Source organism: Schistocerca nitens, chromosome 8, assembly GCF_023898315.1.
Source record: "Schistocerca nitens isolate TAMUIC-IGC-003100 chromosome 8, iqSchNite1.1, whole genome shotgun sequence".
In the NCBI taxonomy this organism is placed as follows: domain Eukaryota; kingdom Metazoa; phylum Arthropoda; class Insecta; order Orthoptera; family Acrididae; genus Schistocerca; species Schistocerca nitens.
This window is the reverse complement of record NC_064621.1, coordinates 405,306,357-405,450,535: the sequence shown is the minus strand read 5'-3', so window position 1 is coordinate 405,450,535 and position 144,179 is coordinate 405,306,357. Positions and strand designations below refer to the sequence as shown.

General features: G+C 43.6%; 1 protein-coding gene across 1 annotated transcript; it reads left to right on the top strand.

Moving 5' to 3' along the window:
• Positions 1–37,330: 37,330 nt before the first annotated feature.
• Positions 37,331–106,679, top strand: LOC126199587 (uncharacterized). Its single transcript, XM_049936512.1, has 2 exons — positions 37,331–37,460; positions 104,125–106,679. Exons 1-2 carry the CDS (start codon positions 37,430–37,432, stop codon positions 106,677–106,679), a joined length of 2,586 nt encoding a protein of 861 aa, XP_049792469.1. The 5' UTR covers positions 37,331–37,429.
• The last annotated feature ends 37,500 nt before the right edge of the window (positions 106,680–144,179 follow it).

Here is a 144,179-nt window from a genome sequence, read left to right as displayed (position 1 = left end):
ACACTACGAATGTAGTGCTCCTTTCACATTATCCTCATTACTCGCCGCATTTCGCCGATTCGCGTAAGAGTTCGAGCGTGGTGTTCATCCGCACTGAAGACATCACTGATTTACATCAGCGCTCATTCCCAGCCTGTGGGGTCCTGCCTATTCGTTGCTTGTAGGGTGCCTATAGGATGCTGCGTTCTCGGAATGTTATACAACAATTCAAGCAAATAACATTAATAGTTTTATTTCAATAAAGCAGATTTGACAATACTGAACTTAAATGTACTACATGTTGTCGCAAACGATGGGCGACAGGCAATATAATTCGTCCTTCGCTATATGCAATTTTCCTGCAAGTTTGAAACACAGTCTGTGCATCACTAACAACTGCTTCCGTAGCACTCTCTCCTAGGCCCTGCTAATACTCTGCGAATACCGTCCACTGATGTCCGGCCGAGGCTGGAAGGAGCGGCGCTTATATTCACTTCGTCTACAGTAGTGGCTGCTCCTATCGTGGTGACGGCCTAGTCAGCGTGCTGTTCGCTGACGTCTCACCGCCTTCTCTGGTCTTGCGTATTTCTTCCTCGTTCCTGCGCTTGTGGTTACGTCAGAACGCAGACCATGTCTGTAATTCGTATGTGTCTGAATTCATAATGGCTGCTGGATCAAAAATGATGTCTGCTCTCTCGGATAAGCCCGAAAAAGCAGACATCACATATATTTTCTGCAACACTACATTTCGAAAGCTTCTATTCTCTTTTTGTATGAAGTATTCATCGTCAACGTTTCAATATCGTACAGAGATATACTTCGTACATGTACTTTCAGAATATATCTTCTGACACTTAAATTTATGTTCGATGTTAATAAATTTCTGTTTATTAGAAACGCTGTTCTTACTATTGCCAGTCTGTATTTTATGGCCTCTGCATTTGTGTCATCATCTTTTTGCTGTCCAAATAGCAGAACTCATCTACTGCTTTTAGCGTCTGATGTCCTTATAAAATTCCCTTTGTGTCATCTGTTTTATTATGACCCCATTCCATCACCCTTGTATTATTTTTGTTCATGTTCATCTCATAAACTCTCTTCGAAATTCTGTCCATTCCATGGAGCTGATCTTCCAAGTATTTTGCCGTCTATGTCAGAATTACTGTGTTATCGGCAGACCTCATAGTTTTTTTCCGTTATCTTAACTTTAATTCTTTGACTAAACTTCTCTTTGGTTTCATCTACTGTAAGTGGATAGTGTTCAGTTACTGGGGTTACAAACGAATCATAGCCTTAATTGGAAAACTGACACTCGTCAACTAATGAATTGATTTAGTTCAGATGCAACATGCATGCAGTGATTAAAACGGATGTAATTAACTTAGTCCGCATATTTACAGTCTTTAACAATATACAGAACAACGTTTTAGAAGAGCATGAACTTATTGTGACAATATTTTAGGAATATAAAATTGTGTCGTATGACTGATAAATGATAACAAAAACAATCCATTTTGAAAAAAAAGAAAATAATACAATTTGACGGATAAGAATCTATTCATCAAGCAGTGACAGGAGAAAGTATTGAAATTTCAGGCATTCGGAGCCAATGTCTCCTTCTTGTGGCAGAAGAGTTGAAGAGCAAGGAAGGAGGGGGGGGGGGGGAGGTGAGGTGAAGGTAAAGGACTGCTGAGACTCAGGATAAGGCGTGAGGCCTGAAAAGTCGCCCAGATCCCCGGGTCAGGGCAGACTTACCAGACGGGATAAGAAGGAGAACTGATTTTTGGAGAGTGAAAAAATTTAAAAGGACCGAATGTAATATTTCATGGGATTCATCATGGCAAAAGAGGAGGGTCTGAAATGCTAGAGATTGTGGGGTTGGGAAAAATGAAGCAGATTTGGAAAAAGAAAGAAAAAATGAACAAATGCAAGCAAGAAGATCGGAAAAATTCAGACGAATATCGTGAGAACAAGTGTTAACAAGAGGTCCCCAACAATCAGTCATTCCTTCTTATCCCGTCCGGTAAGAGACCCCCTACACGAGGTTCTGGGTGACATTTCCAAACTCTCCCCGTGTCCTAAACCTTAAAAATCCTTCTCCTTCATTCTTCCCTTTCAAACCTTCAGCCAGAAGGAGAAGCCACCGGCTCCGATAGATTGCAAATTTCAATATCTTTTTTATGTGTGTGTTCTCTTTCCGCAGCTTGGTGAGCAGATTTCTTATCTATTCAGTCACATTTTTCACCTGCTTATGACGTTAGTTGTGGACAATCCCACAGACATCTCTTCGAAACATCAGCATAAACAATTACACTCCGTAAATTACTTTAAAGACCATGACGGAGTGTAATTTTTATTGTAGAATGAATTAAGGTTTCTTCTAGTTCCATTCAAGGATGTGGCGTGGTACACCGTTGCCGGAGTTGTCATTAGCCTCGCACGATCGCTGTAGGACAGAAGAATAAGGTTCCCAAAAATATAACGAGCTCCTTTTTTGACCGTTGTCTGTTCATTAACATCCATTGCACCTCCAATAACTTCATTTTTGCAAAAGTAAAGTGGAAAGCATGTCTAATATTGGAACGAGAATCCACATTAATACTTCATGGAATTAACATCAATGTGAAAAACAATCAAGTACATGACTGCACTTGTGTTCAATAACGTGTCGGAGATTGTTAATTGTGAGTAGCGTAGAGGAGTTTCAGACAGCTTTTCATTTGGCAATCCCTCCTACTCCACTAAAGCGTAAGTTCCCAGAAAGTGTTAAAATTAATGTATATTCTAAAATGCTGCTATTAGGACTGTATGAACGTAAACCTTTACACTATCAAGTCATTAGGTGGTGTTCCACTTAAATAAAACGTACAGGCTTGACTTCAATCCACATGACGGAGACACGTAATGGATACATATAAGGTAAAAGATATAAACAGGGTATTAAAACAAAATGTGGGCAGTCTTTTACTTTCTTTTACCCTATCCTACGTAATTTGGAAGAGGAGAATTGTGGCGTAAAAGGCTTGAATAATATTGTTCCACTGCGTGTACATACGAAAGCGGCTAGTAAAAAAAAATTGTCGTAGAAAGAAATGTTAACAATAACAACAGTGCTAAGTATCAATTCGTATGTACCACTCGTATAAAAAATTCCTGTACCTGCTGTTGTTACTGATAAAGCCACGCTCAGTTGTCATTTCGGTGGCCATCGCCATCAGTGAATAGAATAGCTGACCATTATTAATACGGCTAGGCACGACCGACGATGTAAATAGCGCGCTTTAACCAGCAGCGAGCGCTTTATAAAAGGAAACATTGACTCTGGGAAATTGGATTTTGACTCTCCCATAACGCCATTTACAGTCCGCGACGAGGTCACTATGGCACGAGAGCTAATGTCAGAGGTTACGACTGCGAGAGATGAGGCGCTGAATGCCACTCAGTGTCATTTGACGCTGGTGAACATTGCTATCCACAACTTCACTACCTACCTAGTCTTTCGCTGTCACAGATGAGGCAAAGAGCCCGCATCTCGTGGTCGTGCGGTAGCGTTCTCGCTTCCCACGCCCGGGTTCCCGGGTTCGATTCCCGGCGGGGTCAGGGATTTTCTCTGCCTCGTGATGGCTGGGTGTTGTGTGCTGTCCTTAGGTTAGTTAGGTTTAAGTAGTTCTAAGTTCTAGGGGACTGATGACCATAGATGTTAAGTCCCATAGTGCTCAGAGCCATTTGAACCATTTGAGGCAAAGAACTGAGCGACGTGTTACGATGGAAATCATAAAATTTTCGGTCTCCCAGTATAAAGTTTTTTTAAAGTGCGAACTGAACTAATTTTTTCACGTAGTTCGTCGTTAGATGATTATTCAACGTTCATATGAGGAGTGCAGTCCATCCTCGAACAGCGATCCTTGAAGATCTGAAAAATATGATTCCACTGATAGTACAACCCCACTTCTTTGCGCTCAATTCTTTTATGGCCACAAGGCCCTTCATAAAATATTTTTGGAAGCTGGTGTTGCATAACTATAATATTAATGAAAGATGTTTGTATACACCACCAACTATTGTATAAAATTTATTGAATTCTGCTTCTACTTTCGGTCTATGTCGATCATGTTTTGGCAGTGCACAATGGATCGTTTTAGCATATTATTTATTAAACATAGTTTCAATAATATTGACTTAAATGGTTGAAACATTGGGTGCCGGCCGGTGTGGCCGAGCGGTTCTAGGCACTTCAGTCTGGAACCGCGCTACCGCTGGTTCGAATCCTGCCTCGAGCATGGATGTGTGTGATATCCTTAGGTTAGTTAGGTTTAAGTAGTTCTAAGTTCTAGGAGACTGATGACCTCAGATGTTAAGTCCCAAAGTGCTCAGAGCCAGAAATATTGGTATTTACATAGTATGCCCACATCAAATATCAGAAAACAAGATGTTAGAAAGAACATTTTATTACGTCGTCAGTAGATGGTCCACAGAGGGTGAAACTAGAAAAACAATTGGGTAAAGTTTATACAGTAGTTGATGGTGTATACAGACATGTATTTTATTATATAAAATTTCCTTAGATGAGTCATAAGGTGACAAATCTAGTGATTAAGGAGAAAATACTATCAACTTGTATTTCATATAACTAAATATATGCATTACAAAAGCAACTTTTGCTCAGGCAGAATAATCGCTATATTGAGGGCCTAGTTACTGCTTTTGCACTGCATTCTTTTTACTCAGTCGATTTAGAAGACTTGCCCACTATTCCTCGGCTGTTTTCCACTTTTCAAGGTATCACAGACCGCTCCTCTATTACAGAAAACAGCTTTGCTAAAGCTGAAACAGATATCGCCATTTACCTTCCACACACTAACCATGCGTCGCCAAGGCAACACATAGGAACACAAGATAGTTTGGAAATCAAAGGAAACGCTGCAGTTCTGAAAAATTGAATCTAGTTAGTACAAAAGAAAAATATAGCAATACACAGTCTAATGACGGTTTACTCTTTTAAACAGCACTGCATAACTATGGCTCTGCATCATCGAAAACCACTGATGATGGCTGCCACGGCTGTCCAGTTTTGTTAATGTATGACGTGCCACAGTTGTCAGTTTTGTTAACATGTTAGATGTCATGTCGCTAAAATTTTCTAAAGGTAAGCATCACTCGCGACAATGCGTGTTATTCAGGATTGGCAGAAAGCGAGCGAGCCAAAACAGCGGCGTCAGCACGCAAAGAGAAATGTGTTTCAGTCGCAGTCATCGTCCCCGCAGTGCGGTAATACGTTTGTGATGCCAGCGGGATAGTCAAAGAAACACAAAAGTGTTTACGAGGCCACCTGTGTTTGAGTATCACTCCAACCGAGGTTAGACGTTTCCAGAAATTAGCAAAGCACTAAGGGAAAGTAGAAACTAAGTGATGAGACACACAGCGAGCCTGTCATCAAAGTTTTAAAAAGGTGTCTTAGAGAAATATCAGCAATTAGCGGTTAGTAGCCATCGCAGTACAGTCGCAGACGGAAGGTGCACTAAGATATATGAGGAGCACCATCGCAATCTCGGCATCACAGACTGAGTACCGTGCAGCAGTAAGCACTCAGCAAATAAGTCTGTGTTGCATTTCACAGAGCAACTAAGACTAGTACAAAACAACAGCAGTTTTTGGTGTCTTTGTGTGTGTCAGGCAACAGAAGAAGAAGAACAGTCTGCATTTGTCTCTATTAGGGAGATAACGCACGTGGTTCTGTAAAGTGTCAGAACGAGTCGTTGCAGCTGCGTTTCGTGTCTGGCAGCTAGGAATCAATATTCTTAAAGTAATAAGGAGACATGCCAGATAGGCTAAAAGATAAAGCCACTGTAGGACACCTCTCCGAATAAAGTAATTACAGAGTTTGTGTTTTAACTCGACACAACTAAATATCTCGATAACGAAGCCCCGCACGAAAAAAAAAAGAGATTCTAGTTAGGCAAGGGGACTTCTGTCTGTGTTACAACTGACCACATCCTAAACATCGCTCCTGCGTGGTCGGCGTCAACTTCGTATTTTCAAATGTGAACACCCATCCCCATTTTTAGTGCAATTCATCTCCGAAGCATTTGATACGACATTTCTTTTGAGATGTAAATATAAACCTTTCTGTTCTAACAATTGATATTTACGTTCGAAATTTACTTTTGTGTTGTACATTGTACATTTGGTTGTACAATACAATATGGATAACCGTGTCAGTGTCAACTTAGAAAATAGGTTTAATTGATCCAGGTATTACAACGTGGACGTAATGATTTTTCTGTTCCCGTCGTGATGCTTGATTTTGGTGAGTACCTTTGTCTCCCACTACTGGAGAGCTTGATTTCGGTGAGACCCTTTACCTCTCACCACGGCGGTGCTTGATTTCGGTGGGTATCCATGGCAGCTGCGTCCATCACTATCACTTAATGGGCACATTGCTTTATTAAAATGGTTGTGTTCTGTATTCCGGTGGTTGTCGCATAGTAACCAGTAACACAGCAGCAGCAGTAATAACCGCGAGAGTTACGGTGGCTGGATGAAAACAAACAACTAAGTCACCCTGATGGCGTGTTTCGAGAGCGCCCACCGAAATCAAGCATTCCGATGGGTTTGGGACTTACCACAAGCAACCTCGTACGCAACAGAGAACTACGTTACCATACAAGTATCTTATTTGCCAAAAATGTCGTTGTCTAGCCATATTAGTTGTACCGCACAATCAAACTTGTAACACTAAATTTGGGTTATAAATATCAACTGTTAGAACAGAAATATTTGCATTCATGTTGTAAATGAAATGTAGAATCAAATACGTCGATTCTTAATTGCGAAAATAGTCGCACTTGGTATTTTTCGATTACAAAGCCATCTACCACGAACGGCAGACTATGATTTTAGTAAATAGTACGTAGTTTTTGTCGTAGAATCCGTATATGCAGTAAATATGGGGGGGGTTACCATTTGAAAAAACGAAGTTGACCAAATCCACCCAGGAGGCGCGGTTAGGAGGTGACAGTTGTAGCAAAGTAGACGTCGCCTTCACTAATATTAACTTATCATTTTTTTCGTACGAAGCATCATTATCGCGATACTTAATTGTCTCAAACTAAAACGCACACCCTATACGGGAGCCGGCCGGAGTGGCCGAGCGGTTAAAGGCGCTACAGTCTGGAACCGCACGACCGCTGCGGTCGCAGGTTCGAATCCTGCCTCGGGCATGGATGTGTGTGATGTCCTTAGGTTAGTTAGGTTTAAGTAGTTCTAAGTTCTAGGGGACTTATGACCACAGCAGTTGAGTCCCATAGTGCTCAGAGCCATTTGAACCATTTTGGAACCCTATACGGGAAAAACATTTTTGAACCATTCAATCATTACCTGTTTGTAACCAAGAGCATTTCTTAGTCTGGCAACAACCTTCTCCCTTCCCCTCACCTTTCCTCTCGTAATTCCTACGAGCAGAACCTGCAGCAATTAATGGGGACGCGACATAGTGAAACTTGACACCAACATGTATGGCTGGAATCAAAACGTCAATTCGTGACCAGTTTCGACGGTAAATAGCTGTCATCTTCAAAAATGGCACACACATGAAAAAAAGTTTTGCGTCACCTCGGTTTCGAGAGTTCCGAAACCTGTACCGAAAATTGGAATAGAGATCAACATAAACATCGTTTCCGCCCTTTTTATTCTCATGAAAACCACATATTTCATCTTGTACTACCATACAGCGAGACCTTCAGAGATGGTAGTCCAGATTGCTGTACACATCGATGCCTCTAATAACCATCAGTAAGGCCTAATGCATTGTTCCGTCATGGCATACTATCCACAAGTTCATCAAGGCACTGTTGATCCAGATTGTCCCACTCCTCAACGGCGATTCGGCATTGAACCCTTAGAGTGGTTGGTGGGTCACTTTGACCATAAACAGCCCTTTTCAATCTATCCCAAGCATGTTCGATAGGGTTTATGTCTGGAGAACATGCTGGACACTATAGTCGAGCGATGTTGTTATTCCGAAGGAAGTCATTCACAAGATGTGCACGATGGGGGCGCAAATTATCGTCCATGAAGACCAACGCCTCGCTAATATGCTGTCGATATTGTTGCACTATCGGTCGGAGGACGGCATTCATGTATCGTACAGCTGCTACGGCGCCTTCCATGGCCACCAGCGGCGTACGTCAGCCCCACATTACACCACCGCAAAACAGCAGCTAATCTTCACCTTTCTGCACTCGCTGGACAGTGTGTCTAAGGCGTTCAGCCTGACCGGGTTGCCTCCAAACACGTCTCCGATGATTGTCTGGTTGAAGGCATATGCGGCACTCATCGGCGAAGAGCACGTGGTGACAATCCTGAGCGGTGCATTCGGCGTGTTGTTGGGCCCATCTGTACTGCGCTGCATGGTGTCGTGGTTGCAAAAATAGACCTCGCCGTAGACGTTTGGAGTGAAATTGCGCATCGTACAACCCATTACGCACAATTTGAGTCGTAACGGCCGCCCGGAGTGGCCGAGCGGTTCTAGGTGCTTCAGTCTGGAACCATGTGACTGCTACGGTCGCAGGTTCGAATCCGGCCTCGGGCGTGGATGTGTGTGATGTCCTTAGGTGAGTTAGGTTTAAGTAGTTCTAAGTTCTAGGGGACTGATGACCTCAGATGTTAAGTCCCATAGTGCTCAGAGCCATTTGAACCATTTTTCAGTCGTAACACAAGAGACCTGTGGCTGCACGAAACGCATTATTCAACATGGTGGCGTTGCTGTCAGGTTACCTCCGTGCCATAATCCGTAGGTAGTGGTCATCCACTGCAGTAGTAGCCCATGGGCGGCCTGAGCTAGGCATGTCATCGACAGTTCCTCTGTCTCTGTATCTCCTCCATGTCCTAACAACATCGCTTTGGTTCACTCCGAGACGTCTGGACACTTATCTTGTTGAGAGCCCTCCCTGGCAAAAAGTAACAATGCGGACGCGATGGAAAAGAGGTATTGGCCGTCTAGGCATGGTTGAACTACAGATAACACGAGCCGTGTACCTCCTGCGCGGTGGAATGACTGGAACCTATCGGCTGTCAGACCCCTCCGTCTAATAGGTGCTGCTCATACTTGGTTGCTTACATCTTTGGGCGTATTTAGTAACATCCCTAAACAGTAAAAGTGCCAATGTCTGTGATATAATATATACAGTCAAAGTCTGTCTTCAAAGTTCTGGGAACCAGGGTGATGCAAAACTTTTTTTGATGTGTGTTCATTTCAGATCGACATACTGAGAACACGCTCCGATTACATGAATCACATATGTGGTGCGTGTTTTGAGGATGTCGACGAGACTCGTGTGTAGTTATAATACTGGGAGATCTGAGAATCCGAAAATGACAGCTAGTTATGTCGAAACGCGTCAAGAAATAAAAATAAACTATGTCACACCAAGCGATCTTTGCTTCTAATACTATGAATTACAACGTTAGATTTCTCCAACAACTGTGTAAAACATTTTTATGTCGCAGGAATACCTATAGATCAGAGCTATACGTCCTTCGCTGGTAACTATCCATTGTGCCTTTTGACCAGTTTCCAGGAAGACTCTGTGCGTGAAATTTGTGCTTAAACAGGCGTCCGAAATGTTTTACTGTACGTTGAGAGCATGTAGAGGGAGAGAACGTGTCGGCTGCCGAGACCTGCAGGGTCGCTCGCGGTGGCGGGTCGCGGCAGAGATGGAGCGTTTGCCACTAATTTCGCTGAGAGCCCAGCGAGCGTGCCGCCTGCGGAGAACCGTGTTTACTGGCGGCCTCTTTGCAGTCCCCCACGGCGCCAGCGGAAGGAGGAACTGGCGCCGCGCCACGAGACGCTGCTGGACTCATTATCCTGCAAGGAAGGCCTGCCATTCTACATTTCACTCTCGTGGCCCTTCCATGCGACACTTCCACGTAAGCAGCACGCACCTCCTTTGCTGAAACAGCGCTTGTTTCATCGTCCTCACGGTATCGAACACCGTGTAAACTTAAGGCTAGAAATGTACCAGGGGGGCCACATGAAATTTCAGCCAGAGTATAGTCTTCCTGTTTGGCCCACGCTCGATATACTCTGAGGTAACCAAAGTCATGGGATAATGATATGCACTTATACAGAAGTCGAGAACACAAAGTATAAATGGTTGGTACATTTGCGGAGTTGTTATTTGTGATTAGGGTAATTCGTGCGAAAAGGTTCCCGACGTGATTATGGCAGCAAGATGGGAATTAACAGACTTTGTATGCGGAATTGTAATTGGAGCTAGACGCATGAGACAATGAATTTAAACTACTGGCCATTAAAATTGCTACACCACGAAGGTGACGTGCTACAGGCGTGAAATTTAACGGACAGGAAGAAGATGCTGTGATATGCAAATGATTAGCTTTTCAGAGCATTCACACAAGGTTGGCGCCGGTGGCGACACCTACAACGTGCTGACATGAGGAAAGTTTCCAACCGATTTCTCATACACAAACAGCAGTTGACTGGCGTTGCCTGCTGAAATGTTGTTGTGATACCTCGTGTAGGGAGGAGAAATGCGTACCATCACGTTTCCGACTTTGATAAAGGTCGGATTATAGCCTATCGCAATTGTAATTTATCATATCGCGACAATGCTGCTCGCGTTCGTCGAGATCCAATGGCTGTTAGCAGAATATGGAATCGGTGGGTTTAGGAGGATAATACGGAACGCCGTGCTGGATCCCAACGGCCCCGTATAACTAGCAGTCGAGATGACAGGCACCTTATCCGCATTGCTGTAACGGATCGTGCAGCCACGCCTCGATCACTGAGTCAACAGATGGTGACATTTGCAAGACAACAACCATCCGCACGAACAATTCGAAGGCGTTTGCAACAGCAATGACAATCAGCTCGGAGACCATGTCTGCGGTTACCCTTGACGGTGTATCACAGACAGGAGCCCGTGCGATGGTGTACTCAACGACGAACCTGGGTGTGCGAATGGCAAAACGTCTTTTTTTCGGATGAATCCAGATTCTGTTTACAGCATCATTATGGTCGCATCCGTGTTTCGCGACATCGCGGTGAACTCACGTTGGAAACGTGTATTCGTCATCGCCGTACTGGCGTATCACCCGGCGTGATGGTATGGGGTGCCATTGGTTACACGTCTCGGTCACCTCTTGTTCGCATTGACGGCACTTTGAACAGTGGCCGTTAAATTTCAGATGTGAGAGGTGTTACGACCCGTGGCTCTACCATTCATTCGATCCCTGCGAAACCCTACAGTTCAGCAGGATAATGCACGGCCGCATGTTGCAGATCCTGTACGGGCCTTTCTGGATACAGAAAATGTTCGACTGCCGCCCCGGCCAGCACATTTTCCAGATCAGACAATATGCCAGTCACTACTCTTGATGAACTGTGGTATCGTGTTAAAGCTGCATGGGCAGCTGTACCTGTACACGCCATCTAAGCTGTGTTTGACTCAATGCCCAGGCGTATCAAGGCCGTTATTACGGCCAGATGTGGTTGTTCTGGGTACTGATTTCTCAGGAATTATGCACCCAAATTGCGTGAAACTGTTATCACATGTCAGTTCTAGTATAATATATTTGTCCAATGAATACCCGTTTATCATCTGCTTGGTGTAGCAATTTTAATGGCCAGTAGTGTAGGATTTCGCTTGGGAATTCAATAGTCCACAGTTTCAAGATTATGCCGAGAATACCAAGTTTCACCCAATACCTCTCACGAAGGATAAAGATGCGGCCGATAGCCTTCACTTAACGACCAAGAACAACGGTATTCAGTGCTAACAGACAAGAAAAACTGCGTGAAATAGCCGCAGATATCAATGTGAGACATGTGACGAACCTATCGGGTAGGAAAATGCGCCGTAATATGGAATTAATGGGCAATGGCAGCTGACTGCCCAAGCGAGTGTCTTTGCTAACAACGCGACACCGTTTACAGTGCTTTTCCTGTGCTCGTGACCATTACGGGTTTACCTTAGACGTGACCTTGCCAGATGTATCTCGATTTCTGTTGGCAAGAGCTGATGGCAGGGCTCGAGTATGGTATAGACCGCACCAAGCTTTACACACTAGCTGAGAACAAGGCACCGTGCAAACCCGCGTTTACGTGGAACTGACTGGGTCCTCTGGTCCATATGAACCGATCATTGACTGGAAATTGTTACGTTCGCTACTTGGAGAACATTTGAAACCGTTCATGGACCTCATGCTTCAAAACAACTATGAAATTTTTATGGATGACAGTTCTCCACGTCACCATGCCACAGTTGTCCGCGATTGGTTTGAAGAACATCCTGAACTGTTCGAGCGAATGATTTGGGCACCTAGTTCGCACGAAATGAATCCCTTTGGCCATTTATGTGACATAATCGACAGGTCACTTCGTGCTCAAATTCCTTCAGCGGCAACAATTTCGCTGTTACTCACGGCTATAGAGGCAGCATGGCTTAGTATTTCTGCGGGGACTTCCAACGACTTGTTGAGTCCATGCCAAGTCAAGTTGCTACCCTACGCCGGACAAAATGGGGTCCGACACGATAATAGGTGGTATTCGATGACTTTTCTCACCTCAGCGTGGGGACGATTCGAGATCGTTAGGGGCATTGATTTCACAATGACTTCCAGCAAAACTAAACTTTGCTAAATATCAGCATTTATTCACAGCACTCCAGTGAATATAAATGCACGTTCCATCTAATTAAGCCACCCATCTTCATCATAAATATTATTTCCCAATTCTAGGGACGTGGTTCGTCTGTGGCAACTAAATGAAAGGCTGCTTTCATTGCGACATACGCGTTACGCATCTTTTTATTTGTGAAGCATCTTAAATTGCCTGTAATAGAGCATACCTGGCAATAGCAAGCAAAAATTTCAAAACGAGATCTAAAGAACACATAAGAAGATGGAACTGTCAAGACAGCCATTCTATCTTTGCTGAACAGCTAATGAAACATGGACATGATCCATCTCACAACATGAAATGGAAGTTGTTAGGATGATATAACACAACAGAAAGCTTTTACCATTACAGGAAAGCGTTCACATGCAAAGAGCCCTTGTAATGAACAATAAGATAATGAACGACCAAATCGATAAAGTAGCAACGTATTCTTCATGTTAGTCACTAAAACAATCAAAAAGAGCGGTGCAGAAAATATCTAGCCTAAATATCAGAAAAAAGTCACACACACACACACACACACACACACACACACACACACACACACACAAAACACACACAACACATACACACACAACAAAAGGCTGTTAAACTACATACAGACGTCACAACACAAACGACAGATGAACGAAAAACACGGTGTGATAGTTTGACAACTCCAGACACAATAGAGAAACCATGTTAAGTTTTTGTGTGTCCATTCTTTTGATTGGAGGTCGTGAGGACCACGGCCGTTCACTATTGTAAGAAAACGAAACGCCTACAGCCGTCCTTATGACGTTATTTACCAGTTTCGGCGCTTCAATGCGCCATCTTCAGGCCTTAGTTAATGCTGAAGGGGTTATCACGATCCATATACACACTGCGTCAGGAGGCCAACATAACTATTTTTCGCAGACTATTTGTAACACTTCAGCCATCAACTGCAAACTGTCTAGCAGTCAGTTACATTGGCCACTGATGCAGCGTGTATATGGGTCGTGATAACCCCTGCACCTGAAGATGGTGCATTAAAAGAGCGAAATTGGTAGCTACATAATAAATAAGTTCGTAAGAACAGCTGTAGGCAGGCGTTTCATCGTCTTAAAAATCAAAATACAGAGAACAATGGAAGTGACATGTTAAGTTAGAATGTGTTCGTAAAGTGTCAAAAATGGAACATTCTGGGAATGCAAAACATATAAATACAACTCCTGGCCGGTACAAGCGCAATAATAAAATCAAACGTGATAAATAGAAACAACAGTAAATTAACATTTCGAAACATGTGCCACAGAAGCTGCGCCTCACCAAACAACATAAGAATCACAATACATTGTAATTTTAGTGATAAATCTATGTTTAGTGTGTAACGCAGTTATTATGTACGCAACAAATATTTATTACAGTCCACTGACGATAATTCACAAATAAGTAAATGCGAAACGGATACGGCACAATAAAAGCAGCCTTTCATTTAGTTACATTAGGCGAACCAAATTCCAAGAATATAGAAACAAGTATGCAACGCCGCAAAACATAAAAAAATGATAATTTCAAAACTGCTGCTTCCTGGTCTAGTATCGCGATTTCTTCTTTTCGGTGTACAAGTTTTGGTCCTTGAATTCTTCCAGTAACCAGCATCTTTCTGAACCTTTTTCTGTATATCCCCAGTTTCCTTGTACTTTTCCTGGGTTCTTCTTTGCTTGTACGTCGGGGTCTTTTTTTACCTGGAAAGAAATTTCTTCTGAAGCCAAGATCGCTAAATACTATTTATTACGCGATGACCGGTTTCGTCAGAAACTTGCTGCCATCTTCTGATACTGGGAAATTTAAAATGCATACATATCTGTCGCACAGCCGGAGCACAGTCTACTCACAATACAGTGTAAGCACACTGGTTTCTTAGTAAAAAGAAGACAAATATATAAAATATACACAGCACCAACGTATTCGCTGAAGTGATATAGGTGTAAAATATCATGTCGTAAGCCGACGATATGAAGTAGTTCCCACGTAAGGTTCGTTATGGCTGTTTTCGATGCACAGAACAATATATTCTGCGAAAGATGTAATATACAGACTTATGAGATTGGTGTCTGTCATTTTACGTTTTCGTATTAGTCACGGACTCTCCACAAACTTCCATTTTACAGTGGACTTGTTTGTTTCTGCTGTTTTTCTTATCACAGTGCTATCCCAAACATTCCGTTATCAACCAGTTTATTGCAAGAAAACAAAATAACCGTATTCCTGTGATATTAGTGGGCGCAATATGGTTCACACACACACACACACACACACACACACACCTAGCGACGTTGAATTCAACGAATGAAGCAGAAACATAACTACAAAATTTGGACAAATAGTCTAACTGGTAAAATTCGGCCTATCAGATAACAACTATAATAACCACTTTCCAGAGAATTATACTTCCAGTACAGGTCTGGATTACTTTACACATCTTCTCAATTCAGTGTTAAGTGGAAATGCGAGAAAACAACGCCTTTTGTTTCTACCAACCTTCCACATAATTTTAAATTAATTTCTTAACAATTCAGTCTTAATAAATACACCTGCTATCTCAACTTTTGTTATTCGCTCGCAGCAGACGACGATTGTGGGAATTAAAAAACTCGTAGCCAGCACCACCACTTGGAAGGTCAACAACATTACAGCACGCCAAATACATATTCGGTCTAGGTAAAAATCTTCTGGGATTTATCAATAATATTGCAACGGTGGATACTGTAATTGATATAGTATATAGAAAATACTGCTCTGTGCTCTACAATCTCACATTAATGACACATTAAATGCAGACAAAGTACGTCAGCAAAAGACACTTACGGGACAGTAGAGTAACGACATACTCAGGGATGTAGCAGTTGTGTATTATTCACTTACTTGTAGTTTAGTTCGTTCATTCCATGCTTAAAAAGTTATAAAACATGTAACACAAAACATAAAACTGAAAGTTTTGTGTATTAAATTTAGTAGCGCCTGTCTCGTCTTTCTTGTTTGAATACTTTCAGTCGAGGAGTACATGGAAACAATATTTGCAGAATCATATTTCATATATTAATTTACAGCAGAGGCGCTCCACATCAGAATATCGGAACCCTTGTGGCAGTACTCAGAACTTGCATTTTATTAGTTCACTCGAACACAATCCATTGTGTTTTTTTTTTTTTACTTAAAATGACGTCACTGCTAACGTAGCAGTAGCTTTTACGTTTTGCTCGATATTACAGCCACACACATCAGCCAAAAATTTCTGCTACTCTTTTGTTGTACGGATGCATTGCACTCTTAGCAGTATAAATTTGGGCAAGGAGGTCACACATTGAATATTGTTTAACATTACATTTAAAATTACGAATCGAAGATTTGTTGTTACAAACAGCATTCGCAGATAAATGACAGAATACTCTTTTCCATACTTTTATGTTTTCCAGCTCTGCTTTCCAAGTTTTTACATACTAATCACTGTTAATGAATCAGTGTTCGTTGCAACTAAAGCAAAAGCTTAATGACCTCGGATATTTTGGCAGAAGATGCACACAGCTAACCTACAACAATATGGGGTGACGAAATAGTTATGTGCCAGTGGATATTTGCGGCTAGTGGTTGGAACAGTGTTTACTGGTAGTGGAAGTTTTGGTTGGGAAGGAGAACCCAATGAAGCAATTTTTTGGACCCACAGAAACCGGGAAATAATTAACAGCAAAGTTGTCTATTAGCCTGGGAAAGACCAGGGTGTGTATGTGTGTTATATATACTCTGAGACGATGGAGAAATAAAAGAAGATACTCCACCAAGGAATTATCCGAAAGGGACTGAAATCAGCAATGTGATTTACATGTACAGACAAATGAATATTTTTTTTTAATTTTATCCATATCTTGCAGCTTTAAACGTGAATGTACTCAATACACTCGAGTTATGAATGAAACAACGCCTTCAGTCACAATTTTTCGTGTTTTATTCAGTACACAATGCATTTCGGACCCAGTGGGTACATCTTCAGGTGTAATTCGTCTTAATGCATGCTTTATTTGTTCTCCTGAATGAGATGAAGTGCATATTCCTGCCACGAAAAGGTTTGATGTTAGGTTACGAATTTCGTAAGTCAGACGCGGAAAATCTCCAACGTTTTCAAACATGTCACTTCATTCAAGAGGCACATTCGCACACATGTTTGTAAACACTTCACAGATGTTTTTGTACACGGTGTGGTCAAAGATGAATTTTTCATAGTGCTAAGGATGTAATTATTAAACAACTGACATATGCAGGAAACAATTCACATATGAAGGAAACAATTGACATATGCATAAAATAACTTTAGAAATGATCTTCAGAATTACTGAAATGTCTGTGGCTTTCGAAATCTGTTTGTTCATTTAACATCGATTCTGATTTATTTACAATTTCTGGAATATTTGATGATTATGATGAAGTCCCATACTCCTTTACAGAGCGTAGGGAAACGACGCGGGAGACCCGCGCCGCCGTACTAGGCAAGGTCCTCCGACCGTAATGGGGATGAATGATGATGATGAAAACGACACAACAACACCCAGTCATCTCTAGGCAAGTGAAAATCCCTGACCCCGCCGGGAATCGAATCCGGGACCCCGTGCTCGGGAAGAGAGAATGCTACCGGGAGACCACGAGCTGCGAACTCTGGAATATTTATAGTTTCATAAAAACTTGATTATTTATTCAAGAGAAAGAGATTCACAAATTGACCAAGTCGACAACGCGCTGAACCACGTCCGGCCCTTACGCAAGCAGGTATCCTCCTGAGGAATATCGTGCCCTATTCCGTCCAATTGGCGCGTTACATCCTCAAAATGCTGCCCATGTTGGAGAACTCTGCCCACAATGCTCCAAACGTTGTCAACTGGGGAGAGTTCTGGCGACCTTGATGGCCAAGACAGGGTTTGACAAGCACAAGGTCAAGTAGTAGATACTCTCGTCGCTCATGGGCAGGCATGATCTTGCTGAAACGTAAGCCCAGGATGGCTTGCCATGAAGGGCAACAGTACGAGAGGTACCTCTCTGCTACAAGGATGTCGTTGATGACTGCCAAAGAGGTCTAGCTATGATTAATAAAATGATACCCCATTCTATCACACCTGGCTGTCTGGCCATATGGTGGGCGACAGTCAGAACAGTATCCCACAATTCCATCGCTGTCCGAGACGCCGCCACACAGGTCTGAGACCTCGGACCTTTTTGGCAGACTATTGTCCTTCATGCCAAACCGTCCTGAGCTTACATTGTTGCAAAATGATGCCCCTTCCGCACACGGATATTCTCTACTGTCTTGTCTTAGTGCTTGCCAAACCCTACCCAGGTCAGCTAGGTAGGCGGATCTCTCCCCTGTTGTTAACGTTTGGAGCATCGTAGGCTGGCTCCTCCTAGCAGCTCGAGATTTTGAAGATCTAACGCGCCAACTGGACAGACGTTGGCACGATATCCCTCAAGAGGACACCCAACAACTCCATCAAACATTGTGAAGCCGAAAACTTGCTTGCATAACGGCCAGAGATGGTCCAACGCATTATTGACTTTCTCAATTTCTCTTGAGTAGGTGATCCATTTGTTCTGAAATTGTAATTATTTGTTTGTCTGTACATGTAGATCACATCTATCTATTTCCGTCCCATTCGAATAATCCCTTCGTGTTGTATCATATGCTTTGTCTCAGAGTGTACTACGAGTGGACGAACTTTTCAGCAATGGATTGATTTTTCGGGAAGGACATGTTTCAGTTTATTCTTTTGTGTGAAGTATTTGTAATCTCCCTATCGTGTATTAATCAGGAAAGGAGAATGCGAACTATAACGAAGAAATGCACTCAACTCAGTTAAAGATATTGTGCCACATACTGTACATGAAATCGGGTACAAAGTTAATAAATTTTCTTAACATATTGAAATTCAAGTCAGAATGGTCTCTAACATTCAAGGTTGACGAACTTTAGATCCTAACTTTTGCTAACGGGCGTGGTGACAGAGCTGGTGGATGCCTAGCACGTCGTTGTCACTCACTATTTTAGACTGCAAAGCTATTGCTGATTCTATTTGTGTACAATCAGAGTGTGAATTTAGAAGTGGGTAAAGGAAAACAGTTAATGAAATCTGGATTTTGTTCAAAAATTAAGGATGAACTCTTTCACTAATTACTCAAGTTGCTACGCTTTCTCACTATAATGTTATTTGGCTGTGATGTCAAAGAGGCTATAAACGAGATAGGCCAAAGCTAGCTATCGTAAATATTGCAGACAACCAATTGTTTTATCAACAAAAGTAGATAACTAGATTTTTAATTTGGACACTGACTTGTAAAAGGGACATTTTAGGACCACACATTACAGTTGAATGGATACGCTGAGTTTTTTTTTTTTAATGCTCATATCTAGTCATAATACTGATGTCTTATTCGGCAAGGTGTATGCGCATCACGATCATTTGTAATCTACATATAATTTCTACTCTGTAAATACCTGCACACATTTTGTTTTGAGTAACCTAGAAATAAGACCAAATAACTATTCGGTATAAAAATATGGACGATTTGAGATTGCGTTGTACTGGTGAGACTACCTGAGGCATTACAATGTCTGGTATGCTGGCCATTTGTGTAGCATGAACAATAAACGTGAAAATACATTAATAATTAAAAGGCATATTTCGTAGGACTGTAGTGGCTCAGAAGTGCCCTCTCGATAAACCGCAGAACTGACAAATGTTTCACAACAATGAAAGCTGAAAACTATCATTATTAATCATACGAACTGACATAACTGAGTGACACGTGCTCTTTCAGAAAGAATTAATTTAAAAACTGATTCTCGCAGTTCCCTCTGTTACAATATGGAAAATATTGATTTTCACTATTAGAACTGCCTTGTGTTACACAATACTGTACACGGAGATGGAAGTCGGAGAAGCTGTAGGTGCTCTCTGATGAAAATAAGACTACAAAAATTAATCTTCACTCCAATATCCGGAATTGTGTATAATTATGCGATTTTCATAGTAATATAGACGTTTTTTGAAGCCATCGGGGATATAAGATAAAATCGAGCTTCCTCACAGTTATGTTCAGTTTCTATAATTAAGTTACAAAATTTGCGAAATGCAGCATTTGATGCACTTGTGCAATGATATCTCGAGAATGCTAGTTATCATACTGTGCAGGGAAAAACTTGGAAGCAAGGGTAAAAATGCGTAGTGCGAATAAAAGTTGAGGGGGTATTTTCGTGCTGAAGCAACAGAGTCTGTGCAACTCAGAAGAGCAGTAGGTGGAAGTAGTCGATGGCAGCTACGTCCAAAGCTGGCGTTAAAGCGCCAAGATCGCTTTATATTTCTTTTACAGCGGTTGTGCGAGATATTCCCGTCTGCTTCTGCGAACACAGCGCAGTTCTTCCTCAAACTGGAGCCGTTTTCAGTCTTTTGTACGCGAATCTGGCGACTTACTGAGAGCGCTTCTAGACTTGAGTCTGGGATATCCGCATTTTGACTCTTGGAGTGTACCGGCGTATTTGCACAGTTCTTTGACGGAAACTCCGCCTGGATTGCCGCAGCTCCTGTTTCGCCTGTCGGCATAACGGTGTCTCTTCTAAATACAGAGGACTCAACCGTGGTTTCTCCGCTCGCTAGAATGGCTTCTCGGCTACCGCTACCTAAACCCGTCATTCATTTCTTCTAGTGCACTCCCGCCTTAGCGTGTTACATAGTCTTTGTTCTCGTTCTACTCTGTTTGTTCCTCCTTCTCTTGATAATTTTCATTCCAGACGTTTAATAATCGTCCTGCCGTTTTACGTCTTTATCGTCCAAACAACGCCGCCACAATTATGTACTTCATCCTCGTGACATTTCCGAAATGATTCATCCTTACTAGTTTCCAATTAAACCAACATCAAACTATTGCTAACTAGAAACGTTATCAAAATCCCAACTCTTTCCAAAGAAGATATCATGCCCCATAAAAAAGCGCTACTGTTATTAATTCAAAATATCTGCTGTTCCAAATATCTTAATGTACCTACGATCGAATGGAGTGGAAAACATGATTGCAAATTGTCAAATTCTAAAAGCGATGACACACTTCATTTGTCATATTTTAGACACATTTCAGATTCGAATTTTTCAAATCATACAGTCATATCACTAAACAAAATTTTTGTACCATATAAATATATATAGTCAATGTACAGTAAAAATAGACCACACACACACACATTTTGGCCCGCTAGATGGCGGTGCCATAGGTCAAACGGATATCAACTGCGTTTTTTTTAAATAGGAACACCCATTTTTTAATAAATAATCTTGTAGTACGTAAAGAAATATGAATGTTTTAGTTGGACCACTTTTTTCGCTTTGTGATAGATGGCGCTGTAATAGTCACAAACGTATAAGTACGTGGCATCACGTAACATTCCGCCAGTGCGGACGGTATTTACTTCATGATACATTACCCTTGTTAAAATGGACGGTTTACCAATTGCGGAAAAAGTCGATATCGTGTTGATGTATGGCTAATGTGATCAAAATGCCCAACGGCCGTGTGCTATGTATGCTGCTCGATATCCTGGACGACACCATCCATGTGTCCGGATCGTTCGCCGGATAGTTACGGTATTTAAGGAAACAGAAAATGTTCAGCCACATGAGAAACGTCAACCACGTCCTGCAACAAATGATGATGCCGAAGTAGGTGTTTTAGCTGCTGTCGCGGCTAATCCGCCCCTCACTAGCAGACAAATGCGCGTGAATCGGGAATCTCAAAAACCTCGGGGTTGAGAATGCTACATCAACATCGATTGCACCCGTACCATATTTTTATGCACCAGGAATTGCATGGCGACGACTTTGAACGTCGTGTACAGTTTTGCCACTGGGCACAAGAGAAATTACGCGACGATGACAGATTTTTTGCGCGCTTTCTAAACGAAGCGTCATTCACCAACAGCGGTAACGCAAACCGGCATAATATGCACTATTGGGCAACGGAAAATCCACGATGGCTGCGACAAGTGGAACATCAGCGACCTTGGCGGGTTAATGTATGGTGTGGTATTATGGGAGGAAGGTTAATTGACCCCCATTTTATCGATGGCAATCTAAATGGTGCAATGTATGCAGATTTCCTACGTAATGTTCCACCGATGTTACTACAAGATTTTTCACTGCATGACAGAATGGCGATGTACTTCCAACATGAATTATGTCCGGTACATAGCTCGCGTGCGGTTGAAGCGGTATTGAATAGCATATTTCATGAGAGGTGGATTGGTCGCCGGAGCACAATACCATGTACCGCACGTTCACCGGATCTGACGTCCCCGGACTTCTTTCCGTGGGGGAAGTTGGAGGATATTTGCTATCGTGATCCACCGACAACGCCTGACAACATGCGTCAGCACATTGTCAATGTATGTGCGAACATTACGGAAGGCGAACTACTCGCTGTTGAGAGGAATGTCGTTACACGTATTGCCAAATGCACTGGGGTTGACGAACATCATTTTGGGCATTTATTGCATTAATGTGGTATTTATAGGTAATCACGCTGTAACGGCATGCGTTCTCAGAAATGATAAATTCACAAAGGTACATGTATCATATTGGAACAACCGAAATAAAATGTTCAAACGTACCTACGTTCTGTATTTCAGTTTAAAAAACCTACCTTCTACCAACTGTTCGTCTAAAATTGTGAACTATATGTTTGTGACTATTACAGCGCCATATGTCACAAAGCGAAGAAAGTGGTCCAACTAAAACATTCACATTTCTTTACGTACTACACGAATATGTAATACAATGGGGGTTCCTATTTAAAAAAAACAAACAAAAAAAAACGCAGTTGATATCCGTTTGACGTATGGTAGAGGGCCAACCATAGCGCCATCTGGTTTCCCCCTTCAAGCTAGACAAATTTCGTTTTTTCGTTTGACGTTTATTTCGTGAGATATTTGGCCCGGTCACGATCAATGGACCACCCTGTATATATACAGAGTGATAAATTACGAAATGTGTAACAGGTAACAGTATCCATTCCATTTGAAATTCAGGGCCTAAGGCGAGGTTATTATACTTCTTACTTCTTCATTAATGAGAACCTACTAATGTTACAAAACGACTAGGACAAAAATGCAGTGTGTTACACATCTTGTGCAGTTTGCATGTAGAAACGGCTCTCCGAAAATAGAGGAGCAACACTAAATCATTGAAACCTCCTGGCAGAGTAAAACTGAGTGCCGGACCGAGACTCGAACTCGGGACCTCTGCCTTTCGCGGCAAGTGCTCTAAAATCTGAGCTACCCAAGCACGACTCACGCCCCGTCCTCACAGCTGTACTTCTGCCAGTCCTCGTCTCCTACATTCAAACTGCCAGGAGGTTTCATATCAGCGCACTCCGCTGCAGAGTGAAAATCTCATTCTCGCAACACTAAATCATTGTTAATGATGTGCAGATGTTTACATCGAGTTTTGCTGATGATCAAGCTTTTCTAGCACAAGATCAATACGATCACTATTACATGGTATGACTTTTATATCAGGCATACAAAGAACTGAGACTAAGAAGACTCTTACAAAAGCTAAGTATCTGGTAATGAATAGCAGCACTAGATGTGGAAGATTTAAAGTACACTTCAACAATGGAAGAGTTATGAGACACGCAGAAAACATTTGTATATCTGGAGGGCATGAATCGGCGAAAGTGGATTGTGGAATACAGAAGTAAAATACAGAATATAGCAACGCAGAATAGCCATAGGGTGTATGAAATCTTTTCGGAGGGACAAGAATATTTATAACAAGAATAAGATATGGTTGTGTCGACTAATGGTAGAATCCGTTCCATGCTATGGATCAGTACTATGCATTTTAAACGCTGATCCCAGTAGGTGCTGGAATGAATTATTTATGAAGGAGCGCCAGAGTATGAAAGAAAAACGAGAAAAAAACTAACGATGAAGTAAGGACTACAATGAAGGCAAATGAAACATCGATAGTACTGAAAAAAATCATTAAAGTGTCATGGGCATTTGCTGACAATAACCGATCATCGATGGCCAAAGGAACTTTCGGAATGGAAACCATCTCGCAGACGTACACGCGATAGGCATTCTTGGAAAGACCACATCAACAAAATACCGCAGTGTACACAACGAGGATGCCCTGAACGGAAAGGCTCGACAGAAGGTAATAGGAATACAATAACATGTTGGTATTAACTGGCCTTTGTATTAATTAAACTTGTCATAATAATAACAACAGTAATAATAATAATGACAATATTTTCTGCCATTGATACGCTAATCATATACCGTCATCTTCAAATTCAGAACATCTGTAGAATACAACTGTTATCATTGCACTAGATACTCTACACATAAACAAGAATGAGCATTACCAAGATCGGACGAATAATGGTTGTACGTCAAAGAATTCTTTTAATTTTGCCAATTGTGCGACCTCTTCATTGATAGCTACTCCGTGGTGTGCTGGAGTGCAGAAAAAGTTATCGCTGTAAAATTATTTTCGAGTAACTCATGTACTGTGTCAAATTCGGTCTCCGAATCAATCACGATTACCAGATTCAGATTACATCCATATCTCCCCCGAATCGGTACTTCTGATGTGAATGAGGAAGTTTTATTGGGAAGTTGAACATTCTTTAGAAATGCAGTATACGTATAAATTTTAACCTCAACCTTTACCTTTTTTTTCTTTAAACTACGGTTATCTCAAACTGCCTTTGATTTCTAACGTAATTAAATAATGATGGAGTCTACTCGGGCTATGAGCCAAGTAAATGATTCTCGCATGATAACCCGAGAAGAAATTATTATCGAGGTCCGCCGAGAAAGTCTAACTTCGCGCATGGTTAAATAATGTCTCTGCGCAGTATGATCCAGAGTCTGCTCTCCTTTGTAGAACTACAGCCATAAAACGAAAGCCAGTCAGCGACGGGTAAGATCTGCTGCACTGCTGAGCGCAGTTACTAAGAAATTAGCTGAAGATAGCGACTTCAGCTGAACAATGAAAGCTAGGCAAACCTTAAATTCTTCTCCATCGTCAGACGACAATTTCCTGATGTTTTTTGGGTAAAGCTTGACTATTAAATCAGCTACGTTTGAACTACAGTAACTGCAATAATTTCTACTGCAGAAACAGCACTGTAATTAGTCCATTTTCGATACTGTAAGGTGCAATGTTATGAACTCTTTGACTACCACTTTTGTGAGTGAAGGACACTAATGTATAGTTAGTTTTTATTTACGGCATAGTCAGCGGTAATAAAATGAAAAAGAGAAGATAACTGCTGGTTAATGACCCCGGGTCGTTGATTTGGCAACCCTGTCAGCAATACCCAGCGGAGGAGTCCAGTGCAGCTGTGGAAGAAAGGTTAGAAATGGAAAATTGTCATGCACCATAGCCATACAACGCGGTTGTGATGTTTAAAGCGTTCCCTGTCCGCAGCTCGTGGTCGTGTGGTAGCGTTCTCGCTTCCCGCGCCCGGGTTCCCGGGTTCGCTTCCCGGAGGGGTCAGGGATTTTCCCTGTCTCGTGATGACTGGGTGTAGTGTGATGTCCTTAGGTTAGTTAGGTTTAAGTAGTTCTAAGTTCTAGGGGACTGATGACCATGAATGTTAAGTCCCATAGTGCTCAGAGCCATTTGACCCATTTAAAGCTTTCCCGGCGTACTGATTGTTCCATAAAAACACTGGAGAACTGCCGGATATCAGTAACGTCCTGCCACGATATTTCGGCGCAGAGTCTTCTGGCCATCTTCAGTTGAGTGCCACTGTAGTAGTACTACAGTAGTAGTACTACAGCACTGTAGTAGTACACTCAACTGAAGATGGCCAGAGGACTCTGCGCCGAAATATCGTGGCAGGACGTTACTGATATCCGGCAGTTCTCTCGTGTTTTTATGATACAACCCGGTTGTTTCCCCACTGTCCAAGACTTAAGGTCATGAAAGCTTTCATTGTATAGTGAAAATATACGCCCCGCCATTTCGTCTTCCAACGCCGGAAATTGTGGGAGTGAAGAGTTATTCTTAGGTACTTCCAGAGCTTCAGAAGACGACTGCGCAAAAACAAGAAGACATAAAGAAAACGGACACACAGCAGTGGATAGAGCGTCTCTCCAGATGGGTCACTATGTTAAGGGTACTCAATAAGGGCTCTGTCTGTGATGCGGCAACGTCGACAAGCGCTTGCAATTCGTTGATTTGAGTTGTCCGGGAATGTGGGGATGGCAATCCGCTTTGTTTTTCTGTTCGTATGACTGAGTACCCGCACATGCAAAATAAAACGATGCGACAATAATGATTACAGGATTAACAACGAAACCTGAAGACACCATAACCTAAGGTTGCAATCTGTAATTATTAGAAATTTGCAGCATTAGCAGCCTTTCTTTTTCCAGTAAGACGTAGATGTATAGCAATAATATGCAGGAAATTTCCACTTGTTTTCTGATAACCGATAGTGGACACACATCCGTTCCAATGACAGTTCAAAATGGTTCAAATGGATCTGAGGACTATGCGACTTAACTTCTGAGGAAACCAGTCGCCTAGAACTTAGAACTACTTAAACCTAACTAACCTAAGGACATCACACACATCCATGCTCGAGGCAGGATTCGAACCTGCGACCGTAGTGGTGGTGCGGTTCCAGACTGTAGCGCCTAGAACCGCACGGCCACTCAGGCCGGCTCCAGTGACAGTCAAAGAATTAATAACGAAATCTAAATACTACATGTTTCACTTCTGTACCGAGAGCACAGTTCAACACATCAGCCGCTTAGTCGGATTGTGCGTACTGCTAAACACACCCAAACAAGTCCGCTTACCCGATAACTTCCAAACGCTCGTCTCTGATTGTGTATGGCTTCCTGGCCATAGGTCCACAACGATGCATTTCCGACATATGGTTATCTGGAAAAATCTTCTCGATTCGACATCTCGCAATCTGCGGGCTTTTATTATCCAGCTAGCCTACTCCGGCTTTCTAGAGCTGTCACCGTCATCATTACTAGGTACTGACTGCTTGAACCTGTACAACGTCGCAGCGCTGGCGAGGTCCACTTGTGAGAGAAGAGGAAGACGAGCCCAGCAGCCGATCTGAGTACCGGGGGTTTGTTCTGGCCCGGCCTGGGGCCCGTGACGTCAGTAGCGCGGTGGACCGCAGCGCCCCCGGCGGCACTCTCGCCGCATCCCTTGAAGTGGCGAGCCGCCTCTTTTTCTTTCTCACAGTGTCCACTGCCCGCCCTCATTTTCTGCTGAGTAGTTATCTGCGATTTCTTCTGTTACCTTTTTCACGTTGACTTGCGAACTGTATCTCTGCAAACGAGCAAAGTATCAGGTACGATCACTACAGATCTACAAGGGGCACTCGAAAATGATATCTACAGTGTTTTACGAATACCGCTCGTACTACGGATAGGATGAACTGATTCTCGTTCACCAGGAAGCTACCAGATGGCAGTTGTGAACAGTGTGTACAGAGAAAGGATAGCGCTTGTTTGTTGTTAGGTTGTGAAAGCTGTGGACATGATGGAAAGCGATGATCATAGACAAAAGAGGGCCACACGGTTTTGGTGGAAGGGAAGAGTCAAAACAACAGATTTCATAAACATTTAACTGCAGTGTGTGGTCAAGGAACTGCTGTTTACGTGGCGGATCATTGCCTCAGCAGTAGTATGACGAGCAAAGTTGGCATCACTAAGGTTCATTGTTGTGGCGCACCCACCACATACGACAGATCTCCCTCCATGTGATTACGCCTTATTCAACAAAATCAACTAAGTGCAGTGGTGTGAAAGGTTCGGCAGCAACGAAGAATTGCATGGAGCTAGCTGTCCACGAGTGGGCTGTGATGACGTTGGCAGTAATGTGGCAGCAGTCTGTTGACGTCGGTGGGAAGTATACTAAAGGATGAAACTTCCTGGCAGATTAAAACTGTGTACCAGACTGAGACTCGAACTCGGGACCTTTGCCATTCGCGAGCAAGTGCTTTACCAACTGAGCTACCCAAGTATGACTCACGACCCGTTTTCACAGCTTTCTTCCGCCAGTACATCGTCTCCTACCTTCCAAACTTCACAGAAGCTCCGTTCTTCCAGGAGTGCTACTTCTGTAAGGTATGCAGGAGAGCTGCAGGAGCTGCAGGAGGCTGTCAATTCAACTAAGTACCTGGGTGTTAAAATTACGAACAACGTCAGTTGGAAAGACCACACAGATAATATTGTGGGGAAGGCGAGCCAAAGGTTGCGTTTCATTGGCAGGACACTTAGAAGATGCAACAAGTCCACTAAAGAGACAGCTTACACTACACTCGTTCGTCCTCTGTTAGCATATTGCTGCGCGGTGTGGGATCCTTACCAGGTGGGATTGACGGAGGACATCGAAAGGGTACAAAAAAGGGCAGCTCGTTTTGTATTATCACGTAATAGGAGAGAGAGTGTTGCAGATATGATACGCGAGTTGGGTTGGAAGTCATTAAAGCAAAGACGTTTTTCGTTGCGGCGAGATCTATTTACGAAATTTCAGTCACCAACTTTCTCTTCCGAATGCGAAAATATTTTGTTGACCCCAACCCACATAGGTAGGAATGATCATCAAAATAAAATAAGAGAAATCAGAGCTCGAACAGAAAGGTTTAGGTGTTCGTTCTTCCCGCGCGCTGTTCGGGAGTGGAATGTAGAGGGATAGTATGATTGTGGTTCGATGAACCCTCTGCCAAGCACTTAAATGTGAATTGCAGAGTAATCATGTAGATGTAGATTTAGATGTAGATGTAGAGCTTCTGTGAAATTTTGAAGGTAGGAGACGGGCCGTGAGTCGTGCTTGGGTAGCTCAGTTGGTGGAGCACTTGATCGCGAAAGGCAAAGGTACCGAGTTCGAATCTCGGTCCGGCACACAGTTTTAATCTGCCACACTCTGATGGAGAGTGAAAATTTAATTCTGGATACTAAGAGGTACCATGTTCATTAATAACTAAGGTTCAAAAAACTGGTATTGTAAATCATTTCCGAACATTCTTCAAATGTGTGCACCTCCAGTCCATAAACCAACACTGTCTTCCCAGGAGTATAACTTGCGTCTGGTACAAAGCTTTTACAGGAATATTTAAATTGTATCAGTCCCACCCTTGACGCAGCTCAACTCATTGATCGTGCTGGATTCCGCAGTAGTTCAACGCACCGAACAGGCCGGTTTGCGCAGCAGACGAAAGATTTTTGTTCTCCGGTGGCTGATAAGCAGACCAAAACGAATCCCGCATGCCTCTACATACAGATTTTGTAAATTCTAAAAAGACCTTTAATTGAGTTAGCTGTTCTGCCCTAGCACAAGCTTTGGGTGAGCATGGAATATAAATGGCCCACATTAAAATTCTGTATCATATATATGAAACTTCTGCAGCTTTTGCTAGTACCAAGGAACAAATTCAACAGTTACCAAATCACAGAGGAGTGAAACAGGGCGATTCTATGTCTCTCAAGCTGTTCTCTGCCGTCCTGGAAATGGAAATGTCAAAACTGAACTGGGAAGACGAAGAAACTAGATTCAACTGGAAGAGACTTACCAACCAGAGATTGATATTTTGCTACTGGCAAATAATTTTGAACATAAACTTTCCAAGACAAGAGTTATGTCTAATGGAGCAGGGCACGAGACGTAAAAATCAAAAATACGTTGTTGGACAATGTCAGAGATTACATTCAACTTTCACAGCTTGTAAATACGAATGGAAGCACAAGATATCCACATTGACAAACCATTTGGAAGCCATTCTTCAGGTCGAACATGGCAGATAACTGGAAATAAAAGTTTTTGATCAGTGTGTCCACCCTCTGTTGGTTTACGGCTGTGAGACCTGGGCGCTTCATGAATATAGAAGACGGAAAATTAGAGCTGAACAGCAAGGAATGAAAACATCTGTTTTGGGATTTATAAGGGTAGACAAAAAAGGTATAGAAGACATCAGATAAATTATCGACGTGAAAGACATTCTGGAAAGAACAGTTACTATGAAATGATAATGTGCCCACCATGTTATCAGTAGAAATGATGAATGATGGACAAAGGGGATGCTGGAATGGAGTCCAAGAGACTTAGATAGACCACGAGACAGACCGCCAGACCGATGGGAAGAAGACCTGTGGAATATCGCTGAAGTTGACTAGATGGATACCGTATAAGACTGTTGTTCATGAAAGAAGAAGCTGCAGATGAACCTGAACTCAGTTGTAGATGAGATCTCGTAATTTGGTGCAACAATTGTCTGTTACTGCTGCTTGTGATGGTGATGGTGATGATCATCTCTGCGATGAATTAGGCGCTTGACAGACTCCAAGCACGTTACATTCTGAAAAATGTGGAGACGTGGTTAAGCAATCGTCCTTTTATCCTAGTAGGTCTGTTATCACGTGTTTTGTGACCAGGAGGATTGGCCAACAACTAGTCGTAAATGAATGATCGATACTGGCTTTTAGCTCCCGGACGCGTGACACCTCCCGAAGTATATCTACACTTCTCAACAGTAGGATCATTCGGAAACTTAATTCGTCGCTTATTTCTTGCACCGAATATCACTAGGAGCACCGCTAGAAATGGAATTTATAAGCGAAGACATAAAAGAAACAGACGACATCAGTTGAATTACCAACGTTAAAGACATTTTGGAAGGAACAGCTACTATGAAATGACAATGTACCAATAGAAATGATGACCGATGGAAAAAAGGGGGTGCTAGAATGGAGTCCAAGAGACAGACCACGAGGAAGACTGCCAGAACGATGGGACAAAGTCCTGCAGAATATCACTAAAGTCGACTGGCTGAATATCGTCTAAGATCGCTGCTCATGGAAGAAGAGGTTGCAGACGAACCTGAACTCAGTACTAGGTGAGACCACATCATTGGTGGTACAACTGTCTGTCAACTGTAAAATAACTTCGATAGGGACACACAGCTATTCTGATGCATAACGCAAGAGGCTATTCATATAGGATAAATTGGCATGGTGGGAACCGGGAATGCCAGAAAGGTGTGCCAGAAATGCAGGATCACCTGCGGAAAGTATACACTCCTTGTAGTACTTTTGAATACATTATGGGCACAGCAGTGATCAATGTCTTATAAATAATTACTATTAAAAACAGTCTTGATCACGATTTATTTAACAAGGTGACCGGTTTCAACCACTACTGTGGTCATCTTCAGACCATTGAGTAGGAACCTCTTTCTGTTGAAGAATCACAGTAGTGTAGTAGGAACCTCTTTCTGTTGAAGAATCACTACTGTGATTCTTCAACAGAAAGAGGTTCCTACTCAATGGTCTGAAGATGACCACAGTAGTGGTTGAAACCGGTCACCTTGTTAAATAAATCGTGATCAAGACTGTTTTTAATAGTAATTACTCCTTGTAGTGACTGGCAGTTTGTTCACAGCAGAACTCATTGCAACGTTTTGCGAATAAATAGACAGAAAGACCTCCTATTAGCAATACATCAATAGAAACGTAACAACCGTAACTAAGAGCATTCTAAATTAAAATATTACATAAAAATAATTCCAGAAAAAGAAGTTCAAAGACTCAGATTCAATGAAGGAAAGGAAACGTAATTAATTCACACTTACAAAACACTCGTTTGACCGATTTTTGACTGCTGTTTCCCTGTCTACGCTACAATGATGTGCAAAGCTTAAGGACGAATGTAACTTTTGCATGATGTGTCACTGCCAAGTAAAATAGCTCGAAGAAACTTGTACTATATATACAATGAAGACCAAAGAGACAAGTACAACTGCCTAATATTATGTAGGGCCCTGCGAGCACGCAGAAGTGCCGCAACACGAGGTGGCATCCACTCGACGTCTGAAGTAGTGCTGGAGGGAACTGGCACCATGAATCCTGCAGGCCTGTCCATAAATCCGTAATAGTACGAGGGGGTGGCGATCTCTTCTGAACACAGTTATGCTCAATATTTTTCATATTTGGGGAGTTTGGTGGCCAGCGAAACTGTTTAAAATCAGAAGAGTGTTCCTGGAGCCACTCTGTAGCAATTCTGGACGTGTGGGGTATCGCATTGTCCTGATGGAATTGCACAAGTCCGGCGGAATGCACAATGGACATAAATGGATGCAGGTGATCAGAATTCTTACGTACATGTCACCTGTCAGAGTCGTGTCTAGGCGTATCAGGAGTCCCATAACACTCGAACTTCACACGCCCCACATCATTACAGAGCCTCCACCAGCTTGAACGGCTCCCTGCAGACATGATGATGATGATGATGATGTTTGGATTGTCGGGCGTTCAACTGCGCGGTTACCAGCGGCCATACAAATTCCCAACCTTTGCTCAGTCCAATCTCGCCACTTGCATGAATGATGATGAAATGATGAGGACAACACAAACACCCAGTCATCTCGAGGCAGGTGAAAATCCCTGACCCTTGCAGACATTCAGCGTCCACGGATTCATGAGGTTGTCTCCATATCCGTACACGTCCATCCACTCGATACAATTTCAAACATGTTTCCAGTCATCAACAGCCCAATGTCGGTATTGACCGTCCCAGGAAAGGCGTAAAGCTTTGTGTCGTGCGGTCGTCAAGTTTACACGACTAAGACTTCGGCTCCGAATGCCCATATCGATATTGTTTCGGTGAATGGTTCGTACGCTGACATTTGTTGATGGCCCAGAACTGAAATTTGCAGCGGAAGGGTTGCAATTATGTCAAACTGAACAATTCTCTTCAGTCGTCGTTGGTCCCGTTCTTGCAGGATCTTTTTCCGGCCGCAGCGATGTTGGAGATTTGATGTTTTACCGGATTCCATATATTCACGGTACACTGGTGAAATGGTCGTACAGGAAAATCCCCACAAATGTTGTGTCCCATTGCTCGTGCGCCGACTATAACACCACGTTAAATCTCACGTAAATCTTGATATCCTGCCGTTGTAACAGCAGTACGACGGTTCAATCCCGCGTCCGGCCATCCTGATTTAGGTTTTCCGTGATTTCCCTAAATCACTGCAGGCAAATGCCGGGATGGTTCCTCTGAAAGGGCACGGCCGACTTCCTTCCCCATCCTTCCCTAATCCGATGAGACCGATGATCACGCTGTCTGGTCTCCTTCCCCAAAACCAACCAACCCCAACCAGCAGTAACCGGTCTAACAACTGCGCCATACAGTTGTTGTCTTCTATAGGCGTTGCCGACCGCAGTGCCGTATTCCGCCTGTTTACATATCTCTGTATTGGAATACGCATGCCTATACCAGTTTGTTTGACACTTAAATGTAGAAAGAACTGCCACAGTGTATTACAAAAGGTAACAGAAAGAAATACGCAGTGCGACGAATAGTAAGGGTACTTTTATTTAGTGATAATAATTACAGTGAAGTCATCGCGATTTATGATGGTTACATGGACATGGTAGTTAATAGGACGTGTGATCACCACGGGCGGAAAAGTGCTCCCATGGTGCCCATGACGTTGGTAAGGAGTTCTTGTGGTAGCTCGTTCCGAACCTCAACCAACGTGACTGACAGCTACTGGATGGTCACTGGTGCAAGTGGACACCCTCTGATTTTCTCTTATTTTATTAAAATGATGATTTCTCCAGCTACTGCATTGGTTCCTGTATAGTACACATATACGGCTGGAATTTCTGACATTGTATGTATCGATGACTGAAGAAAACGCTACTGAGTCGTTGGTTCTCAAAAATAACAGCTGGTGGTATCTATTTCTACAGCAGTTCGACCAGACGCTGTTCCTCACTCCATATTTATAGGATCGATTTACGATTACCACTTGTTGACAGTCTTTATAGCAGATTTGTTGCAGCTTGCAAGCATTCTGCCAATTAAACGCAGTCTCTGATTCGTCTTCCCCACAACTTTGTTTATGTGATCGTTCGAGTTTAAGTTGTTTGTAACTGATCCATAGTTATTTAGTTGAACTGACAGTCTTCACATTTGTGTGATTTATCGTGTAACGGAAATTTGACGGATTCCGATTAATACAAATATTTCTTGTTATTAAAGTCAATTGCTGCTTGTAGTACCATACAGATATCTTGTCTAAATCATTTTGAACTGATTTTGATCTTCTAATGACTTTACTAGACGGCAAATGACAGAAACGTCTGCAAACAATCGAAGCGAGATTTCTCAGATTGTCTCCTAAATTGTTTATGCAGGCTGCCCCAGGAGGAATAGTCAACATTCAGCGATACGACAGGAACGATCATTCGAAGAAAAAGAGTCTAGTTCAAAATGGCTCTGAGCACTATGTAACTTAACTTCTGAGGTCATCAGTCGAAGAGTCTAGTAAATGTTGACTCTAAAATGCATAACTTAATAGCTATGAGAACTTCTTCATCTTCTTTAATTGGATACAGATTTCTTCTAATGCAAGCACACTGCTTTCCATTTCTTTTCTCTGCTCTGCCTAAATATGGAAAGGAAAGAGGTGGCGGTAGAAAATATTTGTAGTACAGTATCGAACACGTTCATAGCCCTTAAGGTATGTACTTTAGAGCCCGAGCCCATGTTTTTTAAGATTTTTACTTTGAATAATCTTTCCTGTCATATACCTAGATATTGACCGTTCCTCCTGGGACGGCCTGTATAGATTAAGAACAGCAGAGGGCCTGCACACTCCCTTGATATCACTTCTGTTTTACTTGATGATTTTTCTGTCAGTTACTACGAACTGTGACTTTTCTGACAGGAAAACACACATTCTGACACACAACTGAGACGATATTCTATAGGCTCGGAGTTTGACTGGAAGCCACTTGCGGTGTCAAAAGCCTTCTGAAAACCTAAAAATATGGACTCAGTCTGAAACTTTCTGTCGGTAGCACTTATTACTTCGTGTGAATAAAGAACTGGTTGTGTTCCACAAGAACAGTGTAATTTGAACCCGGGCTACGAGATGTGGCTATAAAATAACGGGACTGAAGCTATCGCAGTACATATACGCAAAAGACAGACCACAAACTATGAAGTGTGAAGCTTTCTCAGTCGAATGCCGCTACTCTGGTATCTATAGACAAGTCTGTGTGGTCGAAGCCTTCGTATCTGTAATAACTGTTACTATGTAATGACGTAAAAGTAATAAATGTAATAATAGAGCAACGAACTGTCGTGAAGTTTCACATATGACCTGGAAAAACTGCCACTGAAACATGTCTCTTACTAAAAGAAGTCGAAGTCGAAGTCAGTTTATCAAGTACGTGACTATTTGAGTGGTGGGTGAGGCGACGTTGAAGATGACCTTGAACATCAAACACGGATGGGAAATACTTCTGATTCGATCTGTCCGTCGGTAGAGTATGTGATCGACTGCTAAAGCTGTAGGAAATCACAAAGCACGCGTAAGCCAAATTGTACGTGAATTGTGTGCGAAACTGGTGCCGAAAAGTCTCACAATCGAACAAAAATAAGTCTGTAAAAATATTTGCAGTGACACTTTGATTACCGCTTAAAACGAGCCTAATTTCTTGGACACAGCGATAACGTATGATGAATCTTGGTTTTTCACTTACGACCCACAAACTAAGCCTTAGTTGCGGCATTGGAAGGGCCCAACTTCACCGAGAACGAACAAAACTCGAATGAGCAAATAAGGATTGAAAGCGATGTTGATTGTTTTTTCGCAATTCGTGGAACTGTGCATCTTCACTGGATTCTTGATGGTCAAACGATTGATCAGCATTACTGTCTTGAGGGTTTTCCTCAACTCCGTGAAAAAAAAAAGGAATTAATCTGAATTGTGGAAGAACAAGTCATGGGTTCTTCATAAAGACAACGCACTGGCTCATACCGTACTGTCTGTTAAGAGGTTTCTAGTGCAGTATGGAATCCCAGTGTTAGACAACACACTTTATTCGCCTGGCTTACCACCATGGGATTTTTATCTGTTCCTCAAGGTAAATATGCATTAAAAGGAACAAGATTTCAGTCCGTTGAAACAGTGAAACAAAAAACGGCATGCGTCATCAAGGAGCTCGCAAGAGGACGACTTGCAGCACTGTTTCCATCAATCGAAAGTTCGCATGGTGTGTTGTAGGGACAGAGGAGGGAATTATATTGAAGGTGACAGTAACTGGACACACATTTTTTTGAAGTAAAATGTTTTACAGCAATAATCCTGTTATTTTATAGCCATACATCATATGTGCCAATATATCGTTGTCTTCGAGGTAATTTGAATCTTCTCGTGTTGGGAAATCAGAAGAGGCGATCTGTTTCACGTGATAAAAACTTTCTATGGCCAAGATCGCATAAATATTTCTTTATTTGCAAGCAACTGGTTTCGACAACATTGCTGTCATCTGCAGGTCTTCAAAGTTTTTGCTATAAAATATTTTTATTTTAAGTTGGAGCTCACGCCAGGCTGTGATGTAGACAAAATGTAGCACATTATATAAAGGTCTGTCGTAAATAAAACGTTTAAAATCACGTCGTGCGTCCGCAGCTCGTGGCCTAGTGGCTAGCGTTGCTGCCTCTGTATCACGGGGTCCCGGGTTCGATTCCCGGCCGGGTTTGGAATTTTCTTTACCCGGGGACTGGGTGTTCGTGTTGTCCTCATCACTTCATCATCCTCATCATCATTAGTGACAGCGAGCAGATTGGACTGTAAAAAAAAAATCATCAACTCATCATCATAATCATCACCCTGTGCACATCGCCATGTCCACTTGTGTAGCGCTCGAAAGATGACTGTTTCGTCATACAAAACACAGTACAGAATTAAATTCACAGTGGCGCATCTGTTAACGTTAGTTGGTCATGTTCTTATCATTGAAGACCCACCTTATTCGGCATATAAGGGAGATCATCAGTGGTAAGAACAACACCAGCTAACGTAATCAGATGTGCTACTGTGAAATTGAGTCTGTAGTGTGTTTTGTATGGCGTAACAGTCATTTGTTGAGAGCTAAATACATGGACAAGGTCAAGTGCACAGTATGTTTTGTGATTTTAAGCGTTTTATTTATGACAAACCTTTATATAATTAAGTGCTTCATTTTCTCTATAGAGTCTGTCGAAACTGCTTGTTTGTAACTGATGGAATATTTATGAGATTTTGGCTTTAGAAAGTTTTTTTACCTTCGAGGAAATTCATAATGTCGGATAATGTTGGTACGGATAATCTCCGATGTGTAACACGCAGCTGCCTGCGCAGTAGTGGTAGCCCTGATTCTGGAAGGCGAGGCAGATTCTGTGCTTGTAGAGCGCCCACGAGACTGGGCGGTTATAATAGCGGGCGTGCAGCCAGAGGTTTTTCTCCCGAGTGGGGCACGTGTCCCCGATGACCTTCTGGCTGGATGGGCACGCCAGGTGCGCCGGCAGGTGAGGAGGACCAGCAGGCTTCCAGCAGCAGGATGCAGGCTGCGAGCCGGTTGTGGTGGGGGCAGCGGAGGGGCTTCGCAGGTACACTGAATGGTAAGAGGAAGCACCGGTGTCTGTACCGTGGAATTGTGTGTCTACGTCATATTGTGTGTGTGTGTATGTGTGTGTGGCTGGGAGGGGGGAGCGGGAGGACTCGGGGCTGGGGATCGGGCGGCGCGGCATATGGTCGCAGACACCCCGCGTGTGTGCAACCAGTCGAGACCCGACCGTCTCTCCCTCTGCTGGTCTCGTGTGGTAGTTGGTTGTGCAGTTGTGCGGGAATTGCGCTGCAGCGGTGGATGCAATATTCATGGCGCCGGAGCGAGGTCGCCGGCTAGCACGTAAGTAGCCGTCTGAGTTATGATCCGTCGCCTGCGGCACTCTGTTCGCGCCCCTCGGGCGTACAGGCAGCGGGCAGACACTTTCGCAATCTCCTTCGCGCGTTTCTGTTTCTGTTCTGCGAACTTCTGTTATTGCACTCCCACATTCTGCCGAGTGTCTTGTCGTAGTGAGCAAGCGGGCCTAGCAAACAGTTGTCACTTGACGAGCGTGCCTCTCTTTCTCCACGTACGGTAAACTGCTATCGATTAACGGGTGGAATGTAAGCTATATGCACCTTATTCGATCTGCGTGTCAGCTACACTGCTTATTGTGTCTGTGTGTGTGTGAATACTGACCGCACCAGTCGCTTCCCACGCCCGGGTTCCCGGGTTCGATTCCCGGCGGGGTCAGGGATTTTCTCTGCCTCGTGATGGCTGGGTGTTGTGTGCTGTCCTTAGGTTAGTTAGGTTTAAGTAGTTCTAAGTTCTAGGGGACTTATGACCACAGCAGTTGAGTCCCATAGTGCTCAGAGCCATTTGAACCATTTGACCGCTCGAGACAATTGTGGCGTAGTTATAGGACAATAATATTTGGAAACATATGTGGGAACTCGGCGACCTAAATCTAATTATAGTAAATAATCAGTCTTGATCGGAAAAGAAATGTGTTATGTATGGTGACTGGTTTATGACTTAAAATACCGTCTTCAGACTGTAAGGAATCAACATTAGCGAGCCGCTTCGACGCTGAGCGGCGCTGCAGTGTATGCCGATTGGCACTGTCGTCAGCTGTTGACGTCTGGCATAGATTACAGCGCCGCTCAGTGTCTACACGTGTCACCGATGGTGATTCCGTATGGTCTCAATATTGTCTCTTGAGGTTAAAAATGGTCACCACAAATAAAACATCCTTTTGAGATCAAGATTGATTATTTTATCTGATTATTTTATTTTATTTTATTTAGGAATTCGAACTCTTGACTTCAGCGTCGGCAACTAAGGAGTGGTCAACGTAGTAATTACAGCTTAATACTAGTGAGAAACTCTCGGGTTTATAGACGGGAGGCATTGTTAAAATACCGCGACGTTTAGAACAGTGTCTGGCAAAGTAAATGAGTCGATATTCCAAACGTTGCGGTATTTACAAACTGTCACCCCGATGGAAACCCGAGAGCCTTACATAAACTTAAAACACCCCGGGAGAACCTACATTCACACATCTTAAAGCTGTCAGAAAATTTTAGTTGCAAGTTGAAACTTTTTGGTAATTTCCACCTTTATTTGATGCTACACCAAACTGTTGGTAACGAGAAATACAGTAGAGCGTCGATTATCCGAAGTAATTGGGGGACATTGGTGATCGAAAAACTGGTTTGTTCGGATAATCGAACTGTACATGTTTATTTGCCAAAAAGAAGTACTGTACAGTAAATTTATTCATAAAAACAGGCATCTCTTTTAGTATTACAAAGTAACACACAAAGGCATCTTCAGTAGGAATATATAGTTTAATAATCTCGTACTTGTCCCTCATAGAAAGGACAACACGTTTACGTTTAAGCATTTTGTATCGTCAAGTTCACTTCTTCACGCAGCTGTACACAGGTGGTCGTAACAGAGAACAGAAGGTGACTGTTTGCACCGTGAGAAGCTCTTCTTGGGGGCGCGCAATCCTTCAAACTGCGAGGAGCGGCACGCCTCAACTCTAACCTGCCGCAGCTGTTGCTGTGAACAGCTTTGACATCGCCGCTACTTCTACTGCCAGTGCCAAGCAGACAAAGTGTGGTGATTGTTGAAACACAGCGACTGGCGGCTTGGCCGGTCAGCAGCGCCTTGTCAAGGCCCCATTAGAAGCAATGTTCCGCCAGCGGTGGCTCAGAGCGACGACTACTGTGGGAAACTTGGTTTGGGAGTGAGGGGGATGATGGACGGTACGGTGGGAGCGAGTACACAGTTCGGTTAAGCAGTCGTTCGGTTGACCTACGTTCGGATAATCGACGCTATACTGTATCATCCAATTCCCAACTCAAAAGCACATCTCGTGCTCCATACATGTTAATGTATTGTAGCTGTGAGCGTGTGAAGTCGTGGACTCATCAAATTCTGAAGCCGGTGATATATCTCTTTTCTCGTAGCTTAGACACATTTTTAATTTGTATTTTTACATCATACAGCCATCCTTATTGCACAAAGTATCGCAATGAAAAACTAATGCACCGTATAAACACAGTGTACACTAATGAGCGAAAACACAGTGACCGCATGCTTAATAGCTTGTTTGTCCGTCTTTAGAATGAACACATCAATGATTCTGCGCATCAGGGAACCGACAGATTGTTGGTAGGTTTTGGAGGTATGTGGGATTACATGTCCACGCACAGGTCATGTAATTCGTGTAAATAACGGGCAGCTGATATGCATGCACGGTGATGGCTCCCAATAGCGCTAATATTGAAATATACTCGTGCAGACTCAGTATCGGAAGGTTTTGGTAATATACTGAAAAAGATGGGTGTGGCAGTCTCTATAATCAGCTAACCAAATAGAAAAGAAAAGTAAACAATAATTTTTTAAGAAAGTAATGGATAGCATCTTAAAGAACAGCACGACAGTGTGTACCGTGAGACCCAAGTTTCTATTCAGTTTAAAAAGAGTCCAGCGCAGCAGCTGAAATGAATTACGTGGCAGTCCAACGGAAAGACATTACATTGCCGGAAACATTTCCGCAGCCCTCGTCTTGCGGAACCGTGCGCGAAGTTTCTTGGAACTTGGTAATATGAATACGGAGTTGCTCTCTCGTGGCCGCAGACTCTAGAATCTGCTGTTTCGATTTCTGAAACTTTCAAGACGAGACGGCCCTCGGTTGCTTTACGGGAAATGAAGCAAATGAGAGTTGTTGTTGCTAATAAACCAACGAGCTGTTTATTCTTTTGGTTTTTGATATCTTTCTGTGTTTCCGCATTGGCTGTTGTTCCTGATGACTACAGAGGAAACTGCCCGTTAAAATAGAGTTTATTCTTTTTTTTATGTAGAAATTGCAGCAGATCATTTCAGTAGTGTGAGTCCACCGTCTTTAGCTGTGAAATAAATGTATCCAGTTATTCATATCCTTCAAGTAGCATCTTCCCTATGATAAAAATGAGTACGACAGGCAAACTGCTACTTTAAGGATATGAAGAACTGGTTACACATGTATCCAGTGATAAAAGTGGTGTATGTTATACCGACGTTTGTTAAAAATATTACTTTTATTTTGTTTCACGTGAGTGAAGCCGTTTTCCTTTCCTTGATATCATTATCAGTCAAGTGATTCTCAGGCCATAAAATATCTTATAATTTACTGAGAGGTCTCTAGTGTATCTAGATTGCTACATCTCAGGATACTTAGGTTACTTACAAAGGCCTTTATGCTAAATTCTGTATACATTCTGTGTTCTCTTGTGTTATTGAAGGAAATAAATGTTGTCTAATGTTTTGGAGGATGTCAGCACCAAGAGATACGGATTTACTACAATCTAATGAGTACAAAAAATTAAAGGTTTGTTATGCCATCAGTATTGCAGTCATTTATTACCTGTTGCTGGTGTATTGCAAAGATGTTGCCGGTATTTTCCACCAAGAGTAGAGACTATTTGGTTTGTCTGAGCGGTATCTGCCTCTGTCCTTGTGTGTATGAAGGCCAAATTACACTTACCAATATTTCACGTCGAAACTTTCCACAGTGCTTCTCAAAAGGCCGTGTATTTCATTCAGGCTGTTAGTGGAGAGTGACGTACATCATGTCACCATCATGGTTTCTCCGTAGGAAAGTTTTGATGGTATCATCGTTTGCCACCGTCGGAAGTACCGGGTGATCAAAAAGTCAGTATAAATTTGAAAACTGAATAAATCACGGAATAATGTAGATACAGAGGTACAAATTGACACACGTGCTTGGAATGACATGGCGTTTTATTAGAACCAAAAAAATACAAACGTTCAAAAAATGTCCGACAGATGGCGCTTCATCTGATCAGAATAGCAATAATTAGCATAACAAAGTAAGACAAAGCAAAGATGATGTTCTTTACAGGAAATGCTCCATATGTTCACCATCATTCCTCAACAATAGCTGTAGTCGAGGAATAATGTTGTGAACAGCACTGTAAAGCATGTCCGGAGTTACGGTGAGGCATTGGCGTCGGATGTTGTCTTTCAGCATCCCTAGAGATGCCGGTCCATCACGATACACTTCCAACTTCAGGTAACCCCAAAGCCAGTAATCGCACGGACTGAGGTTTGGGGACCTGGGAGGCCAAGCATGACGGAAGTGATGGCTGAGCACACGATCATCACGAAACGACGCGCGCAAGTGATCTTTCACGCGTCTAGCAATAGTTTTTTTTTGTTCTAATAAAACCCCATGTCATTCCAAGCATGTGTGTCAATTTTTACCTCTCTATCTACATTATTCCGTGGTTTATTAAGTTTTCAAATTTATACTGAATTTTTGATCACCCGGTATTTTCGCCGCGACCACTCATGGCATAGTAGTGGGTTTCATGCTTTTGTTTCTTCTCAATCTTTATTTTGTTAGACATTTATTTTCATGGCAAATTGTTAATGCTGCAATCACTACGATTTGTCGTGCAAATGATCCATGGAATACGAAACTAACGGTTTGGCTATTTTTTCTATCGACTGTTCTTCCGTAAACGTCAGGTATCTTAAAGCGAAAATGATTTAGGCTATACATTAACAAAACAGAGCTGATGCCTACACTGTGCATAAAAATAACGTAAGTTGATGACGCATTTTTCCTTAACTGACATTTTTAACTTCAAGTTAGCTCAAATGAAAGAGAAAAATTTAGTTTTTTTTTATAACATTATTAGTAACATACCAGGAAAAAATCCTAAAGTTTTAGATAAACGGGCTCTATTTTTCCCTTTGTTTTTTGATGTGTTTGCACTTACATACTTCGACAGCAAATAAATCCAGATACTCCGAAATGTTGTTTAGCTTATCGATTTACCACACAAACTAATCAAGAACATGAAATGAGGTTGTTTTGACCATTTATAAACTTTATCATTGTTAGTTCCTCAATTCCGACATCATAGCCCGACTTCTAGGATGACGTATAGCCTCTCATAGCCTCACTTTCACCGTTGGTATGAGCTAAGCGAACTGATGTGACGTGACATGACGTCTAGTGTGAATACACGCTGACGTTATGGGGACGTGACATGACACGACGTGACGGTCCGTTGACGGCTAGTGCCTTAATGCTTCCCTCTCTTTTCTCAGCCTTGTTTCCTCTTTCTCATGCAGATGGCGCTGCAGTGACAAGTCGCGTAAAACATTATTTCGCTTCAGTTTGCAGAAAGTTGGAGTGCGTACGTTTATTGTTGCCTACAGAAATGTAGAAGTGGACAAACGAGACGTATCTATGAATGTGATACGTAAATCTACGGCCAGAGCTATGCAGCTCACGAAATGATACATTCAAAGACCGAAATTTGTAGGAGGTTCTCGCTGCCTCCATTTTAGTAGAAGATGTGCAGTTGACAGCCCTAATTTTGTTCTACATTGGTCCTTAAGAGGTCTAAAACTTTTAGTAGCTTCAGCATTTATGTTTCACAGGCAGAAATTTCGGTTATCGGTGTTTGAATACATTAATTTTCATACAAGATAACCCTGGCCGCTGATGTATCGCTTTCCTGACGTTATAAAATCTCTCTTTGTTCTGGTGTGCAAAATACTTTCATTAATTCCTTGAGCCATTCCAGCTGAGTGTTGCAATCGTCTGGCCAAGGGAATATATTTCAGCAAACATTGCCCGACAACAATGGCCGCAAATGTTGCAGTACATGCAGTATATTAGTCAGTAACTTGTTTTGCGGCTAGTGCTTGGACACATCGATTATCCTTAGGTTCGCATAAAACCATTGTGAGGCGCGGCCAGAGGAGTGTTCTACTCAGAACCTCACAGGCTTTTTGCACGACTTGTGTTGATGCTCTGTGTGTCGTACAACGAGCTATCCCTATAGTTATCACAATTCGCAACAAAGCAGCGGCCTTCTGGCTGAAGGGGGGAAGACGTGACAAAATAAGAGAAATAACTGGACAAGACATAACCGACAAATTGAAATTAAACAAGTGGAGAATTGATACAGGGCAGACAAAAAATTGACCGCAACTGATAAGGGACGGGTCCTCTCTTTCTTTCCCATTATCCGAGAGCGGATGAATTTGAGGTAAATCCACCCAACACGCGGCATGGTGCACTTTCTCGCGGGCCACGCCCGTTTCCTGTGCATCTATAGAGATGGCCTAAAACAGACTCACACTTGTGCCTACAGTGAGAATGGCACACCTGAACAACACATAGCGCTCATCTGCGATACCCTGGGACAAATAAGACCGGGTTTAAGGAATCAGGACATAGGGCAGTTAACGCGCCGACAAGACGCCTGGAACTCTATAAACAACATCGCAGACGAAGTATCGCGAGCACTACATGTGGCATACAAACAGGAGAGACCATACACTATATAGAATAAGACAGGCTCCACATCTGACAGATCAGCAGCATATAGTGAGCAACACAGATACAAACGCAGCCACTGACGTACATCGCACAGAGGAAGTGAAGAAGAGATACAAACATAGAAAATGTAAGCTAAGGTTCTCCACCATTAAATCGAATCAATCTCCCCAAGTGTAACTCTATATTAGTCGGCTGTTATAACATTTCATAGCATGTAACATCACTTCTGAAGATGTGACATTTCTTCTTCTTTCGCTGCATCAGGTGTGACTGGCTCGAAGTTATATCGAGCCCTCTAACCTGAAGTTGACTATGACATATTAAATCAATTCCCAGTCTCCATTATTACCTTAAGTACGGAAACACATTGTAACTAGTGCCTACACTATGCTTGTCCGCCCTCTTTGGGAGTACTGCTGCTGAGTCTGGGATCTTTACCAGGTACTATTAACGGAGTACATCGAGAAAGTTCAAGGAAAAGCGACACGTTTTGTATTATCTTGAAATATGGGTGAGAGTGTCACTGACATGATACAGGTTTTGGGGTGGACATCGCTAAAAGAAAGCCGTTTTTCCTTGAGGCGGAATCTTCTCAAGAAATGTAATCGACAACGTTCTCCAACGAATGCGAAAATATTTTGTTGACGACGACCTACATAGGCAGAAACGGTCATCATAATAAAATAAGTGAAATTAGAGCTCCTACGGAAAGATATAGGTGTTCGTTTCTTCCATGCGTTGTTCAAGATTGAAATAATAGAGAATTATTGTGAAGGTGGTGCGATGAACCCTTTGCCAATCACTTAAGTGTGATTTTCAGAGTATCCCTGTAGATGTAGACGTAGATGATTCAATACATTATTAATTATTACCACAGAAAAGGCAACATATATAACAGATGTAACCACACACATGAAGGTATAAAAGAAGGAACTGTCACAACGTATCTCAGTCAAATTGTCATCTCTTATTTCTTCCATTAAACACACTTTTAATTTAAATTTAAAATACATCCACATCCTATTATGTATCTTATTTATTATCAATATTGAAGTTAGCAACAAGTTTAAACAAAATTGTATATAGGCCTATATATTTATACTCTTATATGTATTTTCTTAATTTATCCTTTTGTAAAATTCTCAGGAGAAAAAATACTAGTAATGAGATTTTCATTCTGCAGCGGAGTGTGCGCTGATATGAAACTTCCTGGCAGATTAAAGCTGTGTGCTGGGCCGAGACTCGAACTCGGGACCATTGTCTTTGCGGGTAAGTGCTCTACCAACTGAGTTCGAGTCTCAGCCCGGCACACAGTTTTAATCTGCCAGGAAGTTTCACTAGTAATAAAACTGAATTTGCATGATATAACATGTAAAATCACAAAATTTACGACGTGCTATATAACAACAGGTACCATGTCCTTACCTGGGAAATAAATAAAATAAAAATTCTTGCAGCTGCAATCCGTGTAGCCACAGTGTTGCCGGACTAGAAGAATAGAATATACTACTGAATTAGGAATATCACGACCACCAATAGGAATTCAGCCCAGTACAAACTCCAATATTTAACACAGCTGTTCTTCTTGCATCAACATCGTCAGATATATTGTCGTCAATCCGCAAGTTTTATGGCCCATGTAAACACTCATACCTTTAGAGGAGAATCGGTCGTAACAATATCCGGCAGGAGCTCCAGAGTAGAATGAGTTTCCTTTTGTGGTTCAAACTTTCGGAAAAAGATAGATTGTCGCTATTTCCAAACCTGTTCTTCCTCCCTTCCTCTCATCTTCCCCTAATTCTCCTCCCCCCCCTCTCTCCCTCTCTCAGTGTGTGTGAGTGTGAGTGTGTGTGTGTGTGTGTGTGTGTGTGTGTTGCCAATGTAGGGGAGTTTCACGGGTAACCGCACGTGGATTCGACAAAAGAGAATATCCAGTTTCATCTCTGCATAAAATGTGACATTTGCCGGCAGCTCCCGTGTGAATGACGTGTGTAGCGTTCGGGGACACAGGGCGCGTTTAATTACTGGCCACTGTAAGCAAATTTCATGGCCTGCTAAACGAACCGTCACGGCAGGCTTCATTGTGCCCCAGGGCGAAAGATGACCTTCGGCGGTCACAGTGAAAAAAACATTGCCGCTCGATGTTCTGGTCCAGAAAATGACATCTGCGTACGAATGTATCACACTGAGCCATTTTCTACTAACTGCGGCGCTTTCCTTTCTTTGTTTGCTGACGTCATCCGACACTGAATTTGCCTGTTTAAGCGTTTAACGATAATGTAATTCTTCGTGTCTCAGTCTAGCTAATACAACAGAAGTGCGGGAGACTGTTGCATATATTTGAAGAGTTTACAGTGTATTAGAAATTCACATTTTTCATATAATCTCTTGGTGCAAATGAAAGGCTTTAGGAACATCAGTTACCAGTCATAAATCTGATTCAACAGCTTGATGCTTCAATGTAAATGTTCGCAAACTCGTGGACAAGCGAAGCCCACTGGTCAGATGGACTGCTACGATTACGGGTGGAATTCTAACCTCAATGCAATGTGATATTTTCAGAAATACAGAGAACAGTAAAAGAAGAAAGCTACCTTAAATACCAACGAGAGATGTTATGAGATGATCATTAAAAAGTAAAACAATGTTAATGAATCGTAGTCGAATTAATCAAGTGATTAAGAGGGAACTGAATTTAGGAAATGAGTATTAGATGAGCTCTTTTGGGGCAGAAAAATAACTGGCGTTGGCAGAGTTACAGAAGGAATACAACGGGGTCTTTGCTGATAAAAAGTAAATGGCCTAAACAGCTGAACGCCGGTTCAGTACGTGGAGTAAAGTAAATAATATTCTAGAACATTAGTAGTGTTTATTTCTGTTTTTGATTAAAGAGAAATATGTTAATGCCTTAAATGGAAGGGAAAATGGACGATAGTACAGTCATGAAGAGAACAGAAGCTATTGAAATATGGTGTTACAGAATAATGCTGAAAATTAGATGGGTGGATCGCGTAACTAATGAGGAGATACAGAATTGCATTGGGTAGGAAAGAAATGTTACCACAACTAGACTTAAAGAAGGGACTGGTTGATGGGAAACGTACTGAACCATCAACGAATAGTCATTTTGATGATGGAAGGAATTGGGGGGGGGGGGTTAAAATCTGTAGAGCAAGGACGAGTCTTCGAGGCTTGACAGCTGTAAGCAGCTTCAAGGGAATATAGTTTGTGGTTGTGCTACAGAGATGAAGAGGTTAGCCCCGGAAAGACTAGGATGGAGACCTGTCTGAAACCAAAAGACTGACACCGTCAGCAGTAAGTGAACAGTTCAAAAGGTTAATGAACTACGTGATATATAAATTCTGTTGTAAAATTTTTCTGGAATTTTACATCATAAATGCAGCACTTAAGTGGTAACCATATTGGCCTTTGTGGATCTAGAATATACCGTCATAAGTCACAGGCTATTTACGTAGGTATAATATGCAAAGAGTCGCATTTTGAGGGTGATATGATTTACTTCTCCAGCATTAAGTAATTTACGTGACATTGCAGACTCGAGTTGAGGTTTCATAGGAACAACATGTATCTTAGACCAAGTGCAAAGGTGGTGGTTTTTGGATTGCCTCGTGATGTCCATGACAGACTTATTGTGGTACAGTGCTTTTTGTCAGCTGACACACACACACACACACACACACACACACGAGGCACACACAATATTTAGACGTACTAAATATCCCCCCGTCTCTCTCTCTCTCTCTGCGTGTGTGTTTGTGTGTGTGCGAGAGAGAGAGAGAGAGAGCGCTGACAAAATGTACTGTATCGGAATAAACCTTTCGTGGACGTCACGAGGCAATCCGATCACCACCAGTCTAGCGTCTACGTGCGCTGGATCCAATTTGCAGTGTTGTTCCTGTAACAAAAAAATGGTTCAAATGGCTCTGAGCACTATGGGACTTAACATCTGAGGTCATCAGTCCCCTAGAACTGAGAACTACTGAAACCTAACTAACCTAAGGATATCACACACATCCATGCCCGAGGCAGGATTCGAACGTTCGACCCTAGCGGTCGCACGGTTCCAGACTGAAGCGCCTAGAACCGCTCGGCTACACCGGCAGGCGTTCCTGTAACACCTCCTTTCGAGTCCGAAGTAGCTCAGAAACTAGTTAATGACGCAATAAATCGAATCAAATTCAAAAGTAACTGATTGAGTATAGTACTTGCATAAACCGCCAATTTAATCCACAGTAGAAGTGCGTCGTCAATAAAGAAACAGATAGCTAGTTCACGTTGAAGGAACTGTAAATTATTTTCTTTCGAAATGGGCGTTAGGTATGAAGAACGGTACCTGAAGCTGTGAGGAAAGTGAACGGAAAACCAAGGCCAGGGAAGCGACTCAGCACTTTGACCTCGGCGCCGTCAAGCGGACAGTAGACAATCTTATCTGGCTGACCTCGGCGGCGGCCGGCGCCACAAAGAAGAGGAAATGAAAGGCCCAGCAGCTGTCGCCGACCTCCATTATCCTGCCGGCAAGAAGAGGCGTCCGGTTTTGTGGCTACCGCGCGCCTTATAAAAGCCCGTATTGTATATTTCATCCTGCAGGAGAGGGTGGTCGCGAGCCAGAGGAAAATAAAACATCTCGCGTGAAATTGGTCCCGTGAAATGTGAGGAAGCTACAGTCCTGAATGGGCAACGTGGAACGCAAAGCGGATTTAGCGTACCTACTTCCTCTCCGCTTTCTTCTTCCTCCTTTTGTATATTTCCTTGTCAAAGCGTTTCCCTGTAGTTGCTCCGCGTATTCGTCACACAAGGTCTTTTAGTCCTAAAGAATGAGGCAGAACAGAAGCAAAGAGGTGTGTTCTAATTTACGAGTGCAACCAACCTTCCAGTTTTGTGCTCCTGTGTAATGAGTTGCCATACAATGAAATTTATGTACCGACGTGTCACAACTGTCCTTTTGCTCTGTATTGCCCGACGACTATTGAGGTGGGAATACAAAACGCAGAACACTGCAGATAATAAAAGAAAAACAACTCTCCGATAGACTTCCTCGTGCAATCAGTTTTCTGATTTTCCTCGGTGAAGCATTTATCCAGTTACGACGTGTTATACAGTCGAGCCGCCAATCTGTCATACGTATTGACGGTAAGTATGAGTGAGAAGGAAGAAATATTACAATCTGGCGTATCGCTGACATTGAGTCATTGGAGGGGAAGCAGTAAACCTGCTGGGTAAAGCTATGCGAGAGAACTGACCGTGGCTATGTTGTAACAATGTTGTCTGAGAATAAGGCTCTGTGAAACATTTAAACACTCCTCGGTAGCGTTCCTTGTACAGAGTGTCTCTGCAGGAATGGTCAGGTACATGTCAAGAACGATTATTCGAACCAAAAAATCTGGTAAACAATGGCTCTAAAATACTTACCGTAAGAGCTATGAGAAGTTGTTCAGTAAAAGAGATGTGTTTCACAGTAGCAAAGATGAAAAAGTGCTCATAGCTCTTAAAGTATGGGTTTAGAGCCCAAGCTTACCAGACTTTTTGCTTAGAATGATCATTCCTGTCACATCCTGCACACTTCACCGTTTCTCTTGGGACGGCCTGTATTACTCACTAAGAATACTACGAATTCCCACAAAATGTGTCTTGCGGTACTATCGACATAACGACACCCTCTTCTGTTCCCTGTCCAAATTCACTCACCGTAGTCACCAGGGAATTAGTTCATATCGCGATTTTGTGCTGTCTTGTTCTCCAGAGATCTTGAAGTGGTGGTGGGGGTTATTTGATGAAGACACCACCGATTTCTATTCCCGTAAGTACAAGTCCTAACTGTTTAATAACTTTTTTTCAATGGGACTTTAAACTTTGATATTACTGCTGTCTACGTTTCCTTTTTTTCCTTATACCTCAGTTCCATGTTTTTCGTACATTATTTCTTTAGGATTGCATCCAATCCATACTGTACTTTCATTCAGCTTGAAGTTTCAGCGAGTAGATTCGGCAATTTCAAACAAATTTCAAACCCATCTTCATCGGTAGTTCAGTCCTGAACTATGCGCCGCACCGCCCGCTCTTTACTGTACTACTGTATAAGGTGAAATGCGTAAAAAAAAAAAAATTCTACGTGTTTCCTTTCTTTAAAGTTACACCCAACGAATGCAGTGGCGACTGGTTGAAATAGGCTACAGAAAATTTCCTGCCCTGTAGCTACTCAAGAAAGTCCGCGCATCGACTCGAACAACAATGTCGACGGTACATTAAACTCTACAAATTATTTTTCCCGTAATCAGCTTGATTTATATGTATGCCAACTCAATACACCTTCTCGCTTCCACGAAAACACATCACTTAATAACTTACCGGATAACGGTTCAAACCGAGCGACTGGTACGGTCGCAGGTACGAATCCTGCCGTGGGCATGGATGTGTGTGATGTCCTTAGGTTAGCTACGTTTAAGTAGTTATAAGTTCTAGAGGACTGATGACCTCAGATGTTAAATCCCATAGTGCTCAGAGCCATTTGAACGATTTGAACCAATGGTTAAAATGGCTCTAAGCACTATGGGACTTAACTTCTGAGGTCATCAGTCCCCTAGAACTTAGAACTACTTAAACCTAACTAACCTAAGGACATCACACACATCCATGCCCGAGGTAGGATTCGAACCTGCGACCGTACCAGTCGCTCGGTTTGAACCGTTATCCGGTAAGTTATTAAGTGATGTGTTTTCGTGGAAGCGACAAGGTGTATTGAGTTGGCATACATATAAAGACCACCGCGGCCGGCTAGACTGACAAAGCAGATGAAAATGAGCCCTCAGGGCTCGAAATGAATCGTGCATTGAAATAATATGACGATTGTAACTGAAGCCGGTTGTTATTTTACGAACTACGTCATACCTGTACGTTACACACACAAACCATAACTGCATAATTAATAGTTGTGCAACTGATGATGACAGCATATTGCCGAAACGTCCATTGCTGTTTAAAGAGACTGAAGAAGCAAATCATTTTTTTTTTTTTTACTTTTATTCAAGAATAATCATATAAACAATATTCGAGAATGAATGGCTGTAATCAGGCATATCATTACAGATAAGACGAGAACCACACGGTATGATTTGAAGACCATAGCGATAGAGATCGGCTTGTGTTACATTACTTATTTGTTGACAGAACAAGTTACAGCTACAGGCGAAAGATACGCAGGGAAATAGTTGAAAGAAAACGGTTGGCAACTAATTCAGAGTGAACAGCCATGAAAAAACATCCAGGAAACACTACATGAACTGATCTACTCCGCCTTGTGGAACGGAGGCGAGCAGATGGTGCCTGACACTGGTTTTTGTCGGGAGCGCGTTTCAGCTGCCGCCAGGGCCTCCATCTGGGTGAGGTAGGCCGGCAGGCGGGGAGGCTCTGCTTTGCAGGAAGCATCTGGCAGGCGCGGCCGCAGCCAGCGGCAGATGTTTCCTCCTCAAGAAACATCCCCTCCCCTCCCCCGCCCCACCTCCCAATCACTCCGCAGGACAGGTTTTTGTAGGGGGCCCGGTGAGCGTGTGCCACGAGATTGTGTCTGTGTGAGGCGCACGCACTCGGCGCACGCGCAGGTAGACAGGAAGTGTCGCGTGGGCGGGTTGTGGGTGGGGGGACGTGGAGAGGGAAGGAGTCCTCTCCTCTCCCTCGTGCCCCCCCCCCCCCTACCACACCGGGCGCTCATAGAGATGCGATCCGCCACCTGGCCCCACACCACGGCCCGCAGTGGTGGCCTTGGCGCCGCCTCCAGCCAGCTGTATTCCCTCGGTTGCGCGGCCGCAAGCGAGCTTCTGTGTCTACCTACCGCCGCTGCCAGCCTTCGTCCTGCCTTATCGACCCGGTCGTCGCAGCGTGCCTCTGCGCTTGTGACCCACTGCTCCACTCATATTCGCCCGCACGGCGGGTGACATTGCGCATGCACCGTTTCCAGTTGCCAGTCCACATTTACCGCATCGATCCCGGGATCGACGCTCGGCGCGGCACACGACACGGTTTCTGCCGCTGTCGGCATCGGCCTCAACGCTCGTTGGAATGCGATAGCTGCAGCTTTCGGTGCGAAGGCAAAGGAAGCGAGATTACGAGTCTGATGTCCTGCCGACAGCGCGGTCATTAGAGCGCAGCGCCTGCTCGTATTGAAAGAAATAGGCCGTGTCATTTTGAAAAGAACCATTCCGGGATCTGCCTGGAGCGATTTAGGTAAATTGCGGGAAACCTAAATCCTAATGGCCGGACGATGACGTGAACCAATGACTTCTCGAATTTCCGCTCAGTGTGCTAACAACTGCGCCACCATGCTCAGTCTTTCGGTTTGGCTCTGGCAGATATGTCAGTTAGGACAGGCATTCTCAACCCGTCGATCCCTGTTGATTGGTCTATCGCCATCGCCTTACGAATCGAACTTCAAAAATGGCTCTGAGCACTATGGGACTAAACATCTATGGTCATCAGTCCCCCAGAACTACTTAAACCTAACTAACCTAAGGACATCACACAACACCCACTCATCACGAGGCAGAGACAATCCCTGACCCCGCCTGGAATCGAACCCGGGAACCCGGGCGTGGGAAGCGAGAACGCTACCGCACGACCACGAGCTGCGGAAGAATCGAACTTCCAAAACCTTTGTGCGAGATCTGTGTACATGAGCTCTATTCAAATACCAGTTTGTTGACAACGAACCTTTCGCACTTATTTCTGGGTGTAGATCTGATACCACTGTCTCCGCCTCTTTCGTCTGCACTCCAGTGTGCATTTGACCAACTTTAACGCTCGAGCCAAGCCATAGTCCTTCCTTTACTACTCGTGAACTGTAAAATGGTTCAAATGGCTCTGAGCACTATGGGACTTAACTTCTGAGGACATCAGTCCCGTAGAACTTAGAACTACTTAAACCTAGGCAACTTCCTGGCAGATTAAAACTGTGTGCCGGACCGAGACTCGAACTCGGGACTTTGCCTTTCGCGGGAAAGTGCCTACTTTGAGGACGGGGCGTGAGTCGTGCTTGGGTAGCTCAGTTGGTAGAGCACTTGCCTGCGAAAGGCAAAGGTCCCGAGTTCGAGTCTAGGTCCGGCACATAGTTTTGATCTGCCAGAAAGTTTCATATCAGCGCACACTCCGCTGCAGAGTGAAAATCTCATTCTGGAAACATCCCCAAGGCTGTGGCTAAGCCATGTCTCCGCAATATCCTTTCTTTCAGGAGTGCTAGTTCTGCTAGGCTCGCAGGAGAGCTTCTGTTAAGTTTGGAAGGTAGGAGACGAGGTACTAGCAGAAGTAAAGCTGTGAGGACGGGGCGTGAGTCGTGCTTGGGTAGCACAGTTGGTAGAGCACCTGCCCGCGAAAGGCAAAGGTCCCGAGTTCGAGTCTCGGTCCGGCACACAGTTTTAATCTGCCAGGAAGTATCATATCAGCGCACACTCTGCGGCAGAGTGAAAATCTCATTGTACTTAAATCTACCTAACCTAAGGATATCACACAAATCCATGCCCGAGGCAGGAGTCGAACCTGCGACCGTAGCAGTCGCTCGGCCACTCCGGCCGGCCGTGAACTGTAAGTTGACGCGTTGTGAGCGAGGTTAGCGCTGAGTGGGTAGAGCGCAGAGGCTTCGCTTCTGGACTTGACCTTTGCATAGCACAGCTACAGAAATTAAAAATGGAACATTTCCCTCAAATACAGTCAGAATTGTCAGATTAACAAAAATCACTGTCTCAAGAAGCTGCAAAGAAGTATACGGCCAATCTGACAGCATTGAAAACACAGTCTGAAAATCGATTTCCTCATTTGAAGGCAATTGAGCCCCTTCTAGCTTTCATCTCAGCTTTCCCAAACAATGGTCGTTGAAGATATTCCATGTAAAATGATTACTCTTTTCCCTTGCAGTTAGATGGAACTTGAAAAGGAAGTAATTCGATATCAAAACTACGTGTCCTTAAAGTCAGAGTACACTGAAGGTATGTTTTGGAAAGTAATCAGTGCAAAATCCTACGCTAACACTGTAAAAGTAGCGTTGTACGATTTTTTTCATTTTTTTTTGTCAACTTATCTACGTGAGGCAGCGTTTTCAACGATGAACGTAGTGAAATCTAATTCTATAAATGAGGAGCGACGGAAGAAATCCCGATATATCCATTTTTGCTGTATTCGCGTGTTTGAACTGTAGGGGGCAGATACGGGAGTAATAATACATGCAGTTACAAAATAATTTTCAGCACAACGCGACATCAAGTGTTTTATGCTGTGTTTCTTCTTTTTATAGCATGTGGAGCCATTTAGAGATCTATTTGTTACTTTCTGTATTAACAGCAAATGAGGATTTATCGGTTTTTGTTCCGGCGCTCCTCAAATAAACTGACTGATCCTCACCTTTCACACGGTGGCTGTGACAAATCAAATCTCAAGCTTAAAAGGATTGAGCACCCTTGACTTAGGTCTATCAACACTATCGAGATCGCCTGTAGCAGCACGAGATGAAACTTTTATGAACGAAAGACTGAGAGATCACCACATTCCAGTGCAGTCTTAGATATGGTCCCCAATACTACAAGTAAAATTTATGTAGAATGCAAAATGGCACTTACCTTATTTGAGGTCTTCCATTACAGAGAAAGGCATAGACCTTCAAGCCAGTAACCGTATTTTTGAGGTTAAGGAAATACCAGTGTGCCGCGCGGGGTAGCTACCTGGTCTTGGGCACCTTGCCGCGGTTCGCGTGGCTCTCCCCGTCAGCGGTTCGAGTCCTCCCTCGGGCATGGGTGTGTGTATTGTCCTTAGCGTAAGTTGTTTTAAGTTAGATTCAGTAATGTGTAAGCCTAAGGACCAATGACCTCAGCAGTTTGGTCCCATAGGATCTTAGCACAGATTTCCAAATTTTCCAAAGTACTAGTTGAGGAAGTGTCTGGTATGTGTTTAAGAGAAGCCAGATTTTATCAGCAAAACTTTGCGGTTAAAACCGAAGTAATTTGAGAAAATATCATTACTGTAGTTACGTAGTACAGGAATGTTATGCAGTGCTAGGCAGTTGTTAAGGAACAACTGACACTTGCTAGGAACATCTGGAAGTTGCTACAGGGTAAACGATAATTGCTATAGGAATCCCAAACCAACGACAGCGTAAAAGGAAATGCAGAGAACCCTTTGCACGAACGCTGGGTATGCATTCGATAGTTCAGAAGGTTGTAGTGGACATGATTTGTACCACATTCCGTGTAGCACAGCATGTCTACAAGACATCAAGTGAGTGCTTAAGGCCCTGTAAGAGCTATTGGACAGACCGATGCCGGTAACCGTGTCACTACTGTGACCACTGTAGTGGGTGTGTCCAAAAATATCATCTCGCGATTAGAGAGCCGCAAACGGACCGCCACACTGCAAGACGACCGATACGTGTCCTAGTGTCGAAAAAGAACAAACATCTCATTCTGAGGCGGACTGTTGAAGATCTTGTAACCGCTACCAGTACACAAGTCGCTGCCAGAACCATTTCGCGGCGATTAAATAGGGCTGGTCTGTATTCGTGGGATCCTTAAATGCATCCCACTTCAGTCACGCTACCGTCGAGAAAGAGTTCGTTGGTGTAGGAAGCATGCTTGTTACACGTCAACAACAGTGATCCAGAGTGACGTTCTCCGACGAATCCTGCTTCACTGTGGCAAGTTGTTCTGGCCATCAGGTAGCGTGGGCAGAGAAGGGCACACGTTACACACCACAGAATGTTAGTGTACGTCATAGATGTTGCCTAGATGTCATGGCGTCGGCAGACATAAAGCACAGTGGCCGAACACCGACGCATATCTCTGCGCGAGCTGGCGTTACAGCACAGCGGTATTGCAGGAGTCTATTATAGAACATGTCCAGCTGTTTAGGCCTGCAGTAGGTCCTGACTTCCAGTTTATGGATGACAATGCCCGCCCGCGCAAGGCAGCTGAGGTGTCGGAAACACTGAAAAGTGAAGGCACTGAAGGTATGAAGTAGCTTGCGTACACCACGGATGTAAACCGTATAGAGCATGCATGGGATGCTCTTGGCAGAGGTGTCTCTCAGCGAACACCCTCTCCACGAACCATGAAAGAACCGGAAACCGCCTTGAGACAGGAGTGGAGCAATCAATATCCCTCAACCACTCCTCAAAAGTTGTGTAGCCGGCATGAATAACAGGTGCAAAATGTACATTACCTCCCGAGGAGGGCATAATCCTCACTGAGAGTCTGATATCGACCGTTATGTTGACAGTCTGACCTGTGTCACTCATGAGCGTTTTTTATATCTGACATCCTGCTTTCACGTGTGGTGAAATCTGCGGTATCGAAAGGCGTGTGGTTAAGTACCCGGTCTCCCGGCCGTCTTGCAGACTTGCCAGACCGTGCAAACCGTGCAACCGCTACTGTTTGGTCAAGTAGCTCCTAAATTGGCATCAGAAGGCTTTAGTGCGCCCTGTGACAGGTTTCCCAACAAAAAAAAAAAAAAGATTTGGGTAGTACCGGGGATCAAATCCAGGTCCTTCGCGCGGCAGCCATCTATACATACCACTCAGTTCAACACATCTACAGAGCTCGAAGGTGACAGTGTGCTTTTTTACGAGGGTGTATAATATTCTGCTCGATGAGCTTAGCATCGTCGAACAATGGTACCGAAAGAGAGAAGGAGAAAATTCCGACCTTATGTAAGGCATGGGGACTCCCTTTGAATGTGGATAAATACAGGACAAACTTATACCAAAGTAGGCGAGAGTACCTGATAACCAGATTATTCGTGAACTTTTTTAGCACGTCTCGCCGTATAAGGACAAGTCGTACATAAAGCACTTTGGTTTATTTAGAAAAATTTAGGAAAGTGTGTGGTTCAGCAGCAAAGTAAACCGCATGTAGGACACTAATACGACCCATTCTTGAGTGCTGGACAAGAGGTTGGGATTTGCACCAGGTCGCAAGTTAGGTACTTATATACAATTACTTTTCTATCGCTCTGTTTGCCACTGAACAAGAAAGGAATTCAATAATAATACAGGGTACTCTCCACCATGCACTGTACGGTAACCTGCATGTGGTTGTAGATAGATACATCGAACGATTTCAGACACGTGCTCTACGATGGTAACAGGACGGTATTACCCCTAATGATAGTCTAAGAGAAGTGGAAAACCGCTTCAGGATGAATTTAGAGAAAAAATGTTCGACAAAGTGAGTGCGAGTGATCTGTTATCACTATTGTATACCTGGCGCATATGTCGTGAGAATGAGATGTGAGAGATTAGGACACATACAAATGTTTTTTTCTCAAGCGAATGGAATACGACAGAAAAGTCGATAATATTGGCGCGAAGAACAGTCCGCCATGCGCTCTGCAGTGGCTTTCGGAGTATATACAGACGTAAATAGGAGAACTGTGTGACACAGCAGAAACCTATTGGATTCAGAATCTTAGCCGAGAAAGTCTTAAGTCAAAGAAGTGGCAGGTCATTTGTTCTTATATCTCCGCTGGTAGCTGTGATAACCGCGGCGGCTTTCGTGACGCCGCTTCAAGGATACACAATTCATCACACTGTGACTTTATCACGAACTGGACAGCAGGGAAACAACTCTCCGAGGTTACTTACCTGTACTGCATAGTTAACGCTGACACAGCAGCTATCAAGCGCAGGAAGCAGGTATTTACATGTACATTACTTAGTGTGCTTTAATGTGTCATTTCAGAGTGCTGTGCTCAAATTTTCACAGTTAAATTTTTATTGAGTTTGTAATGTTCACGACAGCCACTACAATAATTAACAACCACATAATTCAAGGGACTAGCTGCCTTTAGAAATCGGTATAACGCAGTTTACGGCAAGTGAGAGAGAGAGAGAGGGAGAGAGATTGAGTGATTGGTGGAGGGGGGAGGGGGAGGTGATGATAGCGATTTACGTTTGCATCATAAATCCCTTATCTCGAAAATTTTCTTTTCGTATATCCTCTGTGTGATGCGGTTCATACGGTGCCACTGATGTAATTTATATTAAGATTGCAGTACATTTCTTCCACTGCGGTGAGTGGAATGCGTAAGTTCTGAATAATGCCCACCAACCTTCAGGCTTTCAACCGCTCGAAGTGTACTGAAGTAGAGTGTAGAATTGTGGAACAAATAGACCAAGATCTTTTCTATCCTTTTGATAACATTTCCCGTTCTTATGTTAGTATAGATTTGCTGTGAGGGAAGACAATGTTATATGGGCCTAGCTGAGAACAAAAGATAATTTTTATTCATTACATTTCGTTAGTAAGCATTCTCCATAAACGTGCTGTTTATCGTGTTTTGATTACCGCCTGTAAGCTTGTAGACAGGTGGCGCGAGAGCTCGCGAGGTTAGAAGGTCAGCCAGCACGTGTCGTGCTGCGGGTTAGCGCAGCGGCGATGACAGGCATCCTGTACTCACCTCAGCGGACGCTGCACGCGGCGCCGGCTCTGTTTACCTGCAGCGTCGCTCCACCCTAGGGCTTACCTCTCGCCTGGCATTCACGCACCAGGGAGTCGTCACCATCGATCGTACCGCTGGCCCACTAACGTTTATGACGCCACCGGCGCCGGCAGTAACTCCCGATGTATGGACTCGTAACGTCGCCGAAAATGTGTGCCCTGCGAAAAACACAAGTGAGCATAACAAAACGAATACCTCTTCAGCACTAGCCGTCACACGCCGCCGTAACTACATTTTCAGTTACTTCTGAACTACCGCGCCACACTACACAACCAAGATATCGACGATACTACTGTCCCTGCACATTTACGACGTCATTCCTCATAGAGCGAAACTTACGTACCTCTGAATGCCATCGCAAAGGAGAAATCTTACAAAAGCTAATAGAAAAGGTATCGGCACTAACACACGCATCAGGACGATCAGAATGAAATGCATCTCCGACTGGTCACAAATGTTTCTATTATGTCCAACAGAAATTGGAAACGGAGACGGTTCACGTTTGTCTGCTCACACAGTCTGCCTTCGGCAGCAACAGCCAGGCTCTTCTATTTTGGATACGTTCATACATTGCCCGTTAACGCACCATAGTCTGTTTGCTTAGCGAAGTGTTAGTTGTCTTATAGTTTTCTGCGCACTTTCTCGTTTAGAACACACTATCTCTTCATTCAAACACGCCACACATAGAAATACTGTAAATGACGAAAATTAAACACTATTGTTACGGTATCAGCCTCAATCGTCTTATGCAACTGGCTGTGGCAATTGGCACCTGAGGTAGCATAGCAATATGAAACCGGTGAACACAAGGCGGGATCGACCTCATGTTGGAGTCATCAGACTGACCTGATATGGATCGCCAAGAATTCTGCTCCTGTGGCAGCCTCTTCATCTCAAAGTAGCAATTGCACACTACGAACTCAATTACTTGTTAATTTTATTCGAATAGTTTCTTCCCATACACTTTTACCGTCTAGAGCTCCCTCTAATACCAAGGGCCTTCCAGAATGAGATTTTCGCTGTGCAGTGGAGTGTGCGCTGATATGAAACTTCCTGGCAGATTAAAACTGTGTGCCGGACGGAGACTCGAACTCCGGACCTTTGCTTTTCGCGGGCAAGTGCTCTATTTCATATCACCGCACACTCCACTGCAGAGTGAAAATATCATTCTGGAAACATCCCCCAGGCTGTGACTAAGCCATGTCTCCGCAATATCCTTTCTTTCAGGAGTGCTAGTTCTGCAAGGTTCGCAGAAGAGCTTCTGTGAAGTCTGGATGGTAGGAGACGAGGTATTGGAAGAATTGAAGCTGTGAGGACGGGTCGGGAGTTGTGCTTGGGTAGCTCTGTGGTAGAGCACTTGGCCGCGAAAGGCATGGGTCGCGAGTTCAAGTCTCGCTCCGGCACACAGTTTTAATCTGCCAGGAAGTTACCAAGGGCCTTGTTCCCTGAAGTATTGAAACATGTCCTATCATTTTGTCCCTTCTTCTTGTCAATGTTTTCCGTACATCTCTTCCCTTGCAGATTCTGCGGAGAACCTTACCAGTCCACCCAATTTTCAACATCCTTCAATAGCACCACATTTCAAACGCTTCGGCTATTTTTTCCAGTTTTTCCATTTTGCATAACTCTGTTCAGCACGCACATTTCCAGAAATTTTCACCCTGAAATTTAGTCAATGCTTAAAACTAGTTGGCTTCTTTCAACTATGAACACCCTCTTGCCTCTGCTAGTCTGCTATTTATGTCCACCTTGCTTCGTCCGTTATGCGTTATTTTGCTTCCGAGGTAACAGAAGTCATTCACTTTGTCTGCTTCCGATTTATGTTCATTTCTGTTACATCTCGTTACTTTACCTTTTTTTGTGTTTACTCTCATGTTCTACGCTCAGTAGACCATTCCATCAAGAGGGCTTGTAATTCTTCTTCACTTCAACAGAGGACAGCAACGCCGTCAGCGCCCATTGGTCTTCTTTGAATCTGAATTTTCCTCCGACTCCTGAACCTTATTTTCATTTACACCATTAACTTCTTAGGTGCCTAATTTCATCAATATGGGGGGAATTAGCTTCCTTACCTCACACTTTCCTAACTCGAGAACTTCATCTGTGGTCATCCATTCTTATTTTAACCTCTTGGTTCTTGTACACATTGTATATTACCCGCCTTTCGCTACGCTTGCACCTACTTCCCTGAGACTATTGAGCATCTTGCAGAGTTTTACATTCTTGAACGCTTTTTCTTCGTCCACAAATCTTGTGACGGTGTATTGATTTTTATTGGTCCCATTGTCGAGCATAACGTCAGAACTACCACTCTTTTGCCATTAGCTTTCCTGATGCAAAACTGACCGTCATCTAAGATGCCCTTAATTTTCTTTTCCATTCTTCTGTACATTATTATTGTCAACTGAGTTTGACGCGTGAGCTGTTAAGCAAATTATGCGATAGTTTTCGGCATACTATCTTCGGAATTGTGTTTATGATACTTTTCTGGAATTCTGATGGTGCGAGTGGTTATAATTACAGTGGAGCTACTCACCGAGATCCAGTGTGGGCTGTAATTATCCGCCTGCTGAGCTGAATGGTAACGTGCTTGCCTCCCATGCAGTGGGCCCGGTTTCGATTCCGGGTCGGGTTGGAGATTTTCTCCGTTCCTGGACTGGGTGTTGAGTTGTCCTGATCATCACTTCATCACCGGCACACGAGTCGCCTTATGTAGCATCGACTGAAATAAGATTCGCACTCGGCAGTCGGATTTCCCCGGATGGGGCCTCCCCGTCAACACTGTCATACGGTCATTTCGTTTCATCGTATGGCGTTAATGCTGGGCCTAGTTACGCTTGAAAAAAAGCTACAGTTTAGGCCACTAGGTGCTAATTTAGCGCTGTAAACGTCTGATGGATTAGAAACGGGACGTGGTCAGAGAAGCTCAAACAAGTGGGAAAGGCATAATGACGATTTTATTAATAACCGCGGCTTAGACGATTCGTTCAAAATGAGCATCGGAGGCGTCGTTGAGATGCTTCGGTAAAACGACTTCATCAACAGTTGCTCGAAGCAGTTCCGGTGGAATCTGGTCAACGTGTTCCTGTAAACTGGCCTTCAGATCAGGTAGAGACCGAACGCGTCCCTCGTAAACTGGTTCTTTTAGACATCAAAAGAACCAAAATTGACATCGATTCAGATCAGATGATCGTGCAGGCCATCCATCGGGGAAAACTTTTGAGATAACACGTTCGTGGAAGGTTGCGTTAAACAGGTGTTTCACTGGGTGATCAACATGAAGGGTTGCCGCATCTGACATGAGTAAACAGGAATCACATGCTGTACAAGGAGGTGTCGATAATGTGCAGACGCGCCGGTGCATCTGACAGGCCCTCTGGGTGTACTCTTTTCAGAGAAGAACGGACCGAGAGTGAAGCCGTTTGTGAATCCACGCCACACATACGGCAAGGGCAATGACTCTCCGTGTTCAACACGCGGTTTAACATTACCACGAATTCGATAGTTCTGAGTCTTCGCTGCAACCTGTAGTATAAAATGTGCCTCCTCATTCCGTAGAATATTGCCCGACCACGTGGTATGAACTTCAATCCGTTTTAGAAAAGGAAGAGCAAATTCAGAACCTTTGCATCTTGTAGGGATGCCAGTGTGAAAAAGTCCGCAGATCTTCCCGAACTGTTGACCATGGGAGGGACGATTCTTGTGACACAGCAACGAGCGCTACGTAGAGGAAGCACGTGCTGCATGGTCAGTTACAGCGGCAGCAACCTCGTCAATAACTTCCACTGGGGAAGGACGCCATCCCCTTCTAGGTGCCACACCAAGCTCACCTGTGTTTTCGAATTTCATTATCATCTTCTTCAAAACATTCAATGGTATCGGGCCTCACCTGAGACCCACCAGTAGGAGATAATCCCTCAATGCAGCACTTAATTGCTGCCATTCGCATAAAACATCGCACTGTCCCTCTTCTCGATAACCATTCTGTTCATTCACTTCGTGGCTTGTCAAATGGCAGCGTAGATGTCATACCGTCGTACAAAAAATGTAGAGTGGCAGATTTGTTCTTGGTGGCCAAAACTAGAACATTTTTTCCACTGTAAATCGGTTATGGATTAACGCATTAGCATATTTGCCAAGTTTCCCTGCGTCTGATACACTACTAGCCATTAAAATCGCTACACCAAGAAGAAATGCAGATGATAAAAGGGGATTCATTGGACAAATATATTATGCTTCAACTGACATTTGATTACATTTTCACGAAATTTGGGTGCATAGATCCTGAGAAATCAGTAACCAGAACAACTACCTCTGGCCGTAATAACGACCTTGATACGCCTGGGCATTGAGTCAAACAGAGCTTGGATGGCATGTACAGGTACAGCTGCCCATGCAGCTTCGAGACGATACCACAGTTCATCAAGAGTAGTAACTGGCATATTGTGACGAGCCAGTTGCTCGGCCACCATTGACCAGACGTTTTCAATTGGTGAGAGATCTGGAGAATGTGCTGGCCAGGGCAGCAGTCGAACATTTTCTGTATCCAGAAAGGCCCTTACAGGACTTGCAACATGCGGTCGTGCATTATCCTGCTGAAATGTAGGGTTTCGCAGGGATCGAATGAAGGGTGGTATCACGGGTCGCAACACATCTGAAATGTAACGTCCACTGTTCAAAGTGTCGTCAATGCGAACAAGAGGTGAGCGAGACGTGTAACCAATGCCACCCCATACCATCAAGCCAGGTGATACGCCAGTATGGCTATGACGACTACACGCTTCCAATGTGCGTTCACCGCGATGTCGCCAAACATGCATGCAACCATCATGATGCTGTAAACAGAGCCTAGATTCATCCGAAAAGATGACGTTTTGTCATTCGTGCACCCAGTTTCGTTGTTGAGTACACCATCACAGGTGCTCCTGTCTGTGATGCAGCGTCAAGGGTAACTGCAGCTGCAAACGTCGTCGAACTGTTCATGCAGATGGTTGTTGCCTTGCAAACGTCCCATCTGTTGACTCAGGGATCGAGACGAGGCTGCACGATCTGTTACAGCCTTGTGGATAAGATCCCTGTCATCTCGACTGCTGGTGATACGAGGCCGTTGGGTTCCAGCACGGCGATCCGTATTACCCTCCTGAACCCACCGATTCCATATTCTGGTAACAGTCATCGGATCGCGACCAACGCGAGCAGCAATGTCGTGATACGATAAACCGCAATCGCGATAGGCCTCAATCCGACCTTTATCAAAGTCGGAAACGTGATAATACGCATTTCTCCTCCTTACATGAGGCATCACAATAACGTTTCACGAGGCAACGCCTGTCAACTGGTGTTTGTGTATGAGAAATCGGTTGGAAACTTTCCTCATGTGAGCACGTTGTAGGTGTCGCCACCGGCGCCAACCTCGTGTGAATGCTCTGGGTTAAATTTTGCGTCTGTAGCCCGTCATCTTCGTGGTGTAGCAATTTTAATGGCCAGTTGTGTAATTACAAACTACACTGGACGTCCGTTAGTAGCTGCATTTTAATTATAACCACCAGTATGTCTCCAGTCTCATAGATTCTACACACCAGCTAGCAGTTCCGACACGCCCCCCCCCCCCCCCCCAACCCTCTCCCTCTCCACCACCGCTTGCCTTACTCACCAAGTGATCTTAGACATCGGAAGGAATGTTTAGTGACCTTATCGACGTCATATCTTCAGGTGACCATTACGCCACGAGGAGCTTGTGTGAACGTTGACTGGATCGTGCCGCGTGAAGCTAGGTACAATATAATCCCGTTTGTACACGGCGGGCGTTAATCAAGAGCGGACGTTCGGTGCGACACAAAGGATAAGGTCCCTTTGTCCTCCTCACTGCAGACCACCTGCCGGGGCCGGTGTCCTTGTGGCGGGCGCCTGCGAATCAGTGGCGGCGATTATGTAACGCTTTCAGCGAGCTCGCTGTCTCCGGCCGGTCCCGCCAAAGTCCCGAGAGCAGTGGAGAGGGACGCCCACGTACTCGTTAAGCTCTGAGAGCCGCTCAGGGTTTGATTTCCCTGTCGCCTGCACTCCAGCCATTCCACGTGAAACGTTTCTAGACAAACAGACAACGTTGTACCTTTCGTTCGTGCAACGTTAGAAGTTCTCGGCCTACAAAGAAATTTTCGTTATCTTTTATGTCATCCGCCTTTCCTTTGTCGATTCTATATTTTTGGATGTGTGGTACCCCTATGCAACTAAACGAAAGGCTGCTTTGTTTCCGCCATACGTGCGCTCATCTGCAGGCACGTACAGACCAGGCCAACGCAAAACAGCCAACCACTTCGTTGGCCGAGTTTGTACGGGCGGGAAATCGGAACCAATGAGGTGCGTTGCGGAGACTGGTTGCGATTGGATCCGCTGGCGGTAACACCAAAGCGTTGGTGATTGGTTGGCGTTGGGAGCCCTCTCCTAGTGTGGACACCGTGTCGAATGTTCGTTGGTTCATTAGCGATTTGTTTTGTCCGTAGAAATATGTGTATTTAAGTTTTTCAGAGCAGCCACAAGTCAGACATGTGTATGTTTTATTGACTGGTTCAGCTCTTTAATTCAACAAGAGCATCATGTGAACTCTGGAATGTACGTTTTAAAGTACAGTGCTTGGCTGTTAAATAAAAAGCGAAACCAGTCAGTAAAAGATACTGAGTACGGCTTGTGGCTCTCGTCAAAAATTTAATTTACACTATCGTTGTTTCACCTGCAGGCAATGTCTGTCTCGTAAGTGTATGTATTTATTGTGTTTAAAAATATTGGGGTACGGATTGGATTACGGAGAGAGCATTATAGCTGACAGAGTTTTATCGTGAAACAGAATGATTATGGGCCCCCAAGAACTGCGATAATGAAAACAAAGTGAAAAGACTGGTGGCTTGGAGGCAAAGAACAAAACTATTAGCAAGTGATACAAACGATGTGAAGAAATGGTGTCTTTACTGACATCTTTTCGGTGTGAACGACAAAGAGAAAATAATAAAACTTGGAATGACTGTTAACTTAATGTTGCTGGTACAGCTTTCCTAAAAGAGGTGTAAAGTGTGGAGATTTTAGGCCTAAGTAATTCAATAACAATTCGAAACCTGTAGCTTCCATTGGGGAAAAATTACGAAATAGTTCGTATTTCAGTTTAGCTTCATGGTCAGTTCGAATTCTTTTTGTGATAATCGGCTTCTTGCAGTAAATTAATTGCTGCGCATGCGACGACTGCTAAATCCTCTTCTTCCCTCATAATATCGGCCAGTGAAATTGCAATTAAAAGTTACTTAATAACAATAACAAAACGATAGCAACGTTGGCAAATTACCATAGCCAACTGCTATTCCACATGGTAGAATCCCTTGGCCCCGAGCCTTTCGTTTGGTGTGGATGAGAAGCCGAACGCCAATGCAGTGGCGACCAACGTTCGGTCGAAAGCAATCTCTATTGTTCGTTGGCCTAGACTGTACGCACCTTACGAAGAGGTCCGATCGTGCAAGCTGGCTATAGCAGTGAGCAACCGGCCGGGTCACGGCGTGTAATGGAAGGGGAAGAGAAGGGGGGGAGGAGGAATCAGAACAGTGCAACTCGGCAGGAGAAACTGTTGTCAATGATGCGATGTTGCAGTGCTTATATTGTTAATAAGTACAATGCACACATCCATGTCCGATGAGGCATTGCATCGTACTTCTTAACAGAAATTGCACTTCAATATCGTATTTATCCCCCGATACCAGGCAGCGGCTTTCAATCAAAAATGACACCGGCCCCCCTCTTATGCGAATTACATTGTATGTACGAGTGCAAATTGTGGCGGATGAACGACGATGTATGGAAGATTGGCTGTGGCTGTGAGTCGTGCGCGGATAGCCAAACGGTTCGCCGGCGCGGTAGCTCAGCGTGTTCGGTCAGAGAGCTAGCTGGCCTCTGCAATAAAAAAAAAAAAAATTGAGTGAAAGGATCAACAACAAACGACAACGGATGTCATGTGATGTCCGCTACGAGCAAATACAACGAACATTGACGAATAAAAAAAAACAAGAAACAAAAAACGTGTAAGGATGCTGCTAGCGTAAAGCGGGTAATCGGGGTTAGAGTCCCTGTACGGCACTAATTTCCACTGTCGCCAGTCTCTCATACAGTTGATGGTTATTCGTATTCGCAACTGCGAATGCATTTGATGTTGCTAACGACTCTTGTATACGGCCAGTAATAGTTCTACGAAGATGTGTCGCTTCGTAGTGGCTAATTAATGCCTTTCGTAGAAAATTTATTTCCTAAAACTGTTGCATAGACGTTGAGGCAAAGAACGTGGGGCAGCTAAGTACGAAACCTGATATTTGTTACGAATGATGCAGCCTTGGATGAATGTTGTTTTGAGACGAAGTTTAAATTGACATCGATATGTATTTCCTGACTATTTTATTCACGCGCTGAACCTACAAACACTGCATGTCAATGAATACTACTTATTTTGGTTTTCACCGAAGCATCAATGTTTGCTACCATTTTCTGTGCACTATTTCGAAGATATGCCTTCAAATTGAAGTTTGGCAACGACCTTCTATGGGCGGATTTGGTTCTGTCACTTGCGGAAAGAAGCTGCTCGCACAAATGTATGGGTCCAAACAGCAACATAATCGCACCTGCGATCTTGTGACGTTGTGGAAATTTATGTTGATGACAATTAATATACGAGTTTAAAAAACTTAATTTTATTGTGAAACTTATCACTCAATTACCCGTCACACTGCGGGTCTACAAGTCCTGACTGTAGTCAGGCATCCCTCACTGACGTGTTATAAATTGGTAATGCTTGTTTGACCGTCATTTTGAAGTTCATACCGGGCCATAATTCTGCTTTTCATTGATTTTAAAAGAGCCACTCTCTGCTTTAAGCAGTGCACCATTAAGACATACGCTTCCATTTAAGACTGCGGCGGACTTAACATATTATCATTCGTCTGAAGACAGTGCATAGTTTGCACTTCCCTCGCGCTAAAGATATCCGAGAGCCTAATTTTATGGCGAGCGCTCTCTACTTAGACGATGAGTGACCGTGAGCGCTCGTGCTTGCCTAGCCGCCTGCAGAACGGGCCTACACGCTCTGACAACAACTGAACAGCCTGCTCTACGCTATGAGAACAACTGACAATACTTGTACCTGACGGGGCTCTTTAATCTGCTTGCGGAACTGCCTCATTGGCAAACTTCAATGCTAATTAACTCGGAAACGGCTCAACATTTCGAATTTTTTCCCCTTACTAGTATTTCTAAGCACAACGTACCCCCTGCAATATACTCACGAGGGTTTCAGACTGTTTCTGATCACCCTGCGCACCGTGAAACTTAAGAACGAGACGTATGAAGTAGTATAACATATTTTTATAACTCGGTGAAAATGAAACAAAATGCGGGAGCATCTTGTCAGAGGTCTCCTAGGCATTCGCTGAAAGCTGGTCGTCATACGGTTGAGATCAGCGTGGCAGCACCCTAACGCTCAATAGCAACACGAGAAAACTGAAGGACCGGAAAATGGCTGTTTGTGTCAATCAGCGAGCAGTTCTGGTGCACTGTGGTGCTGTTCCTCATTACAACGTCACCCATAGACAACATCTGGATGATTTCACACGAGAAAGAATCATTGAAAACTGGAAGAAGCGCTAAGTGGGACAAATACAGACGAGGAGTTTGGTACTGTTAACCAAGGACTCATAAAAGGGACGTTTTTAACGCTAGATCACTAAACGGAAGAAAATGGTACATTGCTACTAAACCATCTTGATGTCCACTACCCCACATTTTGTTCAAAGAGAGTCATTATTTATGGGTAATGCATTAGTTAATTACAAGTACTAGATGTTACATACCAAATCAACAATTTTAAACATGGCTGTTCCTCAGGAACGATATAAAAGTTCCAAACGTAGAAATCATACAGCCAACCGGTTGCAGATAACTGTTTGTTACATTGACCTAGGTTTCGACACCTCTAACTATGTCTTCTTCAGAATGAAATTTTGAGGAATCCTGTAAAATAGTACACAGGAAGTTAAGTATGACAAAAACACATAAACCTAAACGACAATCGTCATGAAGTACAGAGGTTACTTACGTAAACTTACTTGCGAGAAGGCAATAGTCAGAGTTACGAGCATATATGCTCAAGTCAGATATAAAATAAAACATGTTCAGCCTTTGGCACGTATTGGCTCAGTGGCTTACATTGCTGCCACGAACACAGTAGTAGTTGCACCACGTATCGGGCGCGGACAGTGACATGTGTCCATTTGAAACATTGTAGCAGAAGTAATTGAAAACAGACAGTTAATTATGAAAAATTAAAATATAAAGTAAGCGAGCTTCGTGTATTTTTGAAAGTACGCAGTAGTCAAGCAGATGAAGTATTACTAAGAGCCATCTATTAGGCTTTACAGAAATTATTATTACGTAAAAGACAGAATAATATAGAAAAGTTATATAGAGACCCGTATTATCCAAAAAAATATCTGCATAAAGGTAACTTCAGCAGTACACAGCTATGAGATTCAAAGAAAATTATGTTTCCGAACTAGAGGCAGGAAAATATAGTAAAAACTAGAGCATTCAAAATTCCGCAAGTAGTGGACTAAAATGCAAAATTTTCTGTTTTACCCTCTACTGCATTCCTGATGTAGGGTTAAATGTTACAAAAAAACTGTGTTCTCAGTCTTTTAATGTTGTCGTCATAGACCCAAATTAATTGCCTGGTGTAAAATATTGTAACGTGTAAATGGAATATAAAAACTTGTAATTGACAATGCCAGTACAAACTAAAATCTTTCGTGCATGACTGGTTTTTCTGTGCGTCTCTATCACATCTCATATTAATACATTGTTCCCTAATGAACGTTGGCTCAGTATTCAGATTTCAAATTTTCCGCCATCCTAATTGACAATGCCAGTATAAACTCTGCGCATCCCATGCCGGCAAATACGCAGCAGGTATTTATAAAGCCCTAAAATTTGACAGTCTTGAGAGGAGATTTTACAGCAGCTACGCTATTTGAAAGAAACTCACTTTCTAGTACCGGCAGACGCAGAAGTAAATCTCAGCTTCTCTCGGGCGCTAGGGGCCACTAAGACTTTTCAGCAGAAATTTCATCTGCCAGTAGTAGCAGCATTGAGATCAAAAGGGCGAGCTTTCGGAAGGGATTCGTCTGATACACTTAGCGCGGCTCTTTGCTGCAGATTGACGCCTCGACTGAAGAGGCGGAGCCGGCACTGCGCCTCCAGGGCCTGGGTAATACGTAGCTTGAGCTCGTATGTAACGAAGTAAAGCTTAGCCGTTTATTTACGCACCCGAGTAAAGCTCAAACAACGCGTTACGTCGGCGCCCCCGTCTGGCTGAAAGAAAACCTAAAAATACGGGTAGTGCCGCGCGGCGAGGCGCGGTAGCAGGTGGTGGGTGGTGGTGGTGGGGGTGGCGTGTAAATATGCCAGCCTGCCTGGCCCGGCATCGACCGACGCCGACGCTTCTGCGGTGACTTTCCGGCGTCCGCGTCGCGGCGCCGCCGCTGGCGACATAGGCGCGGCAAATAACACGAAGGCCACCTGCACGCACGTGACTCTGTATCTATTTGCCTACTGTCTGAAAATCTGCCCTCTGTCGTGGCTAATGTGTCCTCTATAAAACATACGGAATATTGAACGTACTTGATACAATATTATATTACGATTTATATTAAGTTAACTGAACAAAATACACTTTTAAGAGAAAAAAAGCCATATAACGAAGGAGTTATGCAAATTGGTCACAATATGACCCTCATACAGGTATCGACAGAAAATTCAAAATTGTAAACTTTGAATGTGAGACCTTGTAGTGCAATTTCACTGTGCGACTGGCAAGGATAGTAAACAGGGGACATATCGGAGTCTCTGTGAATTTCATTACGTGCACTCAGTTGGACAGCAACTATGCCTCGCAGACAGGAGCATGAACAGTATTCTCAGACTTCAGTTTTTAACGGAGTACGTATACGTAGTTGGGCTCAAAGAAGCAGACTGGAGTAATCGGCGAATCGCTCGACACTTGAATAGGAGCGATGCCACTTGTATGTAAAACATTCTCGGTATTCTTGCCGCGTCAGTTCTGGATAAAATCTCGAGCTTTCGACGATTACCTCCATCGTCATCGTCAGGAGCAACTGACTGTCTTCATTGCTGCTGTGGTAGCCTTTTTATAGCCCGTGGACGGCTTCTGATTGGTCGGCGATTACGCACTGCTGTCGCAGACGGTGTGACTGTCTGCGCCGGTGGCGCTACCGCTTTCGTTCGAACTTAAACCTTGGAAGGAACGTCTCTGCTGTTTCTCTGTATCAAGCGCTCGTTTCCATGCACAACTCAGATGGTATCCGCTATCACGGTTAAAGTTCTTTTGGCTCATTCTTATTTCAGCAGCCTCCTTAATAACAGAATCCCAGTACGTGGAGGCATGGAAGAGAATTTTTGTTTCATCGAACAATATTTTATGTTTGTTCGTGAGTCTGTGCTCCGCAATTGCCGATTCCTCCAGTTCTCTATTTTTAATATGGCGTTGGTGATCTGCACAGCGCCGGCCGAAGTGGCCGTGCGGTTAAAGGCGCTGCAGTCTGGAACCGCAGGACCGCTACGGTCGCAGGTTCGAATCCTGCCTCGTGCATGGATGTTTGTGATGTCCTTAGGTTTAACTAGTTCTAAGTTGTAGGGGACTAATGACCTCAGCAGTTGAGTCCCATAGTGCTCAGAGCCATTTGAACCATTTTTTTTTTTTTTTTTTTTTTTGACCTGCACAGCGGTCGGAAACGGTACGAATCGTCTGACCTATATAATTGCTTCCACACTCACAGGGGATATTAGAAACTCCAGGGACCCTAGGCCGAAATTGTCCTTAGCAGGGGCATCTTCTCCTAAATTTTCTTAGGAGGACGAAAAATCGGCCTTATACCTCGTCTACGCAGCACTCTTCCTATTTTGCTGGAAACCGATTTTTCGTCCTCCTAAGGAAAAGAGATGATGCCCCTGTTAAGCACAATCTCGGCCTCAGGGTCCCTGGAGTTTCTAATATCCTCTGTGATTGTGGAAGCAATTATATAGGTCAGACGACTCGTACCGTTTCCGACCGCTGTGCAGAACACCAACGCCATATTAAAAATAGAAAACTGGAGGAATCGGCAATTGCGGAGCACATCCTCACGAACAAACATAAAATATTGTTCGATGAAACAAAAATTCTGTCCCATGCCTCCACGTACTGGGATTTTGTTATTAAGGAGGCTGTTGAAATAAGAATGAGCCAAAAGAACTTTAACCGCGATAGCGGATACCATCTGAGCTGTGCATGGAAACGAGCGCCTGATGCAGAGAAGCAGCAGAGACGTTCCTTCCAAGGTTTACGTTCCAACGGAAGCGGTGGCGCCATCGGCGCACACAGTGACACCGTCTGCGACAGCAGTACGTAATCGCCGATCAATCATAAGCCGACCAATCAGAAGCCGTCCACGGGCTATAAAACGGCTACCACAGCAGCAGTGAAGACAGTCAGTTGCTCCTGACGATGACGATGGAGGTAATCGTCGAAAGCTCGAGATTTTATCCAGAACTGACGCGGCAAGAATACCGAGAATGTTTTACATATAAGTGTTGTCGCGAAAAAGCTTCGTTCCCACAGTGATGCCACTGTTCGACAACGTTGGCAGTAACCATGACCGAACATAGCGTCAAAAAGTAATTGGTCGACTTCGAGAGACGACACAACGAGGGATCGCCTCAGAGAGGCATTCAGAGCACCGGATTCATGATTATCTTCGATCCGACGTGCAATTCATGCTTCATTAACCAAAGGGATTATTAATAGGCGGCTTACGGAAAGGAGACTGAACACACGGTGCCACTTGCGCAGACTACCATTGACTTCTGTACAACAAAGAGACCGTTTGCAGTGTTGTGGTGCACATTCGCCCTGGAATCTCATTGACAGAGACAGAATTATCTTCAGTGATGAGCTCCGCTTCGAACTGAGCCCAGATGACCAACAAAGACGTGTCTGGAATCGCCCTGGACAGAGGTGAGATGCAAACCTTACTGCAGTCCGCTATGCGGCTGATATCTAGGTTCAAAATGGCTCTGGGCACTATGCGACTTAACTTCTGAGGTCATTAGCCGCCTAGAACTTAGAACTAATGAAACCTAACTAACCTATGGACATCACACACATCCATGCCCGAGGCAGGATGCGAACCTGCGACCGTAGCGGTCGCTCGGCTCCAGACTGTAGCGCCTAGAACCGCTCGGCCACTCCGGCCGGCTGATATGTAGGAGTGATGGTCTTGGGTACCTTTTCATTTCATAGTAGGACGTCACTGATTGTTGTCCGCGACACCCTTATAGTTCAGAGTGACGTCGACGATATTCTACGCCCCATTGTATTGCCTTTCATATCAAGCCACCTTGGGCGTACATTTCAGCAAGATATCATCCGCTCGCGTACGGCGAGGGTGTTTCTGCTACTTCTTTGGGCTTGCCGTATCCTGCCTTGGCCAGTAAGGACGCCGGATTCCCCCGCCCCCCTCCCATCCCCACCCAAGTCGATAAAATTTGGAGCATTATGGGAAAGGCCCTCCAACCAGTTCGGGTTTTTGACAATCTAACGCGTCAACTGGGACAATATACCTCAGGAGGACATTCAACAACGCTATCAATGAATGCGAAACCGAATAACTGCTTGCGTAAAGGCCAGAGTTGGACCAACGCTTTATTGACATGCTCACTTGTGAAGCTTCTCCTCTTCACTAAATCATTCAATTTTTCTGTAACTGTAATCATTTGTGTATCTGTACATGTACATTACATCTACCGCTCTCCCTCACAATCGGATAGTTCCTTCGTGGTGTGCCGTTTTTATTTTTTCTGTTAGAGCATATGGCTGCTCTGTAGCCCTGTAGATTATGTGGAAATTGATTTACGCGGTGGTGCGATCCTCCACCACTGACGTCTGACACGACAGTGGGTGGTGTGTATAAGCAGTCATATGTGAGGAGTCAGCGCGGTAAGATGAGTTAACGTGGAGACGTGACAAAAAGGTAGATACGAGATATCGTGACATGCCCGTGAAGACACTGTGAACGAAACTGATAGATTTGTTATCAACGTGGATTGGCTGAAGTACCTAGATGGAATAGTGGGCCACGTGCATTTAAAATAGAATTTTCATATTTTGTGTTTAGACAATGGTAAAAAATGAAACTAGCAGCTGACGAAGGTTGAGAGCACAAATAGCATACGAAAGGTATATGTCAATATATTTTAACGAATCTATAGCGATTTCCTGTGACACACAGAGATAGTGTAAAATATATACGGTATTTCAGAAAAGGTATTTTTCTCAGTAACTTACAAAATAATAAGTGAAACTAGTATTTATTTACGGAGGTAAATGTAAGAATCGTTATCTCTTTCTGTGGAGTTGTGAACATAGTTCATTTAGTTATTTTTCGTAACGTCACTACAACGAGTTAAATCCATGAAATTGTCACTATTGTCAAACAGTGAGTATGTATTTTTTCTGTAATAAATAAACACTGACTAGATCACAACTTTTTAATTACCTACTATAGATCTAAATCTGCACTGCAGACTATCTTCAGTCCTACGTTGGAACATAAAGACAAAATCAATAATGATTTTGCAGTAATACGGTATTACAAACAATTGTCTCACTAGAAGCAACAACAAAATATGAACTCACTGATACCTGTTGCAGCAAAGCACAGTTTGCTAACAGTTGTGTGAAACTAATGTGAAAATAAGGATGTCAAGAGGAAAAAATTCAGCGTGCTTGAAATGTGCTGTATTAGCGTATTCTTTATTTAATTATGTAAATGGAGAGGTAGCTTTACACTCTTTTAATGTACTCATTCATGACTTACAGATCTGTCGTGGGACAGTATTTTTCCCCATCGCAGCCTTGTTTTTTACGTTAGTTTCACACTAACGTTCACTAACTGCACTTCACGGGGACAGATACGTGTGAGTTCATCATATTTTGTTGTTAGTTCTGCTACGCATAACACAAGTTCTCGTAATATCGCACTTCAGGAAAATCATTATCGTATTGTGGTTATATGAAGTGATCCGTTGATGCAGGAGGCAACCTATACATTTGTACTGCAGAGTCTTCTTATGAAAACTTTTATTTACTTACCAAGATCGCTAGGTGAACAAATTAGTGGTTTACTAATTTCGGCAATATGAAGTGCTGTCTTCAGATCTATAAAAGAAAATACGTCGAGGTTACAGGCTTAAAGCTATATAATAGCGTAGCAGGGCCTACACAAAACTTAGTGATAAAAAATTACGTACCCGTAGAACTGGGCAGTGGTAATTGCATCATAGAGTGATTTAAAGCACTGTATCACAAGAAGAAATTAGACCTGAAGATAACCTGCAGCCGCAGACTGAAACCTGTCGTCGGCAAATAAAAAGCAGTGACCTACGCGGTGTTTGTTTGTACATTATAGTGAAATACAGTGACAAAATCATGGATTTTACTATTTGTCGCCATTGCTTTTATCGCCTAGCATGATGTTGTAAATGTTTGTATGAACCTGAGGATGGTCTGTGTACCTAAATTGGTTTTTGGTAGAGAAATTCTACCAACAGCTATTGGTGGTAAATCATGACATTCTTCAAATTTGTACGAGTTGCGTGGCCCCAAGTTCTTTAAAAGCATACTCTAGGTTGTTTGGCTTTCATTGCACAGCCGGCCGTTGTGGCCGAGCGGTTCTAGCCGCTTCAGTCTGGAACCGCGCGACCGCTACGGTCGCAGGTTCGAATCCTGCCTCGGGCATGGATGTGTGTGACGTCCTTAGGTTACTTAGGTTTAAGTAGTTCTACGTTCTAGGGGACTGATGACCTCAGATGTTAAGTCCCATAGTGCTCAGAGCCATTTGAACCATTTCATTGCACATTTTATCGTCAACAGTATCCTATCTTTTTTTTCCAATATATTCGCTCTTTGTTCGCTCTCTATTTAAATGTTGCTCTTGTATAACCCGTGCATTCGTTTTACATCGATTTAGTGCTAGTGGGGGTGTGAAAGTGAGTCAGGCGTTACGTGCGAACAGCTGGAGGCAGGCTCGATGCGTTGCGGAGATCAGGTCGCTGCGCTGTACTTGGCACTTCCTGTGGCTCCGTGCAGGCGTGGATCCGCCAAGTTGCGGCGGCGGGGGACCCAGTGGCAGGGGAGTCCACGGCCAGACGATCCATCTTGAGCGGCGGACCGCCCGCTGGCTCGTGCCACCCCTCCGCAGGCTGTCGCCTCAAATGAGCGGCAAAGGCTGCGAGGGACTCACGCAAGACATCAGTGCCCGTGTCAAGGTAGCAGTGGCACGTACAGACCTGGAACTGAAGCAGCTAGGAAACAGTTTTCCAGCCTCTCGTACGATTTCCCATTTTATCTACCAAGATTTCTACTATTGTGGTTATCTGACATGAACCGATGATGCAGGAGGTGAACCATACGTTTGCACTGTAGATACTTCTTAAGTAAAAATTTATTTATTTATGAAGATCGCTATGATAACACATTAATGGATTACTACACTACTGGCCATTAAAATTGCTACACCACGAAGATGGCGTGCTACAGACGCGAAATTTAACCGACAGGAAGAAGATGCTGTGATATGCAAATGAGTAGCTTTTCAGAGCATTCACGCAAGGTTGGCGCCGGGGGCGACACCTACAACGTGCTGACATGAGGAAACTTTCCAAATAGTTCAAATGGCTCTGAGCACTATGCGACTTAACTTCTGAGGTCATCAGTCGCCTAGAACTTAGAAGTAATTAAACCTAAGTAACCTAAGGACAACACAAACATCCATGCCCAAGGCAGGATTCGAACCTGCGACCGTAGCGTCGCTCGGTTCCAGACAGTAGCGCCTAGATCCGCACGGCCACTCCGGCTGGCGGAAACTTTCCAACCGATTTCTCATACACAAACAGCAGTTGATCGGCGTTGCCTGGTGAAACGTTGTTGTAATGACTCGTGTAAGGAGGAGAAATGCCTACCATCACGTGTCCGGCTATGAGAAAGGTCGTATTGTAGCCTATCGCGATTGCGGTTTATCGTATCGCGACATTGCTGCTCACGTTGGTCGAGATCCAATGACTGTTAGCAGAATTTGGAATCGGTGGGTTCAGGAGAGTAATACGGAACGCCGTGCTGGATCCCAACGGCCCCGTATAACTAGCAGTCGAGATGACAGGCACCTTATCCGCATTACTGTAACGGATCGTGCAGCCACGCCTCGATCACTGAGTCATCAGATGGTGACGTTTGCAAAACAACAACCATCCGCACGAACAATTCGACGGCGTTTGCAGCAGCAATAACTATAAGCTCGGAGACCATGGCTGCGGTTACCCTTGACGCTGCATCACAGACAGGAGCCCCTGCGATGGTGTACTCAACGACGAACTTGGGTGCACGAATGGCAAAACGTCTTTTTTTTCGGATGAATCCAGGTTCTGTTTACAGCATCATGATAGTCGCATCCGCGTTTGGCGACATCGCTTTCAACGCACATTGGAAGCGTGTATTCGTCATGGCCATACTGACGTATCACCCGGCGTGATGGTATGGGGTGCTATTGGTTACACGTCTCGGTCACCTCTTGTTCGTGTTGACGGCACGTTGAACAGTGGACGTTACATTTCAGATGTGTTACGCCCGTGGCTCTACCCTTCATTCGATCCCTGTGAAACCCTGAATTTCAGCAGGATAATGCACGACCGCATGTTGCAGGTCCTGTACGGGTCTTTCTGGATACAGAAAATATTCGACTGCTGCCCTGGCCAACACATTCTCCAGATCTCTCACCAATTGAAAACGTCTGGTCAATGGTGGCCGAGCAACTGGCTCGTCACAATATGCCAGTCACTACTCTTGATAAACTGTGGTATCGTGTTGAAGCTGCATTGACAGCTGTACCTGTAGACGGTATCTAAGCTCTGTTTGACTCAATGCCCAGGCGTATCAAGGCAGTTATTACGGCCAGAGGTGGTTGTTCTGAGTACTGATTTCTCAGGATCTATGCACCCAAATTGCGTGAAAATGTAATCACATGTCAGTTCTAGTATAATGTATTTGTCCAATGAATACCCGTTTATCATCTGCATTTCCTCTTGGTGTAGCAACTTTAATGGCCAGTAGTGTAATTTCAGCAACATAAAGTGCCGTCTTCAGATCTGTAAGGGAAAGTACGCCGAGGTTACAGGCTTAAAGCTATATAAGAACAGATTACGGCATATGCGAAAACTCAAAATTTTGCATACCTGGAAAACTCGACAGTGTTAATTACATCATAGAGCGATTTAAGCCACTCTATCACAAGAAGAACATAGACTGTGCTGTAAGATAATAAATCTCATGGAATTCTATTCACATCGACAAATTCAGTCCAAAGTCAAAATATCATAATAAATACTTCTGATAAAATAAATGTAAATGTAGGAGGACTAGGGCCTCGCGTCGGGTAGACCGTTCGCCGGGTTCCAGTCTTTCGATTTGACGCCACTTCGGCGACTTGCGCGTCGAAATACTTCTGATAAGCAAAATTAAATAAAAACATACCACAAGAAAGTCGAAGCAATACAATAACATACCAAATGTGCAACCAGCATGTTTGTACAACTTAGAATTTGAATAGCACGAACAAAACAAATACAAGCTACATAATGTCGTTTCGTGGTTTACTGCCATGGTGCCTACGATAGAATAACTGACCACTAGAGCTATAATACAGCGTAACAGCTACGTGCTGGGAGGTAACACCAGATGGCGGCAATGCATGACGTCAATTAGAAATAATATAGCAGGGCCTCATTTTTCAATTAAATAGAGTTAAAAAACGTAATTTAACATTATGTACTATGCACCAAGTAATCATAACGGCAAAACTACACAAACTGTACGTAAGGGAGAAACAGTCATAGAAATAATCACTGAAAAATTATTTTTTGCGTAATAAAAGGTGTATAATAGAAACGCCTCTAGAGGAAAACTACACAGTCAGCATTTACGGAAAAGACAAATAGGATTTGATCTTATTGGTCTGTCTCGCTGCAAGCGAAGGATGACAAAAATTGACAGTTATATAACAGGAAGCTGTAAAACAAGCCATCACCTAATGTTAGATAGCACTATTAAATTCATTTCTTGCATAAAGGTTTTTTTTAAAAAAATGTACTAGTCTCAGAATACATATAAAATATAGTTTTATTTATTAAATTCACATCTTTGCACCAACGATCTACCACTGTATAAATAAAACTGTAGTTGGTTTACACAATTTCTGTAAATATACAGTGTGGCTTGCTATATGAGGGAAGTTCCCCGAAATTACACTTACCGGCATACTATTCGATACAAATGTAGTGTTACTTTTTTTCGCATCATGAAATAATGGACATGAACAGAAAACATTATTTTTAATCAACAATCTTAACATTATCTGTTATTTACTTCTGGATTTTTAAGTTACATACATATCATTACCTACTATTAAAATTATAGTGTTACTATTATTCTTACAAGCCCTGCGACATACGATATACAAATTGGGAATATTTTATTAATACCACGATGTAACATCCAATCTTGTGGTATACTAATAATCTGCTCCGTAGCTCCGTAGCTCGAAGTGTAGGTCCTAAATCAAGTGTCAAATGAGTGCTAATAGGAAAGACGAAAATCCATGAAAAATGGAGAACGTTGATTTGATACGCGAAGAAGCAACAGTATGTCGTTAACTATACGTATAATAGTAAAGACAAAGTGAGCAATAAGAAAATAAATTCCAAAGTGTACAACATTCTGTCTGTGTAGGGTATGGTATCGTTAGCTAGGCGTATAATCTCTTGGATAAGGAAAAGCACCCGTATGTCTTGTGATAATGGTGCTAGTGTAACTACAATTACAAGAAACCTTTTTTTGTTTGCCCTACTGCATCTTTTTATTGCCTTAAGCCTGTAACCTTGACATTTTTCTTTTATACGTCTGTAGGTGGCAATTTATATCACCGAATCTAGTAACCCACTAATGTCTTAGCGAAATTGGCAAATAAATAAAAGTTTTCAGAAGATTACTAACGTACAGTATTCTGTTATGTTTCTCATACTGCAAAGTCTCTGCGGCTCGGGTAATAATAATAAGAAATTAATCGCCAGCAAGCGTAAATGTGTTGCTACCTAACCACCAGAGGGCGAGTGCACGATTAAAGGAAAACATTAAGAAAATACCGCTTAGGATAATAATGTGGACTACAATCGACAGAGTAATCTTTTTATTCAAATAACACAGAAATTTATTCCAACGGTACCTTCACATCGGTTGTTATAGTACACAACATAGATTCAAGATACTACAAACTGATTAGTTTTCCCTTTGCAATAAGAGCATTCTCACGGAATAAAGCATGTGAACTAAAGGCTTGGAGCTGAGCAACAAACTCAATGTTTCGCGAACCGCTCAATAGCGGACCCATATTTACTGAAATGTTTTAGTTTCTGTCATCGTACACTGTCACTGGTGTTAGTTTTCGGTGTGGAATATCAGAAGTCCTGCCACCAACAGACTAATTAATAAATGCCAACCAATTCAACTGCATTTTCTGTTAGCACTCTGTTATTTTCAGCTGAAATGACTTTCATAATTTTCTTTTCCACAGGGGAAAATCTGTCTCGGCGATAATATGTGTGTCGTTTAAATAGACGTTGTTAGAGAATAGTTTACTTCAGGATTTCTTGCGTAGGCACAACTAGACGACCTCTGACGCGTTTCAGCAAATGTTCATCGCCTCGTCTTGAGGTCGTTTCAGTTTTAAAATGCTGAAGCGTTTTGAATGGGTTGAAAATATTTTTCCTATATTCTGCGTTAGAGTATTTGACATTTCGGTTTTTTGTGAAGTCGATTCAGGCTACAGTAATTATTAAAACTTCTTCTTGTACCTACTTTCGTGTTATTTTGCCTTTTCAACTTTTCAAACGCTGGCGTCGACTGCCGGGAATCCAGCGAACGTTGTAATTATTGTACAGAACACAGCCCAGGAGGCATGTTATTTCATTTAATTCACTAGTTTCACTCATCTAACACGAACAAACAGGGTTCAAAGGGCTCTAAGCACTATGGAACTTAACATCTGAGGTCATCAGTCCCCTAGACTTAGAGCTACTTAAACCTAACTAACCTGACCGAGGCAGGATTCGTACCTGCGATCGCGGCAGCCTAGAACCGCTCGGCCACCGCGTTCGGCTAACACGAACATCAAAATAATTTCGTAGCACTGGTGGCAACACGTCATAGCTTGAAGACACCATCCGGCAACATCGTCAACACAGCACTTTGCTGCGATGCTATGAACCTCCACATCTCGCTCTCGCCTTAAGCGCAATGAACGTCAGATGATGCGTCTGATGAGCAAAGCTAAATAAATCACATAATAAGATATGAAAATATATAAGTACATCGTAAATAACAAGTTGCCGATTCGCTACTGAAAAGTCAGAAGTTTAAGTCTGAAAGCGTATCGACAGTTGTATATTTCAGTGCCTCAGTTACAGTCATTTTTGATGCTACACTACGTAATACGAACCACCACGAAGCATCGTACCTGTTTAAAAGAAATAAAAAGAAAAAATGAAGAAAAGCACACTAAATGAAATTACTGTCACCAAATGAGGACACAACAGGGGGAACGTAAAATTAAAGCGGTGCCCAATATGAAGACGTAATTTGTACTGTGAATAGCATTAAATTCGAAGTAGGCAGTCTATAACTGGCTCAGAATATCAAACTGATTGATGGCTGCTTGTTTACATGGCAGCTGTAGTAGCAACAACCAGTCAGGGAATGGGCTTGGCCATCCTTTCTTTTCTGTCCACCGTTCTCATGTCGCTCTGCTACCTGGAATGCCAGTTGCCACTGCCTGTTAAAGAAAAGCTTGCGGCCAGTAAAGTAAAAATCGTTTATATTGTTTGTGTGTGCGGCGTGTTAATTTTATGCGACAGTAAGTCCTAAAACAATTGAGACAGTACACAGGAAAGTAGACTGATACCAAGCAACTAAGCAAACCCAGTATTGGACGCTAACGGGCAGCATGTGACGGTATCCAGTGCGGAAAAACCAAGCTGTTTCTGCCGAAGCCATATTGCATGCGCAGACAAAAGTGCGTTATTTTTTAAAAATTAAAAAAAAATATTTATACAATTTTTTATAGTCGTCTACACTACAGATAGTATACAAGGTGTTACTAATTTCGGTTGTTCATATAACCATCTCTGCTATTTTGAGTAGCTTATTGACATCTACAAATGTTTGACGAGGTGAATCAAATTATCAGGAAATGAGAGAAGCAATATTATAAGATCTTTAGAAAATGATATATATATATATATATATATATATATATATATATATATATATATATATATATATATATATTCAAAATAATTGTCTAGACCGCAAATAATGTACAACACCTAACTAGTTTCAGTCAAATAATATACAACGTATAAGTTGTTTCGGTTGTATGAACATCCAAAACTAAATGTTGATAAATAAACAGGGATAAAAACGTATCTGGCTCACTCCGGTCTGAACTTGGATCACGTAAGAATTTAAAGATCGAGTTGTTGTATATTATTTGTGGACTCGATGATTATTAAAATATTTTAAAAAATTTAAAGGATTTATAAGGTCGCCTTTCTCATTTCCGGATAATGTCAGGTATTATTAATGCCTTATTCTGACTGTGGTGTATAGTTACTTTAAAGGATACTGGTACGAGCGGTTCAGCAAATTTGTTGTTAACGCGATCAAATTTTTTTTTTTGTTTCATTTAAGTATGGCGAAATAGAATATACGCCGAGAAAAGATAGGGTGAGATGAAGAAGGCTCGAAAATAAAATAGTACATCGCCATCCACTTGGCCTCTTTCAGGGAAGGGTATCTGATGACCCGCCGAAAATTTGTTGTTTCAGCTAAATCGCCCGAGAGACTCCCAACAGGAGAGAGCAGTGGAGTGCCGGAATGGGGCGTGCGTTACCACCCCCTCCCTCCTGAGCGGCGGTGAAAGGTGGGGGCAGGCGCTCGTGGGAAACACGATTTTACTGCGGCGATGCTCGCGTGGAGCGGCGAACGGATGAACTGGAGGCAAACACAAACATGGGGCACCTAATTTCACGCTGGGTAAACACTGCGGCCGTCGGCTGGGGGTGGCACGATACCGCCCCCGCTTCCGATCGGAAAGCGGCGGCGTGCCTTTGATACACGCTGGCGGCGGCGACACAGCGCTGACAGTGGCGGAAGGGCGGGCGCGCACAGCGGCAGCGCCTGTGACGTCACAGCGCTGGCAACCAGTCAGCCACTTGGCGGATCAAAGCTCCATCCTTCATGCCGGTATCTGTCGCTCTTTCGGCTAATAGTCACTTATAAACCACGGATTATGTTCAGAAAGCGTCTCTCAACGGGCAGCGGAATGCGCGCTGAAGTGAGGCTTTTGATGGATCAGAATTGTCTACTGGTGTGGGATTCGAACTGATATCTCTGCGCTTCGCAGCCATTGCACTCACGGTCTGTACAAAAGATACTGTCTCTTCGAGCTTACCGATGGCAGTCCCTCTTGGCCTAACAACTAAACTCTCTGAGTCCCCACGATCTATCTAGAAGTTGCTCCTCTGCCTGTGGCGCTTGCTGACGACTGTCCTATATCCAACTACTGTCTATACCCTGAGACCACAAGAGATTTAAAGTGAGAGACGTGAGTTTCGAAGTCGAAATTTTACACTTCAAGAGCAACCCTCCACATAAGTCCCGAACACATTTTAGGGTACGCTGAAAGTACGTGTCGTGCAGTATCAATATTCCACGCCGTCCAGTGGCTAATTCGACTATCACTCATGGTAGACAGGTAATTGAGAAACAGAAATAAGACCAGATATGATCATCAAGCGAACAGTTACGATAACAGAAGGTTGTGTACTAGCACTTTTACGCATAAATAAATTTTCTAACGCAGTCGCATAGCAGTTTGAGGCCAACATACATGACGACAAGTGTCAAGTAACCACTTGTAGGAAAAAGTAGCAGTAAACGAAAATTAAGTGACGGTGATCAACATTTCTCAAAACTTTGATGAACAAAGTATTCGCATGGTGCTCAACATCGCGTATTTCCTGATCACAAGGATTGTAAGGAAGAAGAACTAAGCACATTAATCATCCTGGCTTTGGAATTACGAATAGTTATCTGGATGCTTCGTTGTCACTCTTGTAAATCGAGCATGAACAGTCGATATGTATTCTAAGTACACATCCAATCATAGTGAAATGTACACATTTTACGACCGAAATTCCCTGCTCCTCTGGGCTGCGAATGGGTACATAGAGGTAGTCTTACATGTAAAATACATAACCTACCATTGCGTGTCTCTTCGAAAGCAGTTTGAACGATTGATACCGTGATTTATTGTGGAATACTATTGGTTAATCCGCGGGAAATTGCGCGTCAAGCTTTCTTCGCCAATCGCTTCGTTAAATACTTCAACTGGGTTTCAAATTTCAAAGTCTTCCGATGATAGATGAAGAACTACAGTGGATAGTTACACACCGAAATGACACAGTCGGGTAATGCATCCTCTCAGTTTCTCATCAAGATTCGAAAGAAAGGCTTCTGTCTTAGTGAAATGATGGATTATCTTCGTTTTTAGGGATAACAGTAGTCCTCTGTGTTGCACATGGTGTAGTACACGTTGCTGCTTTGTTTTGATAAACGTAAGAGCTTCCCAGTTGAAGAAATCGCGTAGAGAAGTTCTATAGTTTATTTGCAGGGACTCCAGAAATATTCAGTCGGTATTCGCATCAGTTTAAGGTACATAGTTCATCTTGTTGTTCTAAGGTCACTATAGTAAAGTAACCGTGTTGTTTTAAGTTCTTTACAGTCAAGTGATTAAGATGGTCTTGTATACGCAGTGAAGATTAATTTCATATGAGCCTAAATCTGATTGTATTTAAATGTTGTATGTTGTAGCCGTTTATGGTTACTACAGTTCTTTGTGGCTAGCAGAGTGTAACAACAACATGCGTGCTAATGATAAATATAAGATGCACGATGAAAGGCGCATTTGTCTTCGCGTTTAATTCACATGACACGTGTTCTTAACTGTAACTAATAGTTGGTAACTATGTTTCGGCGTCCTATTATATTGTAGTAGAAGCAAGTTAAATGTTCTATTGTCTGTCTCACATTTCATGAAATGATTCGTGAGACTTATTTTCTTCATTTCACCATGTTCTATTGTTCGAAAATATCTTTAACATCTCGTAGATATTGAAAATAGACCAATGCGGTTTGACGACTTTACAAATTGATTATCTTAGACAGCATATCAGTCCAAACCACAGCCCTGCTTTCACAGATATTTCGAAATTCAAGTTCTTGTGTTTCTACAACGCCCATAACATTTTTATTGACATTTTATTGCTATTGACAGAGGACTGTTCGCTCCAGGCAGTCGAACGTTCTGTTTTTTCACGTTATTGCCTGTTCCGTTTTTGTCCGAGAATACAACTTCATTTTCATCTGCTCTCACTTCACAGTTATGCTCTTAACAAGGCCTCTCAAAGTAATTGCGACAACAACCATTTCTCTTAAACTCCTACCTTGAGGTTAGCAATCTGTGGGATCACATGTCAAATCTGAATCACAAGGCTTCAAGAAGTCTGCTGACAGTTTCACTTTCTTTTACTTACACAGGTACATCAAGAGTTGTCGTATGAAGTTTAAAGAATTTTAGATATGAAAGAACGAAAGAAAACGAAGGGAGCCATAATTGTATCAATATTAACTGGAAATCAAATGACATACTGCAGTTATTCCGAAAGCTGTTAATCGATATCTTGAATTGTTTATAAAATAATAATGACGTGCACGTCACGTGAGACAGCTAGTTAATAGTGAATGAGGGTGGTCGAATATTGAGTATAATTTCGAGTTATGTACACTTTCGAAGCTAAACGAAATTGAAGCAAGATATTGTGTGCCGCTGATAAAGTCTGCCGTGATGTTATTTTCCTGAAATGTTCGTCAGTTCACGCATTCACTGTGTAGCCGATTATCACAGCATCCACAGCCCGATAATACGATTGTAATAGCAGTACAATTATCTATATCTACATGTACATATTTACCCTGTAACTCTCAAGTGCGGGGCAGAGGATTCATCGAACCACTTTCAGGCTATTTCTCTGCCTTTCCACTATCTAACTGCGTGCGGGAAAAACGAAAACTGATTTCTCTTATTTTACTACAATGATCACATCTCCCTTCGTAGGTGGGCGTGAATTTTTTTTTTTTTTTTTTTTTTTGCGTTAGTAGGAGAACGTTGGAATCTGAAACTTCGCGAAAATATATATATTCGTTTTCGCATATGTTGCACTAGACAGAGTAGGTAATAAGAGGGAAAGAACTACAATGTAACTGAATAGAGGTCATTATAACAAAGAAAAAAGTTTGTCAATAACAGAACTACGTCGATAATGCTATCACGCACTGTAATGCAACATTAAAAACCAACAAGTATTTATGTCGAAGGATACGTATAAACATCAGCTTGAGGTAAAATTGAAAACAGAAATGATGGAAATGGAGCTCATAAAAACTATAAGTATACGAATAGGAGCAGAACAGATGAATTAAGATAGAAAATACAGGGTGAAAAATAAAAAATGACCCGAAAAATATTTGTAAGACTGGCGTAGAGGTGCCCCTTGTTGATGAACGGGAGAACTGACCGTCACATAAAATACTGGAAACCGTGATTTCGTTGCACCAGTCGGCCGCTGTCACTAGTCTGTATTAGAGGATCTTCCGCTTGCTCGGGTCCGAGTACTTCGCTGGGTCATTACGTACGAGTGGGTGAGAGCAACAGACGTGTTTAATGACCAGTTGAAAGAAACATGAAATGTTACTCACGATAAAACATAGCGTGTTCATTCTCGAATGTTATCCGAAGCACAATTGGTGGAAAACGTCTTCGGAACCGACTGTGGAAAAATTTAGGACTGTGTTTTGTCAAAGAGGAAAGAGGAGCGGATAGAACTTCTCTCTAGTCCTTAGGGTAGGAAACCATTCGGATCTCCGGAGGGGGACTGCTAATGGCACGGTGACCATGAGAAAAAATTGATTAATCAATAAAAGGATAACGTTCTACGAGTGGGGGCGTAGGATGTCAGAAGCTTTAACGTGGTAGGGAAGTTAGAAAATGTGAAAAGGAAAATGCAGAGGCTCAATCTAAATAAAATAGGCACCAGTGAAGTGAAATGAAAAGAAGGCAAATATTTCTGGTCAGGTGAGTACAGAGTAATATCAATAGCAGCAGAAAATGATATAATGGGAGTAGGATTCGTTATGAATAGTGAGGTAAGGCAGAGAGTGTGTTACTGTGAACAGTTCAGTGACAGAGTTATTCGTATCAGAATCGACTGCGAACCAACACCGGCAACGATAGTTCAGGTATACATGCCGACGTTGCAAGCTGAAGAGAGTAAGTGTATGAGGATATTGAATAGGTAGTACACTACGTAAAGAGAGATGAAAATCTGATAGTCATGGTGGACTGGAATGCAGTTTTAGGGGAGGGAGTAGAAGGAAAAGTTACAGGAGAATATGGGCTTAGGACATTGAATGACAGAGAAAAAAGACTAATTTGAGTTCTTTAATAAATTTCAGCTAGTAATAACGAGTACTCTGTTCAAGAACAAAAAAAAAAGGCAGGTGTCTAGTTGGAAAAGGCCGTTTGATACCGGAATATTTCAGTTAGATTACATCGTGGTCGGACCGAGATTCAGAAATTAGATACAGGATTGTGAGGCGTACCCAGGAGCAGATATAGATTCAGATCACTATGTACTTGTGATGAAGAGTAGATTGAAGAGTTTAGCCAGGAAAATTCAATGCGCAAAGAAGTGGGACACGGAAGTACTGAGAAATGACGAGATACGCTTGATGTTCAAATAGCTCAGTGGGCAGTACAGTTGAAGAGGAATGGACTTCTCTGAAAAGGGCAGTCACATACGTAAAAAGAAGATAACTGTGAAGAAACCATGGGTAAAAGAAGAAAAACTTCAGTTGATCGACGAAAGATGGAAGTAAAACACTGTTCAGGGAAATCAAGGAATACAGAAATACAAGTCGCTGAGTAAGGAAATAAATAAAAAGTGCAGGGAAACTAAGAAGAAAAAAACTGCACGAAAAATGAGAAATCTAAATGGAAATGATTGTTGGAAGGATTGACTCAGCATATGGGAAAGTCAAACCAACGTTCGGTGAAATGAAAAGCAAGGGTAGTAAAATTAAGAGTGCAACGGGAATTCCACGGTTAAATGCAGAGGAGAGAGCGGGGTAGGTAAATAGTACATTTAGGCTCTAAGAGGCGTTAGAAGAAACTGGTGTCGAGTTAGAAGAAACGTCGGATCCAGTATTCGAATCAGAATTTAAGAGAGCTTTGGAGGACTTAAGATCAAATAGGGCTGATCGGATTTACATCATTCTATCAGGATTTCTAAAATCACATCATCATGTGTAAAATGTGCGAATCTGGCGACATACCAGCTGATTTTCGCAAAAACATCATCCACACAATTCCGAAGACTGCAAGAGGTGACAAGTACGCGAGTGATGCACAATTATCCTGAGAGCTCATGCATGCAATTTGCTGACAAAAATGATACGTAGAAGAATGGAAAAGAAAATTGAGGATGTGTTAGATGACGATCAGGCAATTCTGACGTTGCGGTTGATAATGTAAGCAAGATTAAAGAAAAATCAAAACACGTTCATAGGACTCGTCGACATGGAAAAAGCGTTGTACAACGTAAAATGGTACAAGATGTTCGAAATTCTATAGGAAGAGACGGGTAACATACAATACATACAAGAGTCAAGAGGAATTAATAAGAGTGGACGACCAGGAACGAAGTGGTCGGGTTAAAAACGGTATGAGACAGGGATATTGTCTTTGGCCCCTGATATTCAATCTGTACTTCGAAGAAGCAATGGTGGAAATAAAAGAAAAGTTCAGAAGTGCAATTGAAGTTCAAGATGAACGGATGTCAATGATACGATTCATTGATGACATTGCTATCCTGAGTGGAAGTGAAGATGAATTACATGATATGCTGAATGGAATTAAGAGTTTAATGAGTACAAAATATGGATTGAGAGTAAATCGGAGATAGCGGAAGTAATGAGAAGTAGCAGAAATGAGAACAGCGAGAAACTTAACATCAGGATTGATGGACACGCCAGGATTGATGGACACGCAGCAGAAGAAGTTAAGGAATTCTGCTACCACGGCAGCAAAATAACCTATGACGGACGGAGTAAGGAGGACATCAAAAGCAGACTAGCAATGGCAAAAACGGGTATTTCTGGCCAAGAGAAGTCTACTAGTATCAAGCATAGTCCCTAATTTGAGGAAGAAATTTCTGAGAATGTACGTTTGGAGCATAGCATTGTGTGGTAGTGAAACATGGAGTGTGGGAAAACCGGAACAGAAGAGAAGTATTTGAGATGAGGTGCTACGGATGAATGTTGAAAATTAGGTGGACTGATAAGGAATGAGGAGATTCTGCGCAGAATCGTCGAGGAAAGGAATAACTAGGAAAACACTGACCAGGAGAAGGGACAGGATGATATTACAAATCCATCTGTTAAAACATGAGGAATGACTTCCATGGAACTAGCAGTAGCGGCAGAGCGCAAAAGCTGTAGATGAAGACAGAGATTGGAATACATCCAGCAAATAATTGAGGACGCAGGTTTCTAGTGTACTCTGAGATGAAGAGCTTGCCACAGGAGAGGAATTTCAGGCGGGCCGCATCAAACCAGTCAGAAGACTGATAAAAAGTCTGGGATACAAAATTTAATGGCTAAGTGGCGGAATACGGTGTCTATAGCGAATGAAAACCGGGAAGTTCTTTAGCAAGGGTCAGTCCCTCGCGAGTGTTATCGTAAATATTTTCTGAGTGAGTTTCATTTTGTCAACCTTATAATGGGAATCCTCAAATGAAAAATGTGAAAGGAAAACGGTCCTTGTTACGAAAATAAGACGAAATAGTTATAAGGATCAGCAATAGTGGACTCGTTTAAAGAACTTTCAACCGTGATTATAACATTTCAAGAGGCAGTCACTGAATGAGAAGAATCAACAAAGATATGAGAAAACTAAGTGTAACAGAAGACACAAAACTATATATGTTCAGATATTTGAAAGGGTTTTTCAGGAGATGGCGAAGAAAGAGAACTATTAAGTGGATGGAAGGTAGGAGGGAAGTACTAAGTGAAAGAAGTGAAACAAAGTCGAATGAACGAGTTTTGTTTATTTATATGAACTATGCAGAGGGATAGAGCGTTAGAAATAAAAGCAACTGGAAAGATAAAAGTTAGGTGAAAAATGTATGGAAATCATCACTGTGTTTCTATTTTACGTGCCGACTGCTGTGACCGAGCGGTTCTAGGCGCTTCAGTCCGGAACCGCGCTGCTGCTGCTGCGGTCGCAGGTTTGAATCCTGCCTCGGGCAAGGATGTGTGTGGTGTCCTTAGGGTAGTTAGGTTTAAGTAGTTCTAAGTCTAGGGACTGATGACCTCAGATTTTAAGTCCCATAGTGCTTAGAGCCATTTGAACAATTTGAACCTATTTTATGTGGCCTCGAGATAAGCATAATTAAAAGGTAAAACAGGTGAATCACTTGTTCTTCGGGTTTTCTATGCTTTCTGTCATCTGCGCCATTCTTTGCCAGTAGGTTGCACTGACATGGGCTGGCGCATTAGGAGAAAATAATAAACTGAAGGAGTTATACGTTTATAAATGCTTTTAATCTTCCAATAAATGAGGTATACATCCAACCGGTTCAGGAAGTGTATCATAATAAGCCTTCACCAGGTCTGAATACCACTAGGGGTAGCTTTTTGAGGAGGAATAAACTCTCATAACTAATGTTATGTTAAAATTATGAGCATATGTTGTGAGCCAAAACGCTCAATTCAAGAAGCAGAAGTAATAGATTTCGTCCTCCTTGAAGAACAGCAAGAATATCCACACGTGCAGTTTATTGTAATTTCACGGAGAACTTAATCTAAGATATCTACTATCTGACCTGAGCGTTTTAGCTCACAATGTATGCTTATCATTTTTTCGAAATGTAAGTTGCGTGTCTTTATTCATTCTGAAGAGGATAACCCCAGAGGCACTGAACCCGAGTCAAGTCTTATTACAAAAACCTTTATGCATCCGATTGACTATATACATCGTTTATTGAAAGTTTATTTACAGGTTCTGCCTGCTGCCGTGTTTATAATAGTAAATCCTCTTTGTCGATTTCGTGTGAGCAGTTACAGCAGATAAAACAATTTGGTCGTGCTAATTAAGTATAACCAGTAATTCTTGCAATTTTGGGGGCTTCAAACTGATGGTGTAAGAGAGGCGTGTGTCAGCCTCTTTTGCGGCTGCCAAGTTCCCCTTGGGTGACCTCTCTCCGCCCGACACCGTTACAAGTGTTGCTCAGCGCCCCTGCGTGTAAACGAATCCGCGCGGTCGAGGCCCCTTGGCCGCTCACTGGCAGCGCCTCTTAGCTGCGTGAGCCCAGCACGCGTTGCTAGGAGACAGCACGGCGCCGCCGCCACCGCACGTCAATTAAGTCTGGCGAAGCGCGAACGCAGCAATCCGCTGCCTGCGTTGGATTCCGCGGCACGCACCCATAGGCGCACACTGATAGGTGGAATCTTCATTCCCCCTCTCCCAAATCCGCCGACACACACACATACACACACACACACACACACACACACACACATAATGTCGGAGTCCCTAATGACTTCCACAACCCGTCAAATCTGAAGGAAAGTATTCACCTACTAGTCCGAGATATTTTAATATGCTGAGCATTACAGACTTTCTGCCTTCCTTCACAGCGAAATCTGCAGATACAACTGAAGTGCCCAAAATGCCTTTCTGTCATGTCATGCTTGAACAGCAGGTGATATTCGGACACCCTTAGCTTGTAACACACGATTTCCGAAAATGTAAGGACGGGTTTTTCAAGTCAGTAATACAATCAGGCCTCACCATAGCCGTCCTACGGGGGGGTGTTAAAAAGATACATATTATTATGGCAGTACAAGTAACTTTTATTGAATGCTGCACTACATTTGAGTGCGACACAGATACAAATCATTGTTTTTCGATGTAGTTACCACGTCTCCGCAAACAACCATTGGAACTAATTCACAACGGGCAATCAAATGAAAACGAAACAGATGGAAAATTAAAGTAAATTGTTTGTTATTTAAAAAAATAATCACCATAAATCTTAATACTCGAACATTTAGCCCACTGTGAGACAAGAGACACACTGCCTTCATGGAAAAATGTTTGCCTTTGCCTTTGGATCGTGGGCACCAGCCGTGCACATGTTGGTCTGAAGCAAATTGATGGCCTCGAATGTAGAGGGCCCATATGTTACCAAGGTTGTTTGGAGTACGCTGCAGAAATTTCGCTCGGAAACACTTACTAATTCTCCATACAGTCGCGAACTCTCCCTGTGGCATATCCATGTTTTTGGAGCGCTCAGGACAGACGTAGCCGTCGATTTGCTTTGTGCAAAGAGGTACACACCTGTGTATAATCATGGTTTCTTAGGTAACCGCAAACATTCTTCCTTGAAGGCATTGACCATCACGTCTGACAATGGGATAACTGTGTTAACAGTTATGGCTATCACATTTGAAATAATACACAGTTTATTTATTTTTTTCCATATATGTCTCGTTTTCAGTTCACTGTCGCATTTAAACCCATAAGTTGTCGACCAGCTTCGCGTTCCAGCCTGCGGGTTGCACGCCTTTGCCCCAGAGGCGCTCCTCGTCCAGAGATTATTTGCAAGTATCGTGAGTCACAGCGGCAAATAGAGCCCTACGTTTTCCGTGAATCAGATACCACAGAAACTGGAATTTTCAGACTGGAGACGCGCAGGGTGGCGCGCGCCGTTGCTGTTTTGCCTCCTTTCATGTGATGCAAGGTGTCGAGTGGTCCTACGGTCGAAACAAGCGCTTAATCTGCAGTGTGTGTAGAGCCGGGGTATTCAGACTTTATATATTAATGTGAAATACGTTGGTTAAGTCAAGGGGGATGACTGGAACGTTTTTTCGATTTAAAACTCGTTGTTGTTGAACTTATGAAGCAAGAAGGAATGGAGGAATGAAAATTATAACATCCGGAATAGACTGCAGACCTCGCATTTTAAATGGACTTGAATGCACATTTTTCGTAGGAGGGTACTGCAACGTGAGAAACAGCTTCTTCCTCATTTTATGGGAATTCAGATAACAAGAAAATCGCGGTATGGAAGGGACATTCTCACAAACACAGTCGAGTCCCCTAAGATCACTGTCATTAAACGCGAGGTTTAAAGAATTCATTGTGGCCTAGAAAGCATTTCAAGGATCGTTTCCTGATCGAGGACACTGCCAATCTTACTCCGTCTTCGAGCCCGTTTGCCTTTTCAGTTGTAAGCGCGCCACTCCATGTGTAAATACAACTTACTGACCTTCAAGTTAATTCCTGTTGTAATGACAAATACCTTAACTTTATAGCTACCCAGGACGTCTATATTCCTCTCGTTAGGCACAGTTTACATGGCTCCATATTAACGTGCTACAGCTCTACGATCACCATCTTTGTGTGAAAGACCTTTTGTTCCAATCATGAAACACGAAGTCATGATTACGTGGAAATCTGAGCGAAATTGTCTGCGTCTGTCCATATGCCGACGCTTTGTACAAGGTAAAACTTTTATTACTTTTTCAATGTACCAAATATAAATAATACTGAAAATGTGAAACATAAAGCCAAGTCGTATACAGTGCGACTGTGCTGCCATTTAAATGCGGCACGTTCGCAGTTTCCTCATCTACTCCCTTCTCGTTCTCAAATAGCACGGAGCGGCTATGGAGAAAGTATGAATCGAGGTGAGTGCTGTGACACTCGTGCCAAGGGATAGATCACAAGCCAAATTCTTGGCCACTTATGGTGTGGAGTGTAAATCAGTCCAGAGGTGTTGTGTGAAGTTTTAAGGAATGTTTTTCATATCATGATTTGGGTACACTGTTTCCAGGTAGCATAAGCATGATCAAGTATTAATATATCAACTTCCTCAGCAACCAAGTGTTGTCTTTTCTTGTACATCATTACGATTTATATGCTTCGAACACTCTCTCTTTCGAGATGACAACAGCTGTGTTGTCAGGGCTGCACACACGCATTCCTAGTTTGAACAACATTCAAGCACCATATTATACCTCAACTGGCCCTCTAAATCAGCCAAACTTAACCTAAAAATCTGTAACATCATCCGAAAAGTAGCACTTAACATCCCCACATTCTTATTCGCATAACTGAGGCTTTTATCAACGCCGTAAGCGCTATTACATGGTATTAGCGTGGTGCCTCCGTGGGGTGAAAGTTTTTTGTCCAGTGAGCCTATTATCTAATTCACACTTACCTTAACTCTGCTATGAAGACTTTTTGAAGATCACACCTGGCTTACAGAAAACAAGTTAGTGCTAAGGCTTAGCACCTAATAAGCAATGTAAACTTTGTAACAACATATAAAAATCTTATACACATTGCAATAGCTTATTAGTACGAAACAATGACGAAAATTAATTTGAAATTGGAACTATAACTTTTTCCTGCTGTATTTCAATCGTGCTAGATAAAGGCCTTCTTCATGTAACCTGGTATTTAGATGTACGCCTCAACACATTTATTTCTAGTGTATTTTACCACCACCGATTAGGACCTCGTCTCGTCATTTCTTATTTCTTGGAAACCAGTATCGAACGTCCTTGGTTCTGAATTTCAATACAGGCAGAATGACTTCTACAAGTCCAGTCGGTTCCCCTGTCCCAGTAATAGCGAACATGTTATTCGCTAAGTAATCCTCAGCTTTTGATTGGTTTCTACACCGTTATACAACGATAAGTCTAAACGATAATGGACTCAGAGTTTAAATGTTCCATGTCACTCACATAGTAGTGAAAAACACATCAGGCTATTTTCATCCATCTGGCCACTGCAGTAGAGGGGCGCTGACTTAGCAGGGAAACATCGCTACGTGAACTTAGTCCATAGTCGATGCTCTCAGAACAGTTCTGTGAGTTGAACGCTGTAAGCAAGGCCGTAGGGTCTGAACGGCTGGTACCGTGCGCTTCGCGAAAGGAACTCTGATTGTAGGACGGCTTGCGTGGCCAGCGTTAAGGCCAGAGAACTGTAGCGGTGAACTCTCAATGTGGACTGACTGACGAACGTTTACGCGGCGTACTACAAAGCCGTCATGGGAAAGAATAGCGCCGGCCGGGGTAGCCGAGCGGTTCTAGGCGCTTGAGTCTGGAGCCGCGCGACCGCTACGGTCGCAGGTTCGAATCCTGCCTCGGGCATGGATGTGTGTGATGTCCTTAGGTTAGTTAGGTTTAAGTAGTTCTAAGTTCTAGGGGACTGATGACCTCAGATGTTGAGTCCCATAGTGCTCAAAGCCATTTGAACCATTTTTTTTGGAAAGAATAGCAAGAAATCGTGATAGAGGTAAGTGACTCACAAAGGCGAGCTAGTTCCGACGACAGCAGCGCCGCATACGACGATCATATTTTCCACCAAGTGCCGTAGGGACTGCTAGAGATGTGCTGTGCCCGTGTTCTATTGCAGGTGCCTTGAAAGACGGCAACCCGCGATACCGCACTGTGTGGTTGGCTGCTGCGGCGTAGGATCCACTCGAGGTTACAGCAACTACAAAATTTGCGTTACCCTTTGAAGAGCTTTTGGGTCGCTCATCTTTCTAAATCCTATTGAAATTCTCGCTATCACCTTTCTAGTGTCCAAGCATTTTTGACTATCAGGCTCCTTTCTGTCAGTTGAAGGGATGCATGTTGTCGCATCGATATTTGCTAATACAGTTTCGTCTCAAGTATCAAATAGATGCGGCCACAAAGCACTCATCGGAAAGCTTCGTAATGTTTTACCAATTTCTGCGACTGAAAGCACGTCAGATTGCCATTACTTTCTTTCAGTTGTTTGATCATGGCCAAGAGTCGATTTTCTGTGTACACAAGGCGCTTCAGTGTCTTTGCATCAAACGTCTTTGAGTTAATAGATCACCTCATGCGGAATAACTTTTATTAGAGACTCTGTTGTTTGTCTTAGAAGCTAGGCATCTTTCTGTTGAACTTACCAGCTCTTCGACGACGAGATTTCATCGAATTGGCAGGGTCTACCAATCAGGTGCGCTGCATTTGCGTAGAACCTATCGCAGGAAAGTAATAGATTCACAATAAGAAAATCGTAAGTTTCTCTTAACGAGAGAGAGGTATTTTGGAATCTCAGAGTACCTCCTTTCGTAGGAAGCAGGTGACTAGATTCTAGGCAACACATAATTCCGGAGACCGCCCCCTACGCCCTGTCGCCCCTCAGCGGCGTAATCGATAATAAAAGAGACCTAGCGTACACGAGAAGCACAAGCGAACATCTTACGTCTAACAAAAGTCATTCCTCAAGCCGTGATCTATCACCCCTAGAAGTCTGACGCGAATATAAGGTGGCCCAAAAGCCCGCTACCATTTGAGAATGCACTGATTCATGGAATAATGTAAGCAAAAAGGTAAAAATCGACACACATGCCAGAAATGACATGAGGTTTTATTGAAATCAAAGACGAGTAAGAAAACTGACGAATAGATTGCGCTGGATAGCAACACGAAGTGACGCCGCATGAGAATTGTTTATAAAGTGAGCTTTACTTAGGGAGGGAGTCAGATCATCCCTAGCCTGGGTGGAAGGAACGACCTTTATGGAGGATGCGCTCCGCCCCTTATTGCTATACTTGTGATACATCTCTTGCGCACATCGCTTGACGATGATCGCGTGCTAAGCTGCCAAGTATGTCATGCTGGTCCTCCGAGGTCCCCAGACCTCAAACCACGTGATTATTGGTTTCGGGTTACCTGAAGTTGCAAGACTAATGCGCTTGTCCGATCTCATCAGGGATGCTAAAGAGAACATCCGACGGCTCTTTCTTACCATACCTACTGATATGCTGTACAGTGCCGTTCACAACATTGTCCCTTTATTACAGCTATTGTTGATGAATGCGGGCGACATTGACATTTCTTACAAAGAGCATCCGCTTTGCTAAAAATAAATTATTACGCTAATTATTGCTTTTCTATCACGTGTAGAGCCATCTGGTCGTCATTTTGTGCACTTCTCTTGTTTCAGTAAAACCCCATGTCATTTCAAGCATGTGTGTCAGTTTTTATCTCTCTACCTATATTAATCCATGAAGTATTGAATTTTCAAATGTGAACGGACTTTTTGGTCACTATGTACATTAAATTTAAAATAGCTTGTATAATCTATGTTGGTGCGGGTAAAAAACTTTTGACCGGCCTCCTTTTTTGTTTCTGCTAATCATCGTTACGTGTGTTCATCGTGTTTTGTTTATGATTAGGCTAATCAATCCTTACTCATTCATTCATGCCGCCGCCGGCGGTGATCGCGTGGTTCTAGGCGCTTCAGTCCAAAACCGCGCTGCTACGGTCGCAGGTTCTAATCCTGCCGCGCGCATGGATGTGTGTGATGTCCTGAGGTTAGTTAGGTTTAAGTAGTTCTAAGTTCTAGGGGACTGACGACCTCAGATGTAAAGTCCCATAGTGATCAGAGCTATTTGAACCTTTCATTCTATTTATTCGTACAACTAAACGTTCCTGTCCAATGTGACTAAACCCAACTTGTCTGTGTATTTACTTTGTTTCCGTGGAGTCATTATCTTTAACACCCTTGGACATAAATTGTGGCGGACAAGAACAGTAAAGTTTTAAAGAATTGCAGATAACAACGGTAGGTAAGTGGCGTCTGTCCCAACATAGCCAAGAAATCTACTCTACGTGTAATTGTATTCTGAATTTTCAGCACAAATGATGTTCATACCATTAGGTACGTTTGTTAGCTTGGCATACATTTTACTGTAATGAACCATCCCATTTATAATGGAACAACAGCATCCAAACATGTCTGTTCTGCTGAAAGCAATGGAGATATAATAATAGTGTTTGATCTTTTAATGGCTGTTGCAAAAGTACTGGGACGTACCGAGTTTGATGTGCGGGAATTAGAGAGAGCCGTCTACAAATAGTGCAGTGCGACCGGTCACAGTCCATCGCACGGCAGAGAATCAAATAAATCGTTGAGTATAAATTGCTCGAGAGTGTGTGTCATTCGAGAGTTCTTTTTCGTCAGACAGGGCAGGAAAAAGGGTACTAACGGATTGTTTCGAGGAGCGAAAATATAACGCGCGGTGAGGCCACAGAGCGAACGAGTGGAGGGGAGGAATCCTGATTTAGGGCGCGTGCTGTGTTCGGACGCTTCGGCGTGATGGATGGCCCGCGGGCCTTGGGGGCTTGCGTTTGATCGCGCGCCGCCAGGTGGCTGTGTTTTGTCTGCGGCGGCTGCTGGCAAAGGAAGGCGCGTCCCGCGCAACGGCGCGTCGCTGTTTGAGCGAGCTTTTTGTTATGCAAAAGCCGAGATGGGCGTCACGCTTCGGCGCCGCCAAGCCACAACTGCGCAAACTAAATATGCAAAAAGCTCGGTTGTAAGCCGGGATCAAGAGCGCGTCACCTCGAAATATTTCAAGTACATGAAACGGAGCAAATAACATCTCCAGTATCTGTGTTCCCGGGTGCTGCGCGCGACCGGAATCCGAGCACTCTGTCACAAGCACTGTTACGTTCTTTCCTTTTTATAGCGGCGCCAGAGGCTACCCCATTCTCTCGTACACATTATATAAGCAAAGGTACGCACACAATGAACGAGCGTGGTGTCCCACCTCACAGTCGTGTAATTACAGATATCTATTATGTATATGGTGATGATATTTACTTTTTTATAAAAGCAGTATGCTGGATGTTTTCCACATCACTTGTTCGAAGCATGGGTGCAGGATGGAGCAAATTTGCTTTCAAACTTGGGATTTTTGCCAGTGTCTTTCTTATAGATTAAACTTTACGTTTATTTTATTTTATTTTATTTGCAGAGCTCTGATAATGGAGCTTTCAATCTTCCAAATTGGTGTGTTAATAAATTCATAAAAATTATACTGTGCAGATGTTTTCTTTCTCTTCAAAATCAGTGTTTCGGATGCCGTCCCACAGTAATCAACCAGTATGCATCAAGCCCTTTTGGCTACTCATACTCACATGTGTTAGTTGTTATCAATATTGGTACTCCTTTCCCTGCGTGGGACATCAAAATTCGAACCGAAACTATTTTCAGACTCAGTTTAATAACATACAGTTTCACGGTTTAAGCATCCACAGCTTAGATACATAATAAAATATGTTTTTTTAAGAATGTATTAAAAACTTCTAAAAATCTTTTTGTAGCCGCGTTAGCTCTTAGCTGTATAATGAGTATGAATGATTCGAATTCTGTGTTGTCCAAATTTTCCGTACTGCTATCATTGCAGCTATTGACTTGATGATTTAAGAGATGGAAAGAAGATCGTAGTTTTTCTCTCTCTCTCACTCCTAGCCCTCAAGTGTCCCTTCACCTGTGTTGTAAGTCATGACAGAGAAATAGTGTGCGTGTGTCAGTCGGCTTAATGGAAACAGCGCATAATGACTGGTCGGTGTTGACACAGGACGGAGAGTCAGAAACAAGATGTCGTGTGTGCACTTGCCCATGATCGCAGCATGAATGATGTTGCGTGATCTGGAGGTATATCAATGCAGACTGCCCAACATTCTCAGTGCGGCATACTCTGCTTAAGGTGACAAATCTGTCTGCGGTATGTTTATTTGTCAACTCAGCAGCCGATGTTAGTTTTCCACGTTTTACAGTGTATCATACCTTTCTTAGTGCATCGCACTAAATCTCAAATTTGTGATAACATCCATCACGACACCTATTGGTCGTAATCTCTGCCTGTAAACAGCATGCAAAAAGTATTTTTTGTACTAAAACCGATCTGGCCAACGCGCTTACCAACCGAAACTAAGGAAGCTTGATCTTCGTGTGTGGTGTAAACAATAAAGAAGATTTTATATAACTTTACGTGATTTTAAGTACTTGGTAAAGTGGAATGGATGATGCAGGTGGTTGCCCATGCATGTACGTATTTTATCGCAGTGTGAACCTCATCGCCACCGACAAACCTTCAGAGGTTGTTCAGGGATACGTTCTGAGGATATTGGTATCAGGGACCAATGTTCTCCGGCGGCTCGTTGTAGAGTAATAATGCAATTGTGGTTTATTCGGTTTGTTACCGCAATAGCCCTTGCTTCAGGGAAAATACCTCCACAGCGGTGAAGAAGACTGTAATAGGCAATACCCACGTTATTCGCAACATACACTCCTGGAAATTGAAATAAGAACACCGTGAATTCATTGTCCCAGGAAGGGGAAACTTTATTGACACATTCCTGGGGTCAGATACATCACATGATCACACTGACAGAACCACAGGCACATAGACACAGGCAACAGAGCATGCACAATGTCGGCACTAGTACAGTGTATATCCACCTTTCGCAGCAATGCAGGCTGCTATTCTCCCATGGAGACGCTCGTAGAGATGCTGGATGTAGTCCTGTGGAACGGCTTGCCATGCCATTTCCACCTGGCGCCTCAGTTGGACCAGCGTTCGTGCTGGACGTGCAGACCGCGTGAGACGACGCTTCATCCAGTCCCAAACATGCTCAATGGGGAACAGATCCGGAGATCTTGCTGGCCAGGGTAGTTGACTTACACCTTCTAGAGCACGTTGGGTGGCACGGGATACATGCGGACGTGCATTGTCCTGTTGGAACAGCAAGTTCCCTTGCCGGTCTAGGAATGGTAGAACGATGGGTTCGATGACGGTTTGGATGTACCGTGCACTATTCAGTGTCCCCTCGACGGTCACCAGTGGTGTACGGCCAGTGTAGGAGATCGCTCCCCACACCATGATGCCGGGTGTTGGCCCTGTGTGCCTCGGTCGTATGCAGTCCTGATTGTGGCGCTCACCTGCACGGCGCCAAACACGCATACGACCATCATTGGCACCAAGGCAGAAGCGACTCTCATCGCTGAAGACGACACGTCTCCATTCGTCTCTCCATTCACGCCTGTCGCGACACCACTGGAGGCGGGCTGCACGATGTTGGGGCGTGAGCGGAAGACGGCCTAACGGTGTGCGGGACCGTAGCCCAGCTTCATGGAGACGGTTGCGAATGGTCCACGCCGATACCCCAGGAGCAACAGTGTCCCTAATTTACTGGGAAGTGGCGGTGCGGTCCCCTACGGCACTGCGTAGGATCCTACGGTCTTGGCGTGCATCCGTGCGTCGCTGCGGTCCGGTCCCAGGTCGACGGGCACGTGCACCTTCCGCCGACCACTGGCGACAACATCGATGTACTGTGGAGACCTCACGCCCCACGTGTTGAGCAATTCGGCGGTACGTCCACCCGGCCTCCCGCATGCACACTATACGCCCTCGCTCAAAGTCCGTCAACTGCACATACGGTTCACGTCCACGCTGTCGCGGCATGCTACCAGTGTTAAAGACTGCGATGGAGCTCCGTATGCCACGGCAAACTGGCTGACACTGACGGCGGCGGTGCACAAATGCTGCGCAGCTAGCGCCATTCGACGGCCAACACCGCGGTTACTGGTGTGTCCGCTGTGCCGTGCGTGTGATCATTGCTTGTACAGCCCTCTCGCAGTGTCCGGAGCAAGTATGGTGGGTCTGACACACCGGTGTCAATGTGTTCTTTTTTCCATTTCCGGGAGTGTATAACATGCAGTAATGCAACACTCACGCAGATGCAGAGTTACTGCAGTGTGGCTTCGTCGTTGCGGGAACAGATCAACACAGCATCGTTGTGCCACTCTACCAATGCATGAAGTGAACTCATATGTTAGCTGCATATCGTCCAGCCGTTCATCAGTCAACCTACCAATACTGCTGTGTATTACTGTTAACGTACGATGGTCAAAATAAATGTTGCCTATTATTTTATTGTGAATACTGGACATAGTAAGAAATTAATCTGAATATAATGAATATAAACAATTTCACTTAATAAACACAAACAGTTATAACAAAACAAAAATAATGAATATAAATACTTCTACTTAATGAACACAAAAAATTAAAACAGTTAGAGAGATAATATTCCACTGCTAACACTACAGTTTCGTCTCACTGTCATCTTGCAAATCACACTGTTTATGAACCAGTGGTCCCCCTCGTAACTGGTGACACTTTAAGAATGTGAGTAAGGAGACTCCTTATCAAACTGGCTACAGAACCCACTGAGCCACTGTCGCATTCCTGCAAAGCGGCCTCTGTGATTCGCTGTAAGGCCTATATTGGGATAGGGCGATTGAAAACCACTCATTCTAGCATGGCCCATGCGTTCTCAATGCAACTGAGATCTGGAGAATATGGAGGCCGTTCTGTTTGACTGATTCTGTGCTCAACCAGGAAGGTGCTCAGATGATAATGACGATGGGGCATCGGCATGAACCCTGCTCCTATACATTCACCAGATGGAGCCACAATGCGTTCATGCATCCTCCCAGGTATTCGTACAAACGGTGCCCTGCGACCACACATGATTCCACCCCAGTAGATTACTGGACAGCCTTATGTGTGGCAGTCTACGGACAATTAGGTCCTAAACGGTTTCCACATTGCCTCCATCAGTATTGTCCGGATGGAGACTGATACAGGTTTCGTCAGTAATAATAGTTGCGTCCAACTGTTTCCTAGTCCTCAAACAGTGGTTTCGTGCCCATATGACGAGAGAACCTCTCGGAATCCGATTTAGGAGCGGCCTTGAGAGGTCTTCCGACACGTAATCTCTGTTCGTGGGGCCTATTTCGTAACGTTTGTGTTGAGGCCTGCACTCTAATAGTTCTTTGGAACTGCCGCCTAGACGTGTAGCATTATGTTGAGGTTTCTGTGTGCTGTAGTACGTAGATATCCTTCCTGAACACCTGCTGTTTTTAGACATTACTTTGATTCACGGTGACAATCGCTGCGGCATCCATCAGTCTAATTCCTTGCTCCATTAGAGTAATTATATGGAGCTTCTGATAATACTGAAACGGCACAACTCTCGTAATGCCACACAGCACAAGGACTGCAATATTTACAGAGGTCACAGGTGCCATAGATTGCACATACCGCCCCCACGGTCCAAACGTGGACTGTGTCAGCTAGAATTACACTACAAAGAAATCAGTGTATTGATATGATAACGCGCTTCTGGATTGCAACATTCAGTATTAAAGTTCCGGCAGTATGCAACATTTGTTTTTACTTACTGTGCAACAAACAATGCCGGAAAGATGAGCTCGAGACATAATGGAGCTGTACTGAATGCAGGCTTGAGGTCGAAGGGTAAAGCAGACATTACTCATGTCAACAGCAAGTTTGTTTACAAGCCAGACACACAGCGCATGCTATCGACTTTTATACTGTTTTGCAGATATTTCAGTGCATTGCAGATACGAAACTATCAGGTGTAAGAAAGAAAAATAAATACAATAACTCCGCAACGAGCTGCCGGTGACGGTGGGTCTCCCATACCAAAACACTCAGAAGGTACCCTTGAGCAACCTCTGAAAGTTTGAGGAGATATGATAGAATCTGCGTACTGAAATCGATCATGCACTTTGTATGAATAAGTGGCAGTGAAGTGCAGCCTTAAATAGTTTGCAGTGTTTCACATCATTGACTTGTTTTTATTTTACAATATTTTGGCCAAGATCGTTAGATGTGAAGTAGTTCATTTCATGACCCGTGTGTTTAGTAACTAGCTGTCATGCTCAGTTTCTCAGATATCCCAGAGATATAATTACACATCCGTCTCGTTGGCTTTCTGAGAACCTGCTCCAGTTATGGTAATACAGCTCCGCACTAGTTTGCCAAATATATTAAATTTGCTATTGATATTATATTTAGCAAGTTTTATATATTTGGCAAACTAGTGTGAAGCTGTATTACTATAACTGGAGCATGTTCTCAGTATGTGGACGAGACTGATGTGTAATTATATTTCTGGGGGTATAAGAACCTGAGGAAGAGAGCTGGTCATTGTCGGAACTGGTCGTGAAATAAACTATTTCACATCAAGTTATCTTGGCTTTTGACGTTATAAATTATGTTAGATCGCCCCGAAACCATGAGTAAATTAGATGATTTGTTTTTGTAGATCCTCCCTATAGAAGTGAATGCAGGACTGAGGTTTATCAGGGAGACGTAGGGAAAAAGGTACCAACAGCCGCAACTCTTCCTAAAAGTTTTATTATCGAAGTAACCAGTTTAACCGTTTGAACAGCTTCATTCGCTTGAAGATGAAGCTAGTGACGCGTCGAAACTGGTTGCTTAATTAGCAGAATTTTTAGAAGAGTTATTGGTATGTAGTGCTTTGCTTTGCACACATATCTTCCGAGTGACCTGCACTTCACCTGCTCTGCCTGGTTGTTGCAGGAGGAGGTGATGCGGCGGTGAGGATGCGGCGGCGAGCGGTGGCGCGTCCGGCGCTGCTGCTGGCGCTGCTGCCGCTGGCGCTGGCGGCCGACGGCGACTGGTCGGCGTGCGCGCCGCCCTGCAAGTGCAAGTGGTTCTCGGGCCGCAAGACGGCCGAGTGCAGCAACGGCAGCCTGTCCGCCGTGCCGCAGGGCCTCAGCCCCGAGATCCAGACGCTCGACCTGTCGGGCAACGCCATCGCCGCGCTGCCCGCAGACGCCTTCCGGCGAGCGCACCTCGTCAACCTGCACAAGCTGTTCGTGCGCGACTGCGGCGTGGCGCAGCTGCACCGCGACGCCTTCCGCGGGCTCGAGATCCTCATCGAGCTGGACCTGTCGCGCAACCGCATCCGCGACCTCGCGCCGGGCACCTTCCGCGACAACGTGCGCCTGCGCGTCGTCAGCGCCAACCACAACCCCATCCGCCGACTCGCCGACCACGTCTTCGTCGACCTGCCGCATCTGCAGACGGTCGAGCTGAGCCACTGCCAGCTGACGCACCTGGGGCAGCGCCCCTTCTCCGCCGTGCCCAACCTGCAGACGCTGCGCCTCGACTCGAACCGGTTGACGAGCCTGCGGCCGGAGCCGCTGCTGCCGCTCGACCGCCTCAAGAGCCTAGTGCTGCACAACAACCCGTGGCGCTGCGACTGCGGCCTGGCGGCGCTGCACGCGTGGACGCGCGAGCGCAACCTCTACACGCCGCCCACCGCCTGCAGCGAGCCGGAGGCGCTGCGCGGCCGCCTCTGGAGCGACCTGTCGCCCGATCAGCTGGCGTGCGCCCCACGCGTCGTCTACCCCAGCGCCGGCGCTCGGCTCGAGGCGGCGGCCACCGGTGACGTCACGCTGAGGTGCCGCGCCGAGGGCGAGCCGCCACCGGCCGTCCACTGGGTCTACAACTCCCGCGTCGTCTCCAACGACACGCGACGACCCGGCGGCGGCTCCGACGGCCGCGGCTACACCCTGCGCGCCGGAGGTGGCTGGCTCAACCTCACGGTGCACGACCTGCACCACGCGGACCGCGGCGAGTACACCTGCGTCGCGAAGAGCTCCGGAGGGCTGGACGAGCGCGCGGTGACGCTCGTCGTCGTGGCGGCGTACGCCGGCGGCGCCCTGGCCGGCATCAGCACCACGCTCGCCTGGATACTCCTCCTCGGCGTCGGCTCGGTGCTCATCCTCTGCATCATCGTTGCGATCTTCTGCTGGTTCTGCCGCACCGACGTCGCCACCGGGGACGTTCCCACTAAGAAGAACGGCCGCGAGAACCCCGGCGGCAACGGCAAGCAGGTCGCCAAAGAGGCGGTCGCCACCGCGGAACAGGAGAAGACGCTCATAAAGAAGGTGAACCCGGTTCAGAAGCCGCCTCGCAACGTGGAAGCTGCGGCAGCCATCGTCTCGGCGAGCAGTGACACATCAGATGCCAAAACGGCCCTGCTGGATACCTCTTCCGTCAAGCAGGCGCCCAGCGTCGCGGGCAGCGAGTGCACGCAGGTCAGCTCGACGTCTTCGGGCTGCAACAGCGACAGCACGGTCCTTCAGAACAGCGCGAATGAGGGCGTCGTGCAGACCGCCACCAGGAAGATATACCCTCCGGACCTACTCTCCTTTCCTTCGCGCACCAGCCAAATTGTACCGAACGCCAATATCCCTTTCAGGACTTTTAAGAACGCGCAGTTGACCTCGCCTCAGAACGTGGCGTCGTCGCCGCTGACCAGTCCCCTCTCACACCAAGCACCACACCTATTTGATACCCTTCCCCACTCACTTTCGCAATCCAGTCTTTCCACAGCACTGTTGAACAAGGCAAACAGTGGTGCTGGCGGACAGCGAACTGGTTTCGTCACCCTCCCCAGAAACCCTCATCTCGTCCACAGGAACAGCATAACGGAAGGCTCCCTGGCTTCTCACTGCCTCAGCATGAAGCCCGGAGACGCGTTCTCCACAGGTTCGCCGCTGGTCGGCAACGCGGCCCTCTCCCTCAACAGAAACTTGCGCAGCGGGACGATGCCGACCATTGTGAAATGTCTCCCCCTCTCGCCGACGACAAAACGACTCTTCCTCCCTCTGCACCATTCTTCCAATTCCCCCATCGAGGAACTTCCCCCCAGCGCATTCTACCCAGAGAGGAAGCCCACCCTCGTTCGCAGGCATTCGACGAAGAGCAACATGTCGTCTCCCCTCCTGAGCCCCGACCTAGTCCAGATAAATTCCTTCCACGAAGGGCCTAACCAGACGTCGCCACTGAGGATAAACGAAGGCTTGACCTCACCACTGAGAATAAACGAAAACTTCGTGAGACACGCTCCCGACGGGGCCAGCGTCAGGGGTCACGAGGAATTTGTGAAATCCCCTAGTGTCTTGGACACGTTGTCTCCGTCTTTCTCCAGGGATAACGGCGGTCGCAGTTCCAGAAAATACAAACTACCTGCAGCGCAGCATTTCCAGTCGAATATCATCAGTGCAGATCCACTTTCCAGGACACTTTACCATTACGACAATGAAGACGGTACTGCTGTTTAGCCGCAGAAAATATCCTCATTCCTTCTCCTATAACATTTTTTTATATATGTGATCCGAATATTTTGTTAAATGTGCATCGTACGTGTGCAATGAAGTAGTGGTGCTACGTGGACCAAGACTTTGTAACTAGCTCGTTAAAACAGGGTAACGAATCGATTACAGAGGAATGTGAATGTGTGCGGGTGTTGTAACAATTTTTTATCAGTGCCTTCCAACATAATTTTTCAAGAAAGTACGATGTTAAATTGTGGAAAAAAAATTCCGAATGTTTTCTTAAATGGCTTCCTTCTAATGTGTCTGATAACCCAACCTTTTTGTATGAAGCTTTATCTACAAAGTGAAATCTGTTGGTACAGTGGTATGGACTGAGAAATGGCTACGGTCAATAACTTTCATTCCTAAAAAATGTGTTTGTACTGATGTATAATGGCCTGACTGTGAACTGTTAGATACTTGTAAATTGTATATTACGGAAATGTGAAAAGTGTATTTCATATTCTTTGTTGATTATGATGTATTTAGTTTATAAAACAATAAAAGATTAAGTTATTCTTCCTAACTTGGTTTGCAAAACTGCGAAGAGTATATTTCACACGACCCACAACGATTTGTATATCTCCATGTAATAGTTGGCTGGTGTTTTATCACACCTTGTTCATTCGACAAATGGCTTTGTTCACAAAAGCCATTTAAAAACAACGGAGCTTTGATATATTGACTCTACAATATACCAGGCGCTTTCTCGTAATCGTTATTAACTAATCACTTCCTATAGTAATGCTTCTATTTAACAGCATGGCCCAATTATGTATAGTCCTGATCATGAACTTGATAATAAGTTATTTTTGTTGCTTTAAGGCTACAGGCATACACGACTCCATTTGTTACAGTCAAGACAGTTAAACAAGGAATTAATATCGTCTGCTTTACGAGAAATCGTCTAGATAATAACATGTACTTGCATTTTAATTCTAAGCTTCGTTATTCTGCATCTGTGTGAAACCAACAGTACAGTATATTGTCTCCATGATTCACAAACAACAATTGAACATTTAGTTGTATGCGTAGACGAGAAGTAAAGACAGGTAGATACACTACCACAACACTCTGGATATTTCACTATTTTAGTACATTACACGTTTTACGATGTAATTATTTCACGAACAAAGATAGCGTTAGATATTAAATGATTGTCTTCGAGTAAGGGAGAGCTTTCAATTTGTCCTTTTCCCTTATGTGGCCCTTGCACTATTTGTACTAACGTAAAATATGTTTACTTCCACTTATTTCGAAGTTGTTTGTCATCACAGTATCATAACAATTGTGTTGTATAAACATTCCTGAAATATTGCGACTTCCAATCACGGAACTGACATAGCTGCTTTATGCTCGTAGACAAGTAATAGCAGGCACTGAAATCAGTTCCTAATTTCTATTAACTTTGGAGTACTGCTGAAGAATCTTGTTCAAGAAAATTGAAGACAGAGCTACGAATTAAAAAAAAAAAATATATGTAAGATCAACAAGTCGGAACAATGGGTCATTGGATGCAACATTTACTTTCAAGTTTTCCGTTCTTGTTGATATTAACGTGAGGTACGAGTATATGGCTAATTTATTTGCCGATTCCTGAGAGTTTAGGAAAAGACTATGGCATTATTTTTAAACACGATAACAATATGAAAACACATATACAGAATCGTACAACTGCCGCAAATAAGCAAGGAGGAATTAAAAGTAAAGGATTTCTTAAAGAAGATTATCTCAGTATCAACTGACATTTAAACAAATGGGCCCCTTTGTGAAAGGGACAGTTCAAGGAGCGCATGCTGTTTTCTTAACACTGTGTTTCATTAAGCAGCTCTGGAAAAAGTACTTTTTAGCCATAGGCAGCAGTAATATTTCACCATCTCGCCATCCGATACATCACTTCCAGGACATGGCCTGGACTGAAGCAGCCAGCATGGTACGTAATCGTGCTAATTTTAATTCTTTCTGTAACAAGTTTGCTTAGTATACAACTGAAAAATGTTTTTCTTTTTTCGAAAATCATGTTTTTAGACAGACGCAATTATTTCATCTGTGCAATTCATGGAACGCTGTTCTGAAGAAATGAGTGGATTTCACGCTCTGCTGTCTGTGTTCAGTGACAGCATACAAGATACTGCAAATTGTAAACATATATGTAAATGTAAGCGTTGAGAAACTGATAATTTCACGCATCTGAGAACAAAAAAAAAGTAAAAGATAGTTCTACTGATTCGAACTGAACACCGTTTACTCCACTTCAGTGCCAATCTCAGAAACTCCATTAACTCAAAACATATTTTACTCAAGGAATAAACCTACTACAATGCTCTAATTTATTCGGTTTGGTAGTACTATACACATCAAACATAGTTTGGCATCACCCCGGTTCCCAGAACTCCTGAAGATAGACGTTGACTGCGGATATTATATCACAGACACAGTCCCTTTGACTCTTCAGAGATACCACTAAAGCGGCAAAAAGATATAAAAAGCCAAGCATGATCAGCGCCTATTAGACGGAAAGGGTCCGACAGACGATCAGTTCCAGTCATTTGTCCAGGAAGGAGGTACATGGCTCCTGTTGTCTGTAGTTAAATTATGCCTCGACAGTAAATACAGCGGTTCGATCGAGCACGCAATGTTACTTTGTGCCAGCAAGGGCTCTCAACAACGGAAGTGTCCAGACGTCTCGGAGTGAACCAAAGCGATGTTGTTTGGTGGTGGAGGAGATACAGAGAGACAGGAACTGTCGATGACATGCCTCGCCCAGCCCGCCAAACAGCTACTACTGCAGTGGGTCATCGCTACCTACGGACTGTGGTTCGGAGGAACCTTGACAGCAACGCCACCATATTGATTAATGTTTTTCGTGCAGCCACAGAAAATCGTGTTACGACTCAAACTGTGCGCAATAAGCTGCATGATGCGCAACTTCACTCCCGATGTCCATGGAGAGGTCCTTCTTTGGAACCACGACCGCAAGCAGCGCGGTACAGATGGGCCCAACAACATGCCGAATGGACCGTTCAGGATTGGCATCACGTTCTCTTCACGCTTGAGTGATGCATATGCCTTCAACCAGACAATCGTCGGAGACATGTTTGGAGGTAACCCGGTCAGGCTGAACGCCTTAGACACACTGCCCAGCGAGGTGGAGATTCACTGCTGTTTTGGGGTGGCATTATAAGAGGCCGACGTATGCCGCTGGTGGTCATGGAAATTGCCGTAACGGCTGTACGGTACGTGAATTCCATCCTCCGACTGATAGTAGAGCCATTTTGGCAGGATATTAGCGAGGCATTCGTCTTCATGGACGACAATTCGCGCCCCCATCGTGCACATCTTGTGAATGACTTCCTTCGGGATAACGACATCGCTCGACTAGAGTGGTGAGCATATTCTCCAGACATGAACCCTATCGAACTTGCCAGGTATGAATTTAAAAGGGCTGCTTATGCTTATCTACGACGTGACCCACCAAACACTGAAGGGTCTACACCGAATCGCCATTGAGGAGTGGAACAATCTGCACCAACAGTGCCTTGATGAACTTGTGGATAGTATGCCACGACGAATACAGGCATGTACCAATGCAAGAGGACGTGATACTGGTTATTAGAGGTACCGGAGTGTACACCAGTCTGGACCACCACCTCTGAAGGGCTCGTTGTATGGTGGTACAACATGCAATCTGTGGTTTTCATGAGCAATAAGAAGGACGGAAATGATGTCTATGTTGATATTTATTCCAATTTTCTGTACAGGTTCCGGTACTCTCGGAACTTTTTTTGATGAGTTTACTTGAAACATGCAACTGCGTATCTAATATTTTAAATCCTTGAATTATGTGATAGACCAACACAATAATAACTATATTCGTCGCAGATAGTACTGATTTTCTGCTGTCATAGTTAACTACCTGTCTTTTTTTGTTTCATCAGTCTTTTGACTGGTTTCATACGGCCTGCCACGAATTCCTCTCCTGTGGCAACCTCTTCGTCTCGGAGTAGCACTATCAACCTATGTCTGCAATTGTTTGTGTATTTATTCCGATCTCTGCCTTCCTCTACAGTTTTTACCTTCTACAGCTCCCTGTAGTACCACGTAAGTTATTCCATGATGTCTTAACAGATGTCCTAACATTATGTCCCTTCCTTTCAGTGTTTTTCATGTATTCCTTTCCTCTCCGATTCTGTGCAGACCCTCCTCAAAAGTCCACCTAATATTCCACATTCGTCTGTAGCAACGCATTTCAGATGCTTCGATTTTCTTCTTTCCCGGTTTTCCCACTGCCCATGTTTCACTTCCAAACAATGCTGTGCTCCAGATGTACATTCTCAGAAATTTCTGTGTCTAATTAACGCCTATGTTTGATACAGTAGACTTCACTTGGCCAGGAATGTCCATTTTGTCAGTGCTAATCTGCTTTTCATGTCCTCCTTGCTCCATCCGTCATGGACTCCATGAAGATTTAAACCAAGTGTCAATAGATGTGAACGGATGGCGGACAGCGGCAATGGACAGAATACAGTAGAGGAGGAAACTTGCAGATGCGTGCGGTCCACTGGGCCTGATCACGTAGTAGTAGTAGTAGTAGTAGTAGGTCACATAATTCCATAACCTCATCTGTTTTGTGACCATCAATCCCGATGTTAAACTTCTCACTGTTCTCATTTTCGCTATTTCTCATTACTTTTGTCTTTCTTCGACTTACTCTGAATCAATATTCCGTACTAATTAGACTGCTCATTCCATTCAGCAGATCATTTTATCCTTCTTCACTTTCACTCAGGATAGCCGTGCCTTCAGCTAATGGTATTACTGATATCCTTTCACCTTGAATTTTAGTTCCCCAGCTGAAATTTTCTTTTATTTCCATCATTGTTTTTTCGATGTATAGATTGAACAGTATGTGCGAAAGACTGAATCCCTGTCTTACACCATTTGCAATGGTCGTCTACTCTTATTATTCTCTCTTGGGTCTTCTTCACGTTGTATAGTACCCGTCTTCCTATAGCTTACCTCTATTTTCCTGAGTATTTCGAACATCTTGTACGATTTTATATTTTAAATTGCTTTTTCCAGGTCGACATATCCTGTGAAGGAGGCTTTATTTTTCTAGTCTCGCTTCCATTATCAATCGCAAAGTCAGAATTCCTCTCTGGTGCCTTTACATTTTGTAAAGCTAGACTGATCGTCATCCAACACCTCCTCAAATTACTTTTTCATTCTTCTGTATTATATTCATGTCAGCAACTTGGATCCATGAGGTGTCAAGCTGATTGTGCGATAATTCTAGCACTTGTCAGCTCTTGAAGTCTCCGGTATTGGGTGGATGATATTTTTCCGAAAGTCAGATGGTATACGGCTTTCTGTATTCTACACTTCAACGTGAATTGTCGTTTTGTTGCTACTTTCCCCAATGATTTTAGAAATTCTGATGGAATGTTATCTATCCCTTCTGCCTTATTTAAGTCTTCTGAAGTTCTTTTAAATTCTTAGTCCACTAATGGATAACCTAGTTCTCCTAAATGGACTCCAGTTTGTTCCTCTTATCTCACCAGATATTGTGCCTCATAGAGGTCTTCAACGCACTCCTTCCATCTATCTGTTCTCTCATCTGCATGTAACACTGGAATTCCCGCTTCACTCTTAATGTTACCACCCTCGCTTTTAATTTCACCGAATGTTGTTTTTACTTTGGTACAGGCTGAGTCATTCCTTCCGAAAATAATTTGTTTTTCGATTTCTTCACATCTTTCATGCAGCCATTTCGACTTATGCACGTTTGCTGGTGGAGATATCCAGGCACGAATAATCGTTAACGTTCGTGGAGAAACCTTCAGCTCTCACTTATTTTGCTCAATTTGCTACTAGTTTCGTTCAGCGACAATTATCAAGCTTAGCTAGCAAACTAAGGGGCAGACGAAGATTTCACCACGAATTTTAACATTTCGTGTTGGATTCCCTGCACTTTCTATTTATTTCATTCCTCACCAGCTTGTATTTCTGAATTTCCCTGAACATTTTTGTACTTCCTTCTTCATCGATCAACTGAAGTATTTCCCATAGATTCTTCACAATTACCTTCACTGTCCGAACGTTTCCCTTTCCAACTTCTGTGATTTCCCTTTTATAGAGATGACCGTTCCTCATCAGCTCTACTGCTATTGATGTCAATTTACAAGTCAGCGATTGCAAATGTATCTTTTAAATATATTTAAAAGAGGAAGATGAAAACTTCAATACGATAATAATCTATACTGATGGTGTGACAACCAAGGATGCCCCAAACCTAAATAGCAAGATGGCTTTCACGAGAAGAGAGACCTAATTGTTCGAAGAAACGCTAGAATTAACGTAAGAATAAATGTAGACCTCACTATAGAGAATAACAGTAGATGGTAGCCAAATGTCGGCAGGTTTATTAGAAATTTCCAGCTTATGATGCTATCACAGAGACATATGGGTATCAGTGGTGCACAGTGTTAACTGCCGTTGATGTACCGACATGAAAGCAAACGTGAAAACCTTGAAGTACGCTGCAATTAGAAATACGTTGATAAGGCATATTCTAATACATGAAGGCTGATAAAGGCCATCTTGGAAGGAATAACACATGCAAAGATTATCAGATGAAGACCATTTCCCAGCTGATACGGGACAAAGAATCCTGCAATTACGAGATGAAGAGAGAGAACTGTAATAGAGCACTAGTGCAAACCCACCCTTAGGTTGACCACTGGAGAAGAATGAACATTAATAAAACGTTTGCTATTTACACTGTTTGTTTCTCCTAATATCAATTATCTTGTTCTGTTGATATGAATATGTGCAATTAAAACAGTACAAAGGTGCAGCTCAGTTTACACCCCTTGTTACTCTGAAATACTTACTTCATGAGAGCTGACTGGCATTAACTGGCAATGAACTGACTCACTCTTTTGGACACAGCTCTCGAAATTGTTCTGAGGAACTTTAATATTCTCTCCTGCGTTACTACTGATTTTGTCTCGAGACTTCCATTTTCTCGTGGACCTACCCCTACTGTTTTTCAAAAAAATGTTCAAATGTGCGTGAAATCTTATGGGACTTAACTGCTAAGGTCATCAGTCACTAAGCTTACACACTACTTAACCTAAATTATCCTAAGGACAAACACACACACCCATGCCCGAGGGAGGACTCGAACCTCCGCCGGGACCAGCCGCACAGTCCTTGACTGCAGCGCCCTAGACCGCACGGCTAATCCCGCGCGGCTCTACTGTTTTTATAGTGTGGTCTATGATGCAGTGTTGACTACTTCTGGACACATATCTGATTATACTGATCAGCGGGAACATGACGACCACCTGCCTTACAGCCGATATGTCCGCCTCTGGCACGGATAACAGCGGCGACATGTCGTGGCATGGAAGCAGTGAGGCCTTTGTAGGACGCTGGAGCTGGAGCACCACATCTTCACATATGTAAACTCCGGTGAGGTGGGCAATGAGCTCTGAGCCATGTTGAATCACATTTCAGATGTGTTCAATCGGGTTCAGATCTGGCAAGTTTGGGGCCAGCACATGAAATGGAACTCGCCACTGTGTTCTTCATACCACTATGTCACACTCCAGAGTTTGTGACTTGGCGCATTATGTTGCTGAAAAATGCCACCGCTGTCATAGAACAAGATCGTCATGAAGGGCGTACGTGGTATGCAACCAGTGTACGACACACTTTGCCACTATGGTGCCTCGCACGAGTTTCACTAGTCCCATGGATACCCACGTGAATGTTCCTCTGAGTATAGCGGAGCCACCGAAAGGTTGTCTCCGTCCCGCCGTACAGGTGTCAAGGAGCTGTTCCGTGGAAGACGACGGATTTGCGCCCTCCCATCGGCATGATCTAGAATGTATTGGGGTTAATCAGACCATGCAACTCTCTGCTAATGCACCAATGTCCGGTGCCGATAGACACGTACCCATTTCAGTTGCAGTTGCAGATATCGTGGTGTAGACATTGGCATATGCATGGGTCGTCGATTGCGGAGGTGTTCGGTACACTATGTGTTCAGAGACACTTTACTCTGCCCACCATTAAAGTCTGATTTTTATTCCGCTACATTTCGACTCCCATACTGTTTTTCAAGAGTACCCAGACCCGACGTTCGACCCAACCCACGACGCCTAAACGTGGCTTCACCTCAGTTTCGCCATGGTTGAAGACGCTCACCATAGAACACCTCAAACACCCACCAAATCGTGCAGTTTCCGAAATGCTCGTGCCGAGCCTCCGCGACATCCATCACAATCTGCCCTGGGTCAAACTCAGATAGAGCTCGCGCTTTCCCAATTTTCTACACATGGACAACGCACTCACTGAAACAACGTGTACTGCGCGCGTGTCTGAGTAGCCGTAATTCCTCGCTAGGTGGACGCGATTATATCGATAGCAGGTCGGTGATCATAACATTCTAGCTGATCAGTATAATTAGGAACGATGTTCCCTATTTTCTGTCCGACAAAGGCTCACAATTCTGACGTATTCAAACGTGTTGCTTTTAGTCACTCTTCTATAATACGGAGAAATGTATCCCTTCTTTTATAACTTGCGCACTGTCGGACTACTGTTTCCAGCGTTTCATAATATACCCTTGCATTTATTTACTGTAGATACGGGTTCCTAGAATTTTCTTTAATTGTGTATGTCGAACCTTTGAAGCAATAGCGACACCTGAAAAGAAATTAAGGAATGCACTTTTCAAAACACTCAGAAATTGCGGAGAAGTTCTAAAAACATTTATTTATTTTTCATGCATATTGAAGAGTTTTTCAACAATTTCTGTAATAAATCATTACAGCACCTATTGCAACATTCATCGTAAGGCTAGTCCCTATGGTTGACAATTTTTATAAGTCGTTTCACTCGTCTGTAGTGAGCTAATGGCAAAACCCTTTTACCTAAGGACCCAAGATGACATTTGTCCTTCCTTGAATTTGCCTCTTGAGTAATCATTTAGACAGTCACCTACATGCTGCAGTTCTTCTAACGCTTTCTTTACAGTTGGAAGTGATTTCGTGCTGTAAACTTATGAAGTGTGGTTCCTTAGAGTATTACGGGTAACTGGCATTAGTAAATGAAAAAAGAGCGATGTTGTTGCAATAAGAATATAAAAACACATATAAATTTGAGTTTATAAAGTCAGTATTTATGTATTTGAAAAACGGATGAAATTTTGTATATATCCCTTGTTACCACATGCTGTGGATTTCCTGGATTTTATGTGATTCAATGTAGTTGTTTTTTATCGCCCTTTGTCATCTGGAACTATATACAACTTACTGTAGAACAGTTATTTAGTTCGAAAATGCACGACAAGTCATGCCTAAGGTTACGCCTATCATTCACTAATGCTGTGTGGACTACTGTGCGTGTGTGTGTGTGTCTGTCTGCAATGTGTTTAACTACTTTTGTCGGTTTCTTCATTATTTTCACTGTGGAGTCCTGCAGTAAGTAACTTCTCGTGTCACAGAAACAGATGGCAGACAGTTCAACAGTGGAATGCTTTCTGGGGGGAGCTTTGAATCCTCGTGGAGTGTATCTGTCATTTTGTATGTGTTTTTGTCGCTGAATGGATGTTTTATTTATTCACACTCTTGTTCAGAAACAAACAAGACCTTGAACGACTAGGGATGGGATGTTCATATCCGCAGGACATACACATTAGTATGTTCTGTAGAAATGATTAGCATTTGAACCATGTCGCCAGCGGGTACAAGGTCAACATAGATATCGCGGCGCAACACCACCTACCTGTAAAATGTGCCTGCGGCTCTCGTCGTCGCTATAATGAATTAGTATGACTAGAGCAGACGTGCAGGATGCCTTGAAGACATATGCGCGAACCGTACCTTCAGATCAGTGAAAGAGGGGCTCTTGATTGGAATGAGAGATTGTGATACATCCACCCTGGAAAATGCTACTCGTGAGACTCGAAGTGATACGGCAGTGCAACGAGTGTGTGCAGAACACTTCACAGAACGAGTAGAACATGAAGAGTTGGGTCAGGTCACGCCATCCAGGCCACCCCCAAGAAGATCAATACATCACCTGAATGGCATTGAAAAACAAATCTGCGACTTCCTTTCTCTAGGGCAACAGTGCAACATTGTAACACATACACCATTAGCTGTGACAGTCTTTCGCCGTTTGTTATGGCACGGCTTACGTGTGCGTCGTCCACTTCTCCCCCTACCTTTGACGAATGACCAGAAACATGCCAGGCGGCAATGGTGTATGGAACGGCGTCATTGGGGCAGAAATGGCATCAGATAGAGTTTTCGGAAGACTGCAGGTTCTGTTTGTTTGACAATGATGACTGCATTTTATGCGCTGTAGATAGGGTGAGCATCACACAGTGACTGCATTCGCACAAGACATACAGTGTCAACTCAAGGTCTTATGGTGGGGGGTGCTATAGGATATAAACATAAATCATCATTGGTGCAGGTGCAGGGCCCTTTGACAAGTGTGACTGGGACCCATAGCCATACCCTTTCTGCACAACACCCCAGACACAATTTTTCAGTAGAACAATGCACGACTACATGTTGCTGCACGAACGAATGCCTTCTTGGTGTCTCAGGATGTCAGCCTTTCGCCCTGGCCCAGCAGATCACCAGACTTATCATCAATCGAAATTGTGTGGGATATGGTGGAATGAGCGGTGCAGTGTTCTGACCCAACGCCACACACAGCAGATGAACTTTGGAAGCAGGTGAATGCAGCTTGGACAGCTAGACCCCAGGACGCCATTCGCACGTTATACGCGTAAATGCCATCATGCGTAGAATCAGTTACCAGAGTCCATGACAGAGCCTGTGCCTACTAGGCAACAGAACACGTGCTCAACAGAGGTGAATGAAGTGCTAATCATTTCTGCAGAACATACTGATGTACATGTCCTGTGAATGTGAACGTCCTACCTATAGTCGTTCAATGTGTTCTTCCTTCTGAACACGACCTACCACATGGGACCCTACATCGGCAAGAGACTCCCAGGAAGACCAAGACGCAAATGGTCGAACTTATTCAGAAACAAGCAGGAAGACAGTGGGCCACCATAGCCAGAAACAGAAAGGACTGGAAAGAACTAGAACTACAACTAAGGGATCAAGTGCAATTCAATGTGTGGTGCGCATTAAGTGCGGTACCCTGTTACGCGGACTAGCTCACCGCGTGAGTGTTTAAAAGCAGCTACCCCTAATTGTAGGAGGCCTTTGTCCTCAATGGGACAACACAGGCTATTTTCATTCATTCATTCCTTCATTCATGTTTGTATTTGGAAGGGGGTTTGGGGTGTTAAGCTTTTTGTGTCTGATTGTTCTCTTCAATTATCAGTTTTTGTGGTTTGCTGTTGCTGCATTTGAAAATTTTCAGGTCAGTGTTGATGTTTGTTGGGCTGTGTTACATATCCATGAGGTATTCAGCAAATGCAGAGTGACAGCTGTTAACTCATCTGTGTTCTCTGTATCTGGTTTGCGTCCGCCCCTGGTAGCTGAGTGGTCGGTGTGACGGAATGTCATACCTAACGGCCCGGGTCCGATTCCCGGCTGGGTCGGGGATGGGGATTTTCTCCGCTCAGGGACTGGGTGTTGTGTTGTCCTTATCATCATCATTTCATCCCCATCGACACGCAAGTCACCGAAGTGGCGTCAACTCGAAAGACATGCACCAGGCGAACTGTCTACCCGGCGGGAGGCCGTAGCCACACGGCATTTCCATTAAAGTTCCTACTTGTCTGCCCTGTACAGACTGATTTGCAGTCTTGGTATGTCCGCTGGTAAATACCAGATGTGTTGCGATTGTCTGAGCTTGTGCTGGTTGCTCTCGATTTTCTCTGTATTGAATTGTCTGTCCTATAGGCTATTTATAGCCCTCGTTTTTTAAATGTGTTACTGTAATAAAATGTAAGAAATTAAAAAGGCAAATGAAGTTAAAGTTTAAATTATTATAAACGGAATGGTCAAGTGATAATATATATTTCTGTGACATTTCTGAGGTGATTTTCAGACTAAAAAATAATACCATAGACGTGAACAGACTTAAGGAGGTAACAAAATAATATAAGAATGATAAAATAACTAATAAAAGGAGCTAAATTGATGAAACAAACACTGAAATAAGTAACCAGCATCCACTGTTGGCGTAACCGCTGGGATATCGAGTAAGCGAGAAGTGGTCGGAGGAATCTAAAGGCCAGTGGAACTCTCGTAGCCCGTGAACTATCGTCCCATGAAAAGGCTCATAAAATATTGTATTACTCAGTTAATAAAATCATATAGCCAATGAAGGACAATCAAACACGAGGGTAACACGATCCACGTAAGAAAATGAAACAAATGTAATATCCACTCTATGGTAGGTAACGACAAGGCAAGACACACACAAGAGAGGCGTTCAATGAATGACGTAAAACATTGTCAAACAAAGCAAAGTAGGTAGTGGGCACTCTGGCTAGCTCCTGTTAATAATCTTCAAGCTCTTCGAATACATAGAAACACATCCTTTTTGCTCTCTCTGCGACATGTACATACTGTTACAGTGTTTCCCATAGTAGCCCGGTTTCTGCTAAGTGTAGCCACAGGGCTCCTTTGTTGCGTTGACTATAAACACCCCTTAAAACTCACATCAAAGTAACGGCCGGATAGCTGACACTTGTCACATTTACTTCAATCAATCGTGTGTACCTCAGAGACAAATACCTTTATTTCTTAAGACACGATCAACTAATTGAACACACATGAAAACACCAAGACAAAATTAAAAACATCGACACTATCACAAACGTTACACAGCTTGGAATGGTCTTCCCCTAATACAATAACTATAAAGATATCGGAAATAAACTCAAGCAGAGAGGGAAGTAAGGGAATCACTACGTTCAAGAAGGGGAAAGTATTATCCCCTCACATACTTAGCGAACAAATTTATGAAAAATACTTATCTGTTAACTACCAACCATTGCCTAAAAGACTCCATTGCCATTATAATATGCGATAATCGAAGCAAACACTTCTCTGACTTGATTGAATAAAGTAACCATAGTGACAAGAGTCTACTCATCTAGATAATACATAAGACAAATATAATAATACATAGTCAAATGACATTTTACTCTTACAAAATCATGGTAACTGGTTACTATACTGTCGATTTACACTCCCTATAGTTGTGGAATCACTACAGAATCTGTTCTCCCAGGTCAGCCAACGGTCACATTCGGTGTCTTAGAGATCTGCAGAGGTTCAAGAAAAAATACTGCTGATTCATCGGTAGGTGGTGAACCACGGGTCAGTTCAAAATTATAATATATGCACAGAATACTAGAAAACATTAAATGTTTATACAGAAGTTCACTGACGATATGATAACAGGGTAAATAAAACACACACGAGGTTACTGTTGATAGGCTCAGACCTTACGCGAAAGCGTCTAGTTATCACGTTTCTATGGACACGTCTCTTCATCTAGAATTTCTTTTGAAAATTTCAGCTGGCCCTACCCACGTTACCATTCCATTTTCTCCAAGTTGCTCCGTTCCAATCGCTGCCTGAACACATGTCCACATTTGTTATCTCCCAGTTCTGTTGAATAAGTATAAGAAATCAGATCAAAATATTTACCTTTTGCCTGACACTAAAATATTTTATAAAAGGAAAGCAGTAACATGTAGTGTCCAAAAAAAAAATTACAAAAGCAACCTATTTTGCCTTGGATACCTCAATACCCTGCTTGACTCTTGCCCTGGCCCTCTTTCCTGTTGTGGTTTCCTCTCTTGAACAACCTGCTCCTGCAGTGCTATGGCGTGCACAGCTTCCCTGAATCATAAGTTTCATAAGGTTTCTTCTCTAGGGTACCTAATTCGCAACTTCCAACCACAACTCGAGCGAAACACATCGTCTGCCATATTACCTTAAAAATTCTCAGTGCTTCTTCGCAGCCAGAGACCCACGCAATTCCTATGGGGGCAAATCTTAAAACGGGGGCCTTTTAGGCGCCTAGAACCGCTCGGCCACACCGGACGGCACAGATTTTGTGACAAACTAGTTGAGAATTATATAGTTCCATCTGTGTGCTTTTGTAATTTAGTTTTCGGATTGCTGTGTGTTAATATAATATGTACTAGACAAAGTAATTGCGTTTTGGTTTGTCGAAAAGTAAACCGATTTCGTGACTTTTACAAGTTCCTAACTAGGAGCGAATTATTTAGTTTCACCAGTGTGATCTGATATTTTAGTATCTGAATCTCTGCGTGTTACTCTGATTTATTAGAATCAGTTGTTGCGTTTTCGTCTGTATCTACAGAAGAGTTGCGAAGCACTTGTCGATAGATCTTTTCTTTGCCTGCATAGTGTAGTTTTTGATGGTCTTTAATATGGACAGGAACTGTGATTGCTACATGCGGATGCGAGCCTAGTCGGTGACAATTCGCTCTCAACTCTAGGCTGTGTCGGTTTCGGTTACACACCTTGAGGCTGTAGTGGATGGGCATCACTGTTATGGGTCGGTCGTGGGGATCCGGTGGACGTCCAGCATGACCCACGAATCCGCCGATAGGTCCTCACCGGTGGCCAGCCCAGTTACTGCTCGCACTGAGGTGACCCCTCACTCGTGGTCGGGTGAGATGTCACCTCGGTGCGTGGCCTCCATGGTTAGTTTTCTAAGCAGGTTTCAAGTGCTGTCAGTGGCTGACACTGTCCCTTAGCCAGATACAGTCGCTATTCCTGTTTCAGAAGAAACTTCTCAGCCTGAAAGATCCGGGCAATCTCAGAGGGTGGGATTATTGGTAGTTGGAAGGGGAAGAAAGTGTGCATTCGGTGTGCATACCGCATGAAGTTATTCCAGAAGTAGAACGGGCCCTTCTGGATGCCTTGCAGAGCACAGGGTGCAGCCAACTGCAGGTGCGCCTCATGTCGGTACCAATGATGTGTATCGCTTTGGATCGGAAGAGATTTTCTCTGGTTCCGAGCGGCTATCAGAAGTGATAAAGGCTGCCAATATTGCTTGCGAGATGAAAGAAGAACTCACCACTTGCTGCATAGTCGACAGGACCGATTGCGGACCTCTGTACAGAGCCGAATGGAGGATCTAAACCAGAAGCTCAGACCTGCGACCGTGTAGGCTACAGTTTCCTCGACTTGCACCAAAGGATGGTGAGGTTTCAGTTTCCACTAGATGGATCAGGAATTCTTTACGCGCTGGAAGTGACTACATGGGTAGCGGGGATTGCGTGGCGTGTTCTGGGTGGCTTTTTAGGTCATACGGTCCCAGGGAAACACAAAAATGGCTTCAGTCTCAAAGGGTGCAGGAAGATCGTTGGTCTAGGAACCATCGGTATAACAGTTGTAAATTGTCTTAGCTGTGTTGTGAAAATACCAGAGCTTCAAGCGCTAATAGAAAGCATAATGATCAGATTCTGATAGGCACAGGCAGCTGGGTCAAGCAGGAAATACATTCAGCAGAGAGATCTGCGAAGGACCTAGCGGCGTTCAGAATGAATAGGCTAAATATAGTTGGTGGAGGCTTCTTTTTGGCTGTTTGAAATAGTTCATCTTGTAGTGATACTGAAGTAGATACTTCCTGTGACTTAGTATGAGGAGAAGTCATTCTTGGCAAACGGGATAAAATAATAATTGGATCCTTTTACCAACTTCCGGTCAGATTATACAAATCCTGAAAAGTTCGCAGAAAAATCGAGTCTAATTTCAAACATGTATCTCACTCATATAATTATAGTTGATAGTGACTTCAACTGACCCTCGATATGTTAGCAAAAATACACGTTAAATACGGAGGCACACATAAAATATCATCTGCAATTGTGGTAAACGCATTCTCTGAAAATTATTTCGAGCAATTAGTTGATGAGTCCACTTGAATATTAAACGGTTGTTAAAACACTCTTGACCTCTTCGCAACAAATAGTCGTGAGCTAATAACGAGCATCAAAGTGGATATATGGATGAGCGGAATAATAATTTCGTAGCGAGACTGAATACCATAACTCCCACATCCTCCGAAAATAAACGAAAGCTATATCTATTCAAAAAAAGGAGATTAAAATTCGCTTGACGCCTTCCTGAGAGGCCATCTCAGCTCCACTCCACAGTATCGATAGCAATTACGAGATTTACATCAAATAAATTAACAAACGATGGAACTGATCCCCCTTGGTGCACAAAACATATCAAAACACTATTGCAGAAACGACGAAAAAACCATGCCCAGTTTAACCGAACGCAAAATCCAAAGGTTGGCCATCTTTTACAAAATCTCGAAATTTAGCGCAGACTTCCACACGAGATACTTACAATAATTTCCACAGCAAAATGTTGTATCGAAACCTGGTAGAAAAACCAAAAGATTTTGCTCGTATGTGAAGTACAGCAGCGACAAGACACAGTCAGTGCCTTCTCGGTACGATAGCAGTGTAAACACCAAAGCACAGTTACTAAAAACAGCCATCTGACATTTCTTCACCAAAGAAGACGAAGTAAATATTCCAAAATTCTAATCAGGAGTAGCTGCCAATATTAATAACTTAGTAGATATCTCAGATCAGTGAAGAAACTTAAATCACTTATTATAAGTAAGTCTTCTGGTCCAGACTTTGTACCAGCTAGGTCCCTTTCAGAGTATGCGCTCCATACTTATCACTCATATACAACTGCTCATTCGACAAGGGGTTCGTACCAAGAGATTGGAGAGTTGCACAGGTCACACCAATATTCAATAAATGGAGTAGGACTAATCCACTAAATTATAGGACTATATTATTAACGTCGATATACAGTAGGATTTAGGAATATGCATTGTGTTCGAACAATACGAATTACCTGGAATGATAGTCTATTGACACACAATCAACACAGATTTAGAAAACATCATTCTGGTGAAACATAACTAGCACTTTAATCACACTAAATATAGAGTGCTATCGACAAAGAATTTAATATTAATTCTGTTCTTCTAGATTACCAGAAGGCTTTCGACACGGTACCTCACAAACGCTTGTAATCAAATTTCGTGCTTGTGGAATGTCGCCTCTGTTATGCGACTGGATTCTTGATTTATTGCCACAGAGGTAACAGTTCGTAGTAAATGACACAAGGTCATCGAGTAAAACAGAAGTGATTCCTGACGTTCCCCAAGGTAGTGTTATAGGACTGTTGCTGTTCCCTATCTACACTCCTGGAAATGGAAAAAAGAACACTTTGACACCGGTGTGTCAGACCCACCATACTTGCTCCGGACACTGCGAGAGGGCTGTACAAGCAATGATCATACGCACGGCACAGCGGACACACCAGGAACCGCGGTGTTGGCCGTCGAATGGCGCTAGCTGCGCAGCATTTGTGCACCGCCGCCGTCAGTGTCAGCCAGTTTGCCGCGGCATACGGAGCTCCATCGCAGTCTTTAACACTGGTAGCATGCCGCGACAGCGTGGACGTGAACCGTATGTGCAGTTGACGGACTTTGAGCGAGGGCGTATAGTGGGCATGCGGGAGGCCGGGTGGACGTACCGCCGAATTGCTCAACACGTGGGGCGTGAGGTCTCCACAGTACATCGATGTTGTCGTCAGTGGTCGGCGGAAGGTGCACGTGCCCGTCGACCTGGGACCGGACCGCAGCGACGCACGGATGCACGCCAAGACCGTAGGATCCTACGCAGTGCCGTAGGGGACCGCACCGCCACTTCCCAGCAAATTAGGGACACTGTTGCTCCTGGGGTATCGGCGAGGACCATTCGCAACCGTCTCCATGAAGCTGGGCTACGGTCCCGCACACCGTTAGGCCGTCTTCCGCTCACGCCCCAACATCGTGCAGCCCGCCTCCAGTGGTGTCGCGACAGACGTGAATGGAGGGACGAATGGAGACGTGTCGTCTTCAGCGATGAGAGTCGCTTCTGCCTTGGTGCCAATGATGGTCGTATGCGTGTTTGGCGCCGTGCAGGTGAGCGCCACAATCAGGACTGCATACGACCGAGGCACACAGGGCCAACACCCGGCATCATGGTGTGGGGAGCGATCTCCTACACTGGCCGTACACCACTGGTGATCGTCGAGGGGACACTGAATAGTGAACGGTACATCCAAACCGTCATCGAACCCATCGTTCTACCATTCCTACACCGGCAAGGGAACTTGCTGTTCCAACAGGACAATGCACGTTCGCATGTATCCCGTGCCACCCAACGTGTTCTAGAAGGTGTAAGTCAACTACCCTGGCCAGCAAGATCTCCGGATCTGTCCCCCATTGAGCATGTTTGGGACTGGATGAAGCGTCGTCTCACGCGGTCTGCACGTCCAGCACGAACGCTGGTCCAACTGAGGCGCCAGGTGGAAATGGTATGGCAAGCCGTTCCACAGGACTACATCCAGCATCTCTACGATCGTCTCCATGGGAGAATAGCAGCCTGCATTACTGCGAAAGGTGGATATACACTGTACTAGTGCCGACATTGTGCAGGCTCTGTTGCCTGTGTCTATGTGCCTGTGGTTCTGTCAGTGTGATCATGTGATGAATCTGACCCCAGGAATGTGTCAATAAAGTTTCCCCTTCCTGGGACAATGAATTCACGGTGTTCTTATTTCAATTTCCAGGAGTGTATAAAAACGGTTTAGAAGACAATCTGAGCAGCCGTATTAGGCTGTTTACAAGTGATACTGTATTTATCGTCTAGTAAAGTGATCAGAAGATCAAAGCAAATTGCAAAATGATTTGCAACAGATGTCTGTATGGTGCGAAAATTGGCAATTGACCCTAAATAATGAAAAGTTTGAGACCATCCAAATGAATGCTGAAAGGAATCCGCTAAACTAAAGTTCCACGCTAAATTAAACAAATTTAAGGGTCGTAAGTTCAACTAAATACCTAGGAATTACAATTACTAACAACTTAAATTCAAAAGAACACATAGAAAATATTGTGGGGACAGCGATCCAGAGATTGTGTTTTATCGGCAGAAGACCTAGAAGATGCAACAGATCTACTAAAAAGACTTCTTACACTACTCTTGTCCGTCCTCTTTTGGAGTATTGTGGCGCTGTGTGGGTTTCTTACCAGATAGGGTTAACGGAGTACATCAAGAATTGTGTTTCTCGTTGCAGCGGGATCTTCTCGCGAAATTTCAATCATCAACTTTCTCTTCCGAATGCGAAAATATTTTTTTGAGACCGACCTGCATAGGAAGAAACGATCGTCATAGGAAAATAAGGGGAACAAGAGCTCGCACGGAAAGATATAGGTGTTAATTTTTTTCCGTGCAGTTAGAGGGTGAAAGAAAATGGCTCTGAGTACTATGCGACTTAAGTTCTGAGGTCATCAGTCGCCTAGAACTTAGAACAAATTAAACCTAACTAACCTAAGGACATCACACACATCCATGCCCGAGGCACAATTCGAACCTGCGACCGTAGCGGGCGCTCGGTTCTAGACTGTAGCGCCTAGAACCGCACGGCCACTCCAGCCGGCTAGATGGTGAAATAATAGAGAATTATTGTGCAGGTGGTTCGATGAACCCTCTGCCAGGCATTAAGTGTGATTACCAGCGTATGCATGTAGACGAGGATTTAGATCAAAACTAGATAAGTGCAAAGACAACTATGAATTAACCAGACATAAAGTAGTGCGAAACATCGCTATCAAAGCATCACTGTTTCAACTCCGTAGAAGCATTCATCACACCAATGGACGCTCAGATACTCTCACACAGAGACCCAACTACTTGATCTTCAACTAATATGTACAACAGACCCACATTAGTTTGAGAGAAGGAAGACATAAAATATACGAACAGTTTCGCATCACTTATTCCACAACGTACTGGAAGAGGACAATAAACACCCAAGAATCTAAATTACACAACGAATGTGAATGCTGATGTGCCTTTTGCCTAGGCAAAACACATTGTACAGTCGTCGCTGTTTTGCCAAAGTCCAACAAATAAAAAAGGAATTATTTGACTCGTTCCATCTCTCCCCAATCGTCAGCTGTTTCCCTAAATTTCACATTATTGTTCCTATGGTGGACCTGCTGTAACCAACAAAACATTAAATAACAAAATGTGGCCTCTCATGTCCTTAAAAATACGGTCACAGTCGTACTCTTTAAAGTTTACAGATGACACAGAAGACATAAATTTTCATGCAGTCTAAATTACAACTGGTGTGCTTCACCTTTAATAGTTTACTGTTCATACTAAATTCCGCAAACAGTCAATCAAAACTAGAGGGAAATAAGCTACAACCAGCCACATCCAAAATATTCAGTAGTCCATTCAGCCACCAGAAAATTAATTTCACAAAAAAGTTATCTCAAAGAAAAAGGTTTACAACGTAGGCCGTAATGCCCTTGGTACCACCATAGTACTTCTGCAAAAGTCATCTCGAATAACCTCTACAACATAGACTTGTAATTCCCTTGATATCAATGGAATATAGCTTTCCGTAAATATGGGTTCTCAATCGTTGCAAATTTCTTCAGGGAAGTCAATGTCTTGTATAAACTGTTCTTATTTTGGTGAAATAAATACTTTATTTTATGATTTTTCGCTATTTGCCAATTTAGCCACTTTCGGCATTTTCAAGCTACTTAGACGTGTATTCCGTCAGTAAATTGATAGATGCAACCCAAATGCGGGTCTTTGTCGCCATGTCAGGGTGCAGCTGACACTGACTGGGCGGCGAAGACCCGCATAAGGGTTATATTCTATCATAATGACCCGAAATTAAGTGTTTATTTAAAAAAATAAAATGCAGTCTTCTCAGGAAAATGACTTCCAGAAGAGACTGTAGCAGGGTACTGGGCAATTGGGATGAGAGGGTATAGGACTTGATTGAGTTGGGGTTTCACATATTGCATAATCACTTTGACTGAAAACTTTAATAAAATTTAACAGGACCATAATCAAACAAAAGAAAATTCGATTCGACATGGACTCACAGCTCACTTAAGTACTAACTAATAAACAACCAGTGTTTCAAAGACGAAGGTGATTATTTGAGAAACAATACTGCCATAGTTATTTCAATAATTTGATAACTATCACTCTGTTAAGAAAACATTAATCTCCAGTTATTCTACGGCTTAGCAAGTAACATTCGATTAAGACAGCATTAGCCAACAGACCTTTCAGTTATTGAAGCAGGTTTTCCAGCACTTTATCGAGGAAACGTTACATTTTAGTTATTTAAAATAGGCTGGCAAGTAATACTTAATTGGAAAGGTTAAAAATCAGCAAATATGCAAAGTAAAATTGTGATCAATGAGAAAAAACTGTTCTCATACAGTCCCCTTCAGTACGACAGTTAAAAAAGAATAGGGAATGAATTTGTTTAGTGACTGTTAAGATAATCATACAAAAAGACTGCATTATCAACACGTCCAACTAATTTGGGCAAAATAATACTCTAAGAGATACAGTACATTTAGGTTAATGTATGGATATATCCCTTGTTTACTGCGTGCTGCACTGGTGTAGCCCTCATTGCTACATATGGCGGGCACTGAGCACATCGATTCATTCAAGCGATATGTGTACAAGGGCAAAACTGCAAAATATTAATAACTGGAAATCACATTTTTTATTATCAATGCCATTCAGTACAGTGCACAACAACGATCTGGTTAACGGCAGAATGCGGAACTACTGCCAATTTTGGCTGCTAGTTGGGTCAATGCCAAACATGGCACAAGATCAATGGAATACTTCAACAGAAATAATCTCAAACGACATCTACAACATAGGCTGTTATAACCGTTACATAAGCGAAATGCTTCCACAAAAGTCCTCAATTTCCTAGGGCCAAGGTCAGTCACAGAATCGACTTCTGAACTACTGCCGACTCTAATACTAGGACAAACATGTCCCACTTGCAATCTCCAACCGTGCGAACCCAGTGATCATCATTAACTCACTTACTGTCCCATAAACAACATAAACCAACCAGAATCCGGGAATCCATCTGTCACACAGTCGTATACCACTTAATATATCCATAAACCGGAGGTTTGAGTCTTCCCTCGGGCATGGGTGTATGTGTGTTGTTCTTAGCATTAGTTAGTTTATGTAGTGTGTAAGTCTAGGGACCGATGACCTCCGCAGTTTGGTCCCTTCGGAATTCACACACATTTGGACATTTTTTTGACATTCATTCTACCTCTCTCAAATAGAACTGCTTTAACGCACTCTTACAAGTATGCTAATAGTGACCATCAACGCCCTAACTCTCTGCTAACGGCTGACTCTTCCTCTCTTTCTACCTATGTCACATCAAGTCTACTAGCGGAATCGACCACTAACCTTGTTGCCTCCCACTCAAAAATATGTCATTATCTGGACTCATCTCTTACGTCTATGCGCGTATTTCATGTCTCTGAAACATCTTCCCCTGTTGTTGTTCTGGTCTTTAGTCCTGAGACTGGTTTGATGCAGCTCTGCGTGCTACTCTATCCTGTGCAAGCTTCTTCATCTCCCAGTAGCTACTGCAACCTACATCCTTTTGAATCTGCTTAGTGTATTCATCTGTTGGTCTCCCTCTACGATTTTTATCCTCCACACTGCCCTCCAATACTAAATTGGTGATCCCTTGATGCCCCAGAACATGTCCTACCAACCGATCCCTTCTTCTAGTCAAGTTGTGCCACAAACTTCTCTTCTCCCCAATCCTATTCAATACCTCCTCATTAGTTATGTGATCTACCCATCTAATCTTCAGCATTCTTCTGTAGCACAACATTTCGAAAGCTTCTATTCTCTTCTTGTCCAAACTATTTATCGTCCATGTTTCACTTCCATACATGGCCACACTCCATAAAAAATACTTTCAGAAATGACTTCCTGACACTTAAATCTATATTCGATGTTAACAAATTTCTCTTCTTCAGAAACGCTTTCCATGCCATTGCCAGTCTACATTTTATATCTTCTCTACTTCGACCATCATCAGTTATTTTGCTCCCCAAATAGCAAAACTGCTTTACTACTTTAAGTGTCTCATTTCCTAATCTAATTCCATCAGCATCACCCGGCTTAATTCGACTACATTCCATTATCCATGTTTTGCTTCTGTTGATGTTCATCCTATACCCTCCTTTCAAGACACTTTCCATTCCGTTCAACTGCTCTTCCAAGTCCTTTGCTATCTCTGACAGAATTACAATGTCATCGACTCTTGTAACTGCCATCTGGTTTCTGTACAAATTGTAAACAGCCTTTCGCTCCCTGTATTTTACCCCTGCCACCTTCAGAATTTGAAAGAGAGTATTCCAGTCAACATTGTTAAACGCTTTCTCTAAGTCTAAAAATGCTAGAAACGTAGGTTTGCCTTTCCTTATTCTAGCTTCTAAGGTAAGTCGTAGGGTCAGTATTGCCTCACGTGTTCCTATATTTCTACGGAATCGAATCTGATCTTCCCCGAGGTCGGCTTCTACTAGTTCTTCCATTCGTCTGTAGAGAATTCGCGTTAGTATTTTGCAGCTGTGACTTATTAAACTGATAGTTCGGTAAGTTTCACATCTGTCAACACCTGCCTTCTTTGGGATTGAAATTATTATATTCTTCTTGAAGTCTGAGGGTATTTAGCCTGTCTCATACATCTTGCTCACCAGATGGTAGAGTTTCGTCAGGGCTGGCTCTACCAAGGCCGTCGGTAGTTCTAATGGAATGTTGTCTATTCCCGGGGCCTTGTTTCGACTCAGATCTTTCAGTGCTCTGTCGAACTCTTCACGCTGTATCATATCTCCCATTTCATCTTCATCTACATCCTTTTCCATTTCCATAATATTGTCCTCAATTACATCGGCCTTGTATAGATCCTCTATATACTCCTTCCACCTTTCTGCTTTCCCTTCTTTGCTTAGAACTGGGTTTCCATCTGAGCTCTTGATATTCATACAAGTGGTTCTCTTTTCTCCAAAGGTCTCTTTAAGGGGAGCCGGAGGTGGTCAAATCAAAAAAATTACGATTTTTTTGCTACCGAAAGTTAATTGGAACATTCCTGTTTAATTTAAACTTTGAATTATTGTTCTACTCGCCCTAGAAGTGGAGTTATTACCATTTTCCCCCACGCTGCAGAGGAAATGGACGGCCGCTGAATGCATCTAACACCCTCTCGTGACTTCCTGGCGAACTGCTTGGGATTTTCTCGGCCTGTTACGCATACAGCGCCTTATGTTACGCATACAGCGAGTGTGCAAGGGTTGGCTACATTGTTTTCTGTGACAAATATTACCCGTATTTCCTTACAGCTTACTTCTATTTTCCTCAGAATTTCGAACATCTTGCTCCATTTAATATTGTCGTACACTTTTGTTCTGGTTACGATGCCACGTTTTAGTAACCGTGTATATAAGAAGAGGAAGAACGTAGGGAAAAGAAAATTAACACTTATACCAAGTTGCGATACTACAATGAATAAGAGCGCGGAACATCGTCACATAGTCTCTTTGCTGTTTACCGTTACGAATTAGTTCAGTGTTGCGCCTGTTGTTGGTAGTATTATACTTCTTGTGTAAAGCGGATAATATGCAGTATGTACAAGAATCAGGAGGGAACAATAAAACCAATTTTTCATGACTTAGCACAGCCAGAATTGTTACACAAATGTCTACACGGAGAGACGCAGAATCCTAATGAGAGCGTAAACAATTTGATTTGGAAAGTGATTCCTAAAACGGTGTTTGTAAGCATAAAAACACTGCACTTTGGCATTTATGATGCGATAGCAACCTACAACCAAGGGAACAGTGTGAAGTGTGAAGTTCTGAAGGCATTAGGATTTACAGCTGGAGTGAAGACTGTACGAGCACTAAGAAATATCGACAGAGAAAGGATAAGAGGAGCAGAAAGAAGAGAAAGGCATATGAAGTGTGATGGAACAACAGGCCAGAAAAGAAGACAGAAGAGGAAGCTTTTGGAGGATGAAGAAGAAGACCCTGATAATCCATCCTATAGTGCAGGAATGTGTTGAGAAACTTTGATTGCCATTTCCCGTAAATTAGAATTTTTTGAATATAAGGAACATTTTCTCAAAATCCACTCAAGCTAGAGAGATGAAATTTTTATACAGCACTTCTAGTGGTCAAACTTACATTGTAACACAGCCATTTGGCATTATGTTCAGTAGTTTCATTTCAGTTTATATATAAAGCAATTATTTGTAAAAAAATTTGGGTCATTAATAAAAAAATAATTGGAAGGAAACTAGAAAAGATACTCCAAAATCCCTCTGTCATAACTGCAATACTAAACCACTCCATATGTAAAAAAAATTCAATTTTTTCTATTTGGTAGTTTATTCATAAATGTTCCTCAAACTTAGTGATTTTAACATGGGCAGCATAGGCACCTCCGGCTCCCCTTCATTTTCCTGTAGGCAGTATCTATCTTACCCCTAGTGATATAAGCCACTACATCCTTACATTTGTCCTCTAGCCATTCCTGCTTAGCCATTTTGCACTTCCTGTCAATTTCATTTTTGCGACGTTTGTATTCCTTTTTGCCTGCTTCATTTACTGCATTTTTATATTTTCTCCTTTCATCAGTTAAATTCAATATTTCTTCCGTTACCCAAGGAGTTCTACTAGCCGTTGTCTTTTTACCTACTTGATCCTCTGCTGCCTTCACTACTTCATCCCTCAAAGCTACCCACTCTTCTTCTACTGTATTTCTTTCCCCCATTCCTGTCAATTGATCCGTTATGCTCTCCCTGAAACTCTGTACAATCTCTGGTTTAGTCAGTTTATCCAGGTCCCATCTCCTTAAATTCCCACCTTTTTGCAGTTTCTTCAGTTTTAATCTGCAGTTCATAACCAATAGATTGTGGTCAGAGTCCACATCTGCCCCTGGAAATGTCTTACAATTTAAAACCTGGTTCCTGAATCTCTGTCTTACCATTACATAATCTATCTAAAACCTGTCAGTATCTGTAGGCTTCTTCCATGTATACAGCCTTCTTTTATGATTCTTGAACCAAGTGTTAGCTATGATTAAGTTGTGCTCTGTGCAAAATTCTACCAGGCGGCTTCCTCTTTCATATCTTAGCCCCAATCCATACTCACCTTCTACTTTTCCTTCTCTCCTATTCCCTAATACCGAATTCCAGTCACCCATCACTATTAAATTTTCATCTCCCTTCATTATCTGAATAATTTCTTTGATTTCATCATACATTTCTTCAATTTCTTCGTCATCTGCAGAGCTAGTTGGCATATAAACTTGTACTACTGTAATAGGCGTGGGCTTCGTGTCTATCGTGGCCACAATAATGCGTTCACTATGCTGTTTGTAGTAGCTTACCCGCAGTCCTATTTTCCTATTCATTATTGAAGCTACTCCTGCATTACCCCTATTTGATTTTGCATTTATGATCCTGTATTCGCCTGACCAAAAGTCTTGTTCCTTCTGCCAGCGAACTTCGCTAATTCCCACTATATCTAACTTTAACCTATCCACTTCCCTTTTTAAATTTTCTAATCTACCTGCCAGATTAAGGGATCTGGCATTCCACGCTCCGATCCGTAGAACGCAATTTTCTTTCTCCTAACGACGTCCTCTTGAGTAGTCCCCGCCCGGAGATCCGAATGGGGGACTATTTTACCCCCGGAATATTTTACCCAAGAGGACGCCATCATCAATTAACCACACAGTAAAGCTGCATGCCCTTGGGAAAAATTACGGCTGTAGTTTCCCCTTGCTTTCAGCCGTTCGCAGTACCAGCACAGCTAGGCCGTTTTGGTTAGTATTACAGGGCCAGGTCAGTCAATCATCCAGACTGTTGCCCCTGCAACTACTGAAAAGACTGCTGCCCCTCTTCAGGAACCACGCGTTTGTCTGGCCTCCCAACAGATACCCCTCCGTTGTGGTTGCACCTACGGTACGGCCATCTGTATCGCTGAGGCACGCAAGCAATCATAAAAGAAGAGAAAAAGTTAAAAAGCTACACTGACTCACGTCACATAGGTCCGCTTTTTTCACTGAATTTATCTCACCAACTGATCTGTTCTGCGCAAAAGTCATCCTCTTAGTGCCGGAGACTACGCCTGACTTCGTATTCTCCGAACACGTCACTTCTTGGATATGACGTCTTTTATTATGACAACACCCACCATTAAAGGAACTGCGTCCACGCCTCTGTCGTGAACTCGACGCTTTTCCTTCCTCTTCGTCTGTCGCTTTCTTCCCACAAGATATAGCGTAGAGGTCTCAAGAATACCCTCGTTGAATGTTTCAATATTAAATATACATGGAGCCCGCGCTTGGCTTCCGGCCGTTACAAGGTGCCACGTAAGGCAAGCTGTGGCTGACTGCGGGCGGGCTCAAAACATCGAAGATTTCAGCCGTTCTGCTTCGGATTTCGCGCGTCAGCGTCCCTGTCTTCTGCAGTGTCACGTCACACAGCTGAAATCTTATACACGCTAAAGTTCGTCTTTTCAGTTACACTGCCGACTGAGTGCATGCCTCTCCCCTGCAGTTCTCTCTGTACTTTATTTTATGTCCGCCTTTTGCTCGTCACGTGAAAGACTAATACACCAGCTTTAAGCTAATTCTGAAAATCCACGGAGCCGCAGCTTTCAGTGATGACAGACTCACGCACACTCTCCACGCTTGCATATTAAGTAAACTTCGGCGCATCGGAAATCAGCACAGAATTATTATGAACTTCATCCGTGAGTGCTTCGGCGTCCTGCAATCCTACAACGCTGATTTGGTCTTTCACTCGCGCTACACCTCTGCTACTGGAAGGATCCATTAGATAATCTGTTGTTGTTGCCATAAACTTCCATAACGACTCCTTAACTCTATCGTGGTCAGTACTCGCCACTTTCGATCTCACTGTCAGTTCATTTCCGACTGCTGCCAACGCTTTTTAGCAGTACGTCGTAATTTCCTTGGATCTAATTAACTTTTGTAGTCATTACTCTTCTGACTGGCTTGATGCGGCCCGCTTCGACTTTCTCTCCTGTGCTAACCTCTTCATTTCGGAGTACCACTTGTAGGACCCTATGTTTGTCCGTCCAACATCTGTGACTGCCCTTTTCGTAGAGATGTCCTTTCATCATCAATTGCCGGTTCTGGTATTCCTTATCATGATATACGAATCTCTTTTGAACTTCAAACAAGTCTCATGACTCCTCAGTATTTCACGATCCCACTTCCCACCATACTGATTCTTCCGGACGATTCTCTTAAACTTCAGAATACTCCTTATCATTACTAAATTGTGGTCTGAGTCTCTATCTGCTCCTGCGTACGCCTTACAATCCAATACCTGATTTCGGAATCTCTCCCAGACCATGACGTCGTCTTGCTAGAGTCTTCCCCTGTATCCTCTTGATTCTTAAACAGAGTATGCTGTATTACTATCTGAAATTTATTGTACAACTCAATTAGTGTTTCTCCTTTCTACCAAGCCCAAATCCTCCCATAATCCTTTCCCCTGTTGCTACCCATACGTCCGCGTTCCAATCCCCAATAATTATTTGATTTTCATCTCCCTTTACATACTGAATTAGCCTTTCAATATCCTGTATCTTTTCATCTTTTACTTGTGACATTAGCAACTATCGTTGTCGGCGGTGGTTTGGTGTCGAGACTCACTGTCACTAAATTATTGACAGTAGCTCACTCTCTGCCCTACCTTTTAATTCAAAGCGCCTTTTACCATTCGCTGTTTTTGTTGATTTTACCCATATTCATCTGACCACAAATCCTTATCTTCCTTCCATTTCACTACATCGACACCCACTAGATGTAGGTTGAGCCTTTACATTTCCCTTTTCTAGATTTACTTAAGGATTCACACTCCTAACATTTCATGCACCGACTAGTAGAATGATATCCCTCGCTGGTTATCCTTTTTCTGCTGGTGACTTTCTTCTTGTCAGCCCCTTGCCGGAGATGCGAATTCGGGACTAACCCGGAAACGTTTGATAATGGACAGATTATGATGCCACTTTTTCAGTTACAGACTACATGTCCTGTGGATACACGTTATGTGCGTTTCAAACGGTGGCCTCCGTTGCTTTCTGTATTCTCATGCTGTTGGTCATTTCTGATTCTTACGCCTCATGGTGGCAGTTACCGACCGCAAGGGCAAGAGAGCTTTTATTAATTTATGTATTTATTCTTCATAATTACATCTAATCTAAAAACTAAAATAAGCCATACAAATCACATTTACTTGAATAATTATAAGTTATGTATTAATTATTTATTTCTGATACTTAATAACTTTTTGAAAGAATGAATGGCGATTAAGAAAACTACAATTATTTCTACTATTAAACCAATTACCCAAGTACTAAACTACTTCAAGCACTAGAATTTGTTATCTGTTTTTTCATTTATTTTGGTGCATTTAACTTGTACTTGGTTGTTTCCGCTGGTAGATGCACCCCATGGTACCCCGGTCAAAAGCCATAGTTCCCTGCATTCCTTGCGAAGCTGGCAGCACGTCGGCAGCGTTTCCACGGTAGCGAGTAACTCCACACATCACTGTTACTTCTTAAAGTCCACACTCCCATGATCACTTGCACCAACCAAATATACAGGGTGGTCCGTTGATCGTGACCGGGCCAAATACCTCACGAAATAAGCGTCAAACGAAAAAAACTACAAAGAACGAAACTTGTCTAGCTTGAAGGAGGAAACTAGATGGCACTATGGTTGGCCCGCTAGATGGCGCTGTCATGGGTCAAACGGATATCAACTGCGTTTTTTTTAAAAATAGCGACCCCCATCTTTTATTATACATTCGTGTAGTACTTAAAGAAATCTGAATGTTTTAGTTGGACCACTTTTTTCGCTTTGTGATAGATTGCTCTGTAATAGTCACAAACATATGGCTCACAATTGTAGACGAACAGTTGGTAACAGGTAGGTTTTTTTAAATTAAAATACAGAACGTAAGTACGTCTGAACATTTTATTTCGGTTGTTCCAATGCGATACATGTGCCTTTGTGAACTTATCATTTCTGAGAACACATGCTGTTACAGCATGATTACGTGCAAATACCACATTAATGCAATAAATGCTCAAAATGATGTCCGTCAACCTCAATGCATTTGGCAATACATGTAACGACATTCCTCTCAACAACGAGCAGTTCGCCTTCCGTAATGTTCGCACATTCATTCACAATGCGCTGTCGCATGTTGTCAGGCGTTGTCGGTGGATCACGATAGCAAATATCCATCAACTTTCCCCACAGAAAGAAATCCGGGGACGTCAGATCCGGTGAACGTGCGGGCCGTGGTATGGTACTTCGACGACCAATTCACCTGTCATGAAATATGCTATTCAATACCGCTTCAACCGCACGCGAGCTATGTGCCGGACATCGATCATGTTGGAAGTACATCGCCATTCTGTCATGCAGTGAAACATCTTGTAATACCCTCGGTAGAACATTATGTAGGAAATCAGCATACATGGCACCATTTAGATTGCCATCGATAAAATGGGTGCCAATTATCCTTCCTCCCACAATGCCGCACCATACATTAACCCGACAAGGTCCCTGACGTTCCACTTGTCGCAGCCATCGTGAATTTTCCGTTGGCCAATAGTGTATATTATGCCGTTTTACGTTACCGCTGTTGGTGAATGAAGCTTCGTCGCTAAATAGAACGCGTGCAAAAAATCAGTCATCGTTCCGTAATTTCTCTTGTGCACAGTGGCAGAACTGTACACGACGTTCCAAGTCGTCGCCATGCAATTCCTGGTGCATAGAAATATGGTACGGGTGCAATCGATGTTGATGTAGCATTCTCAACACCGACGTTTTTGAGATTACCGATTCTCGCGCGATTTGTCTGCTACTGATGTGCGGATTAGCCATCACAGCAGCTAAAACACCTACTAGGGCATCATCATTTGTTGCAAGTCGTAGTTGACGTTACTCACGTGGCTGAACACTTCCTGTTTCCTTAAATAACGTACCTATCTGTCGAACTGTCCGGACACTTGGATTATGTCGTCCAGGATACCGAACAGCATACATAGCACACGCCCGTTGGGCATTTAGATCACAATAGCCATACATCAACAGGATATCGTCCTTTTCCGCAATTGGTAAACGGTCCATTTTAAAACGGGTAATGTATGACGAAGCAAATACCGTACGCAGTGGCAGGATGTTGCGTGATACCACGTGCTTAATACGTTTACGACTATTACAGCGCCAACTATTACAAGACGAAAAAAGTGGCCAAACTAAAACCTACATATTTCTTTACGTACTACACGAATATGTAATAAAAATGGGGTTTCCTATTTTAAAAAAAGCCACTTGATATCCGTTTGACCTATGGCAGCGCCATTTAGCGGGCCAACCATAGCGCCATCTGGTTTCCCCCTTCAAGCTAGACGAGTTTTGTTCTTTGTGGTTTTTTTCGTTTGATGCTTATTTCGTGAGATATTTGTCCCGGTCACTATCAATGGACCACCCTGTAGATTCTTGAGACAGTATTTCACTTGGTGGTCGCCAACCTCAGTCATCTTTTCTGCATCTGCAGAGTATGTTGTCTAGCCTCGACGGACGCTTGATGACTTATGGTCGAATGCCTCGTGAAGTCTTCCTTGGCCTTCCTGGATAGTGCGGCTGCAGTATCGTCCAAGATGCGCCAGGTCGACTCGATTCTTAGTACTGCTTTGGGATCCGACATCCTTTACACCTGACGTCCATTACCCGTTGCATCTTCATGGAGCGCGCAGTCCCACAGTGGGTGATCTATTGTGCCCACACTGCCGCAGGCGCAGCCATCATTTATCTGTCTTCTGATTTTGTATAGATACGTGGCATATGGGCCATGGCCAGTCAGGAGGTGTATAAGTCCACTCGATGGGTTAAGGATTCTCATTTTTAATCTCTCCCTGATGGTAGGAAGAAATTCATATGGTCTCCTGCCAGTGCCTGAAGTGTCCCATTCATTTTGCAACAGTTGTAATATGCGATCCTTTATTGCCTTTTTCGAACTGGCCTCCGTTCCAAGCAGCCTTCGTACTTCCATTTCATTGCGTTTATTTAACCAGTAAAAGGCTTCCCTTTTCTTAATTTCCAAGTCCAGTGGGCATATTTCTAGAATTACTACAATGCATCTTTCGGGTTAGTGCCGTAGGCCCTCGTTAATATTAGTAACACGTCTCGTTGAACTCTTTATCAGTATTGAGGCTGGCTTCACTAACTGCAGTCTATGAGCCCGGTCCCCCTCACCATATCCTACAACTGATTGATGGTATTCTCTAATTGTTTTCAAGGGAAGCTGAAATTGCCTATTTGCAATAGTTATAATTGTATTCATTACATTGGTACCTTCCCTGTCTGATTCTTCTACATAATGTGCAAAGTTACGATGTTTGTCGAGAAATACCATAGATATCTAACTGCTGCGCTTCTTCTCATCGTTATATCATTTAACTTTATTTAAGGGTCTCTTATTAGGTTCCCTTTCAGCAGTTAGAGAGCTCCCTGAACCTCTGTTCACCCTCCGTCCTCTTTGACAAAGTGTTGGCAAAGCGAGAGTAACTTCTGATGCCAGAAGTCTTCTGCTACCACTACTGGTGACTTTTATTCAAAATTCAATGGTGGAGTAATAAACGAGAAGCAGGAAATTTTGATCACTATTCACGCTACCCTTAGACGCTCTAAGCTCCTTATTGAAACGGCGGTGTTTATTTCGATAAATCCCATTTTTTGAGTTGCAAATGCTCTTTTGTTTTCTGCCTTCCCTGAGTTCCTTCTGGTCCGAAAGACAATCGGCACCTCATTGTTATCCTAGTCCATTCTTGACGCATCTGCTACCTCTCTGCCCACAGCTCTGAACCCGGTTTGATAAGTGCTGTCCCTGTCATTATCTCCTACCGTGCGCACCGGAATGTGCGCCACCGCTCGCCGTTCCTTGTTCTCACGTCCAAAAGTCTCGTCTTAGCCTGAGTGATAACTATCATAATGTGATCTCATTCCTTCACTCTAACACCGTAAATCAAAACAAAAAGGAATAAAACCTCAAATTTTTATCAGGAACTGACATGAGCACTTAGTAATTAAGCTTCATACGGCATATACATTTTTGAACAGAGAATCCCCGAATGAACATACGAAACGACGGTAACAACGCTGTTGCATAACACCGAATTGATGGACACCATCAGAACGTTTCTCCTGAAAAGAATTTCATGTTATTAATCATCCTAATATCCTCCTGCTAAACAAATGACTCACGGGAAATCGACATACTTAGGCCGAGTCGCCAAGTGCAAGATTACTGTTATGTCATTACTACACATAGTAGTAAGGAAACTAACTGAAAGTCTCCCTGTTGGTTATTAAATGCGTTTAAAACAGTTTCTAATGGAATACGTTTAATGAAATGTTGAACCTCTACATTCCTCATCACGCCAATTTCGTTGCCTGACGATTTAAAAATTAGCATGAGCGATCAAATGACGAGAAAGGTAGTAATCATAGAATGTCATGCAGTGGCAGTGAATTACAGAGAGCAGATGGCGGAAGGTGACTTGGACAATGACGGTTTGCTCTAGTATCAGTGATGGAAGCTTTACACGAATTATAATGGCTGTTTATTTCTTAAGACACAATCAGCTAGTTAAACACAAATGAAAACACCAGTAAAAAAAATCACAAACACTGAATGTTTACCATAAACGCTGAGTGATCTCCATAACACAAGGGCTTTATAAAGACATCGGAGATACGCTCGTGGGAAGAGAACTTTCATTGAGAAAAAGTATTGTCCTCTCACATACGTTGCAGAAACCAGGGAAATACGCTTCGCTGCTAGCTGTCGACCACTATTAAAAAACATTGCTGACAAAGTGAGGAAAGATAATGGCCGTCCGAGGAACGGGCAACCTGTGAGACTTTTGTTGAATCCAGCATTATTATGATGTATCAGAATGACAACAAACGCCTCCTTGACTTAACTAAACAAGCAAGCGTAAGCGAAAATGACAGAAATGCAATCTAACATAGCCCAAATTCTGTCCTCTCAGGGACACGAGGGGATCTCACGTAATGGCGACAGCGCACTTAATCCAGCAACCAGAAGCCGTCCAGTTCTCGTGTTCCATCGTCCCATACTGCCCCGCACTCGCTCGCACTGCCTCTGCAGCACTCGCGCAAATGAGGTCATTTCGTGGTCCCAAGTGGCGGGGAAACGGAAAACGCGTTAAGTTTGAAAATGGTCACTCAAACTCTCTCCATCCAATCGTAATTTACCCATCTTTATCTCAATCTACGCCTTACTGTGTAGTCGGCACATGCACTCTCTTGCGAGTGCTTTTATCACAGCCAAAAGTAAAGGTGAAAGCTCGCAAGATTTTAAAAACGTCCAATCGTCCCATAGCTTCATTCTCGCCTTTCGTCTGTCTCTCTCACCCCCTGACTGTTCCAAACCACCCCTCAACGGCGTTTGTTCTCGGAAAATTTGGGGTAGAGGTCCAATAGATAAGAACCATCCCAATCATGACCCTTTCCTCACCATCTATGGCCGTCCTATCGCCCTCACTCCCACCCTTAAGTACCTTGGCGTCACCCTCGACCGTCGCCTCTCCTGGACTCCCCACCTCCGGACAATCCAAGTCAAGGCACGCTCCCGACTCAGTCTCCTCAAGCTCCTCTCCGGCCGTACGTGGGGTCTGGACCCCTCCACAATCCTCCACACCTATAAATCCCTCATCCGCCCTATCCTTTGTTATGCCCATCCGGCTTGGATCTCCACCCCCCCCCCCCTACCTTTCATAAATCCCTCCAAATCCTTGAACGCCATGCTCTCCGCCTCGCCTATCGCATCCGCCTCCCCTCCCCCACGCAGATCCTATATGATCTCAACCCCTTCCCCCACCTCATCCTTTTCCTTGAAAGGATACGGATCCCGTAAGCTCGATCCTCCTCACCCACTAGTCTCCCCGATCCTCTCCCACCCCCGCCTGCTGCCGTGCCTGTATTCCCATGTCCCACCTGGTCTCCATCTCTCAAGCCTCCTTACCCTCTCCCAAGGTGGCTTCCACCAGCTCCCCCTCCCTGATGATGTCCTCCTCCCCTCCATCTACCCCTCCTATCAACTTTGACCCTGCCCCACCCCCCACTCCCGGTGTCCTTTCCTTTAGGCACCCTCCCTCCCTTCTCTTCCCTTCCCTTCTCTTTCCTTTTCCCCCATCCCCTCCCTCCATCCCTCTTCCCCCGGGCTTCCCCTCCCCCTTCCTCCCTCCCCCTATCTTCCCTGCCCGTGGCATCTCTGCTCTCCCCTCTCGCTCTCCCACTTCCCTTCCTCCTCCTCCTCTCTTGGCAGGTCCCCGGACTCGCACACGCACAGTGAACATTCGCGCGCCGGAGGTCATCGCCATCAGTGTCTCGTGTGTGTGCCTTCGTTTGTGTTTAGTGTTTGTTCGCCGTCACGCCGCCACTGTTCACGTGTACCGTCGCCATCATCCATGATTTGTGCGCCGTGTCAACTAGTGTCAGTGATGTTTTCTCGTCCAGCGTGAACGGCTCCATGTTTTTTTGTTTTTTGGTGTCTACATTGTTATGCCCGCCGTTTTGATTGTATTCTCTGTGCCCCCTCTATGTATTACTTACTGTAAACCTCAAGGCTGAAGAGCGGCGTACTCAGCTGCTGACAGCCCGCCTTGTGTAAGGTGATAAAAATCACAATAAAGAAAAACAAAAACAAAAAAAAGACCCTTTCGAGACCCTGTCCTGTGCTTCTCTCTCACGTCCAGAACACGCCTAAGACTCTCCTTTTTATGTTTACTGTTCTGTAATCTCCATCATGCAGTTACCGCTCCCTTTCTCTTTCGGAAAGGAAGAGTGGCGGGGGAAGGGAGAAATTTTCGTTAACATTAGAAAACCAATCCGACGTACCCGTCGGTCCTGGATCTTTTCCTTCCTCTGTCACTACGAAGAGTGAATTCCCAACTGAATATACAATCACCCAACCTCAGTCGCACCTAGAGTAAATATTAGAGGAATTTAAATGAACTAAAACACCCAGCACGACCCACTGCCCTTCCAGGAGTTCTTAGTGCAGTCTCACCCAGTCAAGAATTCTGCATGGCAGGCTCTATACGGCGCCACCGGCATGACACACACATGACTCATTTCGTCAGTCTTTAAGAAACGGACCAATAGTCAAGTTCCAACATGATCTCGTCAGTGTATAAAATAGGTATAAATAAATATACTATGTTCGTGTTAGTACACTGTCCAGTGACATTAATGTGATTAGCTCCTAAGGACGATGCCAACGTTCAGTACCCACTCTCAGACGACAGGCGGCAGCACTAGTAATTGATGACATAAAAAGTACGGCGGGAGGGGGCACGGAAAACAGTGGATTCGTCGTCAATCGGAAACGGAGCGATTTATTTCGTTATTTATTTATTTAAGTTCCTATATGACTAAACTGCAGAGGTCATCGGTTCCTAGACCACGCTGCTACCATGCGCGGCCGGAGCGATTTATCTGACGTCCAAAAGGTAGTAATCTTTGGCATTCGGAACAATTAAGGAAGCATTTAGGCAACGTCTATGTTTTTAAACTATACGCGCACTGTTGTGTTCAGAGTGTATCTGCATGGCAAAATCGTGCTGTCCAAAAAAGGGCACCGAGGCATGTATCATGTTTCGTGTAACACCCGCCATAGACGATAGGAGTGAACGGCGGCTGTGGAGATGTGTACGGGCGAAAAGATGTGCAACTGTGGAGGAACCGACCGCCCATATGAACTAATGGGCTACCAACAGCGTCTCCGCAACAGGAGCCTGGTTGACGCACCGATGCTGGCTGCAGTTCATCGGCGAAGAAAGCTGGAATTTGCAAGCCACTAGCGAAACTCGACGTCCACTTAATGGCGACAGGAGGCCATTTCAGATGAATCCCGTTTTATCCTCCACTGGAGAGGTGACCGTTAGCATCTACAGCGTGAGACGTCGTCTGAAAGCAAATACCCCGCAACCAGGAGGGAGCGTTATGGTCTGTGGAATGATGGTACTCCCTCGGCGATCTTACCATTGTGAAAGGCGAAATGGATCAACACACGTATGCCTCTACTCTTGGGGACACTCTCCACCTGACACTCCACAACTACATAGAGTTTGTCTTACCTCGGCACGATGGTATCTATCAGCAAGACAATGCAAGGTATGACGTAGCTCGCATTGCACGTGTGTCGCCCGAAGGGCACCTGGATGAGTTTACTACACTCACCTGGCCAACAAAATCGCCGAATTTAAACACAATCGAGACGTTCGCGCAATGGATCCCCTACCGAAGTACCGCAAAAGCTCCACATCCCTGTCGGTGCCCTCCAAAACCTCGCAGACTCTCTTCCTGCACGTCGCGCAGCGGTCTGCGCTACAAAGGGTGATTGTTCCAGCTTCTGAAGGTGGTCACATTAA

Excerpts from the sequence above, each read along its gene's own strand:
- LOC126199587 (XM_049936512.1), top strand. The coding sequence starts at position 37,430 with ATGGCGCCGGAGCGAGGTCGCCGGCTAGCAC. Across the intron at positions 37,461-104,124 it reads GCGAGGTCGCCGGCTAGCAC|GAGGAGGTGATGCGGCGGTG; the intron begins GTAAGTAGCCGT and ends TGGTTGTTGCAG.